The sequence below is a fragment of the Aquarana catesbeiana genome, linkage group LG04, assembly GCF_042186555.1.
Source record: "Aquarana catesbeiana isolate 2022-GZ linkage group LG04, ASM4218655v1, whole genome shotgun sequence".
NCBI lineage: Eukaryota > Metazoa > Chordata > Amphibia > Anura > Ranidae > Aquarana > Aquarana catesbeiana.
This window is the reverse complement of record NC_133327.1, coordinates 25,247,147-25,369,042: the sequence shown is the minus strand read 5'-3', so window position 1 is coordinate 25,369,042 and position 121,896 is coordinate 25,247,147. Positions and strand designations below refer to the sequence as shown.

The 121,896-nt window shown below is 44.1% G+C and overlaps 1 long non-coding RNA gene across 1 annotated transcript; it reads right to left on the bottom strand.

Annotated features, from left to right (window-relative positions):
* Nucleotides 1–209: 209 nt before the first annotated feature.
* On the bottom strand, nucleotides 210–65,671 carry LOC141139108 (uncharacterized). The gene is made up of 4 exons (XR_012243715.1): nucleotides 65,657–65,671; nucleotides 53,878–54,041; nucleotides 31,591–31,730; nucleotides 210–1,014 (listed from the first exon to the last, which is right to left on the bottom strand). It is a non-coding gene; the product is annotated as an uncharacterized lncRNA (long non-coding RNA).
* Nucleotides 65,672–121,896: the final 56,225 nt, after the last annotated feature.

Here is a 121,896-nt window from a genome sequence, read left to right as displayed (position 1 = left end):
GAGAATGTGTGGAAGCCATTGAAAAGGCATGAGAGAAGGATGACCGGCATTGTCAAAAACATACAGTAGGTTGCCTGTTACAGCCTCCATATCTCCTTCGGCACAGGCTTTTTTTTCTTGTGTGCATCCTGGTTATTTCTTTATACCTTATATGCCATCACAACATTATTGCAAATAGAAACCCTAAATAAGGAAATGCAAACAAGGTGTTTTGCTGATCAGCATTTTTATTGCCTTGCAAATAAGCAGATTACAGTCAGCCACGACATCTTCCATGAGAAACATCTAAAAGGTAAGAATTTTTTTTTTAAAAAATGCACAAAATGGGAAGGGAGGACTCATATTGATCCTATCAGCATGCTTCTAGTTCAGTAGTAAGAATTATTTTGAGTACAGAAATCATTGATCTTATTATTCTGAAAGCACTGTTTACAAGTACCACCAATACAGTGGAACAGAGGCATTATCTGATCCAGACCACCCCAAGCATTTATTATTTCCTGACGTGTATTTGTGTCATTAAGTCTCTCCATATCAGGTCTGAAGACAAACCTGTACACAAAAGCCCGGTCCGCAAGTGTTTTGAAGTTTGATCGAAGGCTGTCCATTATACTGTAATGTATATTTCCGTTGATGCATTTATTTACACATGGGGAGATTAGAGAGTAAAATATGACACGGGTGACCATAGGGTTATTGCTCATAAAATTCTCGACGGGGGAATGTTTTCCAGGTGTTAGGAGACGATACTCTGCATGTTCTGTATAGGTTGTTTTTTTTCTGTTTATACTTTTAGTAACATTTTTAGATGTAGCCATTAAGATTCGATTCCCAGTGTAGATGACATTCTTGTTCATTTCGTCTTTCATTTTATCAATATTGTCATACTTCTTAATAGCATTAAAAAAATCTTCTGGTATATCAGTGATTAAGTCAGGATTGGTCTTGTTTGTTCGGATACTGCACTCCTTGTTTGTCAGCTTCACTATCAAGGCGACTTGAGGCGCTCCTCTGCTGAAAGGTTAGAAAAAATGAAATATAAGCTTTGTCAATAATAAACGAATAAAGCATTTTCCCTTTAGAGTTACTGTACACCAGAAACTGCTTTAACCGCTCATTGCCCAAGCCAATTCTGACACTTCTCTTATACACTTCTCCTTAGGTGGACGTCATATGATGTCCTGGAGTTTAAATGTTTAAATCTGAATGGTTCCTGCAGCTGCAAGCATCATTCAGATATCAATCTTTTCTGCCGGCGATTCTCTGTCATATACAGTAAAAACAATCATAGCAGCTGTTTAGCCACTTGATTATTTTTACAGGCGGCGGGAGGGGAAGTCCACCCCTCCCGCCACCCTTTGGTACTTCTACCAGCTCGCCTGTGCGATTGCTGAATCGGCCAGGAGCAGCCATTTACCATAGGGGTGACTGAGGACCAGATAGTCCCCGGTCATCTCTATGACCTTTGGAGGCGGGGAACGATGTCATGATGTCACTTCCCACGCCTGCAGATGTAAATACAGCTGTTCTTTTAACTGGAAAGCCAGAGATGGCTTTTTTTTTTGTTGATCTCAGAGTTTCCAGCATAGAGCAAAGATGTGGGGACTTAAAGACCCCAGATCTCTCTGTAAAGAGGACCTGTCAAGCCCTATTCTAAGGGATGTTTACATCCCTTGGAATAGGAATAAAAGTGATTAAAAAAAATATTTAAAAAGGGAAAGTGTTAAAATAAAAATAAAACAAAATAAAAAAATCAATATATTTTGTTTATACACAGAAGTGAACGCAAACATAGGCCACACCCACATATGTAAATGGAGTTCAAAACACACATGTGAGCTATCACTGCAAATGTTAGCGTGAGAACAATAGCTCTAGTGCAAGACCTCCTCTATAACTCTAAACTGCTAATTTAAAATGTGTAGCGCAGTTTGGCACCAAACCACGAGTTTGTACAATTTTAAAGTGTGACATGTTAGGTATCTGTTTACTTGGCATAACATCATCTTTCACATTATCCAAAAATATTAGGCTAAGTTTAGTGTTTTATTTTTTTATTTCATGAAACTTGTTTTTTTTTTTTCACTAGGGTATCTGCTAAAAAAACATATATAATGTTTTGGGGTTCTGAGTAATTTTCTAGGAAAAAAAAAATTTTTTATATGTAGGAGAGAAGTGTCAGAATGGGCTTGGGCTGGAAGTGGTTATACATATGAAAATCAGCATTATTTTTTACTAGATAATTAATTAGAACCCCCAAACATTGTGTATTTTCTGAAAGCAAACACTCTGGAGAAAAAAATGTTTGTAGTTGCAATTTTTTATGTTAACCAAAGAATGTCCAGCGCTCTGAATGTCTCATAAACAGTTACCAGCAGTCCAATAATAAAGGTTAAGAGATTTAATGTTTGTGTGTGATAAAAACACTGTAATAAAAACAATAAATGAACAGTATCTCATCCTATGTTAATAACACTGTAGGACACTTGAATAAGGAAGTTTCTGACAGCCAGAAGTTCCAATCAGCAGCAGGCAGTTTAAGACTGGAGATCCATCCAAAAAACCTAACCCCAAGCTGGGAAACAGATGGAAGAGAGTTGGAGGGGAGATGGAAGCCCCATCCCGCCAAACTCAGGGGATCCACAATGTAAAAATCAGCTTAAGATGGAGAGGCTCACCGATTCCGGAGGACAGATCTGTGAATGTGATGTGAAGGCAGGCTGTGAATCCACCGGGAGGGAAAGGTCTCGCAGACGCTCTGTGTCAGGGGATGATGACGTCAGCCCAGCTGGAAGATGAAGGCGCGGCTTTACACAGGGGAACCGCCGGAACAACAGCTGATAGCGCTGGGCAGCTGCAATGCCGGTCTGTGTCCCCTCTGACTGGAAAAACCTCAGTGAGAGGCAGTGACACTTGGTGAAGCCGTAGTGGTGGTGATAAAACTTATCAAGAGGTGACAAGGTGGACAGCTCATGGATGACTGACTATAAGGTATATGGTATACATTTGTATTATTTGTTTATTTTCTACATGCCTTGATTGAGGTCCCTGGGTTTACACACATTGGCGCTGGATTAGTATTGTGTTTTTGCTTAATTTTTTATGTTACACAATATTTACGGGTTTTCAAACAATTTTCTTTGGAAAAAATAAATTTTAATGAGTTTCAGTGCACACCAACACAATATAATACCCACATTTTGTAAAATATATAAAAGATGATGTTACGTTTGTGGTGATACCTCATATGTGTGGTGTAATCACTGTTTCCATAAGCGTATTGGACCAATGTGTGCAGTTGCCTTTACACGTAAGCATGGGGAAACAGGGGCGTTTCACATCTTTTTTTACATTTATTTTATTCAAAATATTTTTTTTACACTTTCTCTTTAGTTTTTTAGTTTTTATCAACTTTATATGAATAAAATCTCTTATGATAGCATAGGCCTTGACATGTCCTCTTTATGGAGGGATCTGTGATCTATTAAACCCTAGATCTTTCCTCGGCCTCAAAAGCATCGGATCAAACAAGGACCGGCCTGATCAGATGCTCTTCGCTTCTGGTTTCATAAACCATAGAGATCATCAGGGACTTCTCTTCCTCCTTCATCTCTATGGTCAGCTGGCAAAAGTGCCGGTTTTCCAGGTTTCCCAGTGGAATGGGAGAGGCCAGGGTGGCACTGGAGCACCCAAGGCAATGCTGCCAAAATCCCCCTAACGTTTACATTTGTTGCTGCAAAAATTAATACCAGCATAACACAGTAAAAAAAAAAAAAAAAAAAAAAAGCCAAAGGAAGGGAATAAAAAAGTTAATTTATAAGGGTTAGCTACAATTTGAGTTACTCAAATTTTAGTTTAAAAAACTAATTAGCACTAAATACAAATTTGATTTGCTATTTCCCCTTTAATAAAGATACTACAATCATGTTTTTGGTACATAGCTTTTTCATTAACTGGTGATACAAGCATGAATAACAGAAATTTAAACAAATTTTACACAAACTATTAAAAAAAAACAAGAAAATTCTGAGAGAAAAGTGGTATTTTTAGATACCCAAACAGGACATTTTCCAATATCATAAAAACTAAATTTTAATAGTAGCAACATTTTTTTTTGCTGAGCTCTGCATTGAGGTGCTTGTCAATCCCTGTGAATAAAAAAAGCTGCATTCACACCTGAGCATATTTTTTGTCAGGGAGAAAGCTGCGCAATTTTACTGCAATTTTTGCCGCAATTTTGTACAGGTCAAGAAGTCACCAATGTAAAAAGCAGAAAAACACCTGTAATCTGCCTAAAAAGAAGCTCATGTACTTTTTTGAGCTTCAGGCATTTTGCTTCAGGTGACAAAAGGCTCAAATGTGAACAGGTGCCATTGAAATGAACGGGATTTTGCTTGTTGGGCATTTTTTCTGGCGTCTTACGAGTGTTTTACGAGCTGAAAACACACAGGTGGCAATGCAGCCAAAAAGTGAGACAGGAGGGGACAGTATCAGTCCTTGGGAATGACCAATCCTCCCAGATATCACCTATTCTGGAGTGGCTCCTCCAGATGGTGTCAGTGTATAGGATCTGTTGCCAGGAGGGGTAGCTGTGTCCTGGCCAGGCAGAAGAGGATCTCCAGCAGTAGCTGCAGCAAAAAGCGGGTCCCCGACCTCCTCCTCTTCTTCCTTCTTCTCCACAAGGCCTTCCGCCGACACCCCCTGGCCTGACCCACCCCACACAGCCGGATGCACGGCAAAATTCCTGACTGGAGCCTGTTTTACAGCAGCCCCACAACCACCCCCTGCACACACCTGGGATTCGCCCACCACTCCACCATTCCACCTGCCTCTGCATCCTGGCAGATCTGCTCTGACAGAGGAACATGCAGACTGCTCCATCTGCCTACTGCACTCGCCATGCTCTGACAGCAGCCTAATAACTGCTGGCAAACTAAAACTCCCATACTGCGCCCCCTCTCTCTTACCAGGAACAGCATGGAAGTTTTAGTTTGCCTGCTGGGGAGAACAGAAGAGTGGTATTATAAAAGTCCTTGTAACAGGTGGGAGACCTTCTCCCCGCATTTGTCACAATTTTAAAACAGCACGACCGTGTCATTCATTGATTCACAGCTTCCACTGAATAAATGAACTACAAATACATAGTTGCCAACAGTCCCGATTTTTCCCAGGACAATCCCGATTTTGGGACCCTCATCCCGGATGGAGGCTGTCCCGAATCGGGATTTTCCATAAGGAAAATCGGGAATGTTTTTTTTGTTTTGTTTTGTTTTTGGAGCAGCTGGCTCCAGCAAAATGGCGGCCGGCGCCACTGTTCGATCTTCCCCCTAGTGACAGTGTGTTGTGTAGTGGAGAGAGGAATGGGGCTCGATCCGTGCAGCCAATGACGCGGCTTCTTTAGCTGCTCGGCCCCTCCCCTCTCCACTGAAGGAGAATACAACGGTTCGGCACATCACAGATCTTGTGGACAGATTACTGGGTGGGGCTGGGGAAGGCCCGGCTGTCATGGTGCACGTTGGCACCAATGACAAAGTCAGAGGCAGATGGAGTGTCCTAAAGAACGATTTTAGGGACTTAGGAGCTAAATTGAGGAAAAGGACCTCCAAGGTAGTGTTCTCAGGAATACTACCGGTACATCGAGCCACACCAGAAAGGCAGAGGGAGATTAGGGAAGTAAACAAGTGGCTGAAGAGCTGGTGTAGTAAGGAGGGGTTTGGGTTCCTGGAGGACTGGGCCGACTTCTCAGTCGGTAACCGGTACTATAGAAGGGACGGACTGCACCTAAATGAGGAGGGTGCAGATCTGCTGGGAATGAAGATGGCCAAAAAGTTAGAGGGGTTTTTAAACTAGGCGATGGGGGGGAGGGTCCAGAGACAGTGATAGCCAGTGCGGATGATATTCCAGAGGGTAGTATTGGGGGCATTAGTGGTAGGTTAACCAAAGCACAAAAACACAAGGTGAGTATAGTAGCAAGTCCTAGTTGCAATCTTGAAACACCCAATACGAGGACAATATGCGACCAGTCTAAACTATGTGGCATGTTCACTAATGCCAGGAGCATGGCGGACAAGATGGGTGAACTAGAGATACTGTTGTACAAGGAGGATTTGGATTTTGTGGGAATTTCAGAGACCTGGTTCAACAGCTCTCATGATTGGCTGGCAAACATTCAAGGGTATACCCTATACCGCAAGGATAGAGAGGGTAAAAAAGGGGAGGGGTATGCCTATATATCAAGAATAATGTACAAGTGAATGTGAGAGATTACATCACTGAGGGGGCTAGGGAGGAGGTGGAATCTTTATGGGTAGAGCTCCAAAGGGATGAAGCTAAGGGGAAAATAATACTGAGAGTATGCTATAGGCCCCCTAACCTGAGGGAGGAAGTGGAGACGGATCTCCTATCACAAATTGGATTAGCAGCAAGGATGGGAAGTGTTATCATAATGGGGGATTTTAATTATCCAGACATAGACTGGGCGGAGGGAACCGCACATTCATTTAAGGCTCGCCAGTTCCTTAATGTCTTGCAGGACAATTTTATGGGTCAGATGGTAGACGCACCAACTAGAAATAAAACATTACTGGATCTACTGATTACCAACAATACAGACCTGATCACAGATGTGGAAATACGGGGCAATTTAGGTAACAGCGATCACAGGTCAATTAGTTTCAGTATAAATCACACAAATAGGAAACATGAAGGGAACACAAAGACACTGAATTTCAAAAGAGCCAACTTCCCTAAACTACAGACCTTGCTAAAACATAAATTGGGATAAAATATTAGGAACAAAGAATACGGAGGAGAGATGGGTTTGCTTTAAGAGCATATCAAATAAGGGCATTAGCCAATGTATCCCATTGGGTAATAAATTTAAAAGAGCGAACAAACATCCAGGATGGCTTAACTCCAATGTAAAAATGCATATAAAAGCAAAGGAGAAGGCCTTCAAAAAATACAAGGTTGAGGGATCATCCTCAGCATTCAGAATTTATAAAGAATGCAATAAGAAATGTAAGGGTGCAATTAGGACGGCTAAGATAGAACATGAAAGACACATAGCGGAGGAGAGCAAAAAAAATCCCAAGAAATTCTTTAAGTATGTAAACAGTAAAAAAGGGAGAACAGACCATATTGGCCCCATAAAGAATGAGGAAGGACATCTGGTTACAAAGGATGGGGAGATGGCAAAGGTATTGAATTTATTCTTCTCCTCAGTCTTCACGAGTGAATCGGGGGGCTTCAGTAACCAAAACTGCAGTGTTTATCCTCATGACACAACACAGGAAGCACCTCCATGGTTAGCAGAGGACGGAATTAAAATTAGACTTGAGAAACTTAACATTAATAAATCACCGGGACCAGATGGCTTGCATCCGAGGGTACTTAGGGAACTCAGTCAGGTGATTGCCAGACCGTTGTTCCTAATTTTTACAGACAGTCTATTGACTGGAATGGTACCAGCTGATTGGAGAAAAGCCAATGTAGCACCAATATGTAAAAAGGGCTCAAAAAACATCCCAGGGAATTACAGACCAGTTAGCCTAACATCAATAGTATGTAAACTCTTGGAGGGGATGATAAGGGACTATATACAAGATTTTAGTAATAAGAATGATATCATTAGCAGTAATCAGCATGGATTCATGAAGAATCGTTCTTGCCAAACCAATCTATTAACCTTCTATGAGGAGGTGAGTTGCCATCTAGATAAAGGAAGGCCCATAGACGTGGTGTATCTGGATTTTGCAAAAGCATTTGATACAGTTCCTCATAAACGTTTACTGTACAAAATAAGGTGCGTTGGCATGGACCATAGGGTGAGTACATGGATTGAAAACTGGCTACAAGGGCGTGTTCAGAGGGTGGTGATAAATGGGGAGTACTCAGAATGGTCAGGGGTGGATAGTGGGGTTCCCCAGGGTTCTGTGCTGGGACCAATCCTATTTAATTTGTTCATAAACGACCTGGAGGATGGGATAAACAGTTCAATCTCTGTATTTGCAGACGATACTAAGCTAAGCAGGGCAATAACTTCTCCGCAGGATGTGGAAATCTTGCAAAAAGACCTGAACAAATTAATGGGGTGGGCGACTACATGGCAAATGAGGTTCAATGTAGAAAAATGTAAAATAATGCATTTGGGTGGCAAAAATATCAATGCAATCTATACACTGGGGGGAGAACCTCTGGGGGAATCTAGGATGGAAAAGGACCTGGGGGTCCTAGTAGATGATAGGCTCAGCAATGACATGCAATGCCAAGCTGCTGCTAATAAAGCAAACAGAATATTGGCATGCATTAAAAGGGGGATCAACTCCAGAGATAAAACGATAATTCTCCCGCTCTACAAGACTCTGGTCCGGCCACACCTGGAGTATGCTGTCCAGTTCTGGGCACCAGTCCTCAGGAGGGATGTACTGGAAATGGAGCGAGTACAAAGAAGGGCAACAAAGCTAATAAAGGGTCTGGAGGATCTTAGTTATGAGGAAAGGTTGCGAGCACTGAACTTATTCTCTCTGGAGAAGAGACGCTTGAGAGGGGATATGATTTCAATTTACAGATACTGTACTGGTGACCCCACAATAGGGATAAAACTTTTTCGCAGAAGAGAGTTTAATAAGACTCGTGGCCACTTACAATTAGAAGAAAAGAGGTTTAACCTTAAACTACGTAGAGGGTTCTTTACTGTAAGAGCGGCAAGGATGTGGAATTCCCTTCCACAGGCGGTGGTCTCAGCGGGGAGCATTGATAGCTTCAAGAAACTATTAGATAATCACCTGAATGACCGCAACATACAGGGATATGTAATGTAATACTGACACATAATCACACACATAGGTTGGACTTGATGGACTTGTGTCTTTTTTTCAACCTCACCTACTATGTAACTATGTAACAACGGCGATGGCGCTGTGTCTTGCCGAAAGTTCCCCAGCCCCGTACTGCACAAGTGCTGTGCCTGCGCAGTACAGGGGGTCCATACTTGCTGAGGGGAACTTTCTCGGCAGGCAGAACACCGGCCGGCCGCACCTGCACTGAGCGGGGGGTGAGCGGGGGGGGTGAGGGGGGCTGCACTAATAGAGGGGGGGCTGCACTGAGGGGGCTGCACTAATTGAGGGGTGGCTGCACCTAGGGGGGGTCTGCACTAATAGAGGAGGGGCTGCATTGAGGGGGGGTCTGCACTAATAGAGGGGGGGCTGCACTGAGGGGGCTGCACTAATTGAGGGGGGTGGCTGCACCTGGGGGGGTCGGCACTAATAGAGGGGGGGCTGCACTGAGGGGGGGCTGCACTGAGGGGGGCTGCACTAATAGAGGGGGGGTCTGCACTAATAGAGGTGGGGACTGATGGAGGGGGTCTGCACTGATGGAGGGGGTCTGCACTGAGGGGGCCTGCACTGATGGAGGGGGTCTGCACTGAGGGGTTCTGCACTGATGGAGGGGGTCTGCACTGAGGGGGTTTGCACTGATGGAGGGGATCTGCACTGATGGAGAGGATCTGCACTGATGGAGGGGGTCTGCACTGAGGGGGTCTATACAGACTCTGCCGGGGGCACCTGATGCAAGGACAGACTCTGCCGGGGGCACCAGATGCAAGGACAGACTCTGCCGGGGGCACCAGATGCAAGGACAGACTCTGCCGGGGGAACCTGATGCAAGAACAGACTCTTCCGGGGGGCACCTGATGCAAGGACAGACTCTGCCGGGGGAACCTGATGCAAGAACAGACTCTGCCGGTGGCACCTGATGCAAGGACAGACTCTGCTGGTGGCAAGCGACGTGGCTAGTGACATGCTCAGGGATTTAATTTTATATTACAATGTAATAATAGAAATAATGCGCTTCAATCATCCTGACACCATAACAACCATGGTGCCGGGATGATTGAAGCGTTGACACCTGGTGTTTGTAGTATCTTTATCTGCTGATTGTTAAACTTTCTAGAATACACATATTTTTATTGTGTAGGATCTGGGGCTGCTGTCCTGTCATTCCCCTCTCCCCCTTTCCTTCTCCCCCTTTCCCTCTCCATCCCTCATTCATCTCAGACGCTAACCACACCCTCTTGAGCCACGCCCATTTAAGCCATGCCCACTTTTCACGTAAGCCACACCCATTTTTGTCAGGCCACGCCTACAAACGAATGCCCCGCCCCTAATTATTGTATGGCTCCGCCTACAGCCAAAAAAGTGTCCCACATTTTTTTTGCAATGTTGGCAACTATGCAAATACAGTCAGCCTTTATTGCAGATGGCTTGTGGTTCTCAATGAACTGCAAGGACACTGGTGAGCACTTTCTTAGTCCATTAAGCCTTCCGGACTTTAATAACTGCATGCCCATATAGGAGGTATGGGCAGACAGCTACACTGGCAGTCTGCAAGAAGCTGACATTGCACCTGGGATCTGTTGATCGCAAGTGCAATGCTTTATAGGCTCCCAAGCAAAAAATAATAAATGCTAATTTTTTAACCTGCAAATTATTTATTTATTTTCAAAGGTGAACTTATCCTTTAAAAGGGAGAGTGCCAACATTCCAATATGCTACATTGGAACAAAGAACAATAATGGAACTTTTAACCACTTGCCGTCCATGCTATAGCCGAAAGACGGCTACAGCGTGGACTTCATTTGCCGGGAGGGCTTCCCTGGACGTCCTCCCGTGCTTGAGCGTCGCGCTCTGTGATCAGCGAGTCTATGAGACCCGCCAGTGCCCACAGTGCCACCCATCAGTGCCCACAGTGTGTCATCACCAGTGCTTCCTATCAATATCACCTACCAGTGCCACCTACAAGTGCCCATCAGTGCCACCTACAAGTGCCCATCAGTGCCACCCATCAGTGCCAACAGTGCCACCTATCAGTTCCCACAGTGTGTCATCACCAGTGCTGCCTATCAATATTACCTACCAGTGCCACCTACCAGTGCCCATCAGTGCCACCTACTAGTGCCCATCAGTGCCACCTACTAGTGCCCATCAGTGCCACCCATCAGTGCCCAGCAGTGCCACCCACTAGTGCCACCCACCAGTGTCATCCAGGGCCTTCTTATCAGTGCCCATCAGTGTCGTCTTATCAGTGCCCATCAGTGTCGTCTTATCAGTGCCCATCAGTGTCGTCTTATCTGTGCCTATCAGTATCGCCTTATCTGTGCCCATCAGTGCAGGCCATCAGTGTTCATCAGTGAAGCCTCATCAGTGAATATCAATGAAGGAGAAAAATTACCCGTTTGCAAAATTTTACAACAAACTATTAACCACTAGCCTACCGCCCACTGTCATATGACGGCGGGACGGTAAGGCTCTAGTTCTGGGCGGACGTCATATGACGTGAGCACGTTTAAACAGGGCATGCACGCAATCATGTGCGCGCAGCCCTGTACTGTTGGTGGTGGCATGTCACTGAGACACAGCTCATCACCGACAGGGGTGAACAGCCACTGGGCATTGCTGTTTACCATGTGATCAGCCGTGATGAAGTCACGGTCAATCACGAATAGTAACTCCCCACATTGCACGGCGCATGCGCGCGATCGTAAGCGCAATGCGCGTGCACATCAGTGGCGGCGTGTTCCCGGGAACACTGCTCGTCACCAACGATAGTAAACAGCCATTGGCCAAGGCTGTGTACCACGTGATTGGCTCTGATCCATTCACAGCCGATCACTAAATGTAAACACAGCGGTAACTAGCTGTTACCAGCTCTTCTCTCCCCACACACCATTTCCAGTGACCGTGCCCTGTCACCCATCACCCATCAGTGACCGTGCCCTGTCACCCGTCACTCATCAGTGACCATGCCCTGTCACCCATCACTCATCAGTGACCATGCCCTGTCACCCGTCACTCATCAGTGACCCTGCCCTGTCACACATCACTCATCAGTGACCATGCCCTGTCACCCGTCACCCATCAGTGACCGTGCCCTGTCACCCATCACCCATCAGTGACCGTACCCTGTCACCCATCACCCATCAGTGACCATCAGCAGTGCACCCGTCACCCATCAGTGACCGTGCCTTGTCACCCATCAGTGACCATCAGCGGTGCACCTGTCACCCATCAGTGACCGTGGCCTGTCACCCATCACCCGTCACCCATCAGTGACTGTCGCCTGTCAACCATCTGTGACCATCACCCGTCACCGTCCGTGGCCTGTCACCCATCAGTGACCATTGCCTGTCACCCATCAGTGACCATCGCCCATCACACCATCATCACCTCTCTGTGAACGTCACCTGCCACCCATCGCACAGCCCATAAGTGACCGTCACCTGCCACCCATCTGTTACCCGTCGCACAGCTGCCCGCCACACAGCCATGTCCAAAAGAGTATATACTAGTGAGGAGGCGTTCCAGATCCCCTCCATAACTGATGAGAGCACCGGGGAGTTCTCATCAGATTCCAATTCCAATTCTGATTCCGAATCAAATTTGGCATTTGAACCGATTGAGAGTAGCAATGATTCGGATGAAGAATGGGTCCCTCCTAAAAGGGCACAACACTCTGGAAACCAGGCAGCCGCCAGCAACCAGGATTATATCCCCAGGCCCAGTACCAGCGCTGCTGCCAGCAATAGGCCCCAGGAACAAAGACCCAGTACCAGCGCTACCGCCAGCAATAGGCCCCAGGAACAAAGTACCAGTGCTGCCGCCAGTGATAGGCCCCACGCACAAATGCCCAGGCCCAGTACCAGTGCTGCCACATCACACCTGAGTACCAGCACAGGAAATTCAACTCCCCCAACTACTGGAGTGTCACGTCCCCCAAGAGCCGGGGCCGCAACATACATGCCAGATGGTCTTGCCAACCCAACATGGCTGTCTTCCAACTCGGGATCAACAATCATTTCCCCTTTCACAGCACAGCCAGGTGTGCAGGCCAACACCCAAAATTTCAGAGATCGATTGCTTTGATCTGTTTTTGCCAGACACTTTGCTGCAATTCATTGTGGACCAGACAAATTTGTATGCCCAGCAGTATATTGCCAACAACCCCCAATCATCTTATGCCCGTCCGTTTGAGTGGAGAGATCTGAATTTGGAGGAGTTCTAATTGTTTTTGGGCCTCACCCTAAACATGGGGCTTACAAAAAAAAATGAAGGACATGCCTATTGGTCCACCAACCCCATCCACCATATGCCCATGTATTCCGCCGCAATGCTTAGGTCCCAATATGAGATGATTATGAGATTCTTTCATTTTAACAACTACACCCAGTGCCCTCCCTGCAATCATCCAAATTCCAATAAGTTATATAAGATTCGCCCACTGATAAATTTATTTTCCCAACGATTTTCAGAACTCTATGTCCACGAGAAGCATATATGTGTGGATGAGTACCATTTTCAGGCCGGCTAGGAATAAAACAATGTATTCCTAGCAAAAAGGCCAAATACTGAGTAAAATTTTACAAGTTCTGTGAGAGAGCCACGGGATATCTGTATGCGTTCCGCATATATGAAGGAAGAGATTCCCAGCTCCAGCCCCCTGAGTGCCCGGCCTACATGGGCACAACTGGAAAAATCGTATGGGACCTGGCTTACCCACTTCTGAAAAAAGGATATCATATATACTTTGACAACTTATACCAGCCTGCCCCTTTTCAGACACCTATTTATCGAAAAAACCCTGGCCTGCGGAACCTCAAGAAAAAATAGGAAGGGCTTCCCACAATCCATAGTAAACAAAAAGCTGCAAAGGGGGGAAAGAGCAACACTGAGATGCAATGAAGTGCTGGCCTTGAGGTGGAAGGATAACAGGAACGTGCACATGATATCCACCATTCAAGATGACACTATAAGGCGAGGTCCCACTGAAAAACTGACATGTGTCCAAGATTATAATCTCTACATGGGGGGTGGATTTCAATGATCAAATGATTCAGCCCTATTTGTCAATAAGGAGGTCCCGATTCTGGTACAAGAAGATAGCAATTTATCTCATCCATTTGGCCGTTTATAATTCCTACATAGTCTACACAAAATTCACAGAAACCCCCGCCCCCTTCCTAAAATTCATAGAAGTAGTACTCACGTCCCTCATATATCAATAAAGACCCCACCCAGAAGACCTTCGCTCTGATGCTGTTGGCCGACTTCATGAACGCCACTTCCCGTAAATATTCCACCATCGGAAGCAGGCCGAAGATGGCACAAAAGATTAATTAGTTTAAAAACAGAACAGAAAAATTTGGGACTTTAAATGAGGTTTAATAGGGGGCGTTCAACTCCCCTCCTCCATCCCGGTACAATATATAACAAAGAAAAAGGAGCAAAGGGCGGGACTTTAAATGAGGCACACGGGGGGCAGGTGCAAAAATCAGGTAGAAAACAGGTTTTATTGTAATCACAATAGTCATATATTCACATGATTTTAAATGTACATAGCTACTATTCTTACTCTATATTTCATCAAAGTATACATTCCAACAAGGACTTATATTTACATTGCATGAACAATTAAATAGCTAAAATCACAAATAGAAGATATATGACACATTAAAATGTCAAATACACAGGTTGCAAAAAAAAGGGGAACGATGAGTGGAAATGGAACGCTCGTACATGGTTAATGGTGAGGTACGCCTATGGGTAGATGTAAGCTCTACGCGTTTCGGGCCTTTATAGCCACTCTTCAGGAGCAAAAACCATGGGTAACCTAGGAATATGGAAAACAGTCGTATTTAAAAAGAGAAAAATTCTTTGGGAGAGAATGGTGGGTAAATGTAGAATCTGTCACCCACATAGTACACCTAACCCATCAAACTTACACACATATATCTGCGCACAGGCAGCGGGGCCCCGCACGTCAGGTCAGCCAAAGTTATCACCTCCCGGAGCTGAGGGGGCCCCCCCGGGGGGGGCACGCCACCAACCCAGGCACCACCCCAGATGGGTCACAGAAAGAAAACATGGTGAGGGTAAGTGAGATAAGGGACAAAAGATGAGTGGGGCAATGATCCCCAAAAAGGGTGGAGAGCCTATGGAAAAATGGATAACATATGTATTAGACTGATGGCAAAGGTATAAAAAGTGAGAATGAAGTGAAAGGAGAGGGAAAAGTGAAAACAATGGAAAAGTGAAAAGCAAACAAGACGGGAGGGACTGGGGTAAAAGGAGAAAGGAGAAGGGGGAAGAAGGAAGAAAGAAATACTGGGGGTGGAAAAGGCACCAGCGGGAGATGGGGGCGAGGGAGGCGCAGCGGTGGAGACGGCCAGACACACCAAGCCACTCCACCAACAGCGTCATAACAAGCCCCTCCGATCACTTTTCCATTGTTTTCACTTTTCCCTCTCCTTTCACTTCATTCTCACTTTTTATACGTTTGCCCCACTCATCTTTTGTCCCTTATCTCACTTACCCTCACCATGTTTTCTTTCTGTGACCCATCTGGGGTGGTGCCTGGGTTGGTGGCGTGCCGCCCCGGGGGGGGCTCCCTCAGCTCCGGGAGGTGATATCTTTGGCTGACCTGACGTGCAGGGCCCCGCTGCCTGTGCGCAGATATATGTGTGTAAGTTTGATGGGTTAGGTGTACTATGTGGGTGACAGATTCTACATTTACCCACCATTCTCTCCCAAAGAATTTTTCTCTTTTTAAATAGGACTGTTTTCCATATTCCTAGGTTACCCATGGTTTTTGCTCCTGAAGAGTGGCTATAAAGGCCCGAAACGCGTAGAGCTTACATCTACCCATAGGCGTACCTCACCATTAACCATGTACGAGCGTTCCATTTCCACTCATTGTTCCCCTTTTTTTTGCAACCTGTGTATTTGACATTTTAATGTGTCAGATATCTTCTATTTGTGATTTTAGCTATTTAATTGTTCATGCAATGTAAATATAAGTCCTTGTTGGAATGTATACTTTGATGAAATATAGAGTAAGAATAGTAGCTATGTACATTTAAAATCATGTGAATATATGACCATTGTGATTACAATAAAACCTGTTTTCTACCTGATTTTTGCACCTGCCCCCCTTGTGCCTCATTTAAAGTCCCGCCCTTTGCTCCTTTTTCTATGGCACAAAAGATGTTGCATGTGCAGCAGAAGAGGATTTTGAAAAGATACCAGCTTCCATTGTCCCCAGTGTCCTTCCCAACCTGGCCTTTGCATTGGTGAATGCTTCGAACTTGAACTGCCTTCTACGTGATCTGACCCTGGCCTGCTTTTTGACTATGCCTCTGCCAACCGTTTGGACTGCTTCCACATGAACTGACCCTGGCCTGTTTTGTGACTATGCCTCTGCCCACCGTTTGGACTGCTTGCACGTCAACTGACCCTGGCCTGTTTTATGGACTAAGCTTTTGCCTACCGCTTGGACTGATCTGTTGCCCTGCTACTGTAGTACACAGGGGTCTCACATATGTGAGGGGCTCCAGAATAGTTTTTCTGGATGGAGAAAACAATTTTTTGTTTTCTCTGGGTTTTGTAATTTCCGGACTAGGGTCTGGAGTCCGGAGGCTTCATAGAGATTTGGGTGGGTCGAAGCCTCTACCCTTGTGCCTCTGTGCACAGGTCTTACCCGATTGTGGCCCTCAGCCTGCTGCTGACTTACTGCCATCATGAACAGACCACACCTCTGCCTGCTACCTGGACTATGCAAATAATTAGCTGTAGCAAGAGGCAGTATGTTTATGAAGGGCTGGAGAGCGGTACAATAATGAGTGTCTGCAGGTAACAGTGTACCAGGGCCAATATTAGGGCTGTGCTGGCTGTCTCTTCTGTGGACACTCTCCTCTCTTCTGTGGACACTACTAAAAGCACAGGTAATACTTTTTTTTTACCCTTTCCGCAATAGAATTTATTTTGGATTGTAATTCTTGGTATGTACATGCTATGTGTTAGAAATATGAAGGGCCTTCAAAAATGATAGGTTGCCAGGAAATTATCTATGTAATTTATGCTCCTAGATTGCCTGATGGTGCTACTTCAATGTTGGGTCTCGGTATGTGGCCAAGCTGTGTAAAAGTCTCACACATGTGGTATTCCCATACTCAGGAGAAGTAGCAGAATGTATTTTGGGGTGTCATTTTTGCTATGTGTTGGAAATATCTTATAAATGGACAACTTTGTGTAAAAAAAAAATGCTTTTTATTTTTTTTCCAAAAACTTCTGGAAAAAAAATAACCGTTCAAAAGACTCATTATGCCTTATAGATTATACGTTGGGGTGTTTACTTTCCAAAATGGGGTAATTTTGTGGGCAATTCCATTGTCCTGGTGCTCCAGGGCCTTCAAAAGTGTAATAGGTAGTTGAGAAATGAGATGTGCAATTTATGCTCGTTGAACGCCTGAAGGTGCTACTTCAATGTTGGGCCTTTGTATGTGGTCAGGCTGTGTAAAAGTCCCACACATGTGGTATCGCCATACTCAGGAGGAGTAGCAGAATGTATTTTGGGGTGTAATTTGTTGTATGCATATGCTCTGTGAGAGAAATAACCAGTTAATATGACAATTTTGTAAAAAAAAAAATCTTCCTTTTGCAAAGAATTGTGGGAAACAAATTACAACTTAAAAAAAACTCACCATGCTATTTACTTAATACCTTGGAATGTCTACTTTCTAAAAAGGGGTAATTTGGGGGGTATTTGTACTTTTCTGACTTGTTAGTACCTCAAAAAATTTCACATTCACCTGATGTACTGAAGGCCTGATCAGATGTTTTCAGTTTTCAGTGATTGGCACCATAGTTTGTAGACTCTATAACTTTCACAAAGACCAAATAATTTACACTAATTTGGATTATTTTTACCAAAGATATATAGCAGTATAAATTTTGGCCAAAATTTATGAAGAAAAATTACTAATTTGCTAAATTTTATGACAAAAAAGGCAATTTTTCACAAAATTTACGGTCTTTTTTTATTTATAGCACAAAAAATAAAAAACCCATTAGTGATTAAATACCACCAAAAGAAAGCTCTATTTGTGTGAAAAAAAGGACACAAATTTCACTTGGGTACAGTGTTGCATAACTGAGTAATTGTCATTCAAAGTGTGAGAGCACCGAAAGCTGAAAATTGGTCTGGGCAGGAAGGGGGTTTAAGTGCCCTGTATTGAGGTGGTTAAACATGGGGTTTTTTTTCAAAAATGTTTTTCTTTTTTTGTTTGTTTAGCAAAAAATAAAAACTCCAGTGGTGATTAAATACCACCAAAAGAAAGCTCCATTTGTGTGAAAAAAATGATAAAAATTTCATTTGAGTACAGTGCAGCATGACCGCGCAATTGTCATTCAAAGTGCGACAGCGCTGAAAGCTGAAAATTGGTCTGGGCAGGAGCGAGGTTTCAGTGCCCAGTAAGCAAGAGGTTAAGGCACATATAGGTGTACAAGATCAATATTTATAAAATTGCGTATTTATTATACATCCATTAAAATGATTTCTTTGTCATAGAAATGTAGTGAGGCTGATAAAGTACTGCACAATGACACTGATTACACAAATAATCTCTCCATTCATACATCATGATATATAACAATTCATAAAATAGTTGCAGATGTGGGTTGAATTTGACCCATTTCTCCTCTTGCATACATTGTACAGAGTACCCATAGTGGTCCCTTTGAGACTGAGGACACTTATGCAGGGTACAACCCAGCGGACAGAATGAAAATGAATTGTGAGATCGCTGTACTAACGCAAGCAATGTTAGTGCGGCAATCTCCCCCGTATTGTATTCTGACAGGGGGAAAGCCCCCCTGCCAGAACACACTTATTGGCTGCCAGCGTTGATTGAATGATGGCCGGATGCTGGTTTCTCCAGCATGCCTGTTTGACAGAAGGCAGTCGTGGGTCTGTCGGATGAAGAGCTGTATACACGGGCTAAAAGTTGGCCGGTTCCTGCCTAACCGTCTGTTTTCACCTGAATTTCAGCCCATGTGTACCCAGCCTTAGTATAAGGGTCCTAGTGATTCATAGCTTCCCTCCCTGGGCCATGTGCATCTTTTGTTGATGTTAAGACAATGGGTGCTTTACTTTTATTACTAGGCTGATAAGACTGTTGGTCCATCTGATGCATATTCTATAGCTGCTCCAGATCCTGAGGCAATTTGTGAAACGTGTCGAGATCAATCCACATCTGCAACTATTTGCATTTGTTAATATGCTTTGTTATGTTATATATCATAATCTTGGAATGGAGAGATTATTAGTGTAACCAGTGACCTTGTGCATCATTACACTATACACAACACTGTATATCACTACATTTCTGTGATATACAGTGCTTTGAAAAAGTATTCGTTCCCCTTGACATTTTCCACATTTTGTCATGTTACAGTCAAAAACGAAAATGTATTTTATTGGGATTTTATGTGATAGACCAACACAAAGTGGCACATAATTGTGACGCGGAGGGAAAATGATGAATGGTTTTCAAATTTTTTTACAAATAAATATGTGAAAAGCATTTGTATTCAGCCCCCCTCAGTCAATACTTTGTAGAACCCCCTTTCTCTGCAATTACAGCTGCAAGTCTTTTTGGGGATGTCTCTACCAGCTTTGCACATCTAGAGTAACATTTTTGCCCATTCTTCTTTGCAAAATAGCTCAAACTCGGATGGAGAGCATCTGTGAACAGCAATTTTCAAGTCTTGCCACATATTCTTAATTGGATTTAGGTCTGTACATTGACTGGGCCACTCTAACACATGAATATGCTTTGATTCCATTGTAGCTCTGGCTGTATGTTTAGAGTCGTTGTCCTGGTGGACGGTGAACCTCCGCCCCAGTCTCAAGTCATTTGCAGACTCTAACAGGATTTTTTTCTAAGGCCGTGTACACATGAGCAGAATGTCGGACAGCAAAAGTCCAATGGAATCGTTTCATCGCATAAAGCGCTCATGTGTAGGCTTCATCGGACCTTTTTTTTTCGAAAATTCTGATGAACCTAGAAATAGAACATGTTCTAAATCTTTCTGCCAGAACCAGTTCCTATGGGGAAAACCGCTCGTCTGAATTCTGCTCCGACGGACCAAAAACAATGCATGCTCTGAAGAAAGTAAGATACGTAAGCTATGGGCTACTGGCTATTGAACGTCCCTTTTCTAGTCCTGTCGTACATGCTGTACGTCACCACGTTCTGGACGGTCGGACTTTGGCCGGACTTTGGATTGACCATGTGTAGGCAAGACCGCTTGAATGGAATTTCGTCGGTGTTCCGTCGGAAAAACCTTCGGAGTTTATTCTGACGGGAAAACCGGTCGTGTGTACACGGCATAAGATTGGCCTGTCTTTGGCTCCATCCATCTTCCCATAAACTCTGACCAAATTTCCTGTCCCTGCTGAAGAAAAACATCCCCACAACATGATGCTTCCACCACCATGTTTCACCGTGGGGATGGTGTGTTCAGGGTGATGTGCAGTGTTAGTTTTCCTCTACACATAGCGTTTTGCTTTTAGGCCAAAAAGTAAAATGTTGGTCTCATCTGACCAGAGCACCTTCTTCCACATGTTTGCTGTGTCCCCCACATGGCTTCTCACAAACTGCAAACAGGAATTCTTATGGCTTTCTTTTAACAATGGCTTTCTTCTTGCCTCTCTTCCATAAAGACCAGATTTGTGGAGTGCACAACTAAAAGTTGTCCTGTGGACAGATTCTCCCACCTGAGCTGTGGATCTCTGCAGCTCCTCCAGAGTTACTATGGGCCTCTTGGTTGCTTCTCTGATTAATGCTCTCCCTGCCCGGCCTGTCAGTTTTAGGTGGACGGACATGTCTTGGTAGGTTTTCAGTTGTGCCATACTCTTTCCATTTTCAGATGATGGATTGAACAGTGCTGCGTGAGATGTTCAAAGCTTGTGATATTTTTCTATAACCTTAACCTGCTTTAAATTTCTCCAAAACTTTATCCCTGACCTGTCTGGTGTGTTGCTTTGCCTTCATGATACTGTTTGTTCTCTAAGGTTCTCTAACAAACCTCTGATGGATTCACAGAACAGCTGTATTTATACTGAGATTAACCCCTTCACGTCGACCGTACGCAAATATGCGTTCATGTCTTGAAGGGGCTATACCTGCGTGATGCCTGCCGGCTAGGCTGAGACCCGAACAAAGCCAGGTTCGGCTTTGATAGGGTCTCTAATGTAAAATCCCTTCCAATGCGGCTGATTTAAAAAAAATAACAGTAGTTAGACTCGCCAATTTTGCCGATCTGAATACTTTTAAGGGCAAAGGAGGGATTTGGGGTCTTTTAGACCCCTGATCCCTCCATAAAGAGTACCTGTCACCATCTATTACTGTCACAAGGGATGTTTACATTCCTTGTGACAGCAATAAAAGTGATGAGATTTATTTATTTTTTTAAAGGGACAATGTTAAAATAAATAAATATCACTGCAAATAAAACGCATATGTAAGTCGCGCCCGCAATTGTAAACAGTGTTTAAATCACACATGTGAGGTATCGCCGCGATCATCAGAGTGAGAGCAATAATTCTAGCAAAAGACCTCCTCTGTAACTTTAACCTGGTAACCGTTATATTTTTAAAAAAATGTCGCCATGGAGATTTTTAGTTACCGTAGTTTGTCGCCGTTCCACGAGTGTGCGCAATTTCAAAGCATGACATGTTAGCTATCTATTTACTTGGCGTAACATCATCTTTCACATTATACAAAAAAATTGGGCTAACTTTACTGTTTTTTTTTTTTTAATTCATGAAAGTGTCTTTTTTTTCCAAAAAATTGTGTTAGAAAGACTGCTGCTGTGACATAAAAAAATTGCAATGATTGCCATTTTATTCTCTAAGGTCTCTGCTAAAAAATATATATATAATGCTTGGGGGTTCTAAGTAATTTTCTAGCAAAAAATACAGATTTTAACTTGTAAGCAACAAATGTCAGAAATAGGCTTAGGCACGAAAGGGTTAAATTACACACAGGTGAACTCTATTTACTAATGTAGCGCCCTATACTTTTAGGTAAGTGCTTAGTGGTGTTTTTTGATAGAGTAGGCAGTAGTGATAGGTAAATTTAACCAGGGCCATGTCTTTTTTTCTGGGTCTGGTTGTGGATTCAGGGTTGGGAGTGTCAAGATAGAGGGGGGGGGATGTGACCGCCTACACTTGGACTCAGGGATGTCTCCTCTGATGGACAGTGGATTCTGCTGGAAGTAGAGGATGGGCTGAGATCTGAGTGGCAGGAAACCCCATGTGAGAGAACTGACCAATGGTTGATTTAAGAGATCACCAGGGAGGTCTCTCATAAATAGGGGAGGGGTCACATGTCCTGGGGATTCTGGGAGTCAGAAGTACAGCATGGAGGAGCTGGTGTGTGTTGGGCGTTCCCCTGCTGGGGAGGGGAACGTGCCATGCGGAGAGGAAGGATGGAGGAGCTATCAGGAGGAACTTCAGGAGGAGTGCGGAGGCTGTGGCCCGGGAGTTCATAGATCCTGGAGCCAGATAGCCAGAGGCGATTCCAGGAAGGTCGCTGTTGGGCCCCTGGAACAGAAGTCAGCATGTAGTGGGGAGGAAGGCCGGACATCCCATGCTGGGATGTGCCGGACAGCAACCAGGAGGAAGTAGGAGCAAAGAGGAGGAAGAAGACTGGAAAACAACCTTCTGTGAGTAAAGCATGGACTGTTGTTTGAGAGAGAGCAAAAGGCAAATGAGCAAAATTCAGCAGCCCCCATGGGGGTACCGCTACACTAATTAGGTGACTTCTGAAGGCAATTGGTTCCACTAGATTTTAGTTAGGGGTAACAGAGTAAAGGGGGCTGACTGCAAATGCACACCACACTTTTCAGATATTTATTTCTAAAAAATATGGAAAAGTATTTTTCATTTTCCTTCTACTTCACAATTATGTGTCACTTTGTGGTGGTCTATCACATAAAACCCCAATAAAATCCATTTATGTTATTGGTTGTGACATGACAAAATGTGGAAAATGTCAAGGAGTATGAATACTTTTTTATGGCTCTGTATAAATCATTTTTAAAAGAGAAGTTTGGGAATTAGAAAATATATATATACTCGCCTTGGTGGATGCAGCATCGATCCGATACCCCGTTGGCTCTGCACCAAGAACAGAGTGATCAAAGACTGCTGATTTCTCAGTTCTCAGCATTTTGTGAGCAGTCAGCGGCTCTCTGCTTTTCCCCTCTAGCACTCACTGGAGCGCTGAGCTTTGGAAGGACTGGAAGGGGCTGGCCCCGCCTCTCTGCTGAATTCTGAGAGGCTGAGCCAGCTGCCACCAGGCATTCCGGATATATTTAGATTCTGCACCAGCTCCGTGACATCAGCCAACAACGGGCTGATCTGCACTCTTGTGATCCATAGGAGAAGTATAACCAAAATAGCTATACCTTAAAAAGGTAATAAACTCAAAAACAAACAAAAAAAATTTAGAACATTTTCGACAGAAAAAGTCCGATGGGGCATACACACGGTCGGAAAATACGATGAAAAGCTCCCATCGGACTTTTTCTGATGGGCATTCCGCTCATGTGTACGCGGCATTAGGCTCCATGCACACTGGCATAAAAAACGTTGCTTCTACAGGAGTTTTGTGTTCTGCCTGTAGAAGCAGCTCAATGTTATCCTATGTGTCCATGCACATTAGGACGATTACAGGCATATTTTGAGTTTAATGTTTAGAGGCAGAAAAAACGTAAAACTCTCCTAAACTTGTCTAAACTTTGTACAAAAGAGACTGCGTTCCTTTATTGTCCTCCTCTTTGGACCTATAAGATGTGCTCTTACGTTTCCTCGCGTCCAAACTAGATGAATGAGCCCCGGGCAGGCCGATGTCAGGCATACCAATGAAGCGGTGTAGAGAGCCCAGGGCCCAGCCACAAGCGGGTGAGTGGCCTCAGGCATGTATGCCCCAGTGGTAGGGGGCAGCCTGCATATACCCAGGAGGAGACGTTCATCACGACTGGCAAGGTCGGGAGTCTTCAGTTTTTTCTCCATGGCAGTGCTTATGTTATTTATGTGTCCAGACTTCCCCTTTCCCCTAGTCCTCCCTTCCCCTGGCTCTCTCTTGGTGCCTGGAACCTTTCTGAGTTCCAAGGCACCGTCATTTTTCTGGGTCACAGCCGTGGCAGGCTTCAGCGAATGCGTGAGGCCTCGGGTGATTCCTAGGCTTGGTTAGCGCATGCATGGCTCGGCGGAAGGCCGAGGCGCCTGCCGACAATTCAACGTATCACAGGCGCGAACGGGGGACTCGACAGTGATGTCATCCAGGCAGGGGATTTAAATAGCCTGTCAGATGGAGTCTCTTGTTAAGCGTATGGTGCAGCAATCCTTAAAGGATTGGGATACAACCAGCCAGTCCACCACTCTATATGGCTCCCTGGCTGATGAGGCCCAGGAGGATCCAGGCCAATCCCAGCCTTATGATTCCCCCCCGATTCCTCAGACAGTGAGATGGTGGATGATGAATTTGTCGGAGGATTCAACTTCACCCTGGTTTCCCCACTAATTAAAGCGGTCAAAGAGGCTTCCACTCCCCTGGCTAAGCAGAAGAATTTCTTTAAGCATCTGGGGAAGGAACGTTCCAATTTTCCACTCCTTTCTGAATTAAAGGATATTATTGATGAGGAATGGAGCAAGGTAGATAGGAAGACCTCTATGTCAAGTAAAACCTCCAGGTTATACCCCTTTAAGGCTGAGGAAGTGAAATATTTGGAAAACAATCCCCTCGTAGACGCAGCTCTGATGCGACTGGCCAAGCATGTCACTCTTCCCTTGGAAGACGTGGTATCCTTCAAAGATGGGCTTGAGAGAAGAATAGACCAAGACCTGAAGAGGATTTACAGGTTAGCCGGTATGGCTTGCAAATCCACTTTGGCCCTTGAGGCCATGTGCAAAGCCATGGAGGCCTGGACTGAGAACGTAGACTCCGTGCTCAGAGGAGTCTCAGAAGAACTGGCCAGGGGGTTGGCAATCCAGGAGCTGAACCTGGCAGTGGCCTTCCTGGGGAGGCTTCAATCGACCTTATTCGCCTGTCGGCCCAGACTATGCTGTCCTCTGTCACGGCTAAGCGGGCCTTGTGGCTGCGCCCCTGGCTCGCCGATCCAGCATCCATACAAGCCTGGTGTAGGATTCCCTTTGAGGGGTCCTCGTTATTCGGCAACAGGCTGGACAGCGCTATAGCCCGGGCCACGGGTGAGAAGTCGGGCTTCCTGCCTCAGGATAGGCGTCTGTTCGCTCAGAAGATGCCCCAGTGCAGAAGACATAGTACCGAGCGTTCAAGGGAAGCACGCTCTTATAGACCCGGCCGAGACTTCAGAAGGAATTGGAGCAGAGGGCGGGCATCCTTCCAGAAGCCCGCTAAGAGCCAGTGGACGAGAGCCAGCTAAGTCGTTTTGAGATTGGGCCCACCCAAATGGGCCCAGTGGGGGCACGTCTGCTTCTCTTCCGGCACGTCTGGGTGGCCTCAATCTCGGACTACAGGACCATCCAGACTGTCTCCACAGGCCACACATGGTCCTTCACCAATACTCCTACCCCCAGATTTATTTCCACCCTGCTACCACGGTCAAAAGAAAAGAAGCAGGCGTTACTTTCCTACGTGGATTCGCTGATAGTACAGGAGGCTGTGATGCCTGTCCCAAAGGGCGGAGAGTTCCAGGGGGTATACTCCCCTCTCTTCTTAGTGCAGAAGAAAAATGGTTTGTGGCGTCCAGTGACAGATCTAACTTACCTAAACAAGTTTATAAAATATGAAATATTCAAAATGGAGACTTTGTCTACCATCCAACAAGCCATGCAGCCAGGCGATTGGATAATCTCAATCGACTGAAAAGATGCTTACTTCCACGTGCCTGTGGCAGAGGAATTCCGCAAATACCTCCTGTTTCAAGTTGGGCAAGAACATCTACAGTTCACCTGTCTCCCTTTCGGGCTGACAACCTCACCCCCGAGATTTCTCGAAAGTTCTTCTGGCTGTGGTGGCCCTCCTATATCAAAGACCTTTCTGCAAGAGTCACTTTCCTAGTAGCCATCACTTCAGCCAAAAGTGTTTCTGAGATTGGGACTTGGGTCACAAAGAACCATTCCTGACCTTCTTCCCGGACCGGGTGGTCCTCATCCCTATGCTCAGCTCAAACCCGAAAGTCACTTCAATGTTCCATGAGAACCAAAAAATTGTCCTACCTACATTCAGGGCCCTGGGGTCCACCGAAATTCACCCTCTGGATGTAGGCGAAATACTGAGGGAATACCTGCAAGTTACTTCCTCCTTTAGACGCTCCGACTACCTGTTTATCCTGCACTCCAGCAGTAACAAAGGGAAGCAAGCTTCGGCCGGAACGATTGCGGCCTGGATCGTCCAGTCCACCCAGCAGGCTTATAGGGCTAAGGGCTTGGCTTCTCCAGAGGTGGTGATGGCACATTCCACCAGGGGCATAGCACCTTCGTGGGCAGCAGCCTGACATGTGGCTCCAGACGTCATCTGCAAAGCGGCCTCATGGGCCTACATTAATATTTTTATGTCACATTACTGCATAGAGCCTGCTTCTCTATCTTCTGTGAACTTTGGTTTAAGAATCCTGTCGGGTGACGGGCCAAATTCAATTTCTTTTGATCAGCATACCCACCCGTGTGGTCTGGCTAGTTATTTCCCACACGTAGGCTGCCATGAAGTCTGTCAGGAAAACAGAAAATGTATTATTAAATAATTACCATAATTTTCCTTTCCTGATGGACTCCATGGCAGAGGGAGTCCCACCCATCGGTCAAGAGTTGGCTAGTTACGGAAAGCAGTCTCTACTGGTGAGCTCAAATTTATGGGAGTGTGGTCCTATAGCATTGGAGAGGAAGCGGGGTTAACCCCACACGTAGGTTGCCATGGAGTTCATCAGGAAAGGAAAATTACGGTATTTGATAATAAATTTTCTGTTTTTTTAAGTCCAGTGTGCATGGAGCCTAATACAGGAGGGGTGTTACTGGCCAGATATCCAGGTGAAAACAGAGGGAAAAAGCCTAAAATAAGAAAACTAATTTAAGGATTGGTAAGCTGCAATATACATTTTTTGTTTGTTTCGAGTATAATACAGTTTCAAGGATGTACAAAAAATACACTATTTTATAGATATTGATCTTGTACTATCTGTACCTTTACATTATAGTACTTGGTCTGTGTTCTAATGTAGATTTTTTTTTTTTTTACTGCTAGGGAGATTTACCCTCTATTTGTTCTGGTGACCCATAAACTGGTTAGTAGAACAAACAGGTTGTAATAAAAAAAATTGTCAGCAGAGCAAGAAGGGAGAGGAAGTCTTTCAATGAGGACACCTGCTTCCGTGACAAGTCTCTAAGATGAGAATTCTGTTCTCTTTAAAGATATTTCATCTGTTGTGCCTACAAGACACAGAGTGCAAAACAAAACGAAAAAAGGCCTTTCCAACTCTAAAATTAAAAATCAAGTTTTGGCTTTCCACACTGTCCTGTTTTGGGCCAACCAACATCCCAACAATCTTATATCGTAAAGCGCTGCGTAAACTGTTGGCGCTATATAAACCCTGTATAATAATAATAATAACAATCTCTAGGCTCTTGTTGACAAAGATTGTCATGTATTTGATGTGAAACACAGCTGGATCCTATTGACTACAAGGGAGCAGTACATATAGCAGCAAAGAGGCTGCATTTGACATGCTATGCATTGGTTTTCTTTGGATGTTGCATGCCCTATGCAGGAACTGCATGCAAAGCAAGTCAAGAGCAATCTTTGCTTGTCAAACTCAGCAGCATGCATTTGAATGGAAAATGCAGCAAATGATAAGAATGTCCATTGACATGAACCCTTGCTCTACTGCCCACCTTAATGCAAAATACATACTTGCCAACAGTCTCGATCGGAGCTCGTCCCGATTAAATTCCCGGGATTTTGCTGTTTTGTCCCGGGAAAATCGGGAATGTTTTAGCAAAAACAGCCGGTGTCTTGTCGAATACTGTCCCCCATCGGATAGTGTCCACCCTGTACTTCGCAGGCGCAGTACGGAGGACAAACAAGACACCGAAAGTCTCTGAAGTTCAACAGCTGATCGTCAGCTCTACATGGCGTCTGCGTACTTATTCTGCCCTGAGTCCAGGTTCATGCCCCACTATCCAAGTGGACATATAATTAGAATATAAAGATGCCGAGCGCAGCGAGGCCGTGCCCGAAGCGTGGCGAGTGAACCGAGCCCGTGAGGGGCAATTTTACAAAGCGTTCACTATTAAGTGCCCAAGCGCCGTGTACAGCTGATGGTCAGCTGGTCAACTTCAGAGACTTTCGGCATCTCCTTGTCCTCCTGACACTATCCGATAGGGGGACACTTCTCGTCAGAACACCAGCGGGCTACAAGAAGATGGCCACCGCTGCTGCCATGAGGACTGCTCCTCTTGTGTTCAGTGGAGAGGGGAGGACCCTCCCCTCTCCACTGAACACATGGAGAAACCCGGGAATGCACTAGATGCCGCTGAAGGGGACACGACAGACGTGGCCAGCATGAAGAAGGGAGGCAATGACATCTTCAGGGTAAGAAGTACCTGTAGGCTTAGGTGATCCATTGGATCTGGGACATGATTTTTGTTTGAAAAACTACAAAAAATCTTTGCTACTAGTTGGACTGTTTGATGTAGCTGACAAGTTTACTCTAAACAGCATTGATTAGAGCAGTGGAAAGAGCAACCAAATACAGAATAGATCATCTGTCTGCTCTCACTGTGTCTATCCTGCCCCCTCCTCTCTCCTCCCTCCTCCCAGCTCCAGCTATTGCTCACTCCTTTATCTTAGGCTGTATCTCGTCTGTCATAATGATGCACTAGTGGGTGCATGCACACAAACAGCATCATTCCTACTGACTCTAATTGATCCTCAAGGGAATCTGTCAACAACAAAAGAGTAACTGAACACGCAGCAGGTCACTAACTATAAAAATGACCTGTTTCCAGTATCTGTATTAACCACTTAAAGACTGGAAGGATTTGCCCCCTTCCTGACCAGACCATTTTTTGTGATACGGCACTGCGTTGCTTCAACTGACAATTGTGCGGTCATGCGAAACTATACCCAAACAAAATTGATGTCCTTTTTTTTCCCCCACAAGTAAAGCTTTAATTTGGTGGTATTTGATCACCTCTGCGTCTTTTTTTTTTGTGTGCTATAAACAAAAAAAAGCAACAATTTTTTTTTACTAAAAAAAATAAATATCTAAAAAAGAAAATGTGAAAAACAAATTTCTTCCTCAGTTTAGGTCAATATGTATTCTGCTACATATTTTTGGTAAAAAAATCGCAACAAGCGTATATTGATTGGTTTGCGCAAAAGTTATAGCATCTACAAAATAGGGGATAGATTTATGGCATTTTCATTATTATTTATTTGTATGGGGACATTGATGTGAGGGCGGCTCCGCTGCTGGGGACGGACGCTGATGTGAGGAGGACTACGCTGATGGGGACACCACGGCATGTAAAGAGGACTGATGGGGACACCAGATGTAAGGAGGACTGATGAGGACACCAGATGTAAGGAGGACTGATGAGGACACCAGATGTAAGGAGGACTGATGGGGACACCAGATGTAAGGAGGACTGATGAGGACACCAGATGTAAGGAGGACTGATGAGGACACCAGATGTAAGGAGGACTGATGGGGACACCAGATGTAAGAAGGACTGATGGGGACACCAGATGTAAGGAGGACTGATGGGGACATCAGATGAAGGGAGGACTGATGGGGACACCAGATGAAGGAAGGACTGATGGGGACACCAGATGAAGGGAGGACTGATGGGGACACCAGATGAAGGGAGGACTGATGGGGACACCAGATTTAAGGAGGACTGATGGGGACACAGATGTCAGGAGGACTAATAGGGACACCAGATGTAAGGAGGACTGATGGGGACACCAGATGAAGGGAGGACTGATGGGGACACCAGATGAAGGGAGGACTGATGGGGACACCAGATGAAGGGAGGACTGATGGGGACATCAGATGAAGGGAGGACTGATGGGGACGCCAGATTTAAGGAGGACTGATGGGGACACAGATGTCAGGAGGACTAATAGGGACACCAGATGTAAGGAGGACTGATGGGGACACCAGATGTAAGAAGGACTGATGGGGACACCAGATGTAAGGAGGACTGATGGGGACACCAGATATGAGGAGGACTGATGGAGACACAGATGTAAGAAGGACTGATGCGGATACAGATGTAAGGAGGACTGATGGGGACACCAGATGAAGGGAGGACTGATGGGGACACCAGATGAAGGGAGGACTGATGGGAACACCAGATGAAGGGAGGACTGATGGGGACACCAGATTTAAGGAGGACTGATGGGGACACAGATGTCAGGAGGACTAATAGGGACACCAGATGTAAGGAGGACTGATGGGGACACCAGATGTAAGAAGGACTGATGGGGACACAGATGTCAGGAGGACTAATGGGGACACCAGATGTAAGGAGGACTGATGGGGACACCAGATATGAGGAGGACTGATGGAGACACAGATGTAAGAAGGACTGATGCGGATACAGATGTAAGGAGGACTGATGGGGACACAGATGTAAGAAGGACTGATGGGGACACCAGATGTAAGAAGGACTGATGGGGACACAGATGTAAGGAGGGGCTCCGCTGATGGGGACACAGATGTAAGGAGGGGCTCCGCTGATGGGGACACAGATGTAAGGAGGACTCCGCTGCTGGGGACACAGATGTGAGGAAGACTCCACTGATGGGGGCACCTGATGTAAGGACGGACTCTGCTGGTGGCAGGCGATGTGGCAGGTGACATGCTCAGGGCTCCCACTGATTCTGCATTATGGGGAGTTGAATGATTTCATTTTATATTACAATGTAATAATAGAAATAATGCGCTTCAATCATCCTGACACTACAACAACCATGGTGCCGGGATGATTGAAGTGCTAACACTAGGTGTTTGGAGTATCTTTATCTGCTGATTGTTAAACTCTGGAATACACATATTTCTATTGTGGTGTAGGATCTGGGGCCCCTTTCCCCCTTTCCCTCTCCATCCCTCATTCATCTCAGACTCTAACCCCACCCCTTTGAGCCATGCCCATTTAAGCCATGCCCACTATTTCACATAAACCACGCCCATTTTTGGCACGAAGTGCGTTGCATTTTACCGTTTCCCCTAGGCCAGACTTACAGATGCATACCCTGCCCCCTAATTATAATGCAACGCCACCTACTGCCAAAAAAGTGCCCCTAAAATTTTTTTTACAATGTTGGCAACTATGAAAATATAGTTTCTGATCAGAGGTTGAGAGCCTCCTCCTCCATCCCCTCAGGTGGTGTCTGCTGCAATGACCTGTTAGTGACTAGAAACGCCACAACCGTTCACAAAGTGACATTTACTGAGACTTGGATGGAGGAGCTGCAAACCTTATATTTGCAGCTCACAGTCAACATCTGAGGTCTGAGCAGAGATTAAACCATCACAGGCCTAGCAGAGGGTGTTAACGTTGTATACACCTTAAGTGCCATATACCTAGTCAACTCACCCAGGTCTAAATACCCAATCTATGGTGAAGAAGAAGCAAACCAGAGGAAACACATTCTGGAGAGATGGACTGATTTTTCACTTGATACAATAAGGAAACAATGCTTACTCTGTCCAAATTTCATCGATGATTTCTTTCATAATGTAGTCTGTAACTTTTTTGACTGCTATATCACTGAATGTGCAGTTCACAATTAGGATGCAACTCCACAAGCACAGAGCAATCAATAGATTCCGTCCCATCTTCTCCTGTAATTACAGTTAATAACAAAGACTGAGTAGGTGCACATTTTTATCAATTCCTCTATTGAAAGGAAAGCTATAATGGTTTAAGCGCAGGGGTCTCAAACTGGTGGCCCTCCAGCTGTTGTGAAACTACAAGTCCCATGAGACATTGAAGGCTGACAGTTACAAGTATGACTCCCTCAGGCAGGGGCATGATGGGACTTGTAGTTCCGCAACAACTGGATTGTCACCAGTTTCAGACCCCTGGTTTAGGTCCAACTGTATTTTAGTTATTTTTAAACATATATATATTTTTAAACTGCTGTTTTGTATATGATAGTTATATGGCAAAGGATTCCAAGAGCACTATGGGTTAGCTAACAAGACAGCACAGCAGATGCTGCTTGCTTTCTCTGACTGAAACTTCAGACTGAGCTAAACTATATGGCCAAAATTCGGTTGGTTTCAAGAGCATACAAAGACATAATTGTGCACTTCCTACCTTGTGGTAACAGTTTGGGGAAGGCCCTTTTTATTTAGAGCATGACTGTACCCCTGTATACAATGCACATTCCATAAAGACATAAGGAGAAACTACAGAACCCTGACCTCAACTCTAATAAACAGTCTTTGTTATTAATTAGAGGCACATTATTGAAAAGTTGTCACATTTATTGCTGGAGCAAAATGTGAAGACCTTTTGTTAAGTTTTTCTGAATTTTTTTTCTAAATAGATTTTTTTCTTCTGAGTTAAATTTCGTTCTTTCATTGGGATCAAATAAGGGGTCTGGAAATTTATATTAAAAGGTGCATTTGCTAAGGTCAGTGATGCAAACACTGTACTGTGTGTTCTCTGTAATGAGAAAGAGGGCCAACCCGAAGTTCAACCAAAATTGAGGAACTACTATCACCAGTGGCTCAGAGACACAATGTGGTGGTATTTGTAGTTTTTGTATGTGCCTGTGAGTTATGCCGCGTACACACGATCGGACTTTCGACGGACTGAATCCCGTCGATTTTTTCAAACGGACTGAATCCCGTCGGACTTTTTCGATGGACTTTACGACGGACTTTACGACGGACTTTCGACGGACTTCCGTCGAATCTGACTTGTCTACACATGATCACACCAAAGTCTGACAGATTCGAACGTGATGACGTACGACCGGACTAGAATAAGAAAGTTCATAGCCAGTAGCCAATAGCTGCCCTAGCGTCAATTTTCATCCGTCGGACTAGCATACAGATGAACAAATTTTTCGACCGGACTTGAGTCCATCGGAAAGATTTGAAACATGTTTTAAATCTAAAGTCTGTCTGATTTTTCGACAGCAAAGGTCCGATGGAGCCCACACACGATGGAATTGTCCGGCAAATTCGTTTCGTCGGACCTTTGCTGTCAAAAAGTCCGACCGCGTGTACACGGCATTAGAGAATGTTTGACTACCTTGTGTTGTGTGACAGACCTAGCCGGGACAGAGGCTGTTGGAGAGGACTGAATGCAAGCCTGTTGCCTTTGGATTATGGGCCCTAGCATTTGGGGGAATGGTGCTCTCTGTGAGCTGTATGCCTGGGGACCCTGGGGTTGGTGTTACTTTTAATTCAGCTCCATGTCCCCCCAAAACACACAGACTCTGGGAACCCTTTATATGCCGTTGGAACCTCCTCTAACAATACAACTGTAACCTAATTAACCTAATTAACATGAGCTAATTAACTAATCCTTTATACAGCCTAGGTGATTGAGACATGACCTTTTGCCCAGACTGAGTTAATTATCACAGGACACCTTCTCACAATAGCAGCAGCTCCAATAGGAGTCGTCCCGTCTCCTACATTGTATAGAGGACAATGTGATCAGCTCATTCAATTAACATAAACACAGGTAGTTGGAGTGGATGACACCAGCATCTCCTCACAGGATGTGTCCCAACAGTATAATTCAGTCTTATCATTCTAATATGGCATATAAAGGGTTCCCAGAGTCTGTGTGTTTTGGGGGGACATGGAGCTGAATCCAAAGTAACACCAACCCCAGGGTCCCCAGGCATACAGCTCACAGAGAGCACCATTCCCCCAAATGCTAGGGCCCATAATCAAAAGGCAACAGGCTTGCATTCAGTCCTCTCCAACAGCCTCTGTCCCGGCTAGGTCTGTCACATGTTGCATTTATTGTTCTAGGTGATTTTTTTTTCTTTTGTGATCTATCTGAGATAGAAAAACAATCCTTTAGAGTCTGTGTTCAGTAAAGTCAAAGGAGTCTTCTTCATTTGAAGTGACTTAAAATTAGTTTTTTTTTCCCTATTTGTATGTCCTGTTATTGAGTCTCTTTCAAATTGTATTTTCTTTGTTTGAAATGATCTTTCTATAAATGTTTTCAATATTTTCAATAAGTTGCTGAGTTTTCAATTGCAGTCCCAAAAAATAGCACCCAGTTAGGGCCAATTAAGACTTCAACTCTCAGAAACTGAGCGCTAATGCAAATGGAAAGCAGTGTCAGATCACATATGTGGGAATAGTGGGGCTCGAACCTGAAAAATCAAAAGTTCTCACTGAAGGCTTATATGCAAGTTCTTTGCCATAAAAAGTGTATGGGGACCTGAGGACCTGGGTCCTGCCCCAGGGGACATGTATTAATTAGAAATTATTTTTAAACCAGCCGTTTTTTTAGGAGCAGTGATTTTAATAATGCTTAAAGTGAAACAATAAAAATTAAAAATTCCTTTGAATATCGTGCCTGGGGGGTGTCTATAGTATGCATGTATAGTAGCGCACCTTACCCATGTTTATTACTGTACCACAGCAAAATGACATTTATAAAGGAAAAATTGTCATATAAATTGCTCACAGCTGTAATGAATTGCCGGTTCCCGGCAATATAGAGTGAAAATCAAATAAAAAAATGGCGTAGGTTCCCTCCACCAGTCCATACCTGGTCCTTTGAGTCTGGTATGGATATTAAGGGGAACTCCACGCCAAAATTTAAAAAAAATGGCGTAGGGGTCCTCCCCCAAAATCCTTATCAGACCCTTATCCGAGCATGCAACCTGGCAGGCCGCAGGAAAAGAGGGGGGGACAAGAGAATGCCCCCCCTCCTGAACCGTACCAGGCCACATTCCCTCAACATGGGGAGGGTGCTTTAAGGTCCCCCCTAAAGCACCTTGTCCCCATGTTGATGGGGACAAGGGCCACATCCCCACAAACCTTGTCCGGTGGTTGTGGGGGTCTGCGGGCGGGGAGCTTATCGAAATCTGGAAGCCCCCCTTTAAGAAGGGGGCACCAGGATCCCAGCCCCCCTATGTGAATGGTTATCGGGTACATCGTACCCCTACCCATTCACCTCAAAAAGCAGTGAAATGTAAAAAAAACAAAAGCCGGTTTTTGACAAGTCCTTTATTAATAAAATAGCTCTGAGCCGTCTTCTCCCGCTGCCATTTCCCCTGCCGCCATTTCTCCCAGTGCCGTCGTCTCCCGCCGCCGGCTCTACACCCAGAGCCCACCCTTTTTTGAAGCCAATTAGAGCCTCTGGCTTTAATCATATGCTTAAAAAAAATCCATTGGAATCCATGATGAAAGATACCACACAGCGAGTGACAACACAACGGAGGAAGACAGCAACAGAAGAAGAGCAGCTTTTTTTTATAGCGGGTAACTGGCGGCAAGAAAGAACAGAGAAGATAGCACACGAAGACAGCTCGGGGAGAAGGACAGCATCGGAAGGGATGGCGGCGGCGGGAGAAGACGACACAAGGAGAGACGGCAGTGGGAGAAGACGGCGGCAGGAGAAGATGGTATAGAGCTATTTTATTAATAAAAGGACTTGTCAAAAACTGGCTTTTGTTTTTTAATTTTTTTTTTACATTTCTGCTTTTTGAGGTGAATGGGTACGATGTACCTGCTACCCATTCACATGGGGGGCAGGGATCTGGGGGCCCCCTTCTTAAAGGGGGGCTTCCACATTCCGATAAGCCCCCACCAGGAGACCCCGACAACCACTGGCCAGGGTTGTCAGGAAGAGGATAAATATGTATAAAAGAATACTGCGCTATAGAAAGTACAATGTGATAAGCTGCAACTAAAAAGTGTTATAGGACACTAAACAGAATTACAGCGTAAAAAGTCGCGCTAAATAATGGGAATAGTAAAATAAAATAACATATGCTCCCAATGATAGATGCCAAAAGGTCACACTGAGTATAAATAAAATTGAATTGACCAGACCCAAAGCAAAAGTGCAAAAATTAGTGCATCAAACTATATGATGAACAAAATATATTGTGCATCAAACATATGAATGTAGGTACATGTGTAACAAAAAATACAAATAAAATATAATAAAGGAGATAAAAAAAAAAAAGTGATTGGAAAGTGTCCTGTGACTAGATAAAAATAGATAAACCAAAAGTCAATCCATATTGCAAAAATAAGTGGACAAAATAAGACATAAAAAAAGTACAATTAGGATGATAATCCAAAAGTGATGTGCTGTGAGGGAGGAGGAGCTATGTTCTGATGTCACCGCTGTACGTCCAGTCCCGGAAGTTACCGGCTGTTTGGAAGCCGGCCGGCTCATCTTTTTATGCTTATCTTGCTTAGTATTATCCATCGATTTTGTAAGTGTCCATTTGTCTCTTTTATAATCTCAATAAATGTTAAGGATTTACGCTATGTGAGGCTTTCTGTTTTTTTGGTGAACAAACTGCCCACTTTACTGATTTATCTGCTGACCGTTCCCCTTTATAATATTTTGTTGTATTTTTTGTTACACATGTACCTACATTCATATGTTTGATGCACAATATATTTTGTTCATCATATAGTTTGATGCACTCATTTTTGCACTTTTGCTTTGGGTCTGGTCAATTCAATTTTATTTATACTCAGTGTGACCTTTTGGCATCTATCATTGGGAGCATATGTCATTTTATTTTACTAGGAATGGACATTCATTGAACTTCCAGTTTGGCCATGAAGCTTACCGGTGGTAAGGCACCACATGGTGCACAAATCCATAGTATTCAGTTACTGCTGCAAGCATATGTCACACATGCAAATTTTCTGGCTTGTCCATAGTTCAGTCTGTTTACTATTACCTCACAGGTTGTGGTTTGTTTCTGCAATACTGCTAATGCTGATAACAGGTGTGCTGTGCTGTGCTGAAGCCTTTATATTAACTCAGCAAGGCCTGGCCCTACAGGCTTGACTTATTGTCTGCAGGTATGCTGTTAGCTTGCACCACTGAAAGCATATATCACACATGTGAATCTTACTGGCTGTCCATATTGCCACTCTTACTAGTGCTTCACAGGTTGTGTCTGCAGTAAGGATAAGCTCCGACGTGTTCGCACAGCACATGTGCAGAGCCCGCCAGGAAGTCGGCACTGCGCTGCGCTAATCACAGGCAGTGAGACATTGTCCTGATGCGCTGCTGCAGAGATCGGGAAATGTCTCACTGCTTGTGATTAGCACAGCGCACTGCCGACTTCCTTGCGGGCTCTGCACGTGGGCTGTGTGAACACGCCGGAGCTCATCCTTAGTCTGCAGTATTGCTAATGCTTAGGCTGATAACAGGTGGTGCTGAGCCTTTCCTATTTAATGCAGGGCCTGGCCTTGCAGGCTGGCCTTACTGTGTATTAATGCTTGGTTATGGTTTGGAGCTTTTGCCGTACATGTGTCTAAGGTAGGTTTAACCTGCTAGTGCTAATTGTCTGACTATTAACCTGCGCTGGTTGCCTGTGATTACATTGACTCGGCAGTACTATGACTGCTATGCATTCTTTACTATGCATATTCGTGCTGACCTTGATGCTAAAATGAAAATCAGGATCTGCTTAGTTACATTTCCTTAGTCCTTTACCTGTTAGCAATGTGTAATTGCTTCTGTTATTTGTGGTGCACCACAGAGGGATATGTGGTTTGCTGCTTGTAGTGGTTACTACTGATGGATTTCTAAACAAATAATCCCAGGCATGACTCCAGTCTTTCAGCTCATCTGTGGACCATTAGCAATCAGCCTTCCTAGAGACCAGCAACGTTCATTAAGGTGAGGGCAGGTAGGTATATTCTATATCCTAAAAGTGCACATTATGGGCATAATGAATTGCAAATCTCTCCAGCCCTTAACACCAACACCACTTCTCAGGAAGAGGAAAGTCAACCTGCTTCTGCAACAGAGACAGGTCCTCTTTAGCCCTGAAGGAACCACTAATCAAATAACTAAGTCGTTTAAGGGGTACCTCTGCCTCAGTAGCAGCCGGCCAAACAGGCTTCATCAGATTAGCCAGGAGGGCCATTCTGCCAGAGGAAAAGCCATATCCTTTGCAGAGGCCCTGGGACAGCGAATGGATCTGGAGACGAAGAAGGTTCATACTACTATTAAAGGGGTTGTAAAGGTTTATTTTTATTTTTTTTTAAATAACAAACATGTTATACTTACCTCCACTGTACAGTTCGTTTTGCACAGAGTGGCCCCGATCCTGATGTTCTGGGGTCCCTTGGTGGCTCTCGCGGCTCCTCCCCCGCAATAGCTAACCCCCTCTGGGAAGCTCTATCCCAAGGGGGTTACCTTGCGGGCTCGCTTCCATGTCATACACTCGGCGTCCATAGATGCTGAGTGTATGACTGGGCCCCGCCCCCCCGGTGGGCGCATCATTGGATTTTATTGACAGCAGGGGGAGCCAATGGCTGCGCTGCTATTAATCTATCCAATCAACGCAGAGACTCCGTGGAGAAGAGGACGACAGGGGACATGCAGAGCAGGTGAACAGGCTCAGGTAAGTAAAATGGGGGGGCTGGGGGGCCTGTGACAGCCAGGTGTTTTTTCACCTTAATGCATAGGATGCATTAAGGTGAAAAAAAACACAAACCTTTACAACCCCTTTAAGTAGTGTTTTGTGACCTGCGGTGGAGCTCACTTCGGTAGCCAGACTGTCAGGATTCTAGACAAGATGAAAGCAGATCTCTGACCAGTGATAAACTCTCTATGATGGCTGATCATAGAGTGAAAATGAAGTAGTCAATGATGCAGTTCAGCCACTGTGGATACAAGACTGTATGCTGTTTCTCTGGTAGTCCGTTGTGGTAAAAAAAAAAAAGGTACGAAATTTAAAGGAATATTACACCTTTATTGCTTCACTTTAAGCATTATTAAAATCATTGCTCCCGAAAAAAAACGTCAGTTTTTAAAACTTTTTTTTGCATTGATCCATGTCCCCTGGGGCAGGACCCGGGTCCCCAAACACTTTTTATGACAATACCATGTATATAAGCCTTTAAAATTAGCACTTTAGATTTCTCCCATAGACTTTTAAAGGGTGTTCCGCGGCTTTCAAATCTGCCGAGAACACCTCAAATTGTTTGCTATTCGGCGAACGGCGAACAGCCAATGTTCGAGTCGAACTCATGTTCGACCCGAACATAAAACCCATCCCTATACAGGGATATGAGAAATTTGTGGGAGGTTAAAAACCCCTTATATCGAAATAAACCAGCTAGGAAGGCATCGCCGGAGAAACTGCTGCAATTTGTGAAGACGTAGGTCCCCGACGCAGACATCGAGTTTGTGGATAAGAAAATTGGTAGCTTGAGAAGCACCTGGAAGAAGTTGAGGAGCCCAGCTGGAGCCAGGTATAGTATTTTTTAACATATTTATTGTCCAAAAATTATTGTTGTTAACTAGATGTTATTATTGATAACAAATGAATGATTTTAAGTGTTTTACATATCAATAGACAGTAGGGGCCAAAAAAGATTGTGACAAGAATGAAAAATGCTGGGGTCAGAATGATAGTCTTTTCTATTTATTAAAGCGGAAGTCCCGCAAAATTTTTTTTTAAAAGTCAGCAGCTACAAATACTGCAGCTGCTGACTTTTAAAATAAGGACACTTATCTGTCCCAGGGTCCAGGGATGTCGTCACCCGAGGCCGTACCGTCCCTTGGTCCTCGGATGTTGCCGTCGCCATCTTCGGTAAGGGAATCAGGAAATGAAGCCTTGTGGCTTCACTTCCCAGTTCCCTACTGCCCAGTTCCCTACAGTTCCCAGTTCCCTACTACAGTAGTTTTACCAGAGCGAGCGCTTCCGTCTCGTACTTGATTCAGAGCATGCGTGAGTTTTTGTGCGTCCGAATTGCATACAGACGAACGCATTTTCGGATAGGAACCTGCTCTCAATCTTTTGCTGGCAGAAATTCTGCCAGCAAAAGTCAGATGGAGCATACACAGGGTCGCATTTTCTGACCAAATGCTCTCATCGGACTTTTGCTGGCGGAATTTCCAATCGTGTGTACGGGGCATCAGATTTTGCCGGATATAAACAGCGCCATTGGGATATTGGAAAAGCATTTTATCACACTGATCTTGGTGTGATCAGATACTTTGAGGGCAGAGGAGAGATCTAGGGTCTAATAGACCCCAATTTTTTTTAAAAAGAGTACCTGTCACTACCTATTGCTATCATAGGGGATATTTACATTCCCTGAGATAACAATAAAAATGATTTAAAAAAAAGAAAGGAACAGTTTAAAAATAAAATAAAAAAGCAAAATAAATAATTAAAAAAAGAAAAAAAAAAAAAAAGCACCCCTGTCCCCCCTGCTCTCGCGCAAAGGCGAACTCACGTTTGTGCGCAATTTTAAAGCATGTCGTGTTTGGTATCCATGTACTTGGCCTAAAATCAACTTTTTTTTATTTCATCAAACATTTGGGCAATATAGTGTGTTTTAGTGCATTTAAAATTAAAAAAAGTGTGTTTTTTCCAGAAAAAAGCATTTGAAAAATCACTGCGCAAATACTGTGTGAAAAAAAAAATTAAACACCCACCATTTTAATCTGTAGGTCCTTTGCTTTAAAAAAATATATAATGTTTGGGGGTTCAAAATAATTTTCTTGCAAAATTTTTTTTTTCTTTTCTTTTCATGTAAACAAAAAGTGTCAGAAAGGACTTTGTCTTCAAGTGGTTAGAAGAGTGGGTGATGTGTGACATAAGCTTCTAAATGTTGTGCATAAAATGCCAGAACAGTTCAAAACCCCCCAAATTACCCCATTTTGGAAAGTAGACACCCCAAGCTATTTGCAGAGAGGCATGTCGAGTCCCTGGAATATTTTATATTTTGACATAAGTTTATATTTTTTGCACAAAGTTGTCACTAAATGATATATTGCTCAAACATGCCATGGGCATATGTGAAATTACACCCCAAAATACATTTTGTTGCCTCTCCTGAGTACGGGGATACCACATGTGTGAGACTTTTTTTGGGAGCCTAGCCGCGTACGGGACCCCGAAAACCAAGCACCACCTTCAAGCTTTCTAAGGGTGTAAATTTTTGATTTCACTCTTCACTGCCACAACCCCCCCCCCCCAAATGACCCCATTTTGGAAAGTAGACACCCCAAGCTATTTGCTGAGAGGTATGGGGAGTATTTTGCAGATCTCGCTTTTTGTCACAACGTTTTGAAAATTGAAAAAAGAAAAAAAAAATACATTGTTCTTTTCTTTCTTCATTTTCAAAAACAAATGAGAGCTACAAAATATTCACCATGCCTCTCAGCAAATAGCTTGGGGTGTCTACTTTCCAAAATGGGGTCATTTGGGGGGGAGGTTTGTGCCATCTTGGCATTTTATGGCCTTCAAAACTGTGATAGGTAGTGAGGAGTGAAATCAAATTTACGCGCTTAGAAATCTTGAAGACGGTGCTTGGTTTTCGGGGCCCCATACATGCTAGGCTCCCAAAAAGTCCCACACATGTGGTATCCCCATACTCAGGAGAAGAATCAGCTCCCGTGTCACTGGATTTGATTGACAATGGCTCCTGCTGCTATTAATCTGTCCAATGAGGGGTGAGACAGCGGCTGTAGCCTCTGCGCTCCTGCACATCACCGGATTGGATCGGGCTCAGGTAAGAAAAAAAAGGGGGGGGGTCTGGGGGGAGCTGCAGCACAGAAGGGATTTCACCTTTATGCATAGAATGCCATAAGCTGAAACATTTTGGGGCTTTAAAACCAATTTAAGGAAGAGCCAAGTTTCAGCCAAAACCCAGTTTGGCTTGAACCCTCTAGAAGTTGTCAAATGATAGCAAGCCATTGAAACTATCAGCTGCGTTCAGGAAATTTCCTTTTCCACAGGTGCAAGTAATAAATTGACATCATTGACCTAAAATGGCCACCCAGCCATATTCGGTCAACTGATATGGCCACATCCCTGTCCCTTTGTAGAAGTAGAATGAGTGAGCTGGCATCACCAGCATCCTCATCCCTTTGCTATGTGTGGCTGCTGGGTGGGGAATTCCCCAGGCACAGCAATTGGGCCAGTGGCCTACTATCATGTGACAGCTGGGTTCAGCTGCACCTTAGATCATCTTTAATTGTCACTGAGACAAAAAGTGATCGGAAATGTAAAAAGTTAGACTTCAGCTCACTGTTAGTGCTAATGGTGACCGGAACAAAAAGAAAGGGTGAAGCTACCCAACAGGAAAACTCACAGCTGCTGTAGATTGAAAAGAAAAGGTAACTTTAAACCACATTCAATCACAAATATGGCTCCTGTAGCAATTGTATATTCTTTATTTTCTTTTTTAATTTTTTTCCTACAAAAGTGGCATTAGGCTTTAGGTTTTATGTATTGATCTATTTTCTTTTGAGTTAAATGTTGTTCTCTAATTGGAGTAAAGGGAGGATGATTGGGGATGTGTGGGGTAAGGCCTAAAAAAAAGGTGAATCCAGTAAGGTTATTGGTGCAGGTGCTGTGTTGTGTGTTCTCAGTGATGAAGAAGAAGGCCAACCAGAACCAAAATTGTGAAAAAATACCACCACATTGTGACTCTTAGCCACTGGTGATAGTATTCATAGTTTGTGTTTAAGTTCTTTTTATTTATTTAAGAAAGGATTACAAAACACAGTACATCATCATAAAATACATCCTAAATTACAAAAGACATTGATATCTCAGACAGGACATAACATACAGTATTTAACCTTACTTGAACCTTATTATAACTAAGTACTTGAACCTTATTATAACTACCAAGTATAATGAGATTTTTCGGCCAGAAGGAGGCAAGACATAGCATGAGATACCCTGTTTCTGAATGCAAAAACTTCTGCAGATCTTCCCCCCAGGGACAGATCTAGGGGTTACCCGACTTCTCCACCTGGTCTAAGCTCCCCTCACCCCCCAAACCCCTCATCCTCCCCCTTTCATCATACCCCACCGCCCCATTGAGACCTCTTATGTGGCAAAATCAAGTCATAAACATGTGATGTGATAATTTAAGGGGCAAGATCTAGGGAGAATTATGGATAAAACAGAAAAAAAACATTGTGATATTTTAGGGGGCAAAAACTAGTATTCATAGTTTGTCCATGTGCCTATGAGTTAGAGTGTGTTTGACCCCCTTGTATTGTATCTTTTGTTCTGGGGGATTTTTTTTTCTGGTATCTATTTAAAGTCAATGAGAATGTACTGTCTAAAAATAACCCTTAAGTGTCCATGTTAGTAAAGTCTATGGAGTCCAGTTCATTTGGAGTGACTTGAAATTTATTTTTAGGAGGGGGTTGGGGCAGTGGACAGTGTTTGTAAGGCAGCGGGGTGGTGTGAGTAGTTTTTTATTTTATAATTTTTTTAAATCAATAAGCGTGTATTGATTGGTTTGCGCAAAAGTTATAGTGTCTACAAAATAGGGGATTTTATGGCATTTTTATTATTATTTTTTTTTTTACTAGTAACGGCGGCGATCTGGACTGCGGGACTGCGACATTATGGCGGACACATCGGACAATTTTGACACATTTTTGGGACCATTGGCATTTTTACAGCGATCAGTGCTATAAAAATGCATTGATTACTGTAAAAATATCACTGGCAGGGAAGGGGTTAACACTAGGGGGCGATCAAGGGGTTAACGTGTTCCCTAGTGTGTGTTCTAACTGAAGGGAGGAGGGGACTGTGTAGAGGAAGAGATAGATTGCTGTTCATACTCTGTTTGAACAGACAATCTGTCAGTTCTCCCCTCAGAGAACCAGAAACCAGATCCCGGTTCTCCGCGTGCCCCGAGCTATCGCGAGAGCCCGGTGGTGATCGCGACTGCCGGGCACTCACTCACAGGGGGCCTAGTGGCCACAGGGCAAAGCGACGTTACATAACGTTGTTTCGCCCAGCCGTGCCATTCTGCCACAGTATAACTGCGGCGGCTGGTCTGCAAGTGGTTAAGGATTTATACATACTTTAACAAACATGCCAGTGCCAAGTCTTAGGCCCCTTTCACATATGTGGACCTTTTGTCCGTTTTTCATCCATCCGCTGACAGATGAAAAACAGATATCAATGCATCTCTATGGAAAAATGATAATCATACATTTACATCAGTTTAAATCCAAATTTTTGTTTCGTTAAAAAAAATTTAATGGATGAAAAACAGATGTAAATGGACAAACAATCCGTTTTTGTATTGGTAGTGGATATAAAAAAACTGATGTAAAAACTGATGAGAAACTGATGAAAAACCGATGTAAACTTCATCCATTTTTTCTTTTAAAAAAATGTGACTGAACTGATGAAATGAATGGTCTGTATGTGTGAAAGGGGCTTAAAGCCTTAGTGGGATAGAATCTTCTAGTTCAGTGGGGGATCGATCCGCTGATCCCCGCTGAGCAGGCAGATGACAGGTCGATCTCCGCTCACTAAGCTATGGGGAGATTGGGTGATAACGGACCGCCTGTCCGTTTTCATCTGATCCCAACAGACGATCCACCAGACGGATGGAAAATAGGACCGCCATCCATCTGGTTGTTGTGGGCAGGATCGGATTGGATAGTGGCGGATGTCAACTGAAAAACTGTCAGGCGGACCTGATCGGACAGCACATGTGAAAGGGCCCTTCTACTAATTTCTCCCTCTGCACTTTATCAGCAGCTACTCCAGTGCTTTCCCTATCACAGTAAAGCACATTGTCAGTATGGCTGCTGGAAACACTGAGATAGAACCAGTGGCGGCTGGTGGTTTTTTATTGGTGGAGGGGGTGACAAGCAATGCACCCACAGCCACCCCCCCCCATGGGTCCGTTGGGTCAATCGCAACCCCCCCCGGTTGGTCGGCCCTGCACTTACTCCATCTAAAAGGCATGGGCAGCTCATCCCTCCGGGCGATGGGCAGCGGCATCTTCTGTGTCTCCTAACGGCGACCTGCGTCTCCTCCTTCCTCCTAGGCCAATAGCTTCTCCTTTCGGCTAATCAGGAAACGGGTCTCAAGACCTGCTTTCTGATTGGCCGGGAGGAAAATCAGTGTGACAATAGCGAATATTAATTCGCTATTGTCACACAACTGGGTGGGATTGGGGTATAGTGCTCTGTGCCCTGAGCCCACCTTTTCGCCCTTTTTTAAGCCTATTAGAGCCTCTGGCTCTAATTACGTACTTAAAAAACCCATTGGAATCCATGTGTCCGGCGCCCCGCATGTAGATTAGAGAGCCGGATGCATGGAGAGGGGGCGGTGCCCCTAATGGAGTGCCCGCCACTGGATGGAACAAAGAACGAATAAAAGGTAAAAATAGTATTTTAAAAGTTTAAGTTAAAATTCAAGTATGTATTCTTAACTCAAAAAGGTCCCTTTTTTTTCTCTGGGCCTCCTGCAAATCTCCAAAATCCCTCTTTTTTTCTTTGATGCTGTGATATTCAGCTTCCTGTTAGATGGTGGCCATATTCATTCACAGTGTGTAATAATAAAGCCACCCTCTCTTGCTTGCTTCCAAGATGGACTATGGACTATGAACTATTGGATTTGTAGCGTGCTTCAAGCAGTACACATGACCGCCACCAACGTGCGCTGCTTGTTCCACACGAAGGAAAGTTAGGGAGGAAAGGAGAGGTTCAGGAGCTCACAAAAGATGTTACAAGGAGACAGAAAAACCCAATAAGAAATGATTGTGCATGGATTGTTTTGGCAAATAAGGATATTGTTTAGTGTTATTTTAATTGTTTATGATACAGTAGTTTAGCAAGTTGCAAGTTATGGTTTACATGTTCTTTAATTTAGATTTTTACAAATAATTACCAACAACTAATATGCAACAAGATGGTCCGAGGGATGGGCGTGACCGGAGGCTGAGGGGAAAGGGAGGGCGCTGTGAACCTGGACCCAGCTGCTCTTCCGGACGCCCGCCGTCTGCCACCCACGCTGGAAGCCTAAGACGCCGTAGCGGCTTACCCTTCACATGTGATGGTCAGAAAGCAGGGGAAACAGGTAGCGAGCAGTCGGCTCAAAGATCGGGCTGGCGCTGCCGCCGTGGCTGTCCCTGAGACGGGAGTCTACACCGCATCGGATCCCCAAGCAGAGCGCTCGCCGGCTGGCAGTGTGACAGGTCTGCAAGCAGGTGGAAGCTGCTGATCAGAGCAGTGGATCGGAGGACAGGGGGAAGGAAGGAAAAATCATCCAGGTACACTGTGCATTGTGTGCCTAAAGGTAACCCATCTGTGTCATCCCTGCAAAATGAGAATCTGAGGAATCCCCCATAATGACATCTCTCTGTGATTTCCTGCTATGTTACACAGGAGGGGGCATATTTAAAGTTGGAGAGGACTTTGTGAGAAGGGAGGGGAGCATACTGCCCCCAGTGTTTCCATCCCAGGGGTTATTGAGCTCTTTTGGAGGTGTTTTCTTTTCTGAGGCAGCAAATTCATATACTACTGCGCATTACTTGGGAAAAAAAAGAGAAAAAAGAACTGGCAGAGACTAAAACAACTGATATAACCCTTTTTTTTTTTTTTCCCTGAAGCCCCAATGGGTGAGGGGGAGATAAGATGACCAGGAAGAAAGGGTCAGAGGAGATCACAGCACAGGAAGGAGCTGGGGTGCATAATTTGCGAGGCCCCAAGGATAAAGTAGCTCAGGGTGCTGCCGCAAAGCTAGAGCGCTTTGCCCATACGCCAAACTGCACACCAAAAAAAGGAAACCAGGTGGGCGGTGCACAAGCCCAAGGGGCGCAGGGTATTCACCCTGGGGGGAGGAAAAGCCAAGGACCAGCCGAAATTCATGTACCCACAGTAACCAATTCAGCGTCGCAGACGTATCTGGAAAAGGAGAGTGACCTGAGTGGCCCGGGCAATGTAGTATTAAAAGATAAGGAGGCACAAGAACAGGAACCATCTTTGAAGGACATTCTCCTAGCAGTAAATGTTTGTAAGATCACGCTATCGGATTTATCAGATCAACTTAAAGGTATCAGAGACGACTTGGCCGTGTTGAAAAGGGATATGCAGGACGTATGTGCCCGAACCACCGCTTTAGAAGAGAGACTCAGCCAGGTGGAAGATGATGTGAACCCACTGAGACAGGAGGTTAAGAGGATGAAGGAACAATTAGATACATGCCTTCAGAAAATGGATGATTACGAGAACAGGGCACGCAGGAAGAATGTGAGGGTCCTGGGCCTCCCTGGAAAGAGTGAGGGAAATAACCCTGTAGAGTTTATGGAGGGGTGGTTTAGAGACATGTTTGGCAAGGACGCATTCTCTAACATGTTCGCTATTGAACGAGCACACAGAGTTGCCCCGAGGGTCCCACATTTAGGGGGTCAGATAAGGCCCCTCATAGTCAAACTGCTGTTTTTTAGAGATAAGGTTACTATCCTCCAGAGAGCAAGAGAGATGAAAAATATTATATACAACGGTACAAAAATATCTCTGTACCCAGATTTTTCCCCTGAGTTGCAGAGACAGAGAGCAAAGTTTATAGAGTGTAAACGAAGTTTACAGCAGCGTAGACTTAGTTACGCGCTGATGTAACAAGCCCGTTTACGGGTTATAGTAAACGGGGAGGTGAAATTTTTCAATACTCCTGCAGAGGTGTTCTCATGGTTAGAAAAAAATTAGTGAAGGCTACGGCCAGGTGAAGAGCCCTAGAGGGAAAGGGGGAAGGAGCAGGAGGTCAGAATTTAGGGATTTTTCACCCTTTTTTTCTGTCTGGTGGACAGATTTTTCTCCTTTTTTTTTTTTTTCTCTCCTCCCTTCTCCTCTCCCTCTCCTTCTCCCCTCATGTTTTTTCCATTCCTTCCCCAGGGACATATTTTACAGAGGTACGGATGTACGGGGGTAGTAGTTATAAATATTTTACACATATTAAGCGTGTTGGGGGTAATTCCCCTCTGATAAAAGGGTTCGGGTTGCAACGCAAAAGGAGGAAGGAGGTATACCCAGGTTTAAAGGGTTAATCAAGGTCACTTTAGAAGCTCGGTGGAATGGGCCCAGGGTGGGGCCGGTGGGGGAGGGGGGGGGATAGGAGGGGAAGAAGGGGGGGTGGAGGGTTGGGAGGGTTTGGGGGTGAGGTTGTGTGGATGGTGGTATGGGGGGGAGGGAGGTAGGGGGGTAGAGTGGTGTAAAAGTGATAGTATGGAAGCTACACAAAAAGTAAAGGCACTAGAATTTCGAAAATTAATCACAACAGTTTTGAGAATTAAGAATTATTTTTAGATAAGATATAGGGAGAAGAGATGGTAGGCACAAAAATAGGTAAGAGGGCAACATTAGGTATATTTAAGTGTATGAGGGTATGTTCATGGAATGTACGAGGGGTGAAAGATGTCTGCAAGAAACAAGCAATTTTCTCTATGGCCAGAACAAGGGATGTCAGGATACTCTGCCTTCAGGAGACCCATTTAGATAAGGGTTCAGTTAACACTCTAAAGAATAGGAGCTGTCAAGAGCAGTACCACTCAACTCATACATCGTATTCGAGGGGAGTGAGTGTGTTGATAAACAATGGATTGGTTTTCTCCTGTAGACAGAGTAAACTGGATGAGTATGGTCGGTATGTTTTTCTCTATTGCAATATTGAGGGGTGGGACTGTATTCTCGTCAGTGTATATATATATATACCTCCACCTTTTAAAACAGAGGTACTTAATAAACTGATACGTTTTATAGCAGATAAACCTGGGGTGCAGTTATAGTGATGGGGGATTTTAACATGGCCATGAATAACTGCTTAGATAGATTCTCGACAGGGTCATCTCCTGGAGGGACATCTAGGAGCCTGCCTCTCCAATTCTGTGAGGAAGTAGGATGGGTGGATATCTAGAGGAGGTGGCATCCAGGGGAGAGGCAATATTCATGCCACTCAAGGATGCATGCCACCTTATCCAGGATAGATTTGGTGCTTTGTAATGAGGAGGCTCTGAAAATGGTGGAAGGAATGGATTATGACCCTAGGGGGCTCTCAGACCATTCGCCAATGGTCCTTTCAGTCAAAATGGGGTGGTGCGTTGGTCGGGGGGGAGTGGAAATTGAACCCCTTTTGGCTTGAAGTAATTGAGGACGATGGGGGAATTGTTAGCAATTTGAAAGAGTTCATAAATCTGAATCAAGGATCCGCCCCGTTAGGTATAACCTGGGATGCCCTGAAGGCTTACCTTAGAGGAGTTCTTATACAGAAAATCTCTCATGTCAAAAGGAAAGCACAAATCAAGGAACACAGAACTAGGGAAAAGGTGAGGGAGGTAGAAGTTAGATATCTGGAGGAGGCAACCACGACTAGATATGAGGCCTGGGTAGAGAGTCAGGAGGAATACAGAAAGTTAGTCCTGGAAAAAGAGGAAAAGAGTAAAATGTTCAAGAAATTTTTTTTTTTTGTGAAGGGGAATTGGTGGGCAGAACTTTGGCACTAATAGCTAGGGCTAATGGTTCTTCATCCACTATACCAGCAGTGTGGGACGGGGACGGGAGCATCATAAGACATACTCCTGGTATGGTGAAGGTGTTCAAAGAATACTTCGAAGATCTGTATAAGGCCCCACAGGTGAGTGTAGAAGGGGAGATGTGGGAGTTCTTTGAAGAACTAAAAATAGTTTCGCTATCCAAGGAAGAGAGAGATACCCTGGAAGCCCCGCTGACACTGGTGGAGATACAAGGTGTGGTAAAGGAAATGGCGAATCAAAAAGCGCCAGGACCTGACGGATTACCGGCAGAACTGTATAAAAAATATGGGGAGGTTTTGCTCCCAAAATTATTAGAAGTTCTGAACGGAGCCGTGGTGGAAGGTAGATTACCTATGTCCATGACAGAAGCTACGATCATAATCATTTTAAAAGAAAGGAAGAACCCGTTAGATCCTGCCTTATATAGACCAATTTCACTATTATGCACGGATGTTAAGATCCTGGCCAAAGTCCTAGCAAATAGGTTAAAAAAATGATTTCTAAAGTAATACACGCGGATCAAACCGGTTTTATTCCGGATAGATCTGTGAGTATGCATATTAGGAGAATGTATGGCAACATACAAGTACCCACGGAGAGGGGAGGCAACAGGGCGATCTTATCATTAGACGCGTTCAAGGCATTTGATAGCCTTGAGTGGCACTACCTGTGGAAGGTACTGGCAGAGTTTAAATTTGGCCCAAACTTTGTGAACTGGCTGAGGCTTCTATATGACAAACCGAAAGCCAGAGTCAGGGTCAACGGGGAGTGCTCTGAGTGGTTCCAGTTGGGGAGGGGGACGAGGCAGGGGTGCCGTTGTCGCCCCTGCTCTTCGCCCTCGCACTGGAGCCCTTGGCAACCGCTCTGAGAAAGTCACAAGAAATCCAGGGTTTCAAAAATAGCGGTGCAGAAGAGAAAGTCGCAATGTATGCGGATGATATCCTGTTATTTCTGGAAGATACACAAGCCTCCTTACTAGCAGCCATGAAACTAATTAAAGAATTCGGGCACTTTTTGGGTTTAAAGATCAATTGGGAAAAATCAGCCTTATTACCGATAGACTCCCTGGTAAACCCGCTCCCAAGTCAGGTGAACTCTATAAAAATTGTAAATCAAATGAGATACCTAGGGGTAAATATAACTAAAGATCCAGGGCAGTACATAACAGGTAACGTAGTACCATTAATGGTAAAACTGAAACAGAAGACCCGGGTGTGGGGTGGTCTTCCTCTCTCGGTCGCCGGTAGATGCAATCTTATTAAAATGATATGGATGCCACAAATTCTATTTATTTTACACAATTCTCCCATCTGCATTCCAAGGCATTGGTTTAGGAAGCTGGATAGCCTATTCAGGGAATTAATTTGGAAAAACGGAGTGGCAAGGATAGGTTTGAGGGCGCTGCGGCGGCCGAGAGAGGCGGGTGGCCTGGCACTACCGGACCCTTGGTGCTATTTTTTAGCAGCTCAAATGCAGTTTATGAGAGGCAGCAATGCGTCTGAAGGAAGGGTAGGAAGAAATAGATTATGGACTAGCAATAATAGCCATGATACAGAGGTGGAGGCAGTAGAGGCTGAATCCTTTGGACATAGCTGCCCCACAACCCAGTTAATGATCAGATGCTGGAAGATGGTAAAAAAGATATTGGGATATGAGGGGTTCTCTGAGTTCTCTCTGCTATGGAATAACAAAAACTTGAAGGAGCTTAGTGTGATGGGGAAAATAGAAGAATGGGATAGGAAGGGTATCCACCGCTTGATGCAACTGTATAGGGCAGGGAGGTTGAAATAATTTCAAGAGATAAGAGAAGAGTTTGAACTACCCAACAGACTGCTTTTCGGCTATCTGCAGGTGAGGCACGCCCTGGAGGTACAATTTAAGGGCAAGGAGATAGAGTGGTGTGAAATGCCCGTGCTAGGGAAATTGGTAAATAGCATGGAATCCAGAGGGTTGATCTCAGAAATGTACAGGAGTATAACCAAGGCGGGGCAGGAAGGGGAGGTGGAGCCCAGGAGGAGAATTAAATGGGGGGAAGAGATTGGCATAATAACGGAGGAACAATGGAAGTTCAATCTAGTATTGGGACCTAGAATATCTCTCTCACCATCGCAAGGGGTCTCTCATCTATATTTGATTTATAGACTTTATTACACACCAGTAAAATTATTCAGGTTCGGAAAGAGGCAGGATGCGAAATGTCAGCGATGTGGGGATAGGAGAGGTGACCTGTTACATATGTTTTGGCGTTGCCCATAGCTATATAGATACTGGGAAAATCTAGTTGAGGAAATTAACACAATATTCAGATCCTCGCTGGCAATGGAGGCTCGAACATGTCTTATGAGTCTATTTGAGAAGAACAACATGTTGAAAGATACCCAGACTGCAATTATAAGATGCTTGTTCCAGGGCAGGAAAATTATAGCACGGAAGTGGCAGGAAAAAGATCCCCCAACAATAGGTGAATGGAGAAGAGAGGTCTAGGATACGATCATCAAGGAGGAATTCTGGTACAGAAGGAGAGGTAGCTTAAAGGAACATAGGAGTGTATGGAAGTTATGGCTGGAGCATGAATGGGTTAGATCAGTGTTTCTCAACCTTTTTCCAGTCGGGGCACCCTTAAAAAGTATTTTCAGTCTTGAGGCACCCCAGTCCAAGGCTTAGTTCACGTTACTGTGTGTCGCGGAACATGCGCAAAATCGCACTCGTTCCAAGGGTTTGTTCACATGTCGGGTTGGAGGGGTGGTAAAAGCACATGGTTACACTGTTTTTACCACCCCCAAATTCTTCCCCTTTAGCTGCAGAGACAACAGCTGGTGGTGTACACATGTTGTGGCTGCAGCTGGAGGTATACCCAGGGTGAATGGGGCTGAACTGCAACTACCCTGCAACTGTGTACATTGCACGGTTGCGGTATAATGATGCTGCATTAAAACAGGTGGTGAGGAGGCAACATAATGCCGCTTTACCGCCTGTCAAATGCCTCTGAAAAGCGATCTGTGCATAGGTTGCTTTTCAGAGGAGAAGCAATCCTTGCTGCTATCACAAACAAGACCTACAAAAGCAGTTCTGATGGTACAGGAATGGGGGGGGTGTCAGGATTAAAAGTAACATACGCACACACACATAAATAGACACATACATACATACAGACACTTGTACATATGCACATGCAGACACGTGCACGCACATGCAGACACGTGCACACACACATACAGACACATGCACACACACACACACACACATGTACAAACACACATACAGACACACACATGTACACACACATGCACACACACACACATACAGACAGACACATACAGACACATGCGCACACACACACATGAACAAACACACATACAGACGTACACACACACATACAGACAGACACTCACATGCACATACAGACACATGCACACACACACACGTACAAACACACATACAGACACTCACATGCACACACACATACAGACACATGCACGCACACATACAGACACATGCACATACACAGACACATGCACACATACACACACACACATACAGACACATGAACACATACACACACACATACAGACACATGCACACATACAGACACATGCACACACACATACATACATATGTATAAAGCCCTTTTAAAACAAATCTAGCTTCTAGCACAGTACCTTTCCAGTTTCCTCATTCAGCCGGGTACTGCACTGTAGGGGGAAGCAGAGAGCACAGCACACTCCCCTGCACTTTACTTCCACTTTGCTGAGGTTGACGGAGCTTCTCACAGTGCCAATGTACAGTTCGGCAGGGGATCGGGAGATCTGATCGGGCTCTTCTGACAGCCCTTCTCTCCCCTGATCCCGCGGCACACCTGAGAACCTCTGACGGCACACCAGTGTGCCGCGGCACACTGGTTGAGAAAGGCTGGGTTAGATAGGTATAAAAGTATTAGGTGAATAGGTGGTGTGTATTTGGGAGAAGGGGAGGGTGGAGATGGATGGGGCGTTGGGGGGGAGGGGAGGGTTGAGGGGGGTGGGGGGTGAGAAGGGGATGTTTATAGATATCACTGTAAATTGTATAATCATTGTTTACAATATCTGCTTGGCTGGAGGAATTGTTGCTTTTAGTCTTTCCCAAATCAGAAGTTTTTTTTTTTTTTTTTTCTGAATAAATAAAGATAAATTGAAGATTGGCCACAATGATGTGAAAAAAAAGAGATGGGATAGATTTTGATTTTTAAAGTTGAAATAACGTCTCTTAAAATAAAATTCGCTGAAGTGGCACAAAAAAAAAAAAAAAAAATGCAACAAGATGGAATAGAGTATGTAAATAATATATGTATAATATTTATTTTACCAAACCCCGCCTAATTTAGGTTTAGTACCTAACCTTAATGTCTAAATACAGGTACTCTTTAAGCAAGTTGCAGAAGCTACACCTGATACAGCCACCATTAAATAGTGAACCATCACTAATCTATGCCTTCAATAATAAAGCCACATACCTGAAGAGTGATGGAACTTCAGTACCACAATGCTCCTAGATGTTTATCTTCTGAATCCCGGAGATTCCTTTTTCCTTCTGGCTGAATGTTGCTTGGAGTTATCTGCTATTTATATGAATTTCTGATGTTTATCTTCAAGATCAGATGGATGGTGAAGGTACATCCTGTTTTTCCAGAACAGTTTACTTTACTGGTTGTGTAACAATAAACTTTATTCATTAATATTTACCATGGTACTTGAGCAATAACATTTATTTATTTTGTGGATGTTCTCCTCAAATGCAAATAGTAATAAAAGAGGAAATATTTTTTTACAACAAATTTGTATCAAAACTAGTTGTGTGACTTTTCTCAAGAAAGTGATTTATAGATGAGATGATGTTTTTCAAATAAATTTCCATTTAAACGAGGTGTGTTACTTTTCTAAAGAAAACAGTATAGTTTATAGACCAGGAAAGTAATGGTCAGTGCCAAAAGGATACATGATACAAAGTAGATATTCATAAATTAGAGTCTTGGCCAAAACTCAATTATAGTTAGTCCTCAGTGATCAGATGTCCAAAAAGTCAACTACATTAAAGAAAGCCCCTCAGCTACTGGAGAAATATGCCCCCCAGGCAAATAATAACATACAAATAGGACCAACACTTCTATATTCTTCTGTTGTTGACCCTTGCAGTAATTTTAGACTCTCACCGGACTATATTATCCAACATGAGTAAGGGTCAAATAAAGCTCATATTCTAAAGCAAATGTGTGGTGTCTTCCAGGGGCGTTGCTAGGTGGCAAAAAGACCAGGGGCTTCAGCCCGAAGTCAGAGCCCGAACCCGGGGGGGGGGGGATGGGGCGGCAGGGTTGTATGGAGGGGGGTGCTACCTACCTGACATGCACTGACATAAACTGACCTACCTGGCTGACATACACTGACCTACCTGACACGTACTGACCTACCTGACGCACACTGACCTACCTGACATGCACAGACCTACCTGACACACACTGACCTACCTATCTGATATTCACTGACTCACACTGACCTACCTGACATGCACTGACCTACCTAACTGACATGCACTGACCTACCTGACATACACTGACCTACCTGATATACACTGACCTACCTATCTGACATACACTGACCTATCTGGCTGACATACACTGACCTACCTGACACGTACTAACCTACCTGACAGGCACTGACCTACCTATCTGTTATACACTGACCTATCCGACGCACACTGACCTACTTGACACGCACTGACCTACCTGACATACACTGACCTATCTGGCTGACATACACTGACCTATCTGGCTGACATACACTGACCTACCTGACATACACTGACCTACATGACATACACTGACCTACCTGACATACACTGACCTACCTATCTGACATTTATGTACACTGACCTATCCGACGCACACTGACCTACTTGACACGCACTGACCTACCTGACATACACTGACCTATCTGGCTGACATACACTGACCTACCTGACATACACTGACCTACATGACATACAATGCCCTACATGACACACACTGACCTACCTATCTGATATACACTGACATACACTGACTTACCTGACACACACTGACTTACCTGACATACATTGACCTACCTATCTGACCTACATATAAACTGAGCTACCTGACACACACTGACCTACCTGACATACACTGACCTACCTGACATACACTGATCTATCTGGCTGACATACACTGAACTACCTGACATACACTGACCTACATGTACACTGACCTACCTGACAAACACTGACCTACCTGACATACTCTGACCTACCTGACATACACTGACCTACCTGACACACACTGACCTAGCTGACATACACTGACCTACCTGACATGCACTGACCTACCTGACACACACTGACCTACCTATATGACATACACTGACCTACCTGACACACAATGACCTACCTGTCACGCACTGACCTACCTGACACACACTGACCTACTTAAGCTGATATACACTGACCCACACTGACCTACCAGACATGCACTGACCTACCTGACACACACTGAACTCATAGCTCCCAAATGTCCCTGATTTCGAAGGACTGTCCCTCTGCCCCTCATTCCCCCTCATTTGTCCCTCATTTTGGTCTGATCTATATATAGATGTATATAAAATCGACTTTTTATCTATAAAAAAGTGTTTTCCAGCACTAAACCTTTTATCTGATTTCTAAATTGCTGCATTTGTAAATTCCAAAAGCCAATATAAAGGAATAGTAGTGGTAAAAAAGCACTTGTGGGTTTAATCAATCTTGTTTTACTTTTGCTGATAGGTGTCCCTCATTTCCATCTCAAAAAGTTGGGAGGTATGTGACCTATCTGACACACACTGACCTACCTGACACGCACTGACTTACCTGACATGCACAGACCTACCTGACACACACTGACCTACCTATCTGAGATTCACTGACTCACACTGACCTACCTGACACGCACTGACCTACCTAACTGACATGCACTGACCTACCTGACATGCACTGACCTACCTGATATACACTGACCTACCTGGCATACACTGACCTACCTATCTGACACACACTGACCTACCTGACACACACTGACCTACCTGACACGCACTGACCTACCTGACACACACTGACCTACCTATCTCTTATACACTGACCCACACTGACCTACCTGACACTCACTTACCTACCTGACACACACTGACCTATCTAAGCTGACATACACTGACCTACCTGACACGCACTGACCTACCTGACACGCACTGACCTACTTGACACACACTGACCTACTTGACACACACTGACCTACCTGACACACACTGACCTACCTGACATGCACTGACCTACCTGACACACACTGACCTACCTATCTCATATACACTGACCCACACTGACCTACCCGACACGCACTTACCTACCTGACACACACTGACCTACCTAAGCTGACATACACTGACCTACCTGACACACACTGACCTACCTGACACACACTGACCTACCTAAGCTGACATACACTGACCTACCTGACATGCTCTGACCTACTTGACACACAGTGACCTACCTGACACACACTGAACTCATAGCTCCCAACTGTCCTTGATTTCGAGGGACTGTCCCTGATTTCGAGCAATGTCCCTCTGTCCCTCATTCCTTCTCATTTCCCACATCTTGGTCTGATCTATATAGGTGTTTTTAAATGCACTTTTTATCTATAAAAAAGTGTTTTCCAGCACTAAACCTTTCATCTGATTTCTGAATTGCTGCATTTGTAAATTCCAAAAGCCAATATAAAGGAATAGTAGTGGTAAAAAAGCACTTGTGGGCTTAATCAATCTTGTTTTTTTGTACAATTCCCCTTTAAGGGGGCGTGGCAGGGATTGTGTCCTATGCCTGCATACTATTGCTGATAGGTGTCCCTCATTCCCATCTCAAAAAGTTGGGAGGTATGTGACCTATCTGACACAGAGGCGTATCTAGGATATGGCAGCCATGGCAAGTGCCATGGGCACCATACGGGGGGGGGCGGCAAAAAAGCTGTCCCCCCCTGCACAAAAAATAAAGTCCCACCCGTCCTCGCACAGCCGCCTTCCCCTCTAATCTTGTCCCCGGCGCCACGACCGGCCTACTGGAGCGCAGCGCTGGCACAGCAAATGAACAAGTGAGGAGGTCAGGAGGGAAGCTAGCAACAGGCGCCCCCCATGGCGGCCAATGAGTTGGTCTGGCGACAGAGCGAGCGCCCGGGACGTCTACGTTGAGATACTGTAACTGGGGGAGGCCTAATGCTCCGCCTACCCTCCTCTGCGCAGCTGCTTCAGCTTCTCTCCTGGTGGGACTCTCGGGCCGGGTCTGTGTGATGTTCTGACACCCGAACATGGAGGCTGGAGACCAGGAGAAGAGAGAGACATCGGAGAGAAGAAAAACAATTGGAACCCCCCCAGGCAGCAGCAGGTACTAGTACTGTACAACACTTGTCACCACGATATTGATCATCATGTGCATGTGTACAGTGTACCAGTAACCAGCACCAACTGCAAAGCAAGCAATCTAGTACTCAAACAATTTGGATTAAATAAATATGCTTAGCCATAGATATCATAAAGTGTAAAAAAGTGATTTGTGTTAGTAGTACCTGCTGTTGCACAAATCACTTTATTACACTTTATTTATGATATCAATGGCTAAGCATATTTATTTAATCCATATTGAGCACTATATTTGATTGGCTACTTGCTTCTGCTTGGGCCTGGCATACACACACAATCGCACATGATGATGACATAGACCCCTTTCACACTGAGCTGCCCTGGGTGTCAGCGGGAAAGCGGCGCTATTGTAGCGCCGCTTTACCGTCGTTTTAGCAGCGCTATTCGGCCACAAGCGGGGCGATTTTAACCCCCCGCTAGCGGCCGAAAAGGGGGTAAATCCACCCGCAAAATGCCGCTGCAGCAGCGCTTTGCCGGCGGTATGGCGGTGCTGCCCCATTGTTTTCAATGGGCAGGAGCAGTGGAGGAGCGGTGATGTTACTGTATTTTTGGGTGCTGGTTAGGCCGCATTTATGGGTGCTGATGTTACTGTATTTTTGGGTGCTGGTGAGACCGCATTTATGGGTGCTGATGTTACTGCATTTATGGGTGTGATGTTACTGCATTTATGGGTGCTGTTACTGTATTTTTGGGTGCTGGTGAGGCCGCATTTATGGGTGCTGTTGTTACTGTATTTTTGGGTGCTGGTAAGGCCGCATTTATGGGTTGTGATGTAACTGTATTTTTGGGTGCTGGTTAGGCCGCATTTATGGGTGCTGATGTTACTGTATTTTTGGGTGCTGATGTTACTGCATTTATGGGTACTGATGTTACTGTATTTATGGGTGCTGATGTTACTGCATTTGTGGGTGCTGATGTTACTGCATTTGTGGGTGCTGATGTTACTGCATTTGTGGGTGATGATGTTACTGCATTTATGGGTGCTGATGTTACTGCATTTATGGGTGCTGGTGAGACCGCATTTATGGGTGCTGATGTTACTGCATTTTTGGGTGCTGGTGAGGCCGCATTTATGGGTGCTGATGTTACTGCATTTATGGGTGCTGATGTTACTGCATTTATGGGTACTGATGTTACTGTATTTATGGGTGCTGATGTTACTGTATTTATGGGTGCTGATGTACTGCATTTGTGGGTGCTGATGTTACTGCATTTGTGGGTGCTGATGTTACTGCATTTATGGATGCTGATGTTACTGCATTTATGGGTGCTGATGTTAATGCATTTATGGGTACTGATGTTACTGCATTTATGGGTGCTGATGTTACTGAATTTATGGGTGCTGATATTACTGCATTTATGGGTACTGATGTTACTGTATTTATGGGTGCTGATGTTACTGAATTTATGGGTGCTGATATTACTGCATTTATGGGTACTGATGTTAATGCATTTATGGGTACTGATGTTACTGCATTTATGGGTGCTGATATTACTGCATTTATGGGTACTGATGTTACTGTATTTATGGGTGCTGGTGTTACTGCATTTGTGGGTGCTGATGTTACTGTATTCATGGGTGCTGATGTAAGTGCATTTTTGGGTGCTGGTGTGGCCGCATTTATGGGCAGAGTCAGGGGTGGAGGGGGGGGGGACAAAATGAGGTTTCACCTGGGGTGTCAAAAATCCTCTGTCCTTGTCGCACTGCGTCCCTCTCTGTCTGTCTCCAGTGTCCCTTGATTGTGTGTTAGTGTGTGTCATTGTTTTTGTATGAGTTACTGTGTGCACCAATGTATTTTAATGAGTGTGAGTGTGCCAGTGGGTTGGCATCATCAGTGATTTTTGTATCAGTGTGTGCCCGCGGGCTATTGTGTGTGTGCCAGTCAGCATGTGTATTTGAGTGTATGGGTCATTGTCAGTGAAAGTGTATGTCTTTGAGTATATTAATTATATGTGTGTATGTGTGTGTGTGTGTATATATATATATATATATATATATGTATATATATATATATGTGTGTTCTTCTTTAAAATAACTAATTAAAAAATTGGAGAGCCCAGCGACAAAATTGGAGAGCATCAGCCTGACAGCCCACTTCTATCAATCTTCAGGTGTATGGCAAAACCATGAAACCTTTCTTGATGAAGAAGAAGGAAAGTGGCGCTGAAGGACGGAAGAGACGAAAGTTGGAGGCAGAGGAAGCCAAGAAGTCAAGCAAGTTCTTCATGACCTTCTTTGAAAAGCCTGGAACAAGTTGTTTGACACCTTCCATGGAGTTCCCTGCACCTGCTACAAGTTTATTAGAATCTGAAGGTAGATCAAGTACAAATGCATCACAAGCCGAGGAGGAAGTCAAGTCAGATAAATCTGAGTATGAAGAGATTAGAAGTGAGGAGGGCAGAGAGAACTTGAACATGACAAAAGGGGAAGACGATGGTGGCGGCGATGCTGTGTTTATTGATGAGATTGAACCCGATGATGCTGAATCTGGTGAATTGGATGGTGTTGAAGAGCCTCAAACTCAAACTGTCTTACCAGAAGTTATTGAACAGCATGACATTGGACTTCTGAAGTTCGACAAGAAATCTGGAAAAGCAATTCTGCCTGACGCATTGAGAACAAAAATAATAAAGCTGGGTTCAAAGTATTTCCAGAACAGTGAGGGGCCTTTCCTACCAACAAATAACCGCTTTTGGCTGGTCTATTCCCCTTTTAAAAAGTCTACATTTTGTATCTGTTGTCTTCTCTATTCCCGGTCAGACCATCAATCCTCATTGGAGCAGGAAAGTGGATTCCTCCAATGGAAAGCACCTGAAAGGATTAGTGTTCATGAAAATGCTAAGAACCATCGGGAGTGCTTTACACAGTGGAAAGAAATGGAAAGAAATTTAGCTGAAAACAGAGGAGTTATTGACGTTGAACTTCAGTCACAGATTGAGAAGGAAAAGCAGAAGTGGCGTGATATCTTGAGGAGAATCCTTCATTGCATAAAATTCCTCGCGACTCAGAACCTGGCTTTGCGAGGACATAGGGAGTCACTTCAGCTGGATGATGACTCCAATATGGGAAATTTCCTTGGCCTACTGAAACTACTGGCCATCTTTGACCCTGTCATGAAAGAACAACTCAGTCATGTGGAAAGTCATCCTGGATCCACGTCTTATCTTTCACCAGGTGTTCAGAATGAATTCATTCACATGATGGCATCTACTGTTCACCAGAATTTACTGAGAAGCATTCGTAAGGCCAAGTACTATGGTCTTATGTTTGACTCAACTCCTGATCAGGCACACCGTGAGCAGATGTCAGAAGTAGTGAGGTACATGGAAGTTGATTTTGAGAGGAAAACGGTCCGTGTTAGAGAGTCCTTCCTTGGATTTATAAAGATAAGCCAGAAGGATGCTGAGAGCTTGGTTGAAGACATCTTGAAACAAGATTGTCGGTCACAGTGCTATGACAACGCTGCTGTGATGGCTGGACACAAAAGTGGTGTTCATCAAAGAATAAGTGAAAAAAACAACCTGGCAGTGTTTGTGAATTGCAACAATCACTCTCTCAACTTGGTGGGTGTACATGCAGCCAAGCAGGATACAGTGATGGTCAAGTTTTTTGGCACCATCAAAGCTCTCTGTTTTTCTCTCGTTCAACACAGCACTGGGAAAAACTCAAAAACGCTGTGCCTATGGTTCTTAAGTCAGAGTCCGAAACAAGGTGGAGTGCAAGGACAGAAGCAGTGAAGCCCATCAACAACTACTTTGAGCAGATAGTTCAAGTTCTTCAGGACATGACAGACAATGAAAATGAGACCAGTGAGACAAGAAGTGATGCAAGACAGCTGTATAACCACATGTTGAGTTACGATTTTCTGAATTTGGTAGAATTTTGGAACAAAGTGCTCATTCGCATTGACCGTATTCAAAAGAGGCTGCAGGATCCTAGCATGAACTTCCACGATGCTGCCCTGGATTTGAAAGCCCTCCGAGATCATTTTGATGATGACAGAGAAGTGTTAGTCAGTGAGTCACTTGAAGAAGGATTCAGTCTCTGTCAAGACTGGAATATTGAAGTTGAAAGACATCAGAGACGAAGGAAATGAATGCCTGGTGAGAACTCAAGAGATGCTGGGTTATCAGCCAAGGAGGAGATGGAAAGAGTCATGAAGGGTACACTCGACCGTCTTCACAGAGAAATGGATGAAAGGTTCACCCGTTTGCATGACACTGACGCCAAGTTTGGGTTCCTTCTCGAGGGACTGTGTTACGGCGCCTACAATAATGACCTAAAAAAGAAGTGTGAACATTTGGGCAAATTCTACAGCTCTGATATTGATGCACAGCAGCTATATGAAGAAATTTTGGATTGCAGAATGTTGCTATTAAGTCGGGCCAACATGAAAATATCAAGACCTAAAGAGCTTCTCGAATTTATTGTTCAATATGGAGATGAGAGTGTCTTCCCTAATCTTCGCATTGCTGTTCAGATAATGCTAACTATTGCAATTTCCATCGCCAGCTGTGAGAGATCATTTAGCAAGTTAAAACTAATACTTTCGTATTTGAGAGCCTCCATGAGTCAAGACAGACTCTGTGATCTTGCTCTGCTGAGTGTAGAAAGAGAAGAAACAGAAAAAACTGACTTTGAGCACATCATAGACCAGTTTGCATTAGTGAAAGCAAGGAAGGTGCAGTTGTAATTTGTATGTAGTGCCAATCCATAATGTGTTAATTGGAAGATTAAAAAGTTTGACTTGTAGTTTTGTTAGCTGTTTTTTTTGTTAAGGTTATCTGAAAGATAGGTTTCAAATGTTTTGACAGGGGCGCAGTTTCAGTTCTAGAATCTACAATTTTCACTAGACACGCCTCTGATCTGACACACACTGACCTACCTGGCTGACACACACTGACCTACCTGACCCACACTGACCTACCTGACACGCACTGACTTACCTGATATGCACAGACATACCTGACACACACTGACCTAGCTATCTGATATACACTAACTCACACTGACCTACCTGACATACACTGACCTACCTGACACACACTGACCTACCTGACACGCACTGACCTACCTGACACGCACTGACCTACCTGACACACACTGGCTGATGGCCATTCTTATTGGTTTGACCCTCTCGACAATAGGTCCTGGTGTGTCGATCTTCAGAACAGCGCATCTGCTCCCTTGTCAAAGCCTTTTATGAATGCTCGTTTGTGAGTATGCATCTTGCTGTTTTAATGCTTTAATAAAGCTTTACCAGTGGTAATGCACTAGGTCGGTGCTCCCTCCTTCTTTTCTTGTCTACTTAGCTGACATACGCTGACCTACATGACATACACTGACCTACCTGACATGCACTGACCTACCCGACATGCACTGACCTACCTGACATGCAATCACCTACCTGACACGCACTGACCTACCTATCTGACATACACTGACCCACACTGACCTACCTGACATGCACTGACCTACCTGCTCTTGCCCCCTTAAAGCCTAAGTTTATTTAAAATTAGCCAAGGGACAGTCAAATGAAGCCACTGTGCCATTAATTGCAGTCACTGTGCCCCTTCAAATGCAGCCACTGTGCCAGTCAACCACTGTGCCCCATCAAATGCAGCCACTGTGCCCTATCAAATATAGCCACTGTGCCCCATCAAATACAGCCACTGTGCCCATGAAAAGCAAAAAAATCAGAGAGAGAGAGAGGGACTTACTTTACTTACTCCGAGTCTGGACTGTCACAATGTCTTATAGATGAAGCGACTCCTCTGCCGCAGGTCCTGGTGCACTCTTCCCAAACTGACCACTGTCCCCAGTCTCTATCATTGCTTTTTGGCCAGGTGTCAAGATAACACCACTGAAAAGCAATCCAGAGACACATTAAGTTCAGGATTATGTAAATCTTGCACATGCGCTGAGACAGAAGTTACAGTGTTCGAGAACCTATCCCATCTTGAGCCCAGAGTGTACATTGTTTAGTGCACACCATTGCCCTTCATACATGTTTGGTATATCAAGATTTTGGAGGGGTTTAGTCTGTATATATACACCTTAATGCCCATCCCCTTTTATAGGGCACATGGTGTATAGGGATGTACAATGTAAAACATGGTTTCATTTCCCCACCCAGGGAAAATACAACTGGGTGCAATGCTCTGCAGGCTCCGTGGAAATAAATAATAATAAATGCCCCATCAAATGCAGCCACTGTGCCCCATCAAATGCAGCCACTGTGCCCATCAAATGCAGCCACTGTGCCCTATCAAATGCAACAACTGTGCCTCATCAAATACTGCCACTGTGCCATCAATTGCAGTCACTGTGCCCCATCAAATGAAGCCACTGTGCCCCGTCAAATGAAGCCACTGTGCCCCGTCAAATGCAGCCACTGTGCCCCATCAAATGCAGCCACTGTGCCCCATCAAATGTAGCCACTGTGCCCCATCAAATGCAGCCACTGTGCCCCATCAATTGCAGCCACTGTGCCCCCAATTGCAGCCACTGTGCCTCATCAAATGAAGCCGCTGTGCCCATCAATTGCAGCCACTGTGCCCCGTCGAATGCAACCACTGTGACTCATCAAATACAGCCACTGTGTCTGTCAATTGCAGCCACTGTGCCCCATCAAATGAAGACATTGTGCCCATCAATTGCAGCCACTGTTCCCCACCAAATGAAGCCACTGTGCCAGTCAATTGTAGCCACTGTGCCCCGTCAAATTAAGCCACTGTGCCCTGTCAATTGCAGCCACTGTGCCCCGTCAATTGCAGCCACAGTACCCCATCAATTGCAGCCACTGTGCCCTGTCAAATGAAGCCACTGTGCCAGTCAATAGCAGCCACTGTGCCAGTCAATTGCAGCCACTGTGCCAGTCAATTGCAGCCACTGTTCCCCTGCCAAATGAAGCCACTGTGCCAGTCAATTGCAGCCACTGTGCCCATAAATTGCAGCCACTGTGCCCGTCAAGTGAAGCCACTCTGCCAGTCAATTGCAGCCACTGTACCCCTTCAATTGCAGCCACTGTGCCCCGTCAAATGAAGCCACTGTGCCAGTCAATTGCAGCCACTGTGCCCATAAACTGCAGCCACTGTGCCCGTCAAGTGAAGCCACTCTGCCAGTCAATTGCAGCCACTGTGCCCCGTCAATTGCAGCCACTGTGACCATCAAATGAAGCCACATTGCCCGTCAATTGCAGCCAATGTGCCCCATCAATTGCAGCCACTGTGCCCCATAAAATGAAGCCACTGTGCCAGTCAATTGCATCCACTGTGCCAGTCAATTGCAGCCACTGTACCCCACCAAATGAAGCCACTATGCCAGTCAATTGCAGCCACTGTGCCAGTCAATTGCAGCCATGTGCCCCGCCAAATAAAGCCACTGTGCCAGTCAATTGCAGCCACTGTGTCAGTCAATTGCAGCCATTGAACTCCCCTCTATGTTATCCTATGTGTCCATGCACACATGAACATTTTTGGATGTTTATCAGCAATGGAGTTTATGGGCTGTTTTCTGAACACCATAAAATTGCGTTCAGGAGTCATTTTTCTGAACAAGTAAAAAGGTGCAATGTGCAGATACCTCAGAGCGTAGTACCCAATAGTCCAGGGGCATGGATGTATGTACATATATGTACACTAGTAGTGTAAAATCGCTATGTCAGTCAGAGCAGCCACCAAGAAACCAAAAGCGAGTTCCAATAGCTGAGAAAAAACAAGGAATAGGGGCACCTCTGAGAAAATATCATAAAACAATTTATTACAATCATAATATCCACTCACATGAAAGAAAGAGGAGTCGTATACAGGAGCATGATCAGGGCTGAGGAGATGATGATGTAGGACTGTAGCCAGCAGCATTTGCACTGTAGCTGATACACAATCAGGTCCAGGCAGGCAGGGGTGCAGATGGCTGAGTACAAACACAGTCTGATGTGATTCAGTGTTCCTGGCAGGTAGTAACTGCAGTCCGGTGGGTGGAGAGGGGGAGATCAGTCAGATACTGACAAGGGTGTCCATGGGAGGAGAGGGGAAGGACGTCCGGGCGGATGGCTGAGCTGCGCTGTATCTCCAGCGGGAGTATGGGGAGTATGGAAAAAAGCACAAGATTAAGTTAAAGACACAATGTTGAAGGGGAGAGATGCATAATCCATATAAAACAGAGATGCATGCTGAATGCCATATAAAATAGGTATATGTGATTGATAAATAGGAATTTAAAAAAAGGGGGGGGGGGATAGGGGATAAATATTAATGTATATATGAACAATATACAATTAGAATATAAAGATTATATATATGTATATAAATGATGACATATAATAAGAGACAATCAACCTGATGCAGTAAAACTTTTTATGGGGCATCAAGGGTAAGTAAAAATAAAAATGAAAATAATAAGAGGGACCGTGGGCAGGGAAAAGGGGAGGGGGGGGAAGGGGAGGGGGGAGGAAAGGAGGGGAAGGGGGAGGAAAGGGGGGGGGGGGAGGGGAAGAGGAGAAAAAAAAAGGGGAGGAAAGAAGGGGCAAAAAGTTAGGGAGAGGAGGGGGGGGGGGGGAAAAAAGGGGAGGGGGGGAGGGAAAAACAAGTTCATGGGGACAGAACATGACATCATGCTACCTCCTGAGTTACCGATACTTACTGGAGACACCAGGAGCGAACCCCCATATATTTAAAAAGGATAAAGAAATTAAACCTGTGGTGAAAATGACAAGGATATACATATAAATATAAATTATTAAAAAGTATGGTATCATCAGAATACATAGTATTGGCTGCAATAACTAATAAAATGTGGAGCAAGAAAGACTATAGTACTGTGGCTATTTTTATACCTTCATTGAGGCCGCCGGGCGAGAGGACATCAAGGCAATATATCCAAAAAGTCTCTCTCATGCACAGTTTTTTAAAACATTCAGCTTGGGTCATAGATTTGGAGATTTGCTCGATGACCCAAACTTCAAGACCAGTGGTGGATTTTTTGTGATGCTCAGCAAAGTGACGGGGGACACTATGCAAGTCTTTGCCATCCTCGATGAGTCATCGGTGCTGGCCAAACCGTTGCCTCAGGGGGCAGATGGTTCATCCCACATAAATCAACCCACAAGGGCACTTTAAACCATATACAACAAACTCAGATGAGCAGTTGTAGAACTGATCTAGTTGGTATGTTTTGCCTTTAGAATCAAAGGATTTTTTCCCATGCTGAACAAACGAACAGGTTTTGCAGCGGGGCTTTTTACATTGGTACATGCCCACTAAGGGTATGAGATTAATGGGGTTGGGAGCGGTTTGGTCTGAAAAAATTTTGCTCTGAGCGATTTTGTTTTTCAAAGATGGGGCTTTGCGGTAGGTAATCCTAGGTATTGGTGGGAGAATGGTTTTGAGGAGAGGATCTTGCTGCAGGATATTCCAATGTTTATAAAAAATGTTTTCCATTTTTTCTGTATTGAAAGTTGAAGGTAGTTATAAATCTCATAGAGTGATCTAGTGTGGCTTCCCTTTCTTTTTTGGTAGGTTTGCCTTTGGAGTAGAGGTCACAAGCTTGATCCACTAACTCTTTGGGGTATTCTTTGTCGGCGAACTTCTTTTTTAGTGTGATCCTCTGGGTGTCGTAGTCAATGTCTAGGGTACAATTTCGTCTTAGACGACAAAACTGGCCTTTGGGTATGTTATTAGTCCATTTAGGGTAGTGGCAACTCCTGTAGTGTAGGAAGGAGTTGCCAGCTGTGGGTTTAGTGTAATTCTTGGCAATGATGGTTTCACCCACATGGCTCAATTCCAGGTCCAAAAAGGCCAAACCGCTGGAATCAGAGACATGTGTGAAAGATAAGCTGTAGGGGTTATGATTGCAATGATCTACAAATGAGATAATGAAATCAGTGGGGCCGTCCCAGATTACAATTAGGTTGTCTATATAACGGCCAAAAAATACAATGTGGGATGAGTAGGGATTATTATGTAAGATGAGTTTTCTTTTTCTCCAGCTGGTTCGAGGAGGACTAGGGGCTAAAAAAGCCACAGGATCCCCCCCCCTTCCATAACTTCTGATCCTGCGGCTTTTTTAGCCCCAAGTCTTCCTCGACCAACCGGAGAAAAAGAAAACTCACCGGAGAGGTTGCAGAGGAGGACGCAACAAGTCCAAGACTGTACACACTAAAACTCCGCAAACTGTAAAAATTTTCAATCTATCTTCCTTCCAGCTTTCCCCTGCAGATATTAGCTTACTAAGTAAAGGACTTAATTTTGCTCCCATAAATAAGCCCAACCGCTTTCTTCTGTTTAAAGACCTTAATAGGTATATTCGTAATTTGACCTTAAAAAGGTTCTTTCTTGCCAAACAGAATAAACCCAAGTCTAAGACAAAATTGTACCCTAGACACTGACTATGACACCCAGAGCATCACACTAAAAAAGAAGTTCGCCGACAAAGAATACCCCAAAGAGTTAGTGGATCAAGCTTGTGACCTCTACTCCAAAGGCAAACCTACCAAAAAAGAAAGGGAAGCCACACTAGATCACTCTATGAGATTTATAACTACCTTCAACTTTCAATACAAAAAAATGGAAAACATTTTTTATAAACATTGGAATATCCTGCAGCAAGATCCTCTCCTCAAAACCATTCTCCCACCAATACCTAGGATTACCTACCGCAAAGCCCCATCTTTGAAAAACAAAATCGCTCAGAGCAAATTTCCCTCAGACCAAACCGCTCCCAACCCCATTAATCTCATACCCTTAGTGGGCATCTACCAATGTAAAAAGACCCGCTGCAAAACCTGTTCGTTTGTTCAGCATGGAAAAAAATCCTTTGATTCTAAAGGCAAAACATACCAACTAGATCAGTTCTACAACTGCTCATCTGAGTTTGTTGTATATGGTTTAAAGTGCCCTTGTGGGTTGATTTATGTGGGACGAACCACCTGCCCCCTGAGGCAACGATTTGGCCAGCACCGACGACTCATCGATGGTGCAAAGACTTGCATATCGTCCCCCGTCACTTTGCTGAGCATCACAAAAAATCCACCATTGGTCTTGAAGTTTGGGTCATCGAGCAAATCTCCAAATCTATGACCCAAGCTGAACGTTTTAAAAAACTCATTTTCACCACAGGTTTCATTTCTTTATCTTTTTTAAATATATGGGGGTGGCGGGTTCGCTCCTGGTGTCTCCAGTAAGTATTGGTAACTCAGGAGGTAGCATGATGTCATGTTCTGTCCCCATGACCTTGTTTTTCCCTTCTCCCCTTCCCCTTTTTTCCTCCCCCCCCCTCCTCTCCCTAACTTTTTGCCCCTTCTTTCCTCCCCTCTTTTTTTCTCCTCTTCCCCTCCCCTCCCCCCCTTTCCCCCCCCCCCTCCCCCCCCCCCCCTCCTCTTTCCCCCCCTCCCCTTTTCCCTGCCCACGGTCCCTCTTATTATTTTCATTCTTATTTTTACTTACCCTTGATGCCCCATAAAAAGTTTTACTGCATCAGGTTGATTGTCTCTTATTATATGTCATCATTTATATACATATATATAATCTTTATATTCTAATTGTATATTGTTCATATATACATTAATATTTATCCCCCCCCCCCCTAATTTTTTAGATTCCTATTTATCAATCACATATACCTATTTTATATGGCATTCAGCATGCATCTCTGTTTTATATGGATTATGCATCTCTCCCCTTCAACATTGTGTCTTTAACTTAATCTTGTGCTTTTTTCCATATTCCCCAGTAATTTATTTATTTAAATATATATATTTTTTTTCTCATTACTGTGTCTCTATATCACTGCCTTTGTTGTTTTTCATTAGTCATTATTCCTAATTTTTAATTTTCAATTAATGTTTACTGCCCCATTTTATATTTCTTCTGGTCCCCTTCCCTCCCCCTTGTGTATTTTTTCTGTGTCTCCATCCCGCCCTCTGTTCTGCCTATATCAAACTCCTCCGTGTCTTGAGAACCCATGCTTGAGAAAGGAATGTGGCTTTCTCTTCCATCCATAGCCAGCTAGTTCAGAAACGCGTCGGATGTTGATGACGTCACGGCTCGGCGCCGGCCTGTGTCTGCACTCCAAGCCTCGCTTTCGATCTACACACACGGCCGTGTCTCTCCCTCCACTACACAGGGACAGTGCAAACGCTGTGGAGATACAGCGCAGCTCAGTCATCCGCCCGGATGTCCTTCCCCTCTCCTCCCACGGACACCCTTGTCAGTATCTGACTGATCTCCCCCTCTCCACCCACCGGACTGCAGTTACTACCTGCCAGGAACACTGAATCACATCAGACTGTGTTTGTGCTCAGCCATCTGCACCCCTGCCTGCCTAGACCTGATTGTGTATCAGCTACAGTGCAAATGCTGCTGGCTACAGTCCTACATCATCATCTCCTCAGCCGTGATCATGCTCCTGTATACGACTCCTCTTTCTTTCATGTGAGTGGATATTATGATTGTAATAAATTGTTTTATGATATTTTCTCAGAGGCGCCCCTATTCCTTGTTTTTTCTCAGGAGTCATTTTTCTGACCACAAAAAACGCCAAATGCTCATAAACGCTGATAAACATCGATAAACGCTCAAAAACGTGGCTTAACGTTTTTGATCCATTGAAAAAAAGAGAAAAAAAACACTAAAAAACCCTAATGCGGAAATACGCTAAAAAACGCTAATAAACGCTATTGCAAAAATGCTAAAAAACGTTGAAAGACTCACTGCAAAGCTACTGCCGTTTTTATAACATTATTTTAACGTCCAGTGTGCATGGAGCCTAAAGCGCCAACATAGTGTTCCAAAAACAAAAAATAGCTATATAGTGTGAAATGTCAGGCCTAAAGATACACTAAATGATATCCTTATTTTAAAAAAATCACCCATACATATCTACTAATTAATAACCCCGTTATCTATTTTCATGAAATAATCTCTTACAGTAGGGTAGCTTTACATTAGTAAGGCTATGATTTGACCCAATTTTCAGTGCAATTATGCAGTTTGACTTGGTTGCATTTTTTATGCATCTCTGCGCATGGGAATGTTTTTTTTTTAAGAATCATACTTACCTATGTGGATGCAGGATCGGTTCTATGCTGTATCTGTCCCCAGCCAGCTCTAAGGCTCACAGTTGCCTGAGCAGAGAGGCGGTGACTGTCAGTTGAAAAAAAGCTGTCACTGAAAAAAACAGCATGGGGTCCCCCCCCCAATCCATGCCAGACCCTTCGGGTCTGGTATAGATTTTAAGAGGTACCCCGTGTAAAAAAAAATGTGTGGGGGTCCCTTAAAAAAATCCATGCCAGGTTTTAAGAGGGGCCGTATGCCAAAACATTTTCAAAGATGGCTTGGGGTCCTCTCCAAATTCCATACCAGGCCCTTATCCAAGCATGCATCCTGGTAGGCCAGGAAAGGGGGGATGAGCGTGCAGCAACCCCCTTCCTGAAACATACCAGGCCACAGGCTCTTAACATGGGGAGAACCCCCTGGCATAGCACCTAAGGGCCTCTTCCCCACAGCCCTGGCCCTGTGGTTATGGGGGTATTATCTGAATCTGGAAGCCCCCTTTAAAAATAAAGGGTCCCCCAGATTACAACCCCCTCCTATGTAAATGAGTATGGAGTACATAGTACCACTACTGTGATCCTGGCGACTTGGGCGGCCTCAGGCATCCCTCCTTCCTCCTCCCCTGGCAACCATAGCAGACTCCCTCACACATATATACACTACAGTTAATGCAGGTCTCCATTCAGCGGTCCAATTACTTGTGGAAACACTGGAAGGAGACACACATATACAAGGAACCAGGTGAGAACTCTTCATTCTGGGACAAACCTTATAAGGTTATCATTTGTTTATCCTTTTTTTGGCTTAATGGAACCCCCCCCTTCTTTCTAGGTCCTCTTGTGGTTGTCCCTCATAACATCATTTCTGGGGATTGGGATTGAAACCAAAGGTCAGTTTGGCTCACATTCCTAGTCCCTCAATCCATCTTCTACCACGAGTATATATAGATATCTAGATATCTAGATATAGATATCTAGATATCTATATCTAGATATCTATATCTAGATATCTAGATATAGATATCTAGATATCTATATATATATAAATGTAGCACCCTCTACCAGTAGGTAGGTGCTAGTAAGGTTTATTTTTACTAGGTTATCCAGCACAGGCAAATTTAGGCAGGCCTATGCTGAAGGCTAGGCCTGTCTGTTTTAATATGGGGGCTGGGAGTGGTCAGAGTAGCAGTGGGTGCACTTCAGCTCTGAGGCACCTCCCCTGTTCTGAGGAGAATGTTCTAGAAAAGGGGCTGGGCCTGGAATTGGAGTGGCAGGCAGCTTGTGTGTGAGCCCTGACCAATCCCCAATTGGTATTGGCAGGGGGCAGGCCTCATGTATAAGCTGAGGTGATATGCCACTTGGGGGGGGATCAGTTGAATGAAGTGAGGAATGGCATGTTAGACAGTAGCAGGAGGTCATCTCCATCTGGGCGGGGTGTGCCGATCACAGGAGGAGGCCCAGGGAGGGCTGTGAGGGAACATTGCCTCTACACGGTCATTGGCAATATCTCTGCTACCACACGGTCGGATGGCAGGGAACTCCTGGAGCAGAGGGGCAGGTGAAACTGTCAGTAGGCATAGTCCAGTCAAAGTTCCTCATCAAGGACTCAGATCTGTGTCAAGTCGATGTTGCCTGCGGGCACATGATTTGCAAGTTGGGCTGGCTGGGAACAGTAGTCCATATTTCCTAGAAGATATGCTTTTAACCCACTGGGCCTCTGGGGAGAGGTTCTGCAGGCCTCAGGCCTAGTGGCGGCGGGCAACCAGAGTCACTGGTAAAGCTTCAGAGTGGGCCCCTACTATTTAAAAGCAGTGTCTCTATTCAACACACGGTGATGGATTGAGAACTCTTAGAGGTAGTAGTCTGTGCAGGTCGAGCTGCAGGAGGAACAACAGTCTGCATGGAGATGCATGAGGAGATTCGTATCTAATTCAGTATGCATATTACATCTTCTAGCTCTAACTTGATCAGAATGTACTAAATTCTAAAATATGATGGCAATGACTTATCCTATGGGCATCCCATATTCCTATCCCTATCCAAGTTGTATCCCCCAATAAAACAACAAAAACAAAACTCGCAAAAGACTGTTCATTGTCTCTGGAAGTGATGTATGAAGTCTGGCAGTGGGGTGATTTGGCGGATTGTTTGTTGTTTGGCATCCAATTGGAACTTTGTGGGGGACTCGCCTTGGGAGTGATCGGAGAAATGGAGAGGCTTTGCCCAAAGCTTTGCCCAATCAGGGTGCAGTGAATAGCTGGTTGTTAAGGAGCGGGCCAGGAAGCCAGCCGTGGCGTCCTTAACAACCGATGAGCCATCAGCTGTCAATGGGCTTGCTGGATAAAAAAAAAAATGCCGGCAACAAAAAGTAAAAAAAAAATGGTGTGGGGTCCCTCCAGTCCATACCAGGCTCTTTGGGTCTGGTCTGGATTTTAATCGGAACCCCATGACAAAATAAAAAAAATGTGTGGGCCCCACCCCCCAATATCTATACTAGACCCTTATCCAAGCATGCAGCCTGGAAGGCCAGGAAAAGAGTGGGAAGAGCAAGGGCCCCTCCTCCTGAACCATACCAGGCCACATGCCCTCAACATGGAGTGGTAGGTGCTTTGGGGCGGGGGGGCTCAGGAGGACAGGGTAGAGAGGGGGTCCATCTTGATCCCTGCCAGAACCCATCAAGCAACCGGATAAGTGGCTAGGATCAAAATGTGGAAATGGTAGGGGACAGGGACCATATGTGCCCTGCTAGGCTCCCCCCTGGCAAGGGGCCACAGTGTACCAGGCTGATTTCTGCCATTTAGCTGTCAACGAGCTCTGCCAAGTTCAGTGAAAATCACAAGTTACAGTATGTATCTGCTCTGATGTCTAAGCTCCCTTTCCTCACTTTCTTATTCTATGCAGGAGCAAGGTACTTGAAAGTTCAAAACAATCAGATGTTTGGTTAATACACTGGAACCATCCTGCTATTACCACTTCCAGAATAATGTGGTAATAATAATCTGGTAATAATCTGGTAATTCAGGTGCTGGGCACCTTAATAAAAGTGGGGGGAGGGTGTTTTTGAAGCACCTTATTAGAGCCATAGGCTCTAATAGGCGTAAAAAAAAGTGACCTGCGAGCGCCATGCTTGGTGCTCGCAGTTCACCCAGGTTTGTTAGAACATCAAATTAATATTCGCTTTCCTAACACTGAACCACCCCTTCCGTCAATCAGGTGCTTGGGTCTGTTATCAGTCACCTGATTGGCTGAAATCACAGGTGCTGTGATTGGACGCCTATCAGGAGGAGAGGATGGGAGGAAAGGACGGGAGGAGACGCATGGAGGACACCGCTTGCCACCATCACCCGCTGCCCCACCGAGACAGGGTAAGTGCTGGGCAGATAGCGGGCGGGGGGGCCACAGTGGCAGCATTCGATGGCACAGTGGCAGCATTCGACGGGCACAGTGGCAGTATTCGATGGGCACAGTGGCAACATTCGTTGGTCACAGTAGCAACATTTGATGGGCACAGTGGCAGCATACGATGTGCACAGTGGCAGCATTTGATGGGCACAGTGGTTGCATTTGATGGGCACAGTGGCAGCATTTGATGGGCACGGTGGCTGCATTTGATGGGCACAGTGGCAGCATTTGATGGCACAGTGGCAGCATTTGATGGGCACAGTGGCTGCGCTTGATAGGCCCAGTGGCGGCAATTAATGGGCACAGTGGCGGCATTTGATGGTACAGAGGCTGCGTTTGATGGTACAGTGGCTGCAATTGATGGGCACAGTGGCTGCGTTTGATGGGCACAGTAAGTCTGCAATTGATAGGCACAGTGGCTGCATTTGATGGGCAGAGTGAGGCTCTAATTGATGTTTTTATTTCAGAATTTTTCAGTTTGTTTGGGCCCCCCCAAACATTTTAAACACCAGTCGCCACTGAAGGAGAGCAATGGGAGGGGCCAAGATTCCCCTCTGATGTCAGCCAGCCAGCAGAGGGTAGTCATGTGCCCGCACAGCGGTGGGGTGTGAAAAGGTATTTAATCTTGTCATTTAATAAAAACACACACATGTAGTTAATAACTATATGAATCAGAGGTCATACAAGTATTTTTGCTGCAAAAGTGGTTCCAATTTATTGGCAGGCAGTGGTTACTGAAACAGGAACTCCTCTGGACATTCTGATTCTTGCAACCTATATGACAAAAATCTTGCCACTGGGCTTCTGAGGCCCAATAAAGGCAGAGGAAAATCAAACCTGTAATGGAATAGAGGACTTTTTCCTGTTACCTGTGATCAGTGTGTTAACATCCCTTATGTGATTCCCAGTACAGAGGATGCACTAATGTATGACTTCCACTGAAGAGCCAGCAGCTTAAACTTTACACAGCTCTCAATACCGGCTGTCAGTGACAGGTGGGGTCCCCATTTACCAATGCTATTGGATTCATTCTCAATTATGTGTTTTTCATGTTAGTAATAACATAGAGATTAAATGCAGGCTGGAGGCTCTGTTGACCACCAGGATTAGAGTTGGGTGAACAGTTTGGCCTGAGCATGAGTTTGGGCCGAACATTGCCTGTTCGCCCATTCATCAAACACCCAAATTGTGGGTGCGTTTCGACCATTTGTTCTGCCCCCCGAACACCCCACAATACACTGTGCACTGCACAGTACATTGGAAGCCCCAATTGGCTGGAGCAATGAAGGTTTTGCCCAATCAGGGCCTTTAGCACTGTCAGAGCCATGATTGGACACTGTTATGATGACTCTTTCATGGCTCATTGTTCATAGTCCCAGCCCACACTATAACCGTTCCTTCCCAGAGCAGCCATTTGCAGTGTGATATTGGAGATGTAGATAGATAGAACAGGGCTCTGTTCATTGCTACTAGCGACTTAGTGTCAGTGTAGTATGATTGTGAGTGTATTGTGACCATTCATTTTTACTTTAGTGTGAGTTTTCATGTTAGTAATAACATAGAGATCAAATGCAGGCTGGAGGCTCTGTTGACCGCCAGGATTAGTGTTGGGTGAACGATTTGGCCTGAGCATGAGTTCGGGCCGAACATTGCCTGTTCGCCCATTCATCAAACACCCAAATTGTCGGTGCGTTTCGACCATTTGTTCTGCCTGCCAAACAACCCACAATACACTGTGCACTGCACGGTACATTGAAACGCCTGATTGGCTGGAGCAATGAAGATTTTGCCCAATCAGGGCACATAGCACTGTCAGAGCCATGATTGGACACTGGTATGGTGACTCCTTCCAATCATGGCTCAATGCTCATAGTCCCAGCCCACGCTATAAAGGTTCCTACCCAGAGCAGCCATTTGCAGTGTGATATTGGAGTGGAGATAGATAGAACAGGGCTCTGGTAATTGCTACTAGTGAGTTAGTGTCAGTGTAGTTTGACCATGAGTGTAGTGCAACCGTTCATTTTTACTTTAGTGTCAGTTTAGTGTGTAAGGGCAGGTTTACTGCAGTATATTGAAGTGCGGTAGTGCACGTTTACGGTAGTATATTAAAGTGCATTAATACACTTTACTGCAGTATATTGAAGTGCGTTTGTGCACGTTTACTGCAGTATATTGAAGTGCGTCAGGGTACTTTTATGGCAGTGTACTGAAGTGCGTCAGCGTACTTTTATGGCAGTGTATTGAAGTGCGTCAGGGTATTTTTATGGCAGTGTATTGTGTGCATTAGTGCACATTTACTGCAGTATATTGAATTAGTTAGTTAGTGTAGTTTTCCTGCAGTATATTGAAGTGAGTCAGTGTAGTTTTCCTGTAATATATGGAAGTGTGTTAGTGCACATTTACTGCGGTATATTGAAGTTGAAGTGTGTCAGGGTACTTTTACTGCAGTATATTGAAGTGCGTTAGTGCACTTTTACTGCAGTATATTGAAGTGCATTAGTGCATGTTTACTGCAGTATATAGAATTGTGTTAGTGCAGTTTTACTGCAGTATATTGAAGTTCATCAGCGCAGTTTTACTGCAGTATATTGAAGTGTATCAGTGCAGTTTTACTGCAGTATATTGAAGTGTGTCAGTGGAGTGGGTCTGTGTAGTAGTGATTACTCAAGTTAAAGCCCACCAACCACCACCTTCCATTGATTAAAGTGCATCCAAGTACACATTTCCCAGCCTCTATTTAATTTTCAATAATAAGCCCCCCCCCCCATCATGCCTGGGAGGCCAACAAGGAGAGGCAGACATTCCCATGGCACCATGGCACTGTGAGGGGGTCAGCAGCATGTGTGTCAACAGGCAAAGGTGGACGTGGTCAGTCCTCAGTCAGGGGAACTTTTTTTTTGTTTGGTGATATTGCCTGTGCTATCCAGCCACAACATGCAGAGAAGGTGGTGGACTGACTTACTAAACCACTCCTATCCTCCTCATCCTCTATCAACCAAGCAGAGACTAGTGTGCAGTCCACCACAGATGCTAAGATGCTATAGCCCCAGCATCATGCATGGAGGAGTCAGCTGATTTGAACACAGCATCAGCCACCTGCTCATTGACGATGCACAGGCATTACGTAATTCTGATGTTGGTTCTGAGGTTGAAGAAGGTAGGAACATTAGACTACAGAGAGGGGAGAACGCTGGTAAACAACAAATTGGCAGCCATGTTTCCCCAGCCGCAGCGTAGCCAAGTTTGCTCCAGTGATGATGAGGATGGAGGTGTGGATGCTGATGAGGTCACTGACGTGACTTGGGTGCCGGATAGCGCAGAGGAGGAAAGTGAGGTTGAGTCACAACCCCAACAAGGCAGACATCATGGAAGGGTAGAGAGCAGCCACCCTATTCCATCAGATTGTGGAGCTGTTATCTCCCAGTCCACTTCCCACAGCTCAGCTACCTGGGCCTTTTTTCGCACATGTGCATCCGATCGCACTGTTGCCATTTGCAAGCTTTGTCTCAAGCAGATCAAGCATAGCAAACATACCAGACATTTAGGTACCACATGCTTGACAAAGCATTTAACCTCCCACCACTTAGCCTATTGGCAAGTTTACCTGAAGGCCACACAAAAGGAATGCAATTCTGCACCTCCTCACTCCTCACCTTTCATGTCTATCCTCACCATATCTCATGATGACCTCTCAGCAGCCTCCACTTACAGGGATGATGGTATAGTGAAGGGTGTCACAGGTCCTTGCAGCACGTCTGCCAGCAGCACACCACCAGCTATAGACCATAGCAGGCAAATTTCTCTACCCCAGCTGCTGCAGTGAAAAAAAAACATACAGTCACTGCCACCTTCATGCCCTGCTTCAAATTTCGAGCTTGTCAAAGCTGCTGGCTAGTCAACTCCTGACTTTCTGTCTAGTGAATTCCTCCCCCTCACGTGAATTTGCAGAATGTGCCATACCTGGCAGGTTCCCAGTCACTATTTATTTGCATGTAAGGCCATTCCACCTCTGTACTGTCATGTGGAAGGCAAAGTTGTGGCAAGGCAGTAAGCTGCAAGATCCACATTACTGCTGAAACGTGGTCCAGCAAGCATTGTCAGAGACTATATATTTCATTCACAGCACACTGGGTAACTCTGCTTGCAACTTGGAAGGATGTAGGACAGGTTTCAGTGCTAAAACTTATTTTGCCACGTCTCCATACAGCTGGTGGTGATGATGTAAGATTTGTCAGCTCCACCCCCTCCTCCTCCTTTTTCATGCCCTCCTGTGCTGCATTGTCCTATGAACCACCAGTACCCCCTAAGCTTTCAAGGGGCTATTCAACGAGTCAGGCTAAAAGATGCCATGCAGTGCTTCAGCTGGTCTGTCTAGGGTACAGGAGCCACATCGGAGCAGAGATTCTTTCAGCTTTGCAGGGGCAGGCCCAGAGGTGGTTCACGCCATGACTGCTGGAGCCAGGAATGAAAGGGTTAATGGTCAGGTGTGCCCCTCCTTTTAACCCGGGTTGGACCTATGGGTGTATGGATAGAACTCCCTGATCGATCGGTTAATCAAGACACACACATGGGATGATGAATCAAAATTACAATGGTTTACTGGGTTTGCATATATCTTATACACTTACACAGAGAGAAAAAAACCTCCCTCTTATTATCAGCCAATGAGATTGAAGCAAGGACTTTATGAAAAAATAAGCATAAAACGTCATAAATTGCATATTCTGCCTAGAGATATCCCTCAGGCTATATCTAAATATAAGTTTATATATATATGTGACCACGTATGCTAGGCAATCTGCCAATGTTCCAGACACCCAACTGCTAACACGTTATAACTTTGTTATTCATTGTCTATAATAAAATGTCAGGCTAACCACACGTACATCCTGTTCAAGTACATAGCTCGTAAAAATTCTTTGCACTTCTATTTTTCTGCATAAGAAAACAAAATACATTTCTTCTTGTATAACATATCTTAAAGCAGCACTCTAACATCCTTACAATCCCTCCTTTGATCATAACAAATGAAAAGTCTGTATTGATCACCAATATTATTCATTATACCATCTCTGTTTTGTGTAAAGCATAGAAACAAAAGAACATATTATACATGTCATTGAAAAAGCTGATAGGCAGATTGATAAGTTTCTTTTAGGGGGGGAAAGGGGGAAAAAAATCTGGCAAGTCACTTCACCCATTTGGGGAACAGGGGGAGAACCAGAGTCTGTAGGGGGTTCTTGTTATTGAGAATTAGAGATCCATTGTTTCATCTGTGGACATATATTTTCCAGTGATCAGGGGCTTTCTTTATCCTTGATTTGTGGATTCATTGTGGGCTCTGGTCAGTCAGGACTGCTGTTCTTGCAACTCTCAATACTTCAAAAGATCCTTGGAAGATCGGGCCCTTGTGTCATCTTGCTGCTAGTTGCTTGACCAACACCCTGTCTCTGGGTATAAAGGATGTGTTGGTTCTGTGGAGAGAGGAGGAAAGGTGACAGCTACCTTGTCATAATTTTCTGTAAAGCTACTTACCAGGTTTTTCATGTACTCTTCCTGTAAAGAATATAGATTAGGTTCCTCTCCTATTTCTGTCTATTTCCTCTGTTGGTTTTCCCATTAATATCTCATAAGGGGATAAGCTGTTTCTGGAATGGGGTGTGGTACGGATTTGGAAAAGTATTGCGGGAAGAAAAGCTAATCAGTTTCTCAAAGTTCCTCCTGTCGCTTTCTTTAATTTATCTTTAATATTTCTGTTCATCTTTCTACTGCTCCTGCACTTTGGGGGTGATAAGGGATGTGTAGTTTCCATTGAATACCTAACAAATCAACCTATCAGCGAGTGCATTCCCTTTTGCTATTTCTGTTTTATCATATGAGTGCCTGCGAACCTTAATTACCTTAATGTGGCGAGGAAGAAGGAGCGCTTTCAATAAAGCGTTCACATGCTATCTGTGCAAACATTCACATCCTGTCCTTCAAAGAGCTGACATGCTCTAGTAAGAGCAATTAGTTCTGCTTGTTGCGCTGAAGTTACTTGCAGTGGTTTACTTTCTAAGATAATGTCTGGGAGCATGACAGCTGAGTAACCAGTCTTGTATGTGTGATCGTCAGGGCGTGTACAGCTACCGTCTACAAACACATGTAGGTAATCAGGGTTGGGAGTGTCTTTTAAATCAGAACGTGGTGAAGTAGATCCTAAAAGCTGTTGCTTACAGTCATGTTGAGGAATAGGATCAGTTTCTGAAAGATACAAGAGAGAGTTTAGAAACCTGACTTGTGGTGTTGTCTCTGAGCATGATTTGATTTCAAGGTTCTGTGTGTTAAAGAGTATAACTTCATAGCCACTTGTACGTTGTGCTGTCATATGCTGGGTACTCATGTTCTGCATAAGGTGAACTACCGAATGTGTTGTATATAATGTTGTCTGCTCTCCCAATGTTATTTTGGATGCCTCCGATACAACCATTGCACAAGCTGCGAGAGCTTGAAGGCAAGAGGGCATCCCCTGAACCTGCACGAGTAATTCTTTTTACAGATATGCAACTAGTCTCAAAACCCCACCATGTCGTTGTGCTAGAATTCCTGCAAACGCTGGACCTGAGACTACAGATTTTAAAGATTTGACTGTAGCAGGAGGCAGTTTGTTGGAGGGCTGGAGAGGTACAATAATGAGTGTCTGCAGGCAACAGTGAAGCATGGAGAAGGTTCAAGTTTGTGGCTGCATTTCTGCAAAGGAGTTGGTGTTTTGGTCAGGATCAATGGTGTGCTTGATGCTGAGAACACAGGCAGATACTTATCCATCATGTCATACCATTAGGAAGGTGTGTGATTGGCCCCAATTTATTCTGCAGCAGGACAATGTCCCCAAACATACAGCCAATGTCATTAGGAACTATCTTCGGCTTAAAGAAGAACAAGGAGTTGTGGAAGTGATGGTTTGGCCTCCAAAGAGCTCTGATCTCAACATCAAGTATGTCTGGGATTACATGAAGAGACAGAAGGATTTGAGACAGCCTACATCAACAGAAGATCCGTGCTTAGCTCTCCAAGATGTTTGGAACAACCTACCTGCCAAGTTCCTTCAAAAACTGTGCAAGAGTACCTAGAAGAATTAAAGAATTGATGCTGATTTGAAGGCAAAGGGTGGTCACATCAAATATTGATTTGATTTAGATTTCTCTTCTCTTCATTTATTTTGCGCTCCATTAAACGCACCTGACCATAAGATGCACCTAGGTTTTAGAGGAGGAAAACAAGAAAAAAAATATTCTGAACCGAATGATGTACTAAAATATTTACCAATGAAAAAAGAAGGGGGGAGTGGTGCACTTATTCAATATAGTGTGCCGTTAACATAAAACCCAAAAATAAAATAAAATAAAGTGCAAAAAAAGTCCAAGTAAAACCAAATGGTAGGAATCAGTTTATATAGAGATGGATGGAGATCTCATAGAATGGTAACTTGATAGAAGGAAAACAAAGCATCAGTCCAAAATCAATTGTAAAATTTATATATTGGCCGCTCACCTCCAACAATGACCAAAAGGTCAAATGCTCTGTGAAGTTTACTGGAGCTTCCTACGAAACAACTGCAGTTGCCCATGGATGAAGACACTGGGTATCAATAGAGTACCATCTACACAAGAAGTATTCGTTTTTTTGAGCAAGCTTTTCTCTATATATGGAACTACCCAGTGGTGAGCGTAGGATGTGTTGGTGCTAAGATTCCATGCAGCATTTTCATCTTCGCTTGGGACCTGAATGTCTCCGTGTCCTGCACTAGACAGAACGGGTAAATGCTTGTTTATATCAGCATTTCCCCATTCTTCCGTGAGAGGATCGCCGGTATCTCCGTTGACATCGAGTCTGCAGGACCCGCGATCACACTCGCGGAGCTCGCAACGATGGAACGGCAGCAAATTTAAAGGGATGTACCTGTACGCCCATTTGCCTGTCCATGCCATTGTGTGGACGTATATGTACATGCGGCGGTCGGCAAGCGGTTAAATACTCATGGAACTTATGGTAAAAAGAAGTTTGGATGGTACATTTAACCCCTGAAGGGGAAAAAGCACATATAGACTTTCCTATTAATAAGAGGTCCAACTCAGAAGGTGAACACATGCTTTAGGTGGTTTGTAAGCATATAAGGTGTGAATGAAAAAGTTTAAGGAATTGGAAAGTGTAGAACAGAGGTCTCCAAACTGCGGCCCATGGGCCGAATGTGGCCTTTTGCTTGCTTTTATATGGCTCTTAGGGCACTATTCCTCCCACTGACACCAACAAGAAGGTACCATTCCTCCCGCTGACACCAACAATGGGGCAATTTTCCTTCCACTGACAGCATTGATGGGGCACTATTCCTTCCACTGACACCAATGATGGGGCACTATCCCTCCCACTGACACCAGCAATAGGGCATAATTCCTCCCACTGATATAAACAATTAGGCACTATTCCTCCAATTAATACCAGTGATGGGGCACTATTCCACCTTCTACCGACCATTTACACTATGTAATTTTTTTACTCCCGCTGACACTGGGGCATTTTCTATTCACACTGGCTACTCCGGCCCCCCTAAAGTTTGAAGAAAAGTCAACCAGCCCTTTGTTTAGAAAGTTTGCAGACCCCTGGTGTAGAAGAAATGGATTAATTGAGGTTGGAAGCTCTAAAGATGAAGTAAAACTTCTTTTAAATGTTCTGTGTTTTGGCACAAAGATGCACTATTGCAGTTTACATATAGAAAAGCATATTTGTGGTAGATAAATTTGTTTCAAAATAAGGACAGAACAATTTATTATTAAATATTGTGTAAAGTAAAATATTTATGGATTATTTGAACCCCTTTAAAATGATAAGGTTATGAAAATGTGAAAATGTATTATAAAAAAGCTCTTAATGTTTATATACTGTATAACATGTAGCAGATGGTGTTGGTCATTGTGTAATGAGTAGGTCTTTGTAGGGCTGCACTTATTGGGGTAATATTATGAGTACTGACAATAAATCATCAGATTCCAGCTCTTCTTATAATTGGATGATCAGATAAGTGATACGTTATGTTCAACTACACACTGGTGCTCATTTATTAGATTTGAAAACTTTTTACCATAAATTATTTGAAAGGAATCAGTGACTTGGGTTCATACATTGCCAGGAGAGAAATCATGGTGCACTGGCTTTCTACCAAAACCCTTTCCCTGGGATTACTTTCAACTATAAAATTACTGATGTGGAGGGAAACAGTTGATAACTGGACATTACATACATGGCATTAAACACATTAAACATATGGAGGACCTTACCAGTTCCCTTAAGGGCACTGATGAAACATTTTGTAACTCTTGATTTCAATGGATAGACTTCATCAATGCAGAGGAATATAAACGCTACTTGAACTGAGAAATGTTGAAACTTACCACCACAGATTATTTCACCTCCCTACCCCTTATCCCCCCCCCCCCCCAATTTTTTTTTCTTCCTTCTCAATCTCCCTCTCCTTTTCTCCTCCATATCCATGCCTTTTCTCCAGTCTTCTATGTCCCTATTTCTACCTTCCCTTTAGGAATGGCAGTGTTCCTCTACCACTCTTACTTTCCCTACTGTCTCATACCTTGCTTTCTTTCTTTTTCAATTTGGAACCATTGATCAAGAAAACAAGCAATAGATATTGACAATATGCCCTATGGACTGTGATGTAATGTTCAAGGTTGGGTGTCCGTTTATGAAATTTAGAAAAGCCACGATCCTCAGGATCACGGCTGATCTCTAGTTTATGTAGCTGAAATGAGGAGCAGAAAACATGTTCTCAGCTTCTCAACACAGCACACAACCATTCTGTCACAAAGGGCCAGTTTATGAATTAGAGATCTAAAGATATCACTGGTAGTTACACTGAAATATCTCCATCCCAGATTCTCCAGCTCAGAGGTGGAGAATCTGGGAGAGAAGCCTGTGCGATTAGAGGAAGAAGACTTCTTTCTTCGTATATATCAGCACTAGTGGGTTAAAAATGAATATACATAATATATATATATATACTATATTATCAAAAGTATTGGGACGCCTGCATTTACATGCACATGAACTTTAATGGCATCCCAGTCTTAGCCCGTAGGGTTCAATATTGAGTTGGCCCACCCTTTGCAGCCATAACAGCTTCCACTCTTCTGGGGAGGCTGTCTACAAGGTTTAGGAGTGTGTGTGTGGGAATGTTTGACCATTCTTCCAGAAGCACATTTGTGAGGTCAGGCACTGATTTTGGATGAGAAGGCCCGGCTCGCAGTCTCAGCTCTAATTCATCCCAAAAGTGTTCTATCGGGTTGAGCTCAGGACTATGTGTTCCTCCACCCCAAACTCGCTCATCCATGTCTTTATTGACCTTGTTTGTGCTCTGGTCTTGGAACAGGAAGGGGCCATCTCCAAACAGTTCCCACAAAATTGGGAGCATGATATTGTCCAAAATGTCTTGGCATGCTGACACCTTAAAGTGATTGTAAATGTAAATTAAAAAAATAAATAAATAACAAACATATCATACTTACCTCCACTGTGCAGCTCATTTTGCACAGAGTGGTCCCGAACCTGCTCTTCTGGGGTCCTCTGGCGGCTTTCGCGGCTCCTCCCCACATCTGATAACCCCCTCGGAGAAGCGCTTTCCCCGAGGGGGTTACCTTGTGGGCACGCTCCCGAGTCCAGCATTCGGCGTCCATAGAGGCCGAATGCAGGACTCGGCCGCACCTCCCGGCACTCATGTCATTGGATTTGATTGACAGCAGCGGGAGCCAATGGCTGCGCTGCTATCAATCTAGCCAATCAAGAGCCAAGAATCCCGGGCAGAGAGACAGCGTATCCCCGCTGGGTCAAGTTCGAGGGTTCAGGTAAGTAAAATGGGGGGCTGGAGGGCGGTCACTGACAGGTGTTTTTTCACCTTAATGCATCGGAGGCATTAAGGTGAAAAAACACGAAGGTTTACAACCCCTTTAATGCCCTGTACACACAATCAGACATTCCGACAACAAAATCCATCAGATTTTTTCCGATGGAAGTTGGCTCAAACTTGTCTTGCATACACACGGTCACACAAAGTTGGTAGAAAATTCAGAACGTCAAGAAAGTGGTGACATACAACACGTACAACAAGCCGAGAAAAATGAAGTTCAATAGCCAGTGCTGCTCTTCTGCTTGATTCCGAGCATGTGTGGCACTTTGTGCGTCGGAATTGTGTAAATACATTCAGAATTTCCAACAACAGATTTTGTTGTCGGAAAATTTGAGAACCAGATCTCAAATTTTGTGTGACGGAAATTCCTATGGAAAATGTGTAATGGAGCCCACACACGATTGGAATTTCCGACAACAAGGTCCTATCACACATTTTTCATCAGAAAATCCGAATGGGTGTACAGGGCATAAGCGTTTCCTTCACTGGAACTAAGGGACCAAGCTCAACCCCTGAAAAACAACCCCACACCATAATCCCCCTCCACCAAATGATTTGGACCAGTGCACAAAGCAAGGTCCATAAAGAGATAGATGAGCGAGTTTGGGGTGGAGGAACTTGACTGGCCTGCACAGAGTCCTGACCTTAACATGATAAAACACCTTAGAATTAGAATAGAACCTCACAAATGCGCTTCTGGAAGAATGGTCAAACATTCCCATAGACACACTCCTAACCTTGTGGACAGCCTTCCCAGAAGAGTTGAAGCTGTTATAGCTACAAAGGGTGGGCCAACTCAATATTGAACCCTACGGACTAAGACTGGGATGCCATTACAGTTCATGTGCGTGTAAAGGCAGGTGTCCCAATACTTTTGGTAATATTGTATATCTAGATAGATAGATAAAGATATCTACATAGATATATAATTATCTAGTTAATTATTATACATGTCCATACATGTAATTACATGTTCTTTTAAACCTTTTAAACTTGGCAGCACTGTAATCTCACAATATCTCATAAGATTACAGGGAGCCCACCTCCATCTATACAGATCTTGGCCATTAAAACGTCTCCTCTGTTCTTCCTCTGAGAACTGAGGTTCTCAGATTCATAAACAGGCTGCAGAGGAAATCATTTTCCTCTGATGCCGTGTACACACGAACGGACTTTATGGCAGACTTTGTCCGGCGGACTTTTCTACGGACTTTCCGAATGAACGGACTTGCCTACACACGATCAACCATAGTCCAACGGATTCGTACGTGATGACGTACAACCGGACTAAAACAAGGAAGTTCATAGACAATAGCTGCCCTAGTGTCGGTTTTTGTCCGTCGGACTAGCATACAGACGAGCGGACTTTTCGACCGGACTCGAGTCCGTCGGAAAGATTTAAAACATGTTTCATTTCTAGGTCCGTCAAACTTTTGAGGAAAAAAAGTCCGATGGAGCCCACACACGATCGAATGGTCCGCCGGACTCCGGTCCGCCGGATCAAGTCTTCCGGAAAGTCCTGTTGTGTGTACGCGGCATTAGAGCTGCCAAGAACTGAACTGAGAGAAAATGTCCCAGTTTAATAAACGTACACTTTATCATTTTCTCTTTATTTGTATGTATTAAAATGCATTTAAGTGTGCAATGATGTTATAGCAACATGAAAAGAGAAAGTCTTTCCAGTTATTTTATGTTTGTCTGTTGGCAATTTCTTTTTACAATTTTGAATGGATTTGTGTTTGTTAACACAACCATTCATAGTTCTGACTGAGCTTGGAATGACTACACTGGACTGAAAAGTCCCCATTGTCCTCACTTCAGCTTTCTACATTCATATGAATGTTTTTGGTCACCTTACATAACCAATGGGTCAGAAGATAGTCAAAGCCATTTATACCAGTGATCCCCAGAGGCTGCTGCTGTGCAAGTTGGAGATGGAGAGGAGTGTCCTCAGATCAAGACAGCACCACCACTATGTTAATACAGGTTACACAGGTTACAGGATTTGCCTACCCACATTTTCTGCTGCCAGGACAGGAGCAGTCTAGGGAGGAGGTAGTGTGAAATGGAGCTTCACTGGCAGGAAGGAGGAGATGGAGGGGAAGAGAGAGCACAGCCAACACCTCCTCCTAGTTCCCACTTCCAGAACTTGGGTGAAAGGAGTAGTGATGCAGCTGTCACTAGGCTTGTCAGCCTGTAGTAGAGGGACTTCTTCACACAGCATCCCCTTCCCCCACAATAAGCCACTGTGCCAGGAGCAATTGCCCCTCCTGCCCCACTGTCAGGGCTGGGCTCAGCCATTCCTTCTCTGAGCTGGCTGCTCAGCTGTCGGCTAATTGCTCCCATCTCTCTCCACAGTTACTCAGCTGTTGATGATACTGCTCGTCAGTCCTGCCTACTTAAGCCGTCCAGTCCAGAAGAGCTCTGCCTTCGCCTTGGTCACATCACAGGAAACTATCTCCTGCATTCCTGTTTAAAGCCTGGCTTTGCTGACATCCCTTCTGGCTTCAGATCCTGTTTGCTGTTCCACTACTTTAGTCCCTGACTTCTGGCTTGGCTGACTATCCTTTCCGGTTACTGAACTTTGGCTATGCTTTGACTAAGTTTGTTCTTTTTACTTTTATTATTAAGCAAGTGTGATTTAACTGTACTTCTGTCTTGGTCTGATTTCATGGTTTCTGACACCCACCCCTAGTCCCTGCCCCTGTTTCAACCTTCTAACTCTAACTGATGTCTCATTGTCCAAAAGTGTCAGCACCTTTAAGTTGACCTGGTGACACTGTAGGTAGAATCCTAGCTGGTTCACCAACTTTCCTCTCTTGCTCGTTCTAGTGCCCTCTCTTCTGTTCCTTAGGTTTCAGTACATCCTTCTCCAAGAGAGTCAGTAGGCCTTGTAACAACAAGGTTCACCCCTGGATCTCGATCATTGGTATCTTCCAGCAACAGGCAGGACAGTTCCAGGACCACTTCAGGCCTACCTTCAGAGCAAATGGAAGGTCCCACAAAGGCTTTTGGGCCTAATAGCATAGTTGGGTCCAACAGACCCTTCCCAGGCCTCAGCCTGGAAGAAATGGGAAATCATAAGGCCTGTTTCAGATATTTACTGGATTTCCTCCCCCAGCATGCACCAGTGGTCATGAATCCCCTACTGGGTTGGCAAAAAGAAATATAAATATTCATAAGTCAGTCTTGTTATGAAATCTCACTTACCAGTGGTACCTACTGGCAACAGTGAGAAGTCACAACCCCACTGAATTTAGGGAAAGCCCAAGTGAAAAACTATACAAATCAGTCTAGAATGATTGCCACACAGTGAAAAACGAAATGTGGGTAGTAGTCCCTGTTTAAGACAGTGTGCTGCAGGAGGTTGGAAAATAGCAGACCTACCTGGCAGAACACCAGAGGAAAATGAAAAGGGCAAAAAAGAATTGGTAATATAATTGTTTTTTTTTGGTTTTGAGTTTAATACCACTTTTACTGTAATGATTAGAAACCCAGGAAGCTTGTTATTTTGCTTTCCAGCCATATATTACACAGAAATAAGAGAATCTCAGCCCATCTTTTGCTATGCAGTAATTATACTTTTATTTTTATACAGGAAAAACAAAGAGGAAATGTGAGAAATATAAAGGGATATGCAAATATCCTTGTCTTCAATGGGGAGATTTCCCCTCACTTCCTGACTGGTTGATGGGTGAAGACTGAACAGGAAGTGAGAGGACATTTCCCTTAACCAGGACACAGAAGCAGTTTTTTTTATAGTTTTTTTATTGTTTTTGTTCTCAGGATGGAGATTTCTCTCTTGCTTCCTCTTTCATAAGTTAAAAAAAAAGGAAGTGAAAGGAAATCATCCAGATAGGGACATAGACAGCAATAAGAAACCAGACAGAGGCTTTAGCCCTTCCCCTCTGTATCTTAAAGTGGTTGTAAACCTCAGGGATGAAATTTGCACAAAGCATATCCCTCTATAGTGTGTACTTGTCTCAATCTAGAGTGACATTTCTGTCTGCTGTCTCGTTCCTCTGCTATCTGCATGAGTCACTTCTGACAAGTTTTCCTGAAATCAAGAGGTAAAAAGATGACAGAGAAGAGAGCTCCAGCACACCGCCTGTAATTGACAGCCTCAGCTCTGTCCTGTATGCTGTATGAAGGGAGTGTATCACTTCTTCCCTCAAATCAGCTCTCACTGAGCTCTGCAGTGTGTAACTTCAGCTCCCCGCACCCTGTTTTCTGACAGCTCAGACAAGAATTAACAATTAGACATGTGCAATTTGTTTAGCTCCGAATTCGTTTTTTAACGAATTTTGACAAATTCGTTAATCACCGAATTTTTTAATTTCCTAAATTACGAATTTTCGAATTTCCGAATTACGAATTTTCGAATTTCGGAATTCGGAAATCCAAAAATCTGAAAAAAAGAAAGAAAAATCAGTAAAATTCGAAATAATCACTAACTATTAAATTATAGGTATTGATATTTCCTTTCAAATTTGACTGTGAACGTAAGGAGTACGAATTATCCAAAATAACAAATGCCGCATCTAAACGAATGGAACAGAACAATCTAATAATAATAAATAACAATAATAATAAAACTTTTATTATTATTATTTATTATCAATTTGTTCCATTCCATTTGTTTAGATGCAGCATTCGTTATTTCGGATAATTCGTAACTGCAGATAAATTTGTACTCGTTACGTTCACAAATTTTGGAAATCGTGTGTACGGAGAATAAGAGTTTACAACCACTTTAAACTTAAAATAGTTTTGAATGAAGCTGGGCTTTCAGAGATGCGAGAGAATAATTCCTTAGGGTACCAGTAAGCTTAGTTCTATAAAGCCTAACGACATGTTTACCGTGACTTCAAATAGTTTGTTTGGGCCAAGCTAGTCTAAATGAGCTATTTCCTTGAATAACAGATATACCTGCAGGGAGCGCTGTATAAACCTTACATTGCATCAACTACATATAGTATACAGCAGTGTGTATTGGAAGCAGTATTGGCATTTCAATTCCCTTTTCTGTAACAAAGTCCATTTGGGCTAAGTACTGCTCGGCCATATACAAGAACTTTGTATTATAATAGAATACAAGCTTTCCTCTGATTGGCTGAGGTGGAGATCAGGAGATCGTCCACCTACTGTACCTCTCCACCTCATTCATAAAATGAGGTGGACTGGAATGTACTCATTCATAAAATACAAAAAGTCCTGTGAATAGCCGAGCCAACCCAATTTTGTTCTGGGAATGGGATGGAAAGTCCCTGCCCTACTGCTGTTAATAAAGGAAACAGTTCATTTGGGCCAGCTTCACCCAAACAAATAATTTAAAGCCATGATAAACAATGAGCTGGACTTGGATTCCTGTTCATCTAATTAAGACAGGCTTCTTTATTCTCCAGCTTGTTTCTCACCTTTTCAAAGCAACGGAGGCAATTTCTGGAAAAGCAGCGATACACATCCATCTTGTTATTAATTTTTGCCAAACCATCCCAAATGTTCTCTGTTCCTATTTTTTTGTTTAAGAGATCCTGAACATATACTATACTGTATACAAATGCTTTGTTGTTGTTATAATTATTAAACACCGGAAGTTTCTGGATAATATTCCTGTTGTTCGTTGTGTTGGTGCATATGCCCACACATGGGGTGTTAAGACTGTAGAAGATGGCGCAGGTTGCATTAGGATTAGTATTCACCAATTGCTGGACAGGGGAGATGTTGAATCCGGGTGGTGGAAACAGCAGACGATATTCAGAATGAAAGCCAGGGGCTCCATAAGTTGCCAAAACCATTTGCCCTCCTGCGTAGATTCTCTGCTCATTATTTAAGGCATCAGTAATTCCAGCGGCATCTTCATTTTGCAAGATTCGGAGATTGTTGTTATTGGAAGAGAGACTGTCACATTCTTGTTTGGAGAAAACAGCAACATAGGCGTATTGCCTTGTATCAGCCCTAAATATATTTAAAATGGATTAAATGAATAAAAAAGAAAATGTTTTTGTAGGCCCATCTACAACTTCATATAGAGAAAAGTGCAGCGCTTAAAAGTTAAAAAGTAGTGGATGACATTAAGTCATATCATACAATAATATATAATGGTGCATAGAGTCCATAGGTATATGATATCTTATGGTGAACACTCTAAATTTTATACATTGTGTCCATGACACGAAAGGATGTTTTGTGACACCCTAGTAATTGGTGTTCTAAATACAATAAAATAAGTCAGTGAAAAAGTAAAGTCCTAAGAAATATATAACACCAGGAAGTGTAAAGAAATTATGAAGTTTTGATAGAAGGTCCACCATCGATCTTAAAGTGGGGCTTACCGCAAAGATTGGACACAGATGGGTATACACCCACTGTGTCAATCAAGTTTGTAAAAGTGGGGATCCTTGATGATATCTGTTAATATAAACGCAAATCCAATTGACCCGGGTACTTGCAAGGAATATATATGGCAAGGAGGACAGATCCAATCAGGCATCCAAAGTATATGTGGAAGGAATGTGAGAGCACATAGCGTAATACTGCATAAAAAGCTTAAAGCGTATTTATTGAAGATAAAAAACACTCATATTTATGAAGAAAAGAAAACAGCGCTTAGTGCATAGATGGTATGGCAGTGTCAGTGGTGTCAGCAGTCCGTCCCGACGCGTTTCATCCTAAAGGACATCATCTACAACTTCAGTTTCAGCTAAAGATATTCCCAATTTGCATCAAAATAAAAGGTGTGCTAAATTGGCTTTCTTTAGAAACCAGCAGCACCCTGAGTAGATAAGCCTGACCTCTGTCCACATGTTGCAAAGAAAAAACATTACTCTCTGTGTGGAAGCAGTGGTCTGTCTGCAGAGGTCTTTAGGGTATCCCTGCTGAGTCAAAGCCAGAGCTTTACAATCTCAACTGTCCCGGAAATTCCAGGGAATTTCCCGTGCCATTTTTAGACGTTTTTCCTGATTTTAGCATTTCCTGAGAAATGTCCCGGGAAATCTGTGTTTTCCTGATTTCTCGCCATCGCCACAAGATGTCCGCGACAATGTCTCTGCTGGCCTCAATTTTACAGAAGACCAGAAGTAACGCCGAGGAGAAAGAGGAAGTGGAGCTGGCCGGGTGGCTGCCAATAGAAATTGAGCTGCCGCCCACGCCTCGCCCCACTGTCTGTCTGTGACCTGTTGTGGGAAAGGCCACAGGGTGGCCACAGGGTGGGGGGTAGGCGGTGCCGCAGCTCAATTTCTATTGGCAACCACCCAGCTGGCTCTGCTTCTATTTTGTTCCACTCAGCCTGTTACTTATGGTCTTCTCCTGATGTAAAGGGGGCTCCACTGGGGGACACCTAAAGTAAGGGGGACTCCACTGGGGACACCTGATGTAAGGAGGGACTCCGCTGGGGTCACCTGATGTATGGAGGGACACCGCTGGGGACACCTGATGTAAGGAGGGACTCCGCTGGGATCACCTGATGTAAGAAGGGACTCTGCTGGGGACACCTGATGTAAGGAGAGACTCTGCTGGGAATGCCTAGTGTATGGAGGGACTCTACTGGTAATGCTTGGTGTAAAGAGGGACTCTGCTGGGGACACCTGATGGCATCTGGTGGCGGGAGACGTGGCAAGTGACAGGCTCAGGGCTTCCACTGATTCTACATTATGGTGAGTTGAACTATTTTATTTTATATTACAATGCAATAATAGTAATAATGCGCTTTAATCATACTGACACTATAGCAACCATGGTGCCGGGATGATTGAAGCGCTAACACCAGGTGTTTGGAGTATCTTTATCTGCTGATTGTTAAACTTTCTGAAATACACATATTTCTATTGTGGTGTAGGATCTGGGCCTGCTGTCCCTCCTTCCCTCTTTCTTTCCTTCCCTCTCTCTTTCTCCCATTGTTTCTCCTTCCATCTCTCATTCATCTCAGACTCTAACTACATCCCTTTTGGCCAAGCCCCATTTAAACCACGCCCAATATTTAGCTTAAAGCATGCCCATTTTTCACTGTGGCGCGCAACAATTTTTTTTCTTTAACGCGCTACATCACACCTATAAATGAATGCCCTGCCCCTAATTATAATACGACTCCGCCCACAGACAAAAAAGTGTCCCTATACATTTTTGTACAATGTTGGCAACTATGCTGTCCCTGATTTGGAACAAAGTCCCTCTGTCCCTCTTTCCTCCTCATTTATCCCTGATTTTGTTCTGATCTATATAGTTGTATATAGAATGCACTATCTATCTTTCATTAACCACTTGATTACTGGCCACTTAAACCCCCTTCCTGCCCAGGCCAATTTTCAGCTTTCAGCGCTGTCACACTTTGAATGATAATTGTGCGGTCATGCTACGCTGTACCCAAATGAAATCTTTATCGTTTTTTTCACACAAATAGAGCTTTATTTTGGTGGTATTTAATTACTGCTGGGTTTTTTATTTGTTGCTAAAAAAAAAATTAAAAAATAGCGAAAATTAAAAGAAAAACTTTCATAGTTTGTTATAAAATTTTGAACATGTAATTTTTCTTCTTCATTGATGTACGCGGATGTGACTGCACTGATGTGCACTGATAGGCTGCACTGATAAGGCGGCACTGATGGGCACTGATGAGGTGGCACTGAGAAGTGGCACTGATGGGTGTCAATGATGGGTGGCACTGATGGTTGGCACTGATGGGCAGCACTGAAGGGCACTGATAGGTGGCACTGATAGGTGGCACTGATGGGCACTGGTAGGCGCTGGTAAGTGACACCGATAGGCAGCACTGATCAGCGGCACTGATGATGAGGCACTGATGGGCATTGATTGGCAGCACTAGTGGGCAATGATAGGTGGCACTGGTGGGCAAAGGTAGGTGGCACTGTGGGCACTGGTAGGTGGCACTGGTGGGCACTGGTGGGTACTGATAGGTGGCACTGGTGGGCACTGGAAAGTGGCACTGGTGGGCACAGACAAGACAGCGGTAGCTTGCAGTGTCAGGGACCAATGTCCCTCTGACAGAAGTGGGTGATTGGCTTTTTTTCCCTCACGCTGATAGTATGAGAAAAAAAAAAGATTATTGATCTTCTGTTTATATCACGTTATCAGCCATCATTGGCTGATCACGTGGTAAGGGTCTGGGACCTCCCAGCAAATAAGGCCCGCGCTGTAGCCGTCATTCAGCCGCAGGCAGGAGGTGGTTAAAGTGTTTCCCAGAGCTAAAAAAGTGCTACAAGTTCTAAATGGCTGCATTTGTAAATTTCAAACCAGTATAAAGGAATAGTAGTGTTAAAAAAACATGTGTGGGTTTAACTAATGTTTTTTTTGTACAATTCTCCTTTAAGAGGGTGTAGCAGGGGGTGCCTACATTCTTTTGATAGTAGGTGTCCCTCGTTCTCCTCTCAAAAAGTTGGGAGATATGCAATCAGCATGGTTCATGAGTTTCACTTACTGCAAAACTATAGGTCTGATCCAGCAGAGAGACATATCATTCCAGCTGAAGGCCTGCACCCAATGTCGGAGGAATGAAAGGGAGGTATGCCTGTAATGGGATCATAGGCATGCACACAGGGTGTGTCGGGTGTGCCTAGGCAACCTAATCCTCCCCTGTGCCAGCCAGGGCTTTATTCTGGTGAAATTGCTGGGTTCACTAATGGACACCCACTAGCGGTGACAGTGCTGCCAGTGAGACAATTTTGATTGGTATGTATACTCCTAGAGACTGACCTATGAGAACTGCAGCTGCGGAGTAAGCTGACAGCTGGCCGTATTTCCTGATGCTGCCTCTAAAGTTCCGGCAGCAGATCTCTTACTGTAGGTGGCGGAGTGATACAGCTGCACTCCGTCTGCCCTCCAGTGCCTCTTCTGCTGTCATAGGATAGGAGGTCAGCAGCATCTAGTGGGGATCATGGCCAAATCTAGAGGGTGGATTTAATTTCCCTTACAATACTCAGCCAGCAGAAATTCCCCCTTCCTCCCCCCAAACGGCACAAACAGGAGAGGAGAGAGGGCTCAATCCTCTCTGGCTCCTCCAGCCCCCATCTCCTGTGTCTGTCCCGCTGCTGGAAAATCCGTGGGGGCTGCCACACTGATTCCCCTGTGTGATGCTGCAGATACCAGCCTCTGGTGAGTTAACAGTCCCCCATCTCCCTCCCCTCTCTCCCCATCTGCCCCCCCCCTTCCTTCCAGGAGCTGCCAAGTTGATTTCTTGTCCAGCTAGCACTTAGGGATACCTTAACTCTGATGTGAAGGGGCACTGTGCCATTCTCCAATGTTAGGGGCACTGTGCCATTCTCTGATGTCAGGTGGCACTATGCCATTCTCCAATGTCAGGGGCACTGCGCCATTCTCCAATGTCAAGGGCATCGTGCCATTCTCTGATGTCAGGGGGCACTGTGCCATTCTCCAATGTCAGGAGCACTGTGCCATTCTCTGATGTCAGGGGTACTGTGCCATTCTCTGATGTCAGGGGGCACTGTGCCATTCTCTGAAGTAAGGGTCACTGTGCCAGGATTCTGATGTAAGGGGAACTGTGCCAGGATTCTGATGTAAGGGGGCACTGTGCCATTCTCTGATGTAAGGGGCAATGTGCCATTCTCTGATGTAAGGGGCACTGTGCCAGGATTCTGATGTCAGGGGCACTGTGCCAGGATTCTGATGTAATGGGGCATTGTGCCATTCTCTTATGTAAGGGGCACTGTACCGGGATTCTGATGTAAGGGTGCACTGTGCCATGCTCTGATGTAAGGGGCATTGTGCCATTCTCTTATGTAAGGGGGCACTGTGCCATTCTCTGAGGTAAGGAAGCACTGTGCCAGGATTCAGATGTCAGGGGCACTGTTCCATGCTCTGATGTCAGGGGTACTGTGCCATGTTTTGATGTAAGGGTCACTGTGCCATTATCTGATGTAAGGGGCACTGTACCAGGATTCTGATGTAAGGGGGCACTGTGTCATTCTCTGATGTAAGTGGGCATTGTTCCATGCTCTGATGTATGGGGGCACTGTGGCAGGATTCTGATGTAAATGGGCACTGTGCCATCCTCTGATGTCAGGGGCACTGTGCCAGGAATCTGATGTAAGGAGGCACTGTGCCTTGATTCTGAAGTAAGGGGGCACTGTTCCAATGCTCTGATGTAAGGGGGCACTCTGCCCCTCTGTGGGCAATCTGGTACAAACTGACACTGGCTGTCAGGGTCACAAACTGACACTGATGTCACTATTGACACTAATACGGTGATCAGTGATAATACTGTACACTGTACTAATGACACTAGCTGGGAAAGGGTTAACATCAAGGGGCAATAAGGGGTTAAATGTGTGTCTAACAATGTGTAAAGTGTGCTGCTTTTACTTACTAATCTGTTTGTTTTTTTTCTCCCTGCTTTTCAGGGAGAAGAAAGGGCCAGATCACTATTCCTATGTACTCAGAGTTCTGTGTGTTTGTCTGTGAAATAAATATTATATATATACACAGTATCTCACAAAAGTGAGTACACGCCTCACTATTTTGTAAATATTTTCTTCTATCTTTTCATGTGACAACACTGAAGAAATGACACTTTGCTACAATGTAAAGTAGTGAGTGTACAGCTTGTATAACAGTGTAAATTTGCTGTCCCCTCAAAATAACTCAACACACAGCCATTAATGTCTAAACCGCTGGCAACAAAAGTGAGTACACCCCTAAGTGAAAATGTCCAGATTGGCCCCAAAGTGTTAATATTTTGTGTGGCCACCATTTATTTTCCAGCACTGCCTTAACCCTCTTGGGCATGGAGTTCACCAGAGCTTCACAGGTTGCCACTGGAGTCCTCTTCCACTTCTCCATGACAACATCACGGAACCGGTGGAATGCGCTCCCCCACCTTGCGTTTGAGGATGCCCCACAGATGCTCAATAGAGCTTAGGTCTGGAGACATGCTTGGCCAATCCATCACCTTTACCCTCAGCTTCTTTAGCAAGGCAGTGGTCATCTTGGAGGTGTGTTTGGGGTCATTATCTTCTTGGAATACTGCCCTGCGGCCCAGTCTCTGAAAGGAGGGGATCATGCTCTGCTTCAGTATGTCACAGTACATGTTGGCATTCATAAGTTTATCTTGGTCTCATCAGACCACAGGGCATGGTTCTAGTAATCCATGTCCTTAGTTTGCTTGTCTTCAGCAAACTGTTTGCAGGCTTTCTTGTGCTTTATCTTTAGAAGAGGCTTCCTTCTGGGACAACAGCCATGCAGACCAATTTGATGCAGTGTGTGGCGTTTGGTCTGAGCACTGACAGGCTGACCCCCACCACCCCTTTAACCTCTGCAGCAATGCTGGCAGCACTCATATGTCTATTTCCCAAAGACAACCTCTGGGTATAACACTGAGCATATGCACTCAACTTCTTTGGTTGACCATGGTGAGGCCTGTTCTGAGTGGAACTTGTCCTGTTAAACCGCTGTATGGTCTTGGCCACCGTGCTGCAGCTCAGTTTTAGGGTCTTGGCAATCTTCTTATAGCCTAGGCCATCTTTATGTAGAACAACAATTCTTTTTTTCAGACCCTCAGAGAGTTCTTTGCCATGAGGTGCCATGTTGAACTTTCAGTGACCAGTATGAGAGAGTGAGAGCGATAGCACCAAATTTAACACACTTGCTCTCCATTCATACCTGAGGCCTTGTAACACTAACGAGTCACATGACACCGGGGAGGGGAAATGGCTAACTGGGCCCAATTTGGACATTTTCACTTAGGGGTTTACTCACATTTGTTGGCAGCGGTTTAGACATGAATAGCTGTGTGTTGAGTTATTTTGAAGGGACAGCAAATTTACACTGTTATACAAGCTGTACACTCACTACTTTACATTGTTGCAAAGTGCCAATTCTTCTCGTGTTGTCACATGAAAAGATATAGTAAAATATTTACAAAAAATGTGTCAGATTATCTATCTATCTATCTATCTATCTATCTATCTATCTATCTATCTATCTATCTATCTATCTATCTATCTATCTATCTATCTATCTATCTATCTATCTATCTATCTATCGGCATGTGAGTTTGAGGTTCTGTTTGAGGTGCACACTCTAATGCAATAGGCTGCTCACACCTATGAATGTGATTTAATGCTTTTCAGTGCACAGTTTGCGGTCTTATGCCCCGTACACACAGTCGGATTTTCCGACGGAAAATGTGCGATTGGAGCGTGTTGTCGGAAATTCCGACCGTGTGTGGGCTCCATCTGACTTTTTCCATTGGATTTTCCGACACACAAAGTTTGAGAGCAGGCTATAAAATTTTCCGACAACAAAATCCGTTGTCGGAATTTCCGATCATGTGTACACAAATCCGACGCACAAAGTGCCACGCATGCTCAGAATAATTAAAGAGATGAAAGCTATTGGCTACTGCCCCGTTTATAGTCCCGACGTACGTGTTTTACGTCACCACGTTCAGAATGATCAGTGACCATGTGTATGCAAGACAAGTTTGAGCCAACATCCGTCGGAAAAAATCCTAGGATTTTGTTGTCGGAATGTCCGATCAATGTCCGACCGTGTGTACGGGGCATAACAGCTTAACATTGAAATATCAGCTGAGCTTTAATACTGAGCTTTAATACTGAGCTTTAATACTGAGCTTTAATATTTTTGAAAAACTCCCAACCTGCAACTAGTTTACATGTGCATTCTTTCACATGTTTTCATGTTCCTTCAAAAAGTATCCCTGTTGCCATGTATTCCTGTATTGCGTCACTATGCTGCTAACTTTATTTTATTTTTTTAATTGAATGAAAATGAATTGATACAGTACAGAATACTGAAGAAGACCATTATTTACAACCACCATTGTGTTTCTGTAGTTCAATTAATTCTTCATGCATGTGCAACATTCTTTCCTATTCTTTGTATTATCATTTTTTGGAAAAATTCAATTTTATAAACAGCCTTTATGACAGATTTTAAGATGTTTACCTTCCTAGTCAAAACTGAACATACTAATCCCTAAAGCTACACTATATGAATAAACGTATGTGTGCTAACCTCCCACTGATTGAGTTTAGGTGTTTCCAGTGGAGAACACTGGTAATGTTACGTCATACATAGACATTTTAGAAAATACTCTACACTTTCAATCTTGTAGCAATACTCTTGAGTATGGCAATGCAAAACTTGCTTGAAAAAAGCCAAATGCAGATCAAATGTACCTGTAAACAAACTCTGATGGATCTCAGAAGCATCTAAAACTGATGTCAAACTGATTCCATCTTCACAAGCACAACGCTCTTTGACAGAAGCTTTTATTTAGCCTCATGGCTAGTGACTGGTGGTCTCTAATTTCAAATTAATGGATGTCATTTCTTTCCCCATACTACAGGATAAGATCGGCCTGTAGTAATCAGAATGTCAATAGTTGTAAAATGTATTTGCCATGAAGTAAAAATAATTACCACCACTAGATTCTACAGTATGTCTAGTACAAAACACCTACTTCATCCCTTCCTTCTTCTCCTCTCTTCCCTCTATCAAACACTCTTTTATTTTCCTCTTTTCATTTCCCTTGGAGATTATATGGCAGGTTTTCTTTAGCTATAATTAATGTAAATATTACACAAACAAGTAACAATGCTTACAGATTAAAGGTGTCTTTGATGTACTCCGTCGCCCTGTGAACTTGATTATGATCAAGTGATGTGACAGTTATGATGCAACTCCAAAGGCACAGCAATGTCAAGATGGCACGTCCCATTTTAACCTGCAATTAAGATGAATAGATATAATGTGTAAGTTCTGATTTCACTGTCACGTCATCATGTGTCATTAATGGATTCCATTCTAGAACTTAGCTGAGCAGAGCATGCTCCTGCAGTGACATCACACATTTGTGAGATTCCACCACACAAATTGGTCTTTCCCCAATGAGATACCACCCCTAGAATGCACATGACATGCAGTACTCACAATTCACTACACAAACAGCATATGTAACATCATCCAACACACATTGGTCATTTCCCACTGACATTCCACCCCACGAACAATGTTGCAGCCATTTTCCGTAAGATTGCTACGTATTTGCAATATTATTGAATCAGATGGATTTAAATGGGAAGGATTCAATATTTTCAGACACTATTCCAAGGCATGAGCTGATTGGACAATATTGACTGGCATCATGTGCATCTGAATTAATGAATGGAATGAGATTTGGATCCATTTGTTATCTGAAACCGAATTATTGAACTCATTTGAAAATTTAATTAAGTTCCCCATGGGCCTGAACTACTATCATGTGACGTCATCCGAATGAAACAAATAAAACAAATGCATCTGTTAATTTCGTTATTTGGATTCATTGACATTTGTTACTATGTCTATTCAGAGATTTGTATACATCCGAATCTCCGAAAACTAAAATTTCTGTTAGAAAAAAAAATCATAACAAAAAGAAACACATGTGTGTAATGGTGACTAGGGCAAAAAGAAAGGGTGAATCTACCCAAAATGGACATGCATAGCAATTAGGACCGAAGTCCTTAAAGCGGAGTTCCACCCAAAAATGGAACTTCCGCTTTAAGGGAGGTGACCCTCTGACATGCCACATTCGGCATGTAATTTTTTTGGGGGGGAGGGAGCGGAAACCCTCTTTTTAGAGGGTTTCAGCTGCCACTTCCTCCCGGGGCACCTTCCTGAAGGAAGTTCACCCCTCCCTCTTGGCAATCATGTGGGACACGTCACAGGTCCCAGATGATTGCCCGCCCATTCACAGCGCGATGTGCAGCTCGCGCATGCGCAGTGGGTGCCCGGCTGTGAAGCCACAGCCGGGCGGCCACAGTGACAATGCCGGCGTCACAGAGAGGAAGGGGAGATGAGCGGAGCTTTGTTACCCCACATCGCTGGACTCTAGGATAGGTAAGTGTCCGATTATTAAAAGTCAGCAGCTGCAGTATTTGTAGCTGCTGATTTTTACTTTATTTTTTTTCATCGGAACTCTGCTTTAAGAGTCAAAAAAAATATATATATATTTTTCTGGATTTTTTAATCCACCAGGCCTTGCTTGAAACTAAAGTCTGATACTTTAACCCTCCATTTCTTGCTTAAAACTTGAAATAAATGTTTTGATTTAAACACTCTGTCAGCTTTCCCTATATACCCCAAGTATCTCCAACATAAACTGGCCAAAGGCCACTGGGAACTCTGATTTTTATGGGGAGGGGGGCTAAAACATAAGATGACCCCATTATTGACCTTCCTAAGCCACCTTACTACAGTCAGAATGCCAAGAAATGCACAGAGCCCCAATCTCAACCATACTGAACACCTTTGGGATGATTTGGAACACAGATTGTAAGCTAGGTCTTCTCATCCATCATCACTACCTGACTTGGGCACAAAATCTTGTCTAAACTCTTCCAGAAGTGCAATTGCTAATAAAGCTGCAAAATAAGGGCAACTTCATAACAATGGCCATGGCTTTAGAATGGGATATCCAAAAAAGCACGTCCACACAGTGTAAGGGCCTGGACTTGAGACCTGGGAACTCTGCTGTGTCTGGCAATGACTCTTCTTGCTGAGCTACCTGACAGCACCCTGCCTGATCCATTGGACAACCTTGCCTTGTGCCTTGATTTCTGCTGATCCTTGAGCTCTTTGCTGCTCCCATAAACTTCCTGATTTAAGCCATGTCTCTGCACTTCCTGTTTGCCAGGATATTGTGCTTCACACATTATCCTGCCCGATGCCTCGAGCTACCTCTACTGCTACGTGGAATCGACCTTGGCTTGTGACCCCCCCGACTACGAAACTCTTCATCCTGCACCGACCTTGGTTTGTGATTCCGATACTGATCATCTATCTAGTCATCTGTTCAGACAATTCAACATCTTAAGAATTGAGAACTGTGCCTAGTCTGACGCTTTCGGCCATTGGTCTCCACTCATTACAGGTATTCTCCTAACACACAGTGTAGCTAAAAATGGAGAGGTTATTGCTGTGATGATTTATTGAGGTTGAGAAAAATTGTCTCTTCACTTTGCAAGGGAATTTTTCCTTTGGTAGTGAATGACGTGGAGGTCTGCTGACTTCCATTATCTACGGTAATCATATGATTGCATAGGGTCTCAGGTCAACTAGCTGTCACCTCTAGGATCTGCATTATTATGAGGCTATCTGTCCTCAGAGACATGTATGTGTTTTGAGTATCCTGCACCCCCATCCTTCCTGCCTATGTTCAAGATCTGCAGTAAGACACCCCTAGATTGAGCCTGAATTCTGTTGGTGTACTTCTAAAGCTAGTACCAGGGCTGGCAGCCTCCTAACAGGTAAGGGAATGTATTTCCAGCACCCCTGCCAGGGGTTATCACTACACAATTATGATATGGGTTTGTTTTTATGTGGATTGTGTTTTTGTTTGTATGTGAATTTGTTTAATCCATACCAGGCCCTTTGGCATTGGGGCCCTCCTAAAATCCATACCAGACCCTTATCAGAGCATGAGCTGAGCTTTTTTTTTTTTTTTTTTTCTTTTTTCGGGTCTAGCGGTGGCGACGGGCCTCGTGATCGATGATGGATCTACATCGGGGGACATTGCTTTTTATTTTTAATAAAAGAATTGTCAAAAACTGTGTCTGTGTGTTTTTATTTCTTTTTGACACTCATTCACATGGGGGGGGGGCAGGATCTGGGGGCCTCCTTGTTAAAGGGGGCTTCCAGATTCCGATAAGCCCCCTGTCTGCTGACCCCCACAACCACAGCCCAAGGTTGTGGGGAAGAGGCCCTTAAATATGGGGACACGGTGCATCCCATGGTGAGGGCATGTGGCCTGGAAGGGTTCAGGAGGGGGGTCGCTCGCTCATCCCCTCCTTTCTTGACCTGCCAGGCTAAGGGTCTGGTATGGATTTTGGGGTAGACCCCACGCAATTTAAAAAATTGGATTGGGGGTTCCCCTCAAAATCCATAAAAGACCTAAGGATCTGGCATGGATTTTAAAGGGGGGCCCCACACCATTTTTTCTTTAAATTTTGGTATGGGGTTCACCTTAAAATCCCAAAGGCCTGGTCTGGATTGGAGGGAATCCCCATGCCATTTTTTTAAACATTTTTCTATTGCCGGCAATGTTTTTTTTTTCATTGAGCTGTCGGGATGTTGACAGCTGATGACTCATCCATTGTTAAGGATGCCATAGCCGGCTTCCTGGCCCGCTCTTTAACAACCAGCTATTCACTGTGCCCTGATTAGTTAAAGTGCCCAATCAGGGCTTAGAATACACTGTGCTGCACGAAGTGCCTTGTGGGGCACATGGTGGGAGCTCCCCGCAAATTTGGGTGTTCGCCGAATGGGTGAATAGGCAATGTTCAGGCCGAAATCTTGCTCGGCCTGAACCGTTTGCCCAACTCTACTGGCTTTCTTCTACAAGTGACCCTGTGGTGACGGGGTAACTTTAAAGACAGCTTCCAGCTTTTGCGAACATTTTATGCACCCACATTTATCCCTTGAAATAGTAGCGAATAGGAAATCAAGCAAAAATAAAAGAAAGTGTAAACTATAATAAAATAATGGACAATAAATAAGCAAAATAAATAAATAAGCAAGCACAGTAATTAGTAAAAAATAACCCCCTCTCCTACACACCAGCAAGCATATACATACACATGAGCAGCGTGGATGAACTTACATACAGTACCTACCCCTAGTGATGCTTTACACAACATACACACAATTGTATTAACACAATTATCGACCATATAGCACTGACATGTGTATCAAACTTCACACCTATTTGAGTCCCTGTACTCAAGACTAATAGGAGAAAATCATTTGGTGTAAATATTTGGACAATCAAATATACAGAATATGCTACACATTAATCAATATTCAAACTCAAACATTTTTTTTTTTATGTTTCTGTCCATTGGTTGGCTAGTAATAAAAAAAATCTCAGTTGCCAATCAAGAGCCTTATATATCCATAAAAAAAGAAAAAAATGTTTTGGTAGGAGAAATGGTCACAGAGTGATTGAAAGTCTACCCAGTAAATGTTGAAACTGTTAAGATTGGCAGGCACATCCAAATTTCAATGACCTCTGATCCGAAAAGAGTTAATAATTTACTGGATCACATGCCTCACAAATCCTTATCTCTGTGTAGGTGTACCAGGGAGAATCAATGCTCTAGGGGCCAAAGATCACCAATCAGTTGGGGACATGAGCTTCACTGATTGAAAAGCTATACATTTGACTCAGTAGAGGGTGTGATGCACATCTGTAGAGAGACCACTGCTTTCACACAGAGAACAAGGGCCCACTCTGCAGATGCTAGCAGAGGACATTCTTTCCTATTCCTATAGCTGTAGATGGTTTTGAAAGGAAACTAATTGTTATGCCCCATACACACAATCAGAAATTCCATCAGAAAAAACTTGGATGGTTTTTCTGACGGGATTCCGCTCAAGCTTGCCTTGCATACACACGGTCACACAAAAGTTCTCTGAACTTTCTACCATCAAGAACGTGGTGAAATACAACACTACGATGAGCCAAGAAAATGAAGTTCAATGCTTCCTAGCATGCGTCGAATTGTTTCCGAGCATGCGTGATTTTTTGTGCGTCCGAATTGCATACAGGCGAACGCATTTTCGGATAGGAACTTTTTCCGACCGAAAAATAGAGAACCTGCTCTCAATCTTTTGCTGGCTGGAATTCTGCCACTTCAAAGACTTCAAAGTGGTGAGAGACTTCAAAGTGGTTTATTTAAAAAATATTTTTTTTCCTGAAACTTCCCTCTTAACAATGAAAGTGTGTGTTATATGCCAATAAATACGGTGTATATATATATATATATATATATATATATATATATATACTGTATATATATATATATTTATATATATATATATATATATATATATATATATATATATATATATATATATATATATATATACAGGTGGTCCTTGGGTTACAAACAAGACAGGGACTGTAGGTTTGTTCTTAAGTTGAATCTGTTTGTAAGTTGGAACAGGTACATTTTTTAAGTGTAGCTCCAGCCCAAGAAACTATTTTTAAGCTTTTGGGATAGCATAAGGAAGGGTTATCACCCCTGTAATGTTAGTTTTGCTGTCTGCGCCCCTGTTCAGAAGACAGCAATGACAACTGGATTTAGAAAATTTTGGGTTGTTGTGGAAACAAGCCTTGGTGATAAAGTTTCAGTGGAGACACCCTTTTCCCGAAATAACACTTATAGTAATGAATTTCCCTTCCTAGGGGTAGATTTGTAACTAGGGGACCACCTGTGTATATATATATATATATATGTATATATATATATATATATATATATATATATATATTTCTATATTATTCTATATTTTATTTCTGACAAAAAGATGATAGGAAAGACAGAGTTAGGCGTTACGTAATGACAAAGTTATAGCCGAATAAACATGCCCATCATGGAAAATTCTTTGGTCTATAAAGGTACAAGAGCTGAAGTGGTTAGGAATTATTCATTCCTAGCAGGTTAAATTAAAGTGATTGTAAAGTTTTTTTTTTTTTTTTTTTTTTTTTTTTAAATAACAAACATGTTACACTTCCCTCCTCTGTGCAGTTGGTTTTGCACAGAGCAGCCTGAATCCTTCTCTTCTCAGGTCCCTCTTTGCTGCTCCTGGCCCCTCCCTCCTATCGAGTGCCCCCTCAGCCAGCAGCTTCCTAGGGGGGAACCCGAGTCAAGTTAGATCTCTGTGTATCCATTCAAGACATGGAGCCCCGACTCAGCCCTACCCCTCTCTCCCCTGATTGGCTGACTGACTTTGATTGACAGCCGCAGTAGCCAATGATGCCGCAGCTGTGTCTCAGCCAATCAGGAGCAGTGTCCCAGATGGCTTAGACGTTCGTGGACAACGCTGGAGTGAGATGGGGCTCAGGTAAGGAATTAGGGGGTGCTGGGCTGCTACACACATCAAGTTTTTTTTATCTTAATGCATAATATGCAAAGAATTCTCCTTTAAGAGCTGTGGGCGGAAGTGATATTTCACATAGCTCCTGCTCTCTCATGCTATGGAGCCGAGCGGGGGCCATCTTCCCCTCAGTCGGCAGCCAGGCATCCACGGGAGAGGCGGGTCCGGTAAGCGACGGAGACGACCGGAGCAGTGGGAGGGGGGTGGGCACCTCTCCCACCACCAATAAAAGTGATCTTGTGGCGAATCCGCCGCAGAGACCATTTTTATCTGAAAGAGAAATGCACGGCGTTCCCGAAAATACCCGGGTTATGGCAGCTAGCTGTTGCCATAACCCCCGGTATTTAGCGTCAAAGCACCAATGTACGGGAACGTCGTTTTGCATGATGTGGTTAAAATTTATCGAGGTCAAGATGATACAGAAAAATTAAAAAATGACATATATAATACAGTCTGTCAATAGCAGTAACAGTTTTTTTTCTTTCTGAATCCCCCTTTTAACATAATTTTATCGCCTGTTGATCCTGCCAATAAAATGTAAATACTTTTTAACTGATTCTCTCTCTCATTATGTGCCCACAAAGTCCATTAATTTTTTGACTTGGTCAATCCTTTAATATTTGGTTTTAGATACACTTTAAGTCCTTCTGCTAATCTGTTTTTAATTTTGCAGAATATACAGTATTTCTTGCCACTGATAACAGTGAACTGGCAATAGGTTCTATGATTGTAGAGAGAGCTTTATAAATAAAAAGGTTCTTGAGAGAACCCATTGCAATGTGTATGGATTGTTTACACCAATAAAGTGTCAGGGTACAGAGAGAAAAAAATCATTCATGATGCATTTTGAAGCCGAGAAACATAACCTTCCCTACAATGGTGTCAGGACCTGGATCACCTGCTGGTGGCACTGTGACTTCCAGAGCGATAGTACCGGTAGCTGGGAGACACCCGCTCGTGGACACCAGAACTACAACCTTCTGCTCTGGGAACCACAGTGCCACCAGCAGGTGATCCAAGTCCTGACTTCAGGTGTGCCAGATACATATTTATCTTATCTGGACTTATGTCTTTCCCTTCAATCAGCTCCAGTGTCTTCTGTCCCTATAGTGTAAAAAGATTTGAATTCACAATATGCAAAGGGAAAAAAAAATGCTTGAATAGTTATTTATTTATACTTTGGGTTTAGATACACTTTAATCCCTCTTGTTACCTGTCAAATAAAATTGTTTTTTCATTTTGCAGAATGTATTTTTTGCCACAGATAACAGTGAACTTTGTCACTACTATCTGTAGAACACAATGCAAATGTTTTAAATGTTACTTGATAACCAAACAAATTGTCAAAACTGTGAATTGAAGATTGATTATTTAAAATTCTCAAAACTTTGGTTTGGACATAAAATTGAATGTTATAAAAAAAAAAGATTTGAACATAAAATTGACCAATCCGCATTAAACCATATGATTCAGAAATTATAATATTCCAGATTTATAAACTGTGTGATGTGATCCATAAGGCTTCATGTACACTGCTGCTGGTAAACAGATGTTCAGAGGCAGTTGGATGCATTTTTTAACTGCCCCTGAACTCATTCAATGTTATCTTATGTGTACATGTACACAGGTTCGTATATATAAGCGCAGGGGTGGCAGGCTGGCATATACCCCTGTAGAAGTCTATGAAGACGAAAAGCGTAGGGTAGATATGCTTGCTGAGCCACTTTTTAACTGCGCATTTTATCCGTTCAATTGAACCTATTTTATTGCAACAATCTTTTTACCGGATCTTGGAAAATTTACGTTTTGGGATTTACACCATGTGGAGGCACTCTCTTCCTTTTTTCTATATCTTGAAAACCATCATCATTATTGAGAGGATTGAGGATGATCATGGTATGCAGTACCTTCGGTTAAGCGGTAAATGAGGGAATCGAGCAGTCCAGTTATCTACATACCTATTCATGTCTGGTGCACGTTTGTGGTGAGTACAGGCCTGTGTCTCCCATCAAATTGGAACATCCCAACTTTCTGGACCAGATTTACATCCACCGCATGCCGGTGTAAGCTCGTTTGACTCACCGCCATCGGCCTGTGAGTCCACCATCGCTGGTAAGAGTACCTCATCCCTTTCCTCACCTTGTAGAATTGAAGGCACCATCTAGAATGTTGGTTCAATCTTAGAATACATCAAGAGGCAATACAGAGATCCAGATAATATAGCAAATCATTCTATATCTATCTGTATGAACTTTTTGCTCTTCTATACTAACATGGACATTTATGTGCTAATAGTATTTGTGTATGGCATATTAAGTCGGGTGTTATCACCTCCTAACACATACCTGGAATTATAGTCACCATGCTATATTGCTTAAGACGATCTTAATTAGCAATTTAATGTTCCCATGTTATATTTAAACTATTTATATGCTATATAGTCACTATTTGTGTTCGCTTAGGAGAGACACTATACAGGCTGTGGAATCACAACCTAGACATCTTAAGCTGGCCATACACCTATAGATTATCTGCAGATTTTCTATGGTTAGATAGAAAATGTGCAACAGATCTCTCCATGTTCGCTAAACTGTGTGGATGGAGGAATCTCCCACTTTTCCCATCTAACCATAGAAAATCTGCAGATAATCTATAGGTGTATGGCCAGCCTTACTCCTAACCACTTGTCACTTTTCAGGGCCTATGCGATTTGGTGCAACTCCCGATCGCTTATATATTATATCATTGCTTGGTTCCTGTGGATTACACTTACTCTTATAATGTTCACATATAGCAAATTTATTTAATTTTTTGCTACACTGTTGGTTTGTTGAGTGTGTGCGATTTTTTTCGCTTCCTTACAGCTGCGCCTTGGCACACATGCTCAATTCAAGCATTATACACGTATGTTTATACATTCACATCTGAATTTCACATTTTAGTCATAGTGACCATATGCGATTTTGGATCTTGGTTATAGTCACATGACTGCACTCTGTTACATGTTATTTTGTTTTTTCACTGACTATTAGGGATGAGCTTCGAGTTCGAGTCGAACTCATGTTCTACTCGAACATTGGCTGTTCGCAAGTTCGCCGAACAGCGAACAATTTGGGGTGTTCGCGGCAAATTCGAATGCCGCGGAACACCCTTTAAAAGTCTATGGGAGAAATCAAAAGTGCTAATTTTAAAGGCTTATATGCAAGTTATTGTCATAAAAAGTGTTTGGGGACCTGGGTCCTGCCCCAGGGGACATGGATCAATGCAAAAAAAAGTTTTAAAAACGGACGTTTTTTCAGGAGCAGTGATTTTATTAATGCTTAAAGTCAAACAATAAAAGTGTAATATCCCTTTAAATTTCGTACCTGGGGGGTGTCTATAGTATGCCTGTAAAGGGGCGCATGTTTCCCGTGTTTAGAACAGTCTGACAGCAAAATGACATTTTGAAGGAAAAAACTCATTTAAAACTACCGCGGCTATTGCATTGCCGACAATACACATAGAAGTTCATTGATAAAAACGGCATGGGAATTCCCCACAGGGCAACCCCGAACCAAAATTAAAAAAAAAAAATGATGTGGGGGTCCCCCTAAATTCCATACAAGGCCCTTCGGGTCTGGTATGGATATTAAGGGGAACCCCAGCCAAAATTTAAAAAAAAAATTGACGTGGGGTTCCCCCTAAATTCCATACCAGACCCTTCAGGTCTGGTATGGATTTTAAGGGGAACCCCGCGCCAAAAAAAAAAAAAAAAAAACGGCGTGGGGTCCCCCTAAAAATCCATACCAGACCCTTATCCGAGCACGCAACCTGGCAGGCCGCAGGAAAAGAGGGGGGGACGAGAGTGCGGCCCCCCCCCCCTCCTGAACCGTACCAGGCCACATGCCCTCAACATTGGGAGGGTGCTTTGGGGTAGCCCCCCAAAGCACCTTGTCCCCATGTTGATGAAGACAAGGGCCTCATCCCCACAACCGTGGCCGGTGGTTGTGGGGGTCTGCGGGCGGGGGGCTTATCGGAATCTGGAAGCCCCCTTTACCAAGGGGACCCCCAGATCCCGGCCCCCCCCCTGTGTGAAATGGTAAGGGGTTACTTACCCCTACCATTTCACTAAAAAACTGTCAAAAATGTTAAAAATGACAAGAGACAGTTTTTGACAATTCCTTTATTTAAATGCTTCTTCTTTCTTCCTTCATCTTCTTCTTCTTCTGGTTCTTCTGGCTCTTCTGGTTCTTCCTCCGGCGTTCTCGTCCAGCATCTCCTCCGCGGCGTCTTCTATCTTCTTCTCCTCGGGCCGCTCCGCACCCATGGCATGAGGGGGGAGGCTCCCGCTCTTCTCTTCATCTTCTTCTTCATCTTCATCTTCTTCTTCATCTTCTTCTTCTTCTTCTTCTTCTCTTCTTCATCTCTTCTTCCTTCTTCATTTCTTCTGCGGGCCGCTCCGCATCCATGCATGGAGGGAGGCTCCCGCTGTGTGACGGCGTCTCTTCGTCTGACGGTTCTTAAATAACGGGGGGCGGGGCCATCCGGTGACCCCGCCCCCCCTCTGACGCACGGTGAATTGACGGGACTTCCCTGTGACGTCACGGGGAATGCCACAGGGAAGTCCCGTCATGTCCCGTGCGTCAGAGGGGGGCGGGGTCACCGGGTGGCCCCGCCCCCCGTTATTTAAGAACCGTCAGACGAAGAGACGCCGTCACACAGCGGGAGCCTCCCTCCATGCATGGATGCGGAGCGGCCCGCAGAAGAAATGAAGAAGGAAGAAGAGATGAAGAAGAGAAGAAGAAGAAGAAGAAGAAGATGAAGAAGAAGATGAAGAAGAAGATGAAGATGAAGAAGAAGATGAAGAGAAGAGCGGGAGCCTCCCCCCTCATGCCATGGGTGTGGAGCGGCCCGAGGAGAAGAAGATAGAAGACGCCGCGGAGGAGATGCTGGACGAGAACGCCGGAGGAAGAACCAGAAGAGCCAGAAGAACCAGAAGAAGAAGAAGATGAAGGAAGAAAGAAGAAGCATTTAAATAAAGGAATTGTCAAAAACTGTCTCTTGTCATTTTTAACATTTTTGACAGTTTTTTAGTGAAATGGTAGGGGTAAGTAACCCCTTACCATTTCACACAGGGGGGGGGCCGGGATCTGGGGGTCCCCTTGGTAAAGGGGGCTTCCAGATTCCGATAAGCCCCCCGCCCGCAGACCCCCACAACCACCGGCCACGGTTGTGAGGATGAGGCCCTTGTCTTCATCAACATGGGGACAAGGTGCTTTGGGGGGCTACCCCAAAGCACCCTCCCAATGTTGAGGGCATGTGGCCTGGTACGGTTCAGGAGGGGGGGGGGCCGCACTCTCGTCCCCCCCTCTTTTCCTGCGGCCTGCCAGGTTGCGTGCTCGGATAAGGGTCTGGTATGGATTTTTAGGGGGACCCCACGCCGTTTTTTTTTTTTTTTTTTTTGGCGCGGGGTTCCCCTTAAAATCCATACCAGACCTGAAGGGTCTGGTATGGAATTTAGGGGGAACCCCACGTCAATTTTTTTTTTTAATTTTGGCTGGGGTTCCCCTTAATATCCATACCAGACCTGAAGGGCCTTGTATGGAATTTAGGGGGACCCCCACATCATTTTTTTTTTTTAATTTTGGTTCGGGGTTGCCCTGTGGGGAATTCCCATGCCGTTTTTATCAATGAACTTCTATGTGTATTGTCGGCAATGCAATAGCCGCGGTAGTTTTAAATGAGTTTTTTCCTTCAAAATGTCATTTTGCTGTCAGACTGTTCTAAACACGGGAAACATGCGCCCCTTTACAGGCATACTATAGACACCCCCCAGGTATGAAATTTAAAGGGATATTACACTTTTATTGTTTGACTTTAAGCATTTTTAAAATCACTGCTCCTGAAAAAACGGCCGTTTTTAAAACTTTTTTTTGCATTGATCCATGTCCCCTGGGGCAGGACCCAGGTCCCCAAACACTTTTATTGACAATAACTTGCATATTAGCCTTTAAAATTAGCACTTTTGATTATTCATGTTCGTGTCCCATAGACTTTAACGGTGTTCGCGTGTTCGAACGAATTTTTTTCCTGTTCGCATGTTCTGGTGCGAACCGAACAGGGGGGTGTTCGGCTCATCCCTACTGACTATACATTGCTTTATACACTCTAAACCTTAGAGTGTTATATTATTGTATCTAAGACACAATTTGCATCCAGACTTCCATTCTGGTAGGCTTTTGTGAATTATATACATCATTAGCGCTACAGGTTTATTTTACATCTACACAGGTTCGTTTAATGACGTTTTTAGGCAGTTGTGTTTATAGGCTTCTCTTTGAAGGCAAAAAAATTAGTTCAGACGCCGAAGTTTCCGACGTTTCAAAAGCAAAACGTGGCTAAACACGGCTAAACGCGGTAACTCGAGTTTAGCCACATTTCGTTTACAGGCGTTTTTTTCTATTTTGAAAAAACTTTTTTTTCTCAAACGCTTCTAAATGCAAACGCGGCTAAACGCGGCTAAACCCAGCATGTAAACGTGGCAAAACGGACGTTTTAAACGTGGGTTACTATCTGTCAAGTTAAATCATTCAGGAGAGATTGTAAAAAGGTCCCGTGTACATTAAGCCTTAGATGTAAAGGAAAATACAATAATATTAGTAATAATAATAATAATAATAATATATTACATCAATAATGTAAAAAATGTAGTCAATGTAATATAATAATGATAACACACCGTATAAAGAATAACTTCCTGCTATAAAGAATCTTCCTTAATTGTGATTGCAAGTGGATGTCTACTATTTATAGTAAAATTAGAGGAACAATCTCATACGTTTGCAGGTTTTGATAAGATCACACCACCGTTTTTTCAGTTTTTTTTTTGCAATCAATTTCTTTAAACACTATCTTCCAGCACAGGAAACCCAATACCTGATAACATAACCCCTGTATTACTTATACATTGGTGCAAACCTAGGATTAAGATATATTTTATGACCAACTGTTATTGATGGGGGACACAAGGAGATGATACATACAGTATATAAATAGATAGGTTACCCCCCTCTCCTTCCCAAAAAAAGATGATTTCTGATATCTTTTTTTTGCCAATTTTTGGAAAAACGTAAGCAAACAGTGGTCTCCAGTTTAGACAGGTGGTATACAATGTGCACCTGATTTAACAAACTCACTTAGTGACAGCGGGGTACTTTGTACATCACAAGGGTCTCTTTAGTCTGCCTGTAAAGTGGCGCATCTGTAACATGCTTAGAGTCAATTCACATTTAAATTGACTCACGGTTGTAATTGCCGACACCCGACTATTGAAAAAAAAATAGCCGCTCACCCCCCCCTTTCCTGACCTGCCAGGATGCATGCTCAGATAAGGGTCTGGTATGGATATTGGGGGAGACCCCACACCGTTTTTTTTTTTGTTGCTTTGTTTTGGCGTGAGGTTCCCCTTAAAATGCATACCAGACCCAAAGTTTTATTTTTTTTATTATTCAGCTGTCAGCGGGGCAGCCCAATGACAGCTGATGACTCATCGGTTGTTAAGGACATCACAACCGCCTTCCCAGCCCCGCTCCTTAATAACCAGCTTTTACTGCACCCTGAGTGGGCAAAGCTTTGCCCACTCAGGGCACAGAATGTACTGTGCAGGGTGGCTGTGTCAGTTTCATTCCGGTACACTGTATTGTCCCGGAATGAAGGTCCCCGGGACCCGGGACAGACCTGCAAATTACGGGACTGTCCTCTGCATTCCGGGACACATGATCAACCTAAGCTGCACACATGCAATGCACATATTTGATATTATACAGGACAATGTATGTCTTCTGTAAATTATAACTGTATTAGGATTTACATCATAGTTTGATGATCATCAGCCAGGAGACAGCAGGCTGGGTGTACGAAGAGTGCAGAATTCTTAGCAAGGTCTTTCCTACTCACACCACAAGTCGAATTGAAGGTTCTCATTTATCCAAGTCACAGTTTACTTATTAGTAGTTAGCCACAATCATTTGGATTTGTTCTGTAATTTTGAAGATATTTTCCAACTCATCTATTCTAGGTGGCTTCCTCAGTTGCTAAGGAAACTCCATAGATGAATAGCCACTTCCAGACCAGGCCTTTTCTGGCAGAATTTGTTTAAATGTAAGAGTCAGTATTTTTTGCTGGAAAATTACTTTAAACCCTCAAACATTATATATTTTTTTTAAAGCAGAGGCCCTAGAGAATAAATTGGTGGGTTTTGCAATTTTTTTTTTATGTCACATGGTATTTGCGCAGCATTTTTTGTACATTGTTCCTTTCAAAAAAAATTGAATCGTTTTTACCAGTGACGTACCCATACTTCGCTGGACTTCGGTGATTACACCGGGATGATGATGATGGATCACCCCATTATCGTTTTTTAGAGCTGGCAGTCAGCTCTCTTGTAAAAGCAATCCTAGCGGCTAACTAGCCATTGGATTGCTTTTACAAGCAGGGGACTCCCCCCCCCCCCCCCCATTGTTCCTTATAGGGGTTTAGTCACGTCATTATGTCAAGGTGCAGTAAAAAAAAAAAAAAATCATGTACTGTATGCTGTTTTTTTTGTGTTCACTTTTCATTTAACTAAACTAATTGCATATCATGTATTAAAAAGACGTTCATTAATGTTTTTCAAGCACATGAAGTTTAAAATATAATATTTTTAATACGAATTTAAAGTTTTTATTTCCCTTTATTTTTTTTAGAATTTTTTATTTTTTTTTAATTGTGAGACTTCACCATTTTGACAGAATTCTTGGGTTAAAAGAAAAGGCAAAATTAAGGTTTTTTTTTTTTTTTTTTTTTTTTTTTAGGGGTGTAAGTTTTATCGACACTCATTTCAAGTATCCTTGACCTGTTCTTGTTTTCTTATTCCACAAAACTCTGCCCCTCTTTAACCTGAACATTGATTTTTTTTTTTCACAGAAAATCAGAAAGGAAAAAATACAGTTATAAAAAAAAGCAAAACTAGATTGAGAAAAAGCAGCTGCACATAGTTACCTTACTTTTGCTAGTCCATCATGAATTTCCTGGCCATGAGGTATTGGTATTTGATTAATTATCCAGTCAGCTGGCATCATTCACCTTTACTGATGTGGATCTACATTGCTGGATGACGTGATGGATGATGAATATATGTCATGGGACTTTTTTGGGGTTCTTCATCTTTTAAAATGTGGCAACAGGGTGGGCTTTATTACCCACACACCACACATATGCGTTGTTAGGCGGCCATTGTTTCTGTGCTGAGAGTTTGCTCATTGTGCGCTCCCATCATAGAGACCAAGCAGTCAAAGACAGTTCTCAGTCCCCACTAGCAGTCAGCAAACGGCAGGACCAACCAATTACAGTGATCACTAGAGTTGGGCCAAACAACCCCTGGTTCTGTTTGCGCCAGAACTCTCTAACATCGTAAAAGTTGGAACCCCAACTGCAAACCCTATTGAAGTCTATGGAACTCAAACTTGAAAAATCAAAAGTCCCTATTTTGAAGGCTTATATGCAAGTTATTGGCCATAAAAAGGGTATGGGGGACCAGGTACTGCTCTGAGGGACATGTATCTATGCAATTTTATTTTTTTTTAAAGATCATTTTTAAAGTAGTGATTTTAATGATGCTTAAAGTGAAACAATAACAAATTAAAATTCCTTTAAATATAGTGCCGGGGGGGGGGGGTCCCCTTAGCCTGCCTGTAAAGTGGTGCATCTGTACAATGTATAGAACCTGCTGCAGCAAAACTGACATATATAAAGAAAAAAACAGACATTTAAATTGCTTTTCCCTGCAAGCTTTCTTTATTTTGTAAACAACGGCTTGGGAAACGATCTGTTCCCTCTCCCCTGAAAGAACCGGGATCTGTGTGTTTACACACACAGAGATCCCGGTTCTCGCTCTGTCATGAGCGATCGCTGGAGCCTGGCGGTCATCACACCCGCCAGGCACTCTCATCGGCTCTGGGCACACGCTGCGGGCGCGCACCTCTGGCGGCGTGCACGCGCCCCTAGTGGGCAAAAGGCGAAGCAACTTAAGGTAACGTCATTTCGGCCGTGCCATTCTGCCACAGGAAAACTGCGACGGCTGGTCAGCAAGCGGTTAAACACCAAAACTAATCAAACTCAAATATTTTCATCTAAATCCTGAAATCATATTGTCCCCACAAAGGGGGAATAAAACAGAGAGAGATATTGATAAATATTAGCAATGGTCACATACAAAATCGACCTTTATTGCAAAAATATAAAAATCACATATATCACAAGACACATTAAAACATGTTCCAGCTAGCCTGCTTCTATTGACTGGCCCTTTGATGCCACAAAATAACTCTAAAACTCTATAGGCCTGTCAAACCAACATTAATGTTTCAGATATATTTATCACGTATCCTTCACATTGTAGTGGGTGACCACCCGTCTGGTATATGTTGAACATATGGAAGTCCATCAATTAGACAGCTATAAGATTGTGATCAACCGCATAATGTAAAGAAAAACAAATTGGCTTTGAAAGTTCATTCATATTATGTATGTAATCCTTGGATTTCCTGGATTAACCTCATACATTTATCTTGTTTTTTTTTTGACATTTGCAAAGAATGAAAGCAGTGCACATACTGCTCTAAAGGTCCCCCAAAATCTATAGCAGACCCTTGGAGGGGGTTTCTGTGCTGTTTATAAAAATAGGAATGAAATGTAATTTGCCATCAATTTTAACAATTTTTTCCTTCATAAATATCAGGGCTGCTGTAGGTCACAGAGATGTGCCCCCTCAAAAGAAAGATTAGGGCACCCACAATGACCCCCCCCAAGAATGTTATTCAAAGGAGTTGGGCATTTTTAATGCTTCCATGGGGTTCAGGTCGGCATCTGAACTACTTTGAAGTTTGCTGAGTGTCAGGGCTGTGCTCAGCCCTTCCTTCTCTGAGCTGGCCACTCAGCTGTCGGCTAATTACCAGCTCCTATCTCTCCACGGGTACTCAGCTGTTGATGATATCCTGCTCATCAGTCCTGCCTACTTAAGCCGTCCAGTCCAGAGGAGCTCTGCCTTCGCCTTAGTCAACATCACAGAGACGCTCTCCTGCATTCCTGTTAAAAGACTTGCTTGGCTGATATCTCTTCTGGCTCCAGATCCTGCTTGCTGTTTTACTACGCTCATCTCCGGCTCCCTAATGTTTGGCTTGTCTGACTATCCATTCAGGTTCCTGAACTCTGGCTACGTTTGTTCTATTTACTTTGATTTTTAAACAAGTGTGATTTAACTGTACTTCTGTCTTGGTCTGATTTCATGCTTTCTGACACTGAGCCCTGCTCAAACCAAACCCAGCACAGTTTGGCTCTTCCCAACCTGCCACCATTTCATAACACTGGGCCAATATTGTAGGAAGCTGAGTGAGGTACATGGTCATACAAATTCCAAAGTCCTCCCGAAGTGTTTTCTTTGCTTCTGGCAGCTGAACGAAAGGTAAATGAAAAGTAAAAAAAGAAGCTAAATGTTATTACTCAGGTCCACCCGCTTTCCCATGCTGATTTCTAACAATTTATAGCTAAGGATATTTTCTAACTGTGTAGATTAAAGTAACCAGGTTTTGAAAATAAGCCCCAGGGCACACTACTGACCACACATGTTTTTTTCTCACACCCCAAAATTAGAATCCCATCTGTAGGCATACCTACAAAATCAATATTGAAAATATTCAAACATTATAAACAATATGTAATTCTTAACAATACTCATGAGGGTAATCTGCCTTGCTTTACAGATAAAAAGTGAAAACAGTGTGACAAAATGTGAGCATGATCAGAATTATAAAAGACCTGAGGCATGGATTTAAAGGGAGATGGTTAAATAAAACATCTGCCTATTTGCTGTATACATAACATACCTCCCAACATTTTGAGATGGGAATGAGGGACACCTACTAGCAAATGTATGTAGCATAGGACATGCCCCCTGCCACACCCCCTTAAAGGAGAATTAACCAAAAAAAAGGTTAATTAAATGCACAAGGGCTTTTTTTTACCACTACTATTCCTTTATATTGGCTTTTAAAATTTACAAATGCAGCAATTTAGAAATTGGATGAAAGGTTTAGCACGGAGAAACACTTTTTGAAAGGTGCATTTTATATACAACTATATAGATCAGATCAAAATGAGGGACAAATGAGGAGGAATGAGGGACAGAGGGACTTTGTTCCAAATCAGGGACAGTCCCTCCAAATCAGGAACAGTTGGGAGCTATGATAATAACAGTGTGGGAGGAAGAATTACCCTAACATCGGTGTGTGAAAAATTTCCACGCTTTGGTGACAGTGGGAGGAAAAAAATGACCCGTATCAGTAGTGTCTTAGTAAGGGAAAAAAAAAAGCAGTATAGAGGGAGGCAGTTGATGGTAAGGGTAGGCAGTACAGAGGGGGGCAGTTGATGGTGGGAACAGGCAATACAAAGCAGGCAATTGATGGTGGGGAAAGGCGGTAAAGAGAGGCAGTTCATGGTTGGGATAGGCAGAAAAGAGGGAGTAGTTGACAGTGTGAACAGGGAGTCTATGGAGAGCAGTTGATAGTGGCGATAGGCAGTACAGAGGAGGGAAGTTGAAGCTGGGCACAGGCAGTACAGGGGGGGAAGTTGAAGCTGGGCAAGGCAATATGGGGGGGGGGGAGTTGAAGCTGGGCACAGGCAGTACAGGGGGGAAGTTGAAGCTGGGCACAGGCAGTACAGGGGGGGAAGTTGAATCTGGGCACAGGCAGTACAGGGGGGGGGGGTTGAAGCTGGGCACAGGCAGTAGAGGGGGGGAAGTTGAAGTTGGGCACAGGCAGTATGGGGGGGTGTTAAGCTGGGCACAGGCGGTACAGGGGGGAAGGTAAAGCTGGGCACAGGCAGTACAAGGGGAAGTTGAAGCTGGGCACAGGCAGCACAGGGGGGGAATTTGAAGCTGGGCACAGGCAGTACGGGGGGAAGGTAAAGCTGGGCACAGGCAGTACAGGGGGGAGTTGAAGCTGGGTACAGGGGGGGAAGGTAAAGCTGGGCACAGGCAGTTCAGGGGGATGTTGAAGCTGGGCACAGACAGCACAGGGGGGAAGTTAAAGCTGGGCACAGGCAGTAGAAGGGGGAAGGTAAAGCTGGGCACAGGCAGTATGGGGGGAAGTTGAAGCTGGGCACAGGCAGTACGGGGGGAAGTTGAAGCTGGGCACAGGCAGTACAGGGGGGGAAGTTGAAGCTGGGCACAGGCAGTACAGGGGGGGAAGTTGAAGCTGGGCACAGGCAGTACAGGGGGGAGTTGAAGTTGGGCACAGGCAAAATGGTGGGGAGTTGAAGCTGGGCACAGACAGTACAGGGGGAAGTGGATGCTGGGCACAGGCAGTACAGGGGTGGAGTTGAAGCTGGGCACAGGCAGTACAGGGGGAGAAGTTGAAGCTGGGCACAGGCAGTACAGCGGGGGAGTTGAAGCTGGGCACAGGCAGTACGGGGAGAAGTTGAAGCTGGGCATAGGCAATATGGGGGGAGTTGAAGCTGGGCACAGGCAGTATGGGGAGGAAGTTGAAGCTGGGCACAGGCAGTACAGGGGTGGAAGTCGAAGCTGGACAGAGGCAGTACAGGGAGGGGGGAGTTGAAGCTGGGCACAGGCAGTACAGAGGAGGGAAGTTGAAGCTGGGCACAGGCAGTACAGGGGGGGAAGTTGAAGCTGGGCACAAGCAGTACAGGGGGGAAGTTGAAGCTGGGCACAGGCAGTATGGGGGGAAGTTGAAGCTGGGAACAGGCAGTACAGGGGGGGTAGTTAAAGCTGGGCACAGGCAGTACAGGGGGGAGATGAAGGTGGGGGTGGGCAGCAAAGCAGCAGGCATTTGATGGTGATAACAGTGAATACAGAGGGAGGAAATTGATGGTGGGGACAGGCAGTACAGAGGGGAGCAGTTGATGGTGGAGGCAGGTAGTACAGATGGAGGCAGTTACTCATGGCGACAGGTAGTATAGGAGGAACAGTTGATACCTGGGGCAGGCAGTAAAAATGGGGTAATTGATAGTAGAGAAAGACAGTACAAAGGGGGCATTTGATGGTGGAAACAGGCAATACAGAGGGGGCAGTTGATGGTAGAAACAGGCAGTACAGAAATTGCAGTTGGTAATGGGAACAGGGAGAAGATGATGGTGGATAAAACTATAACAAAAGGGGGTTAGTTGATGGTGGGGGCAGGCAGTGCCGAGGAGGTAAATGATGGTTGAGGAAGGCAGTAGAAAGGGGCAGTTTATGGTGCAGACAGGCAGTATAGAGGGAGTAGTTGATAAGACAGTTAATAGTGGAAAACAGACAGTGCACATAAACTCCATCATCATTCTCCCCCAAGTCTCAGTTGTCCATCATCATTGTCACCTGCACTGAGTCTGTCCTTGGCTTGGGTCTGCCAAAATGGTAGTGGATTAGGAGTCCATTCCGAGGCTCTGTTGCTGCCCTCTCCCCTGCCCTGGTTCATGTGGGTATAGAGAGTGGGGATAAAGTCCTTAACCACTGATGCGGCCAACCATATTGCAGCCTCCAATCCTCTCATGTGCCGCACTGTCTAATCAAGTTGTGGGGAGGAGAGGGTGAAAGATTCTTATGGTCGCCAATTCTTATGGTCGCTAGTCCAGGATGCAGTCAGGAACATGATATACAACTGGGAACACATGCAGGGGCACTCTTTATTAAGGGTCAGACTCCTCAATTTGGGGGATGTCCCTGGAAACTGAATACATCTTGTCATGTGTGGTAGCATAGACTGTGGAACCATAGTAAAGATTACACACACACTTTTATTTTTTTAAGCTAAGCAGCAAAAAGGATATTTATATTTTAATTAAAAATGTATGTATATGGGGCGTGGTTTCGGCATGCAGCGGTGAGGGCGCTTCTCCCCTGAGCTCCGGTACCGATCCCGCTATTACCGCATTTATTTACACCTCAAGCAAAACTAAATAATCGGAGGAGATGCGTAAGAGAACGGGCAAATCCCTGCTGAAGAAAGGCACATCGGTGGGCTCCATAAAACGTTTCCTGGCCGAGCCGGAGGAACAGCCGGACATAGACAGCCTAGGCCGTTCTCCACGAGGCACGAACCTGGGAGCTGGCTCCGCCTCCCACCATAAGCCTGAACACAGACACCGCTCTCCAGCTTCATCTTCCTGCTCGGAGGGTGAAGAGAGTGTCACGACACTCCGAAGTGGCGGCCTTAGTAAGCGGGCTTCCTACCAAAATGGAGTTAGCATCTATGCTACTGGGACTGGAATGAGAAATTAAAAAAGAGGTTTCCGCAGTTCGTGCGGAACTCTCCCAAGTACTGGACCGAGTTAAGGAATCAGAGCAGCGCCTGGACAGACACGCATTCGCCATCAGGAATCTGCAGACATCCACTCGCTCACTCTCCATCGCTCACAGGATGGCCCTATACAAGATCGAGGACCAGGAGAACCGTAATCGTCGGAACAATATCCGCATCAGGGGTCTTCCTGAAGCCACGGGGGATGAAGACCTCCTCTCATCTGTGCGAGGTATTTTTAACGGTCTACTGGGACAAGCGGCGGATCACCCCTTAAAAATAGACCGGGTGCACAGAGCTTCTCACCCCCGCAACCTTGCGGCAGACACCCCCACGATGTGATCTGCAGAGTTCATTACTTTGAGGAGAAAGAACTAATCATGCGGAAGGCCAGAGATG